Genomic DNA, 144,179 nt, shown 5'->3' on the forward strand with positions numbered 1-144,179 from the left:
TTCTGCTCAGTTGTTGTTGGAAAACAAAATCATGAGGTTTGATAGTATAATTAAACTGTGCTTTTTTTTAGAATTTCTGTGACTTGAAAATAAAATATGCATTATGTGTTTTTACGACTGCTTCTTGTGTCATAAACCCTGCAGGGCTTCAATACATGTTTATTGCTGACACTGTCCTGTTACTGTTTCTTTGAAAATTTCCTTTGCCACTACTTTTAGATTATCTGTTTTAATTTAAGGGGATGGACAGCAACACACACAATCTGCAATGCAAAATATGACTGATACTTGAATTTGTTTAGGGATTGGACAAAAATGACTGGTGGGAAGTCCCTCCCCACCATACAGACACAAAGACTTAAAAAAAACAATTTACGGACTATTTTTCTAAATTAGTGCAAGGCAATGGAAATGACAGGAACACTGGGCATTTGAGACAGCTACAGGCTACAAAGTAAAGGGTTCAATTAAATGATGATGGCATATTTGCCAAGAAAGAAACATGATAAATATCTTATTCATCTTCACAGTGTTTTCTGCTTCAAATGCACAATAAAATATGAGGTTGAGTTCAACATAAAAATTTGCACAAAAGGGCATTGAAGCTATACAGCAGCGTCTCTCACCTTGGTTGCCCATGGGACACTACAGGTCCTGATATATGTGATCCATCTGAGATGGAGAACCAAGGATAAAGCCATGGGGGTTATCACTTATGAAGAAATATGAAGGCAGCAAAAGGCAAAGCTGAGGAAACTCCATCACGCTGACACTGGAAGCTCACTTTAGATAGCAGCTGTAGATTGTCAAGCAAATAGGTCACAGCTACACGTTATATTACATAATTGTAGTTATGAATGAAGAGAGGAAAACAAGGCAACCCACATACAGTACTGTAAGTCATTGAGACAGAGATTTGTCCTTTTGGCTTTGAGCAGAAGTGACTAATTAAAGAGTCACTTGGCAAACTGTTTTTTTTTTTCTGAAATAATAAAATTCTTTCACATTCATTTTGATAAAATAAAAGATTTTTAGTGTGTCTGCTTGTCACATAGCTTGACCATTAAAGCTGTTATTTCCATCAGCATACAGTATATCCTACCTTGTGTCTATTCCAAAATCGACACTTTATCGTCTCTTTATCGCTCACCTGCATTTCTGAGCTTTTTGTTCCTGTACACGGACAATATGACGAGGACATTGCCCAGGATGTCTACCACGATGGTGAATATCAGCACGCTGGCCAGCGCAGTGGACACTCCGGCGGAGGAAGCGCTCAGTCCGCGCTCGCTCTCATTCCGGGACACACAACTCGATCCGTTCTCATCCTTCACCTCTAAATCCATCTCCCCTCAGGGTGCAGCGGCCATGGTGGGAATGCTCCAATGTTCAGCTGGGAAAAAAAAAAAAAAAAAAATATATATATATATATATATAGCCTATATATATCTACAGACCAAAAATTCAAAAGGACTTTACTGGAGGGAGTCTTGAACTTTTTGATACTCCTGCTCCGCCTGTGGAGTACTGGGAGGAAGATGCGAACCATATGACATGATAATAGAATATTAATAGATTGTATGCATGCATGCATGGAAATCTAAGAAGTTAATTTCAACGGTGATAAATAATGCCAGGAGCTCGTGTTTCACTGGCGCCACCAAGGCTCTCCCTGCGCGCTGCTCCTTTCGAGGGCTCGTCCAGAAGGCATGTGAGCGCTCCTGTGCGTAATGGAAATTCTCAGGGTGCTAGGCTCATACTGCAACATTGAGTCTCGTGATGGCTTTTTTTTTAATCATATTAATGTAAAGATTATATTTGTGTGTCAATTATTTCTGCATCCAGGCTTGAAGCCCTTGATAAAAAAAAAAAAATCAGCCAGTCAGCTAAGAATGTGAGCTGTTTCCAAACTATAAATAGTGTGCAATCTGTGCGTCCTGACCCTCTTCTCTGTACCAGTCGCATTCAATAACAACAACACTGAATGCGTGTTTGTGGACCGTAGTGCCAAAGATATTGTAGCTTGTTTTAACAGCAGCCTTTTTACAACTTGCCGGTTTCTTAATGCAGCTTCATTAAAACAGTCTATTCTTCCATGTGCATGGAAATGGCGCCTTCATGTGTCCAATAGAGGCTCTTGCAAACAGTGAACCAGAAAAACAACTGGCTTACAAATTATAATTTTTTATGAAACTGTGCATCGTTGGTGTTAAATAAAGCTCTACATTTTGTGCGCTTCTGAAAAAAAAATAAACCAAAGTGGGCAACTGCCCCAGGGCCCCAGACCTGCAGGGCCCCCAAAACAGCAGGTTCACGGTGTGTTAGTGGCTTTTTTCGTCATCTCATTTTTGCTAAGTCATTAGAGAATTTTCACCATTAAAATACATGTTGATTGGGGTCTGCATTATTACGCAATCTTGTTGCACTGTGTCAGAATCTGATTATTATTTTGGTTGGGTTTGTGCTGACATGGTGCATTTTTCTTTCTTTTAAAAAAAAAAAATCAAATTACCATGTTAACTGACTGGTTTCTGTAACATACATAACATCTGTTAGAAAGACAGTAGCTCCCAAGAAGGCCGCCGCTGTATATGAGAACTGACTGACTTTATAATCTATCTTTTTAATAAACTGTCTGTACACTTACAAAGTTCTCAATGCTTCGGTTAGCATTTAGGGACCCTCATTATGCTACCGTTGAAATTTGGTGATATTTTGAGCCTTGAAAAGGTATAAAATAGTGATTTGTTTTTACTTTCACTGTGCCCCGAATACTAGCGTTGTAAGCTAATCAGCGGCCTGTGCCGCTAGCTTGTTTCAAGCTACAAACACATTCTATTAGCATGAAAACATGTCCCAGAGAGCGACACAGTGGGTACACATCTGTTATTAACCCCTAGGTTTGTTTTGCGCCGGAATTGTCCTTTAACTTAATTTGAGATAGCCCCTTCTATTTATTTTCTCTTATTTTATTTTCTTCTTTATGTTGATTTGTTATGTATAAGCTCCTAGGTTTTGTTTATATGCTCGACCAGAGGCAAAAGCTCTATTTTTTTAAGTGGATTTGTAATTAGCCTATGCCTTGTGTATTCTGAATGAATGAATAAAGGAAAAAAAAAAAATAACATAACATATGATGACATGTGTTTGAATTTATTCAATCTGGAGAGCATTTTTGAAAAGCTTCATTTTAATTGTGAAAAATGTCGGTGTAGTGTGGACAGAATTCCAAAATGGAGAGAAAAAGAGATTTTAGATTAAACGTGTGAGGACATGGTCTGGCAAACACCTGCTTACAGGAGAGGGGACAGAGTGGAGGTTTGACCAGCTGAGACTAAGCAAAGTAACCTGACTGTGTCCATCTCCTGACCGGATGATGGCTAAAGAAAATTAGATTTTACTGTTTATTATATGTTTATTTTATATTTATTAATTATATTTATATTTATTTTTTAAATGTCTTGTGTGGATGCATGTATTTTTGCACATACAGTAAACGTTTTCAGGCTGAGATGTATTAGTGTGGACAAGTCTAGGAGTCAGTTTAACCTTAACCACAATATTTCCTTGGCCTCATCCAAATAGTTTGACCAGCCTTACCCAATGGCCTGCTCTATCATGATCAACACATTAATAGGAATATTGTGTAAAAATGAATTCTTCTTTATTATTGAAATCATAGCTCACTGCAAGTTTACTGTATGGTCAAGTCTGAGCTGCTATCTTTATGTTTTCTCACATAAGCAGCTGATTTCAGCAGCAACAACAACAAAAAAAAAATTCCCACTGAATCCTACATTCCCAGCACCACACAGTTTATAGAAGGTGGAGCTCCACCTACTGGTGAGTGACGGCGTTGTTCACAACACACAAACACACAAAAACCAGCAAAAAGCACGGAAACAATTAGGTGATAACTCTATTGCAAATAGTTGTCTGCTGAACCTAAATTGAAAATGTTCAAACTGTACACATAGTGGCTTTAATATTAAGCTGCACTAATACTCACAGTGATGTAATATGACATATACCATATCTGAATCATTTTAATTTCAAGTGTGCTATTTCTATTTGTTATATCACCTTTACCTATTAGGCTTGCCTTAGATTTATGGAGAGCAAATTGCATCCTCTATAAACCCTGAACTCTGACAATATTATCTATTAAAATGGTGAATTGGAATATTAACCAAGTAGCCAAAATGCCACACTGACACATATTTCTGACACACTTGCCCCATTTGAGAATGTGACACTGTGTAGCTCAAATTTTGCATAACTCAACTATAAGGAGGAGCTCAAAAGTACAGTGTGTATACATAAACAGCTAGTTGCAGTAACTGTATCAAATGTCTGCATATATTGTAATATATTGCAACCTCTTTCATTCTACAGAAAAGGGAGGGTAATCTCTATCAAGGAAAAAGATCCCTGCTGATGGAAGAGGAAATTCAATATCCTGTTCTAGAGACTACACTTTACTAAGCCCGATGCCTCCTTATTGCAAGATAAAGTGTGGGTCTCTGCAGGCAGAAAATTAATGCTTTAATAAAATGTGATTGTGATGGAGAAACCTTGTGTTTGGATTCACTTATTGTCTGCACGAGTTTTCTTCTGAGCTTTATCAGATCATAAAAGGGAATGTCCTTTAAGACGTAAGTAGTAGTTGGGTCATTTTAGCATTTGAGGATATTTTTTGTTTGTCTATATTTGTTTAAGTTCTGGTTTCTACCAACATAGGAAGCATGTTAATCACTTGGAAAGATGCTGTGCAATTTCCAAAAACTACATTTTGTAAACTATTTCAGTTTGGTACCTCATTAATAATATATGGCTATCTCCAAGGAATTATAATGCAGTCACTTCATCAAATTGTGAAGTTCAAATTACACTCTTGACACAACTGTTTAATTACTTCTATTATGAGGAAAATTTGCATAACTGTCAGTCAATGTGAATGAGTCTCAAGTTAACTGTGGTGTTTCAGTTCACACAAGCACTGTGGCTGTGTGATACAGTAAATCATTACTGTAATGAGTCGACTTGTGTGAAAAACAACAACTTTACTCAGAGCCCTGGGGAGAGATTTGGCATTCTCCACTCAATCCTGGCTGTCAGTGAACACTGTTGTGTCATCACGGAAATACCATGTGTCATTATGGAAATAACTTGGCAGTAGGACTGGGCAATATATCGATATTATATCGACATCGATATATGAAGCTAAATATCGTCTTAAATTTGAATATCGTAATATCGTGATATGACATAAGTGTTGTCTTTTCCTGATTTTAAAGGCTGCTTTACAGTAAAGTGATGTCATTTTATGAACTTACCAGACTGTTGTAACTGTTCTATGATTTGCCTCTACCCACTTAGTCATTATATCCACATTACTGATGATCATTTATCAAAAATCTCATTGTGTAAATATTTTGTGAAAGCACCAATAGTCAACCCAACGATATTGCCACAATATCGACATCGAAGTATTTGGTCAAAAATATTTTGATATTTGATTTTCTACCTATCGCCTAGCTCTACTCTGCAGATGCAAACCGCAGTGTCAAGGTCACATTTTTAAAGCTGATATAAATGTTGATTATACTTTCTGTAAATTCTTTAGGCTACATACTTACATTTACTTTATGGAGACTGTATAACAAGACACTGAAAAATCAATTTGACTCAGATGGTACTTTGTCTGGATATTGCAGACACCAATCATCTCCACCCTCTTTACCGTCATTACAATAGACTTTTTCATATAGCAGACATTCATATTTTATACTTAAGGTGACTGCACTACACACGTGACTTAACTAAATGTGCTTCACCTGTGCTTTTTCAAAATGTCTGACGCCTGACGTATACATATATGTGCTTTGTATATTTAGGATATAGGATGCTAAACTAATACTCTATTTTATTACTGTAGGAAAATATAAAATGAATGCAAAATACCTGTCAAAACAGTCTCACCACAAGGTCCATTTATTAGCTCTTCTGGAGATTTCTATTATATCACTATGAAATTAAAAATGTTCAAATTTGATTATTTTCTGAGCACTTCCAGGACTTCTCATCCTTAAACATTGGCTTTCAATTTCAATCTTGACCTTGGATCAATCAATCAATTAATCAATCAATCAAGCAATTAATACATTTGATTTGTCACCTGAAATCGTATAAGTTACAATTCCAGTGAAAAAGAACGCCCTTGTTTTAGCAAGGATTATTGAGATAGATTTTCTATCAAAATGTCAAAAAGAAAAATAGCTGACTCATATTTCAGAAGAAAAGCACACAGATGGTATTAGCAATGCTTAATCATTTCACCAAAAATATTCTCATGACACTTAAAAGGGCCGCCATATTTACAGCTATACAGATGAAATTGATTTCTTTTAATCTCACTTCCGATAAAAACGGCAACAAATTAAAATTGATGCATATTTTGAAGTTGAGTACACATGATGATTATGTCCCTCTCAAGTGGAAAAGCAACAGTTATATAAGGGCTACATGAAAGTGATTGTGATGTAGAAAACTGTTTTTTTTTATAAAACATAAAAGTGAAATATTATCATTGAAAAATACACACATTTTAATCACACAGTCCACTTTTATTAATCTCTCAAAGTGTAAAACCGGATTCTTCATTTTGTACTTTCCAAACATACTTTTCTTAAAGCACGCCACTGAACACACTTAATACAGTTACATCTTTCCACTAAAGAATCTTTCTATAACACCTTCCGTTGCATATATTCTGCATCTGTGTGCCTTTTCACCACACACTTTCAGTACTGTACATTAAAAATATGGCTAGGATTGGTAGCATGATTACTTGTACACACAATGTGACATAAATCTAAGGCACTACAAGTTATAGACTATGGTCCACATACTCTGCTGAAGCACACATTAATCTAGGACGATGAGTGTAAGGACCAAATATTCACAGCAGGATTTTCTGCTCAGCAAATACACGTGACGTAAGAGACATTACATTGACATTACAAAAAAGGAGCGCATGATTCATCTCTTCTTTCTCAGCCAAATCAAAGGAGCTCATGTAGCAGTCTATGTTTTAAGATGATCACAGGTCTGTGTATGAAGAGCATATTCTATCTTCACAAAAGATTTACCCATATAAAATGGACATATAGGCACAATTATGTCCTGGTTTGGCTAATCTCCAATTGGGGCCAAGATCTGTGTCCAAACAAGCCTGAGAAGGGGTCACAGGTCAGGTGGCATCCAACAGTGTAAGTCACAGCACCTGTTTGAACATCTGGACCATCATGGCCGATATGTTTTGATAACATCTTTGATCGGCCTCCTGCATATCGGACAGCATGCATTGATCTGTCTCTTCAGCTTCAGCCCACAGTCGTTGCACAGACACATGTGTCCACAGGTGTAGATGACGGTGTCCACGTCCTGGTCGAAGCAAATGGTGCATTCTCCGTTTTTTCCAGCAGAGGGCAGTTCTGAGGCGGTGAGAGTCGGAGAGACGGGAGGGCTGAGGGGGGAGCTGGGAGCAGTCACTACATGAAAAGAAAGAAAACGTGTGGTTCTTGAAATGGAGCAGACCTGGATGCATGTAAACAGATAACTTTTGTTCTTGTCATTGTTGGGGGAAGAGGTTCAGATCCTTAATACTGTTGCTTTTATATATTCTACTTTTTTGTCTGCGTTTTGTAGTGTGTTTCTTTGTGTTAGTAAGCCATGACAAATACAAATGTCCATGTTGGAATCTAATCTTTGATTAATTATTGAACAAAAGCGTACTCGGGCTGCAGCTAACAGTTATTTTCAAAATGAATTATTCTGTTGATTATTATCTCGACGAATCTCTGTAACAACAGTTAAAAATGTCCCTTGCAATTTCCTAGAGCCCGAGGTGATGTCATTAAATACATTTTTTGTATCCATCCCACAGTCCAAAATACAAAAAAACCCCACTATAATAGTATGACAAGGAAAGACAGCAAATGTTCATATTTCAGAAGTTTAAACAAGAAAATGTTTGGATGTTTTACTTTTAACAATTAATCAATAATGAAAATATTTGCCAATTCATTTTCTTTGGTTGACTAATCAATTAATTGACTAATCATTATAGCTCTACCAAATCATGGAGGAATATTTCTAACAAGGTAAAAAAAATGTTGTCGGCAATTCAAAAGTGAAACTAAACGTCTTTCCCATGACTCGCTAGTACAGTCAGACAGAATTGCCACACCTCTACTACCATAATAGCCTTCCTGCCGTGGCATTGTGGGGGAGTCAACCATTGTAGCATCAGGCATGCTGTCAACATTTGGTAACCTACCCAGAGAGGATTCAGAGGCAGAGGAGGATCTGTTGACACTGAACGCCAGGTCGGAGTCACTGTCATCGGGACTGCTGCTTTGAGAAGTGCTGGTGGATGTGGAGGGAGGACTGGATTGCAGTGTTCCTGTAACACAAAGATATATACACCTGAACAAAACCCAGATAATTAGACTCATGTAAAGCCTTTAAAGGTGCCATTCAGACAAAGTGTATATGTAACTGTAGTTGGTATCATTTCAATTCGGTGTCCTTGAACTGTTTGAGTGTAAGGCCAGAGTGTGACCGGCCCTAACCAGTCAGATTAGATATGCATATCTGTAATACTTGAAGTTTCATAGAGTGATTTTCTTTTAGTGTCTGTTTGAGGATAATAGTGTTGTGTTTGAGCTGATGGGAGTTTATGTGGGAGGAGGACAGATAGGTCACAGCTCTAAACTGAACAGGCACAGAGACATAAACTTACTGCATTCCTTTAGTCTGGGAAAAAATAAAATGCGGTGGCTGCCTAGACTCAAAAATAGAATGATGATAATTGAAGAGTATGTTCTTTTTGGGCATTTATCATTTTAGTATAAAAAGGAAAAGTAGTACATTCTGGGAAATATGCTATCTAACACCGTTTCCAGTAATTGTGCTAAGCTTAGCTACATACAAATATGAGAGTGGTATCAATCTCCTCTTCCAACTCTCGGAAAGAAAGTGAATGTGTTTATTTCCCAAAATGTCGAACTTTTGCTTCAAGTATTCCATTTGGGAGTTTGTGTTTCATCTCATAATTACAATACTTCCACAAATCAATGTAAGACTTCAGTAATATTTGGTATTTCATGCCATCACCTGTCCGTGTTGCTGTAAATACACTTGTCTTACCCAGTATCCTGAGTCTGTTGACAGCCCCATGCAGGGTGAAAAAGGCCCAGAGGACCTGAGAGGTGTCCACACAGAGCAGCCTGCCACGTCCCACTCCATTCACCCCGTGGTGCACATCTCCGCTGGGCAGCAGACTGAAGCTGAGCACATCTCCAGAGCAAGGCATGGGGAAGCCCCGATGCACCACCCAATACTCTTTACGGTCCAGGAGAACCTCAGGGTCTGCTGGTAAGTCCGCGGCATGTAGACTGGCGGGGTCACAGGATGTTAAACCAAACAACAGCGCCCCAAAGTAGGGCAGGCCCAGGTGGCCGACTTCCACGTACAAAGTCTCACCCACATGCAGTGGACGGTCACTGAACACCAGAGTCCGACTGCTGTCCAGAAAGTGGATGCAGGCAGCAGAGCGGTCTGCAGAGAGTATTACATCAGAGCCACGGACGGGGTGAAAGTGCAAGTCATTGTCCAGTGGGGAAGGAAGGCCCCGGACCACCCTCGGGGTGCTGAATCCAGTGGAGGCAGATGAGGACGGTGTGGAGGAGGAAGAGGTGGCGGAGCAGCAGGGGATGAGCTGAGTGTAGTTATTGAGCTGGAGGTTGGCCATCTTGGCAGCAGCAGCCTGGTTGTTCTCCAGTTGATTGTTGTTGTAATTGGCTGAGTCGTGGCTACTCTGGGGCAGATAGGCACTCAGACGGGCCGCACTCAGGCAGCTGGATCCCACACTCTCAGCAAACGTGCTTTCTGTGGTAGAGAATATAAACAAATAAGTCTGTGACTTGGACATGATATGATCTGTCCCAGGTAAGCTTGGGTCACTTCCCTTCTTTTCTCTTTTTTCAAGAGTCCTTATTTCTTCTATGATGCCTGAAGAATAGCTGCGTGCTGAGATACTATCTGCATGTGTTACTGCAGCCTCATTGATGTCTGTTTTTGCTCAATGAGCGCTTTTGTTTATATGGGCATATTTTAGGACTGCAACTAACGATTAATTGCATTATAGATGAATCTGCTGATTATCTTCTCAATTGATTAGTCATCTGTAAACCATGAGAAAACTGAAAAATGGAAGACAAAGAAAACCAGCAAATATTCACAAAATGAATCAAAGTAGTTGCCAATTATTTTCTGACTAATCGATTAATTGACTAATCGTTGACATGCTCTTGATATTTCTACAAATTTGTTGATAAAGGTCCAATATTGTAAAAGGTGAGCATTCTTTTTTGATGATTAAATAGCTTGAGGCGCTGTATAAATACTGTGAAAGTATCAAAACACTCAATCCACAGAGAAATGCACACAGCCTGTATTGAGAAACGGTGCCTTTAAACGAGCTGTCAGTACTGTGTGTCACAACTATACTATATATTGGTAGAAAAGTCCTGCTACAGAGACTTTACAATCATTCACCGGCTGCAATGAAGGTGCAGAGAGCACAGATGCGAAAGACAGAGAAAAAAACAACCAATCAGAGCAGACTGGGCTTTTTCGGAAAGGGGGATTTAAGAGACACGCGCTAAAATGGAGCGTTTCAGAGAGAGGGTAGATACAGGCATATCCAGACAGTATGAGTTTTTTTTTTTAACATTAAAGCATGTAAACATGTTCTAGTAGAAACCCAAAATACAAGTATGAACCTAAAAATGAGCATGATATGGGACCTTTAACCAGAGATGCTCACAAGTCTCTGAGCTAGAGTCCAAGTCAAGTCTCAAGTCTCTCGTGGTTATAATAAGTATTATAAGCATCACCTGCTGCATTCCATCCAGGCTGCTTATACACATATTATAACATAGCTAAATAGCTATAATAACATCTAGCCAACAACAGTCGGAGTTAACCTCCCGTAGGTCGTAGCTAAAGCAAGAAGCAAGCTAACATAGATTGCCAATGCTGAGCTAAACATGTTTGCTAACCTATCAGGGTGAGTTTTCAGGGGCCTGATAACATTAGATGTGGATGAGCCAGAATCCTTTATCATGATACCACATTTTTGTTTGGGCCTTGTTGTATGACATTTTTAAAGCCAAAGCTTCTGATGAATGGCGCAGAATCTGCCGGTGCGGTCGACATGTTTGTTGTCCTCTCTCACGTGCGTCTGCGCACAGCAGATGGGTTACAGATTATGGAGGTAGGTTATAGGTTATGCAGAGAGGGTAATAACATTTAGCTCATCAGACATTTCCTAAAAATAAAGATTGTTCACGAGTCCCGAGTCGAGTCTGAAGTCTTTCGAGGACAAATCTCAATTCAAGACTGAAGTCACTGTCTGTGAGACTTAAGTGCGACTCGAGTCCAAGTCTGAAACTCAAGTCCCCATCTTTGCTTTTAACATATTTATTGTATATCCATTTATTTATTACTATTTCCCAGTGTGACTGACAACAAACAGTTTAGAAATACAAGATGAAGCATGTCTTTTACACAGTATTCGCTGTCAAGGTATTGGATAATACATGTTCATGGACACGCCTAGTAACTAATAAGAGAACTAGAATAAGTCTCTACGCTGAGAGCCCTTCGTATGGCACTTCAGTTGTGATGTTTGTTGTGTGGAGTTAAATAAACCTTCGTTTTTCGTACAAATAAGCGGCCAGCAGTTTTTTTGACAGTCACCAGTATATTTAACTCCCTTGTTCATTCCCTTTCTTCCTTAACATGAGCTCTCTAAACTGCCAGGCTCATAGTACATAGTTATAAAGTTCATAGTACAGCGGAATTTCTCCATGTGTGAGGGGCTGATATAAAAAAGTTCTGCACTCGCCGTCACCCTTTGACTTATGATACATTCCTTCATTACTATTTCTAGTGATGCTGGAGTGCACTGGCCCCTCCAAAGCTCCTGGGATCTGCCGCCTTGACCAAACATGGCCATAGCTCTTGTCAGACTGAAGATAAACACATCCAGTGAGTATGAGAGGGAACCACAGGGGGAGAGGGTGATGCAAATGAAGGAAGAGGGAGAAAGTGACAAAGTGATAGCAAGAGAGTGGAGAGTGGTTAGGAGTGAGATGTTCAGGGGGGGTTGAGATCCGTGGTCTACATCCTGTTTATCTCGGGATGTTATGGTTCTGGTTTTCTAGACAAACTAGTTGTGTCAAAAAGATAGTAGATGATTGAGCCGCCCCAGGCCCTACTACCTACTCCTACTATATTGGTCTCCGCTGCTGCAGAGCTTCACAACACAGCTGCTTTCTTGACTCTCAGGAAGCTGATTAAATTAGCTGTGAATGTGTTGACAATATAAAAATAAGTTCCCGAGGTTCTCGGGGTTGTCAAAGCAATGATGAAAATACATGGCCTTCTGGCCGACACCGATTCCAGTCAAAAAATATGTATTACTCAATACTTTATTGGGTATATATGAATTGTAATGATGGATTGTGTACATATTAATGACCAGTCAGCTGTGAAATGTGTTCATCACACTTCCCTTTGGAATATGACTCAGCTTCTGCTCGCCTCTCTCGACCCTCGCCGAGTCACGACAAAAACAACAAGTATTTTATAGGAGTCATTTCACAGAGCAAGTAAACAACTTAATAAAGTGCTTACCAAGCAGTGTGACCTCCTGAGTGATGCCATAGATATCTATGATGGCCCAGAGTGGACAGCCGATGCTGAGGCCACAGTGGAAGAGGATAGGCTCTCCATCGTTGATGCTGTAGAAAACTCTTCCATGGCGATCAGCCCAGAATGACAAAACATTGTCCTTCAAGGCCAGTCTCTCAGGCAGAGCTTTGGCCCAGTAGCCGGGCCGTGTCACCAGGTCTGGGCAAGCATACTTGGGGATGTCTGTAGCGACCAATTCGCTGGGGTCCAAACTGGTGAAACCGAAGCGTAGAGCTCCACTCCAGCCAGTGTGCACGCCACTCAGGCGAAGACGCACCTAAATGAATGGCATTAATCAAAATGTAACTTTAATTCTTTAAATCTCTAGCTGTTAAAAGTACAGTAATTAATACAAATTAGAAAACAAACCTTCTCATAGAGGTGGACAGGCCTGTGGCTGAAAGTGATGCCATTACAGAAGCTGTTCTTGCGTGTGGCACGCCGAAGCTGCCCATCCAGCCTGATATTCTTGCCTTTGGCGTGGGGGTGAAAGCGGGGTGACTCCACATTGATGCTGACCGGAGCGGCGGACGTTCTTCTCTCCACACCTGCCCCATTCTTAGGCAGGGTGTAGTACTGCCTGCTGGCCACCGGGCGGGGTTGCAGCGTTGCATCTGTGGGTACCAAAATATTAGGGGTACAGTGAGAGGAAAGAAAGCCCTCAATGATTCAACCTCATCAACCAAATTAGAGAGCAACGTGGTACATGAACAGCAGGTCTGCTTTTATGCGACTCAGACAAGGTCAAAACAGGAATGTTAGTGACACCAGCTGTTGGAAAAAGAGGTGAACATATCAGCACACAATAACTTATTTGCAAGTTGTCCACGGCAGTTGGTTTAGAGGGCAGAGGCCAGTTATGTAAAGGAGCCCACAGTCTCACACACTTCCTTTCCCACACTGACACTTTAAAGCCGTTCTGCTCCTCTCAACAAGTACATAAAATAGTCTCTTTTAGTATGTAACCCACATTTACAGTATAAAAGGCAAACTGTCCCAAATCAGTCTACTTACCACATCCATATGGGACATTTATACCACAGAAATAAAACAAGGTAAATTTAGTCAAAACCCATGTGCATATATCACTGGGAAACATAAAAGGGACATTTGACTTATTTAAAATCCACATATATTTGAGCAGTGCTAATATTAATAGCATCACAGGAGAGTCGACAACAGATATGATAAGCCTTCCTCTTCTTTATGGTCTACACACACCCTTGGCCTACAGCATAAACAAACCATGAATAGCCACTTTCATTCCTCCACGTTATCTTCAGAAGTGAGAGAGAGGGAATCACACATTGAATAGACAGTGAAAAAATACCCAAATCAAACGCTTAATCTTTGATCTCATCTTCACAGGAGTCAATGTTCTACTTGAGAGAAGAAATTTTTCATGAGCATCACAAAACAAATTAACATGGGTCAGAAATCACACTGGGCCTTTGCTTAAATGAGACTTTGAGGGGTTATATTAAATAAAATGGAAACTGTAGGTGAGTGTTTATGGTATATAGACTGGCTGAAATCCAACATTCAAAGCAAGGCGGTGTTTCTACGCGCCTTCAGGGCCACACAGTGATTACATTTCTGTTTAAAATTCACTGTGATCTGGTGTAAAGACAATAACTCAGTGAAATGTTCCACAGTACATTTCCTAAATTAGACATTATCACTGATTATATTCTAAACTACGAAGCAGCAGCAAGAACATCTGTAACATCTCAAATGATGTGCGGGTGCCCCTTTCCTTTCTACTCCTGGGAATTTGGCTTTTGAGGGAGTAAAATACACTTTGGGTAAAGTGCGTGAACAAAAAGCATGCTGAGGATCAGCCTGTAGGCTTTAGGCTCAACTGCCTCGTTTTTAAGGTTTGCCATTACAAGACAAAAGGCATAGCCCACCAGGACATGCACTGAGGGACAGCCACAAAAAAAAAAAATGTCTGTCCGAAAATGACATATTTGCATGTTTGTTAAATGTGAAAAAAACGTAAAGATACCCTGCAGAGTTTTTGACCTCTAGGAGCGCTGTGGAAACGTTTTTTTATGAGTGGGTCCCCATTTTGGTTGACTTGTGCACACGCACAAGGACACATTGATGCAATACACAGCCCTGCCAATGATTTCACACCATGGTGGCGGTAATGTGCTAGGAAACGCAGCAATGTGCCAACAAAGACAAAGACAGTTGGCAAGTAAACACGAATAATTGGCTAACAATTTGAAAACCAATAAATAAAGAATTAAAAACAACTTGATGCATATTCACACAAAGTTGCCATGCAATTTCAACTTTATGAAAATTAGTAAGGTCGATGAACACATTGGTTAGACTTCAAGGTTACATACACAATGCGTTTTGGCGAGTAACACCGAATGTATACATAGCTTTAGTGTGTTTACAAGAAAACTCTACAGGGCCTTTTAAAGCATTTTACTATCACTCGTATTTGTCTATATTGATTGAAACAAATTAATGTTTTAATATTTGTTTAATTGTTGCACAAAAAGAGCAAGGACACATGTTGTGTCCAGCTTCCTGGATAGGATACAGGTTAATAATTTTGATTGTGCAGCTGAGGGAATGCCAGATGGTTAAAGAGTCTTTGATGATATTGGAAATACCACCATAAAAGCTGTAAGTAGGCGACTTTCTGGGTTTTTCAAAAATAACTGGATGACTCTTTTTTGGAAAATTAGGCACATAGCTCTGTGACTCGAGTGTAATGGTAATGTGTGTCAGTGATGGATAACTACTCCGACCTTCTGTTAGGAGTACTTAACAGCAGTATAGGTGAGACTTGCATGCTGGACCATCACAGTCATGAGAACAGCAAAAGATAGGTGAGAGACAGAAATACATCTTTGGATTTAGGACTGGAAAGTGATGAGACAGAAATTATAGTGGGACCAGACAGCGACCTCATCAGGATCATAAATGTGGTCATCATGCAAAGCTCAGTCTCAATAATACAGCATATTTCTGCTACCACATGAGGTTCAATTGTGAATTATAGGAATGATGTCTCCCTGACAATCATAAGACTGCACAAGACACACAGAGGAGAGCTTTACGAAATGTAAGACTGATTATGTGCATTAGTCAGAGTTATCTTTGGCCACAAGATGATCAGGCTCTTTATTCTCTCATATCTCTAGGCTGTATGTTCATCATACTAACTCGTCCATTTAGCAAGATGTGCTGAGCCTCTGTGGAGTTTTGTCAGATCTTTGCTTCTAGCTGTGAACATGAATTTCTTGGTAAAAAAAAAAAAAAGGCCAATGACATCACTTGATACTCTTTTCACATCTGCTGTTATGACTTCTTCCTCACACATAGGCCTGCAAAGTGACTCTATACTGACTGAGATGAACCTATACAAACCTGATATGTTGTGCACAACTCTAATACAAACCCAGTAAACACGGGTATTCTATTAATTCCATGTTAATCAAACCCATACATCGCAAGCAAGGACCAATGTTGCTCCTGCTCCTCTGTGACTAACTTACTGTTCTCAGTCCAAACCCTACAGCTGGCTCTGGTGGCAGTAACCACATCATTTAGCCACTGAGTGGGTCTGTTGGGGGCGTGGGACTGTGACAGACATTAAATCAAAGTGATATGGCGGAACTGATTATTAAGTAATGCGCTGTAGGTGTCATGACAAAGTGATTTTCTGAGAGCTCGTAATGACAGCTTAATGCAATCAATACACATGCAATCAAAATCAGTTTCGAGTTAAGATTGTAGTTATTCATGTTTTTTTTTCTTACTGACCTCTTATGTGTCCTCGTCTTAGTTTTGTGATTTGTGTGTGACTGGGCTGCTGCAGGCTATCTCTCTATCTATCTATCTATCTATCTATCTATCTATCTATATATATATATATACACAAAACAACAGTGTATAGCAAACAGTACCCTATCTGAAATAAAAGCCTGACTTACATAGCCTACTGTATCAGAAAACATTAGAAAGCAATCTAATTATATGCAAAAAGCATAAACTGATCAGCCATTTAATGCACAGGCTTAGAAATTGGTAATTTGTGTTACAACCAGGGATACATTTCACATACATTTTTAGCTCATTTCATCACAATGCTCAATACAGTATACATTCTCAACAACCAAATTATTATAGGATAGTTACAAATTAGCTTCACCTTTTTTTTGACGATCCTGCTTGATGATCATTAATAGTCAAATGTTGCCCTATATGTGCCTACTCTTTGTTCTTCATTTTTGGCAAAATCAGTGATTGTAATTCTATCAGTTGATGACTAAAAAAGTGCATTTTCAGAGAGCGCTTGTTTGGACCCGCTCCCTGCAGGGAATCGCGCTCAGCTCCCCCCGTGATGGGAAGCGCGTCTCCACGCGGAGCGAACACAAGTAGAGGTATCAGGTCTAGCCATGTGTATCTCTGGCTATCAAGCGGTTTCGCGCAGACACCGCTTCGTGTGAGTGCATTGCAAGCCTCGTGAATGATACATTAATTAATAACAAGTCTCACCTATCAAAGGTTTAGGTGTCGTATTCCCCATTATATCCAGAAATTCCTCGCACCGGCTGACAAGTTAATTCCGATTGCACTATTTCTCTGTCCATCCATGTATCTTCAGTCTGATGACAATCTGCCTGGAACCGGTTCAATCGGAGTATCTTAAATTGCGCCGTAGATCCCCGCTGAAGCATGGACGCGCTCCTCTTTAATGTCAACACCAAGCCGCTGCGACATGCAGACACCTCCAACTGGCGCACAGCAGCCCCCTCCTTTCTTTAGTATAGCTCCCCTCTGCACGACTTTAAAGACACAGTAAGCAGAGATTCCCCCTCAAGAGCATCATGGAGCCTCTGAATAATTCAGTGAATTATTCACCCAAAGCAAGATGAAGCCTAATGATTGTGTAGCCCACTGTACACGAACATGATGATTGCATCTACAGGAAGGCGGTTTGTCAGTAGCTACATTTGCATATGGTCATGCAGACAGCACAGCACAAACTTTGATAACAGTAAAATGACTATGTTGATCTGGTTGTTTCAAAAATGTAGTATCATCCTGAAGGGGTTAGACTGATCTGAATACAGAGTAAATATGTTTACATGATGCATGGATCTTTGGTGTCAGATGTTTAAATCACAGATCCCACAGACCCATTGTGAGGGCTTATCAAACATAAATTAATCACATATTCAAATATTGGACAAACAGAAAAGCACTCTTTAATAAAAGTCCAAGCGCCATATGAGGAAATCCCCTTATTTCCCACCCTATCCTCTGCCCTCCCACAGCCTTGACTGCTGGGCTTCTCTCAAGCTGTTTCCTGTCTTCTGGACCACACCACTCTCAGAGGAGCCATGGCCTGCAGGGTTTATGGGACTGAAACCATCAGTGAAGGGAGTGCCGGGATAGCGTCAGCGTATCTCCCATAGTGGAGAATTAGAAGAGGCCAGGGGCGCTTCAGCAGCTGTGTGTCAAATATCCCGAACAAAGCCTGCTGGTTAATAAATGAGAATGCATGAAAATGTAGATGTGTGATGTCAATATGATGTTCGGATTGTGACTAATTGGATTATGTTTAGCAGAAGGGGTTTACTTTCTGCTTTATGTATGCAGGTTGACGATACAGACATGATCATTTCACATGCGGAGGAAAAGTGCTTCTGCTGCCCACATGGTCACATATGATCTAATTTAGTTTGAGGGCAAACAAGTCTCATGAGAGACGGCGTTTGGGTGACGGCAGGCAGGAACTAAATATAACTCAAAGACAAAAGCATTTGTTTCTACCTCCTCAATGCTGTTTGTTTTAGCAGGATATGTGGCTCTTTATATGAGCTTTGCGTGAATGGTGTTTGGGGTGAAGCAAAGCAGAAGTGAAATCCCCCCCCCACGCCCTCGCCGTTGCCTCAGAAAGAAAGATCTGCTATGGCAAAGGGGATTAACACAGGAAGTGAATATGAGGCTGCAATGGAGTCTGCAATCAAGCTTTCCCTGTAAACACAGCAGAGCTGCAGTAACAAGTGCTGCTCCCCATCATGCTTGCTTTACTGTGCAGATTATGGGGTGTTAAGGAACGCTTAATGATTGCTGGGCTAAATCTATTCCAAAGGAAAGGAAGTGTACTTTTAGGATAATCTTTTTAGCGCAATAATTTAAGACACTGTTGGATGTCTGCAGGAGTATTCAAACGCACAGAGAAATTGTTCAACATTGTGGGAAATACGTTTATTGCAGACTGCCTTCCCAAAGAAGAGTAACAGCATCAATTATTTCAGTAAGTGCCCCAAAATGACATCTGTTCAAGTGACAAAGCTTTCTGGTGGCTGCAGTGTTTTCGCTATAAAGCTGCAAAATTAACGAACGGTTGTGACGACTTAATCTCTGTTGCTGTTGTTACTGGAGCTGTTAAGTGAGAGTGCTGTTTTCTGCAAGACTTGCAACACATCAGTAGCCTAAGTTTTCTCTGCACTGCTTTGAGTGGTTTAATAAACCGGTTAATGCGATAACTTTACTCTTGTCTCTGACTCATAGTGAAACATTACAGTACAATGAGCATGTTCTGACAGAGCTGTGAATAAATGCATCGCTGAATCTAAAGTACAGTACACCGGACATTGGTTTATTTTGCCCAGAAAACACGTCCGAAACAAGTTCACAAACATCGATTTGTAATGGGTTTTGAGGGCACAGACAACTGACAACCTCATGGTGAAGACAAGACTCTGGGATAAAATCAACAAGATATAACATGTTAATTGATGTGCTTTAGAGGAGGCCTTTGGTAGGCATATTTTGTAGCCAATGAATAGAGCCAGGCTAGCTGTTCTCCCCTGTTTTCAGTCTTTCTGCTAAACTAAGCTCACAGGCTGCTGGGTGTAGCTTGTGTACCGTACAAAAATGAGAGTGGTATCGATTTTCTCTCTGCAAGAAAGAACTAAGCCTATCTCTCCCAAATGTCAAACTATTCCTTTAAGAATACTGGGCTTTGTACTTTAAATGTGAATAGATAAAAGATAATTCAGCACTAGTCTCGCATTGCCAGACCTCCACTGCGCTGTGGAGTAAGGTCTGGCTACACTACAGATACATTCTAGGATAGGAGAAAAAAACGCTTTGGGTTGTTTGCATTTCTTTAAACCAATCACAATCGTCTTGGACGGTGCTAAGGTTCGGACGCAGTGACAGGAACTTGTTTTGGTGGAACATTTACACCCCGTCGAAAGGAGTCAGTTGAGGTGGTTCGGGCATCTGGTAAGGATGCCCCCTGGGCGCCTCCCTAGGGAGGTGTTCCAGGCACGTCCAGCTGGAAGGAGGCCTCGGGGAAGACCCAGGACTAGGTGGAGGGATTATATCTCCAACCTGGCCTGGGAACGCCTCGGGATCCCCCAGTCGGAGCTGATTAATGTGGCTCGGGAAAGGGAAGTTTGGGGTCCCCTGCTGGAGCTGACCCCGGGTAAGCGGACGAAGATGGATGGATGGATTGGCACCCCGCAAAAGAAAACGGCACATAAAATATTAAATTAAGTTAATTCTTCACACAGCACAGTAATGTGAGCCATTTAAATTAGCTGGATACATGGTTAAATGTAATTTGCTCTTACCAGTGTATCACTGTGTGAACTTCGTCCACAACAATTCCAACCAATCGGTCCCAAAATGTTCCAGTTAGATAGTAAATGCAGTAAACATATTCTTTGTAAATCTTTATAAACAATCCTCGAAAGAACCAAGCAGGCCTGCCTTGTTGCACGATCCAAATTTTCATCAAAACTTGCAATTTTCAGCGTGTAGCTTGCTAGCTCGAACTTTGTTGTTGTTTCCCCAAGCTAACGGCGTTTGAGATCAGCAACACGTTAACCCTTGTGTTGTCTTCCCGTCTACTATGCAACTTTTTGTTTTTTCTGGGTCAAAATCTTAAATTCACACATTTTTTATAACGTTTTAGGCCATTTTTTTCGACACTTTTGTCACTTCTTTCCCCGACTTTTTCCAATGTTTTTGTCATTTTTTTCTGCCTTTTTTTTTTTTTAATTACATTTTTTGTTTTTTTCCCGACATTTTTGTCACTTTTTTCAACGTTCTTTTATCATTATTTTTTCAAATGCTATAAATTTAATAAAACACCCAAATTTAATGGAAGTAGTGCACTGATCATTTATTTCACTTGTGAAGAGTGTTGTATGGAACCATCCACGTTATTATTTCTTTTAACAATTTGGTTGAAAGAAACCCAAATTTCTGATATAGAAACTTTTTGAAAATGGGTCAAATTCGACCCGAGGACAACCGGAGGGTTAAAGAGCGGAAGGTGAGCCACGTGCGGGATGTCAGGCAATTATCCTGGAAATGTACTTATGTTGATTCAGACTAATTCAGCACACACAGGCTTCAACAATGGTCAAATCTAAAATAAAACAATAGTGCTCAAAGAGCCAACTATGAAAAGTATGCACCCTTGGTACGCTGTATATATACAGTACCACTCTGATATGAAGTCAGAACTCACTCAGTACATTCAGACAGTCTGCGGACAGTGGAATTAGTTTAGAGAGAGTGTGTCGGTGGTCTGCTTCAGCCAAAGCCTAAATTACAACCTGGCATCACCCTGAGCTCTGACCCCTGGACACTGTTAACATAGATACGTCAGTCTGATTACTCTGACAGTATGACAGAAGCAAAGACGCCTCTGGAAGTGGGTGTGGAGACCAACTGAGAAAGAGCCCACACTGTTGGTTTGACCACCCATGTACAAACAGAATTAAGACATAACTTCCCACTGCGGTACAGAGCCACACATGCTGGCAATCTTTTGAGATGTTGGTGTGATTAGTTAGTGTGAAAATGATTGGTCCAGAGTTGTGATTTACACCAACACAACTAGGTGAAGGACATAAAGTACAACACACTGTCAGAACGATGCATCTATTTATATAGAGCAAACAGAAATACTTTGCTCTAATGTGAACCATAATGCATACTGTCCCCCTTTTGGGTATCAAGCATCTGTGATGCAGCGATCTCACGAGGGCCCCTACAGTGAATAGAGTTATTTCCAGAGAAGGAGGGCAGGCATGCCTCGTTTGCTCAAGGAAACTTGGCCCACAGCAGTGTGATTGCTGCCACGCAGCGTGGCGCAGTGACTGGTCCTTGGATAGCCAAGTGTTGCATTTGCAGTATTTTAATTCTCTTTAAAGATTCAAAAACAGTGTAGAAATGCTGAGCAGATGGCTGTTGGGAAGGTTTGTATGCGGTGGTCTCAGTATCAGGGGAGGGCTGCTGTCCAAACCCCAGCCACTGATCAAATGGGTGAAGTGAGTCATACCCACCTTCAATGTGAACACAACCATCTCCATCAAACACACATGGGCCAGCACAATGAGCCACATTCATACAACAATGTTTTTCTGGTCACCTCTTTTTGTTTAAGCGCTGTTTTCTACTACAGTGCATTCACATCTGTTTTCAATGTATGCTCCTGTCTTTTCATTAGGTCGACTCTTAACAGGCCACTGGAGTCAAGCACCTGCTTTTCAAAAACACAGTAAGAGGTCAACTATTGCCAAACCCATTGTCTCAGTAAAAAAGTCCCTCACGTAGATGATGAAACGTACTAAGTTGAAAACGTATTTTGTTTTTTTATTAAAGCAACTGTGCAGCGTTTGCCTTTAATTGGATCCATTTAAGGGGGCGTTCTTGCCATGTGCTGCTCGGTGCCCTCACAGATTGTTCTAATTTCCAAAATCCTCAGATCGTGAGACTGAATGCTGTGGCAGTCTTGAGCTGACAAAATGCATGCATGCTTGGTTTCACTTCTGCAATTTCAGATTTCTGTAAATTAAAAACACCACCATGAAGTGAATCACTGGCGAGTTGGGAAACAAAGCACTGCCGTTGGTATGAGCACTGCACTGTAAGGCAGTAAATTGACAATTCATAATTCATTTTGGTTTTCTTCAGTGCAGGGGTTAACAATTTAAATAGTTACAAATAATGCTGATTACGAACAGCAAGCAGAGAACCTTATAACTACTTCTACCAGCAAAGTCTATTGCAGTATGTGTATATGTCAGTACCATTTCACAACATGTCATCATGCGATAAAAGCACACATGAGAAAGAAACAACCTTCTGACAAAAACAAAAAAACGTAACTCAAGGTCCACTTTATTCCTGTTGGTAGGCGGGTTGTTAACAATGGTAATGATAACGGACAGGGATATTGACTGTGAATATGAGGAATTTCCTGATTCATTTTCCATTTAGGAGTCTAAATCATGACATTATATAACATGTCAGCTACTGACATTAAATGACCCCTGCTACGCTAACACAATGGAGTTAGCGGGGTGGGATTAACATTTCTTTTTTATATGAACATCTTTTCAGCTGTTATTGAGCATTTTAAAGTATGTTAAAATGTCAGTAAATCAATGTTGCACTTTGCTACAAAGAACTACATTTTTAGTTTGTGCTAGTGGAAGATGAAATAGTGACACAGCTCCACTAAAATGTTGTTTTAGGCCTCTCTGTCAGTGGGAGACATGCTAAAAATGGCCTTTCAATGCATTTAACCAGATGCACGGACAGTGTTCTTCCTCCATCTGTTCTATTGTCTCGATGTACTCTGGGATGAGGAGCGGATGCACCACCGAAGGAGATGCAGGAAATGCTCTTGGCCCAAAACAACATAGCCAACTTCTTCTAGCTTTTTGCATAGTGGCTCCAGATACAAGCACAGCTTAAGACAAAATGAAGGTATTCCCTAATACATCATCTATGATGTCTTCTGTGGGTTTATGAGATGGAGCGTTATAATTGTGATCCAAAAGCACAAACATTGTTCCACAGAAGAATTCAGTCCTCATTCGGTTCTTTTTTTTTCATCTTCTTTAGCGGTAACTAGACAGTAGCATGCTTCATGCAGTGGAAAATTCCTGGAATTATACAGTTGTCTAAGCGGTGGCCAGTCTCTGGCCAAAGAGGAAGAGGAAGGTCTTACGGGTGCCTATGTCAAGGTCTTTGTCATTTTTAACATGACTCCACACAAACAACAGCAGGCTCGCTTATACGGCCTGTCAGGCACATGCCAAGAATAGACAGCATTACGATTTACAATGTGTTAATAGCTCTTCAAAAACGGATAAAAATAAGGGAGTCTCTTAAGTATATGATGCTAAATAAAGACAGGTGTGTGTAAATATGGAAGGAAGTTTATGTTGGTGTATGTATATACATAAATGTGTGTTTTTGTGGGATAATATTTTAAAAGGGGATGGATGTTGTTGAACCACAGCATTTCACTGCTGCACCGCAGCTGTAAAAAAAAAAAAAAAAAAAAGTCTTGTGCCATATTCACATTAATCCTGTCAGGCGTTTAGGGGGGAAAGCGGTGAATTCTTGTGGTATATATTAAACAACAAACCTATAGTTAAGAAAATCCAAATCAAACCTGTTGACATCATTAGAATTTATGACAGTTCAAAAGGAAATTGCTTCCCAGGCAGTTTAAGGCTTGTCAGAATTTGCCTCCAGGGTCCCAGCTTCTAACCTCTAAATTGCTTCACTCTCAAATATTCGGAAGAAAAGGATCCAAAATCTTATTAGCGAAACGGGAGTGGTTTTAGGGAACTGCTGAGCAGCTCAGTTTGGGGCTTTTCAGCTACAACCACTTTAACATTTTAATCACTTTCTTTTCATGTGTTGATCATGTACTGTTGTTTCTCACTAGAGCTAAGGCATTAGTTTATTGAAGATAATGTTCCTGAAAAGTGGAACAGAGTTTTCCGGCGTTACTGTATTGTGAACTGTAATAATACAATGTGAGGGTGAAAAGTGTTTTTTTTAAAAACACCCGCACCGCAAGACTAATTTGGCATTTTTCCAAAAATCAAATATTAACAGATTTGAGTATTTTCTACATGTTGCTAGAAGTAACAAAATGTTTACACACACCAGCCCCCATGGTGAAAGAGACCTTGACCGTAGAGGGGCTCAGCGACCCCATGAAGGCCCTGGGGTTATGACACTAAATACTTCTGCTATTATTACCCTGTGCAGTCACTCAGTAGGCTAAAAAAGACATCTAAGCCCACTTTCAACAAGCTTGGACAAACTCTAGGTTCGAGTAAAGATTCTAATGTTTCCACGAAGTTCGAGAAGTTCAAGAACAACAGCCAGCAGCTGTCATATTATATACTGACCATTAGTGTGTGCCCGTTTTGTCTCACAGTCCCAAAGGTAGGGGCATATAGGGATAACAGAGAGCTCCAGGTCCATTACATAATAGCATATTTCCTTCCAAACCCCTTTCCATTCCTCTGTACTGTACTCTGTAGTGTAGCCAAAGACAGTAAGACAGACCTGGGCTGTATGTATGGTCACCTTCTGCTACTCTAGCTTTCCTGATGAATGTTTTTCTACCAGTTGCCCCTTTTCTCCTTGAATTTCCCCTTGGGGATCAATAAAGTATCTATCTATCTGTATCTATCTATCTTTTCTGCCCCTCTCTGAAGATTATGAGGCTGTCCAGCTCCAAATTTCCTATAGAAGGCAGAAAAATCTGACTGGGCAAACCATTCTGGACTGCATGTCACAGGTCATGAAAGTTACTTTGTTGTCTTGTCAATGCAGAATGTATTGTCGTCTGAGCATTCAGTGTTATCAAAATAATGTGTCTCCCTTTGGTTTTATCTTATGGCTGATGGTAGATGCTTATTATTTTCATGATATCATCACAGTCACAGGCATTCTAACTATGGCTCGCAGATCCAAAACAAATGACCTAAAAAAGAGGCTGTAACACAAAGCAGTTTTTGTTCTCTACTGGACTGTGCATTGCTATGAGGGACATACAAATAATTGACACTCTGGGGGACATAAGTCAAGCCTCTCCTTCCAGAACTCTGGGTGAATGAGTCACGTCAACTGTCATATAAGACATTCAAGATAAGATCACTTTATTCGTCCATAGGGAAATTTGTCTTGGACATAAAGGCTGCCACATACATACAACTATAGTGCAGTAACAGACGTAAACTGCATAGCACAGACAAGTGAAGACATATGCTCTATCACAGCATGATAAAATAGCATCATTACCCTCTGTCCAACCCCAAACACCCTGAGCCTGCGTAAAAAGTTGTTCCTAGATCCTAGTACATACAGAATTTACATGGACATTCAAAGACAGATTACAGACAATGTGTACACCGGAGTATTGTAAGGATAATACAAGCATTATGGACCAATAGTGGAAAATGATCCCCCAGATATCCTGGATTAAAACTGATTTATTCTGTTTTCTTAACGTTTACAATGAAATGATGGTCATCACACCACATTTTAACCTTTAAACTAAAGCCAGTGTCTGAATTAATAAGTCCCAAGATGTGTCATCAGAAAACTTGACATTAAAGTGCTGGGATGACTGCTTGTACAATCATTTGTATATAATGTAAACAGAATGGGAGAACTCACACATCCTAACGTAGGCCTTGGGGATTTCAAGGTAAATAAAATCAGTGCCACGATTGTCTTCATAAGCAAACTGATAAGAATCCAGCTGTCCATTTATGTTTGAATTTAGCTTTCACATCATTATCACATCAATCATCAGTTTTCCAGACACTTCATTACAATCAAGGTCAGGGCTAACTGGTCCATAGTCATTATTTTCCTGGGGAACAGGCATTTTTGGAAGAGGAGTAATGATTGACGTTTTCCAGAGGGATGGAGCTACATGTGAATCAACAGACCTTTTTTAAGATGGAGACCCGAGCAGTAAGGTCCTCTGCGCATATCTTCAAGCCACAAGCAGCAGTATACCAGCGGGTCTGGTAATAACGTGCTATGCTTTTGATGTCAAGGGTGATTTCAAGGCCTTCAACTCTCTTTGCATTAGCTTTAATGAAGGTGGACAACATTGCCTCACTTCATGTAACATGCCAACAAATCATGTCCTTTGACTTGAACAGGGAAGCAACGCTGGGGTTTAATTAGCTGACATTGTGTCACTTACATGTTCAGAGCTTGCTAGATTTTGTTGCTAATTCGAGATTTATCACACAGGGAAAGGGGACACAGTCCTTCTAGTTAGTTAGCACTAGGATTAGGCAATGGTTATGGTTATTGTTAGGGTTAAGGTTAGGGTTAGGTGCCTTGAAGTCAACAGTCGCAGCGCTGCCTTGAAGTCGATTAGGCAATGGTTATGGTTAGGGTTAGGGTTAGGGTTAGGGTTAGGGTTAGGTGCCTTGAAGTCAACGGTCGCAGCGCTGCCTGGAAGGAGATGCTTGGGGCTTAAAACACCATCGAGCGTCCTTCTATCACCTGTCTTCAGCAAAAGAGCAAACATTTTTCGAATTTACCTGTCAGCTTAGCTCTACAGTCATGCCAGCATTGTTTCCCAAGTGCCTGTGTCGTTTCCTTTCCAGCCTTCATGTCCTTAGCTGCTGTCCTTTGGCCTTTATTCATCTTTCTTCCACAACTATTTCAGAACAAAGTCGCAAAATGAAATCAAAGAGATATTTGTTGTTTCTGTGCTAAGGGTCTTGAGCTGAGGCATGCTCCCCTGCCACGCTGCTGACTCAGGTGGGCGTAGGTAATTAGAGAGCAGGTCGTGTTAGTCCCAGGTCTCCAGGGAAACAGCTGCCATCCATCCCCGGTTCCCATGGAGCAGCTTGAAGCTGAGGTGTGTGCCGACTCCTCTGCTAGCTATACCACTCTGTTCTGGACGGATGCCCCTCGCTGAGCACATTACGGCTTCCTTCTTTCCTGCTACCTGAAGTATCATTTCAGAATCACTTCCAACCGTCACAGATTCTGACAGTATGAGAGTGAGATGTGAGTGAGAATGAGATCAAATTTGAGTCAGTTTCAAATGAAACACGATCATGTGTATTTCTTCTCTCTATCTCGAGTATTCAGGTCAAATAAAACATGGTCTGTAAAAATGCTTCTTTACTTCCTGCTCTTATAACTTATAACTAGCCATTTATGTAAAGATTGATGTTAAAATAGAGAACATTTTCAGAAAATGCTTAGACAGAGGGAGACAATCAGCCAGGTTCCCGTCTTATCATTAGATTTCCAGACTACGAATAAGAAAAATAAATGGAGTACAGGGAGAAGCAGATCTTCTTTGTGATGGACTTGCAGCCCCGCAGCTGCAGCTAAACCAGGCAGCAGAGACAGATCAGCAGCTCTGTTTTCATATGACTCAGATCAGCTTCTTTTTGCTGAAGCAGTTCAGTTGGAGTCCAACACCAAAATAAACATATATTTTATTAAATAGAAGTAAAGAGACAAAAAACAATTACTACATTTTTGTTTTTCTTCTAATATCCAGATGAGACAGATTATTAATGCCAGTTAGTGCTGGTCTGATTCATTCAAAGTAAACTTCAGTGTGTGAATAAAAAACATTCAGTAAAAGAGATAAAAACTTGATATATCCAACACAAACCCAAAACCTGCGATTTAGTGGCTTCCATCATTGTGTTATCGATATTTGTGTGCAATGTCAGTTTTTAGAGACATGTTTTAAGACATATCAAAGTTCAATTCAATTCAATTTTATTTATAGTATTAAATCATAACAAGAGTTATCTCAAGACACTTTACAGATAGAGTAGGTCTAGACCACACTCTATAAATTACAAAGACCCAACAATTGCAGTAATTCCCCCAAGAGCAAGCATTTAGTGTGATCTTAGTGTGAAATGATCTGCCTGGAATAATAATTGTGATTCTGACATGGTTTCTCCACAAAAACGTTCAATTACCAAGTCAAAATCTTACGTACTCCCTCTCCATCCAGTCTATCCAGGATATGGAAATATTATACATTTGTAAACTTTAACTGCAGGACACAAGATGTCTCCAATGAAGAGTCCATTTTCAGTGTATATGCCCTGGAGGCTTTAAGTTTATACATCACAGTTGTGTGATGGACCATGATTGGCTTCCAAGCATAGTATCATGCATATAGGTGCATGTCCCAAATAATATGAAAATAGCCTTCTAGTGTCAAACTCTGCACATACATCACTCTTCACAGTGAAGGCCAAACATCTAAGTTAAGTAACAATATTTAAAACATATTGTTTAGTGGAGGGGGACTTTAATCTAAGGCATTTGACTAGGGGTATGCCAACAAATGTAACTGATAATTCCGGTGCTGGCAGAATCTAGCAATGTGTTGGATTGGACACCACTATCTGGAGGCTCACTCCTTAGACGGACTGCATACCAGACTTCAAAGACAACTGTCAAAGCAGGATATGAGCCACTGGGAACTCTGTAACTTGATCTCATGTCCATGACACTTTGAGATGTTACAATGTACAGTATGTAGCTAATATGTTCCAACAGGTAAACAACTGGGCGCCGCTACAGGTAGGGATTACAGCTCTGAAATCATCAGTGAGATGAAAGACAGAGCTGTGGGGGCCATAAACACCCCCCTTACATGACCCTCGCGTTTGATTCGAAGGGGGGAAACATCGGGGTCAATTTCACAGACACTCGGTTCACCTTTAACGCTTTTACACTGCTGAGTGCTTCCGCCCATCTGCGCCCCTTTTCCTGTTCTTCACGTCCCATCGCTGCCATGAAGTCACCATCATCTACGCCCTTTGTCTTAACCCCTGTCTTCTTCTGACATGAGCTTTTGTTTATCTTACTCATTATTTTTCTTTGCCTCTCCTTACGGCTAATCTTGCCTCCTACCCATTCCCTGGCCCTCTTCCTCTCTCCCTCGCTCTCTTGTCATGACGTTGGCCTGTGACACGTGTGGGAAACTTCTGCGGGGCCCCTGCTTCTGGTAGGACACTGATATACTGAGAGTGCTGGGTGACGGGGCTATTTTGGGAACTTGCAAATATGAGAACTTCCTTTCCTAAAGTCTATCTAATATCCCTGAGGATTATTAACAACAAGCAGCAATACAGAGGCAAAAATGCAGCGGCTCCATTATTACTTCTAGTGCAGCTTCGCCTTTTCTTTGTGTTTGAATCAGTGGTATATAAGAAGACGGAGCTCCAGAATAGTGGCCATGTTTTTTACGACTCTGACTTTCAGAAACACACATTAATAGGTTAAAGAGACAATATGGCTCTCATTTACAAGCTGCCTCCATCAGCAATTGTTCTTCTTTCTTTATAATAGCATTTTCAGGTGCTTCCCCACATTAAGCCAAGTTTTATATGGAGCATCCGGCTCACAGTTCTACGACGCCAAAACCCTCTCCCCTGCTTGGAAGTGGGAGACAAGACAAGGAGCAAAACAGGGAGGAAACATTATTGAACTGGAACTTCAGAGGGGGAAGCTGAAATTGTAATAAGGGAGATATGGGCTCCGCTGTCAGCCTTTAAGCTGCAACACATCAGGTTGGATTCTCCAGTTAGTGGAAAATGGAGAGTGATTTTCTTGTACTGCGTTGAAAGCCGTGCTGAATATAAGGCTAGGATTATGTAAACTAAACCAATAATAATAATAATAATAATAATAATAAGGGCTGAAAGTATCAGTCAGACAATTAATTGGCGACAATTTTGATAATCACTTAATTGTTTAAGTGTCATTTATCAAAAATGTTTAAGATTCGCTTATTCCAGCTTGTCAAAAAGTAAGGATTTTAAAAAATGGATATTTAATAATATAATAATAATAATCCCAATCAAAAAGGACATTGTCCAATATTCAAAAATATCCTCCGCTGAACGACTGCCATGAACTGTTCATAAAATTTAAATCAACATTAAAAATGTATGGCAACTGCTTAGGTGCTCACAGACAGACTCCCCATCAGTAAAGATAATTAATTAGTAAAGATAATAGGTTATATATATATATATATATATATATATATATATATATATATATATATGTCCAGTGAATGTTACTGATAAAATTATACGTCTCATTTTCTTTCTCGTTTGTCTCTCTCTTTCACAGACTCACAAAAACACACACACATATTACACACACACATGCACACAGTCAAGCAGTCTTGAATAATTAAGATGGTGCTCAATGTTTAACTGCCTTCCCTTATGCCACCCAAGAGCTTCATCACATGTGAGAGAAATGGCCGAGGCCATACTCACACTCACATACACACATCTTTTACTTTCCAGACACACAGATGTGCATCATAGATACTTCACGCAGCATGCTACCTGAGTAAAACTAGGCCTAGATGTAATCTGAAAATTACAGATAAAGCAGTCATGATGATAGATCATTGTGTAACGGATAAAGTCTGACCTGAAATTCTATACTCTGCTTTCTCTAGGACTTACGTCTTCCTCCACTCTCACCCTCCTTCAAAACACTCACTCTGCCTGATGCTATCAGGTCTCCTGCTGACATCGTGATCGAAGGGGGGGAGTGCTCTAACATATACAATGAGCACTAGTACTCTCCAAAGACAGGCCCTGCTTTAGCTTCAAATATAGGAACAGATCTAAGCGGACGTTACACAACCACACCTGCTGCTTGAGGGAACAAGACATAAGCAACCACTTCCACTGAACCACAGCGTAAACATGTCTTATACCACTGTTTACATTTCGACAATGGATGTTTAAATAGAAACAATGTTTACTGTTTTATGCAGCGATCTAATCAGACTGTTGGATCTAATACAGGGAATAAAATGATGAAAGATGTAGCTTAGCTTGGCTACAGTAATCCAATGAACTCATTCCTTTTCTTGCCAAAGTCAGATAATGAAGTGCTGGGCTCTGTAATGGCTCTCCCCCAGTTTGCGATATCAATATAATACAGTGGCGCCGCCTAGTGATGCATATTGGTATGTTCAAAAAGAATGACTTCAAACATACATTCAAAACATTTAGAGCTAGAGAGAGTGAAAGGAATGTAACATTACATCAGTGCAGACGAATACAAATTATGAATGACTAATTTCAAATATGTGTTGCTGTAGTGCCCTTCAGCTATGTCTAAAAAGAGATTTTCCCTTAAGGAACTTAAATGTGCTGTTTTGTGTAGTGTTGAACATAATACACATTTTGTTATCATAGGCCTACGTGGTTTACAGTAAGAACATGACAGCATTCAAACTAAAGAAGTGCTTGTACTATCTTTTTGTACCACACTCCACCCACTTTTTCTAAAAAAAATAAATAGAGCCAAAAAGAGGAAACAGATAATAAGGGAAGTTTTGAAAACATACTGAAATTGTTCGTTTTCTTTTCTTCTGGATCACATTGGTTCTTGTTCGGTGACTTCCTTTTCTACTCTTCTACTAACAATCTTTCATTCCCCAGCAGGGGTCTGGGAAAGCTATGACATCACCAGAGGCCTCTGTGAACCTCTCTCAGCCACATAGGGCTCAATTCAGCAAGAGATGAGTGACAGGCATTTCCTGTCCGTCTAAAACAACAAATAAAGTTGAATTAATATGAGATGTGGTAAAACAGCTCAGACGCTGGTTCAGGATCAGCTTTTTGAGCTAAAAAATTGCCAAAAAACACCAATTCTTTAGCCTACGTAGACTATAATGTGATTGTAGCAGTCATAAGATGTTTGACTCTCAAAAATGAAAACAAATCATTTCAATCATTCTTTTTTACAAACATATGGAAGTGTTAAAATACGGCCTACAGTTAGTCTGAAAAGGTCAGTGAATTATTATAATAATGTTATTTGTAGGCCAATCTCATTTTATGTATGTTTGTGGTTTTGCTGTGATGTTTCAAGCATCCCTCTGTTACAATCCCTGAATGCACTCTTAAGCCTGCCTAACTATTTATCTATTTAATGTTTAACAGCTTTAAGGCCATTTTTAGACTGCCAAGTCACAAAGAAACAAGAGGTGTGAAATAAGTAAAGAGTCTGGCTTACCCTCTGTGGCGCAGTTAAGTTTCTTTTCTTTGTTGGAAAGAGGAACATCGTTCAAATCAAATGGAATGCACCTTGACGATTGCTCATTTCCCATGTTGTTTCCCACACCAAAACTTGATTTAAAGAAAAAAAACAGCCACGTTAATGACGTTTAATAAAATAAGTTTGACTTTGGTAGTCTAGTCTCTTCTAGTTAGTGGTCTTTGTTTGTGAGGGAGCAGAAACTCTGTTATAGTGACAAGACTCCCGCCTGAAATTTGAAGATGTGTCAACATGAGCTATATTGTTATCTCTTCATTCTGACCAATAAAATCCAACCTGAGAGGGGAAGGACGTCGTGTGTGTGTGTGTGTGTGTGTGTGTGTGTGTGTGTGTGTGTGTGTGTGTGTGTGTGTGTGTGTGTGTGTGTGTGTGTGTGCGTGTGCGTGTGCGTGTGCGTTTGTGCGCGCGCGGTTAAATACATGGCATTAGAAGGGAAGACCGGTGACTTTTGCGACAGCCCTCACCGCAATTTCTAAAAATGGTGAAGTGGGCGTGCATGGTAATATTCCTGTCCTCGAGAGGTGAGCGCTAACCGCGGGCACTGATGTTTGCTGTGGTAGGCAGACCTACTTTTATTTGCTCACAACAGCCTTCATTTAACTCCGCCAAAAGAGTAAAAATCAAGGTAAAAAAAGGTAAAATCAAAAGGATTAAATAGTTTATTTAAATAGGGTCCTTTACATTCAAGCTGGTACAGGCATAGCTACTCTATTGTATTTCTTTTTTCAACTAACCAAGGCCTTTTAACAGGACATGTTGACCTGTCACGTTGGAAAAGCACAGTAAATGATCAATGAATGATGAATTCAGTTTAGCTGCTTCAGTTTCAGAGTCTTGGTATTAGTGATGAAAGTATTTAGATACTTTACATAAGTAAAAGTGACAATACAACAGTGTAAATAAAACGTTGTTACAAGCAGCCTACAATTTATGGTTACTATAGCTAAATAAATGTAGTGAAGAACTATTTCCCACTGAAACAGTAGAGTGGAAGTATAGCAGAAAATGGAAATACTCAAGTAAGTACAAGTAAAGTACAATACTTGAGAAAATATATTTAGTGTTGTGCATGCTGACTCACTGCCACAATGCCGTGGCTTACTGAGCCATCTCTAATGTCATTAGTAAGGACCCTCCAACTGATATGCCTACAGCTATTCATCAATATTGTTACTTAGACCTTCTGCTCAAACATGTGAAAATGTCCTCAGTGAAAATGGTCTAAGAAAAACTTAATCTGGAGTTAAATGTTATCAGAATTTGAAGCTGAAATGTTATTTAGGCTACTTATCATCTCTTATTTTGAAGTTAATGTTTCTGTTAAAATTAAGCTAATGATCAGAGAATATAGAATACTCATGAAAACAAGTCAAAAGTCAACCGTTTAAATCAGAATCACTCAAGTTTGATCAATTGCGGTCTAGCCTGTCTCTCGATTTATACCTCAGCTCAGCATTTTTTTTATCTATTGGACCCAGGGTTTGGACTTTAGTATTAATTTGAATAGCTGATGTAAAAACAGACTATTGGCAGAGGAAGCAAGGTCAGGTTAATCTTACATTCTCTGGTCCCACTCATGAAAAGTCACTTTTTTGATAATTCAGAATCAGAATCAGAAAGGGTTTTATTGCCAAGTACGTTTTTTAACACATACAAGGAATTTGTTTTGGTGTTGTTGACCCACACTGGTCTTTTCAATATGAAAAAAATAATTGTGTAATAAAACTGCACCCCTGAGTGAAACAGCCTGAATGTTTCTGAATGTTAAGGGAAACAATTTGGTCTGCAGGCTGTAAAGTTTTTTCATTCCCATCACAAAGTACAGTATATATTTTTTATTGGTAATACACAATATCTTCCATAAGATGGCGCTCACACCCAATCAACTTGAAAGAAGATATTGCTCAGTATCAGAGATTTCCATGTCACGTACAGTACGTGTGATGCTCTACTGAACATGTGTTCAACACATACAGTATTCCATCCATTCATCTGAGACTGTTGTCACAACTGTACTTTTCTGGACATCACTGCTAAATTACATAATCACACAGAATAACAGAGCTACATTTCATAAACCATACATTTTTTAAGAGCTCTTCCCTGTTGTGTATTTTGCACAGGTCACCACAATACACCTTAAACAAAACAGACAGGACAAAAATAGTTTAATGAATGATTTGTCTGATTAATTGGATGAGTAAAAACTTTAATAATTCTGTGGTGAAAATTGGCCATTATATTAGTCTAAAAACTGAATATCAATAGAAAAAGATAATGTGTAAAATGTTTGGATAAAGTCTGATTACAAAACACACAACTAACAAGTATGATTTAACCCTGAAAAATATAAATATAAAGCAAAACATTGAGCTTGGTCATCACCTTTCGTAGCCAAGATAGACACGTTATCATAACACTGTCTCACAACCCATATCAAAATTAAATAAATCTAATTAATAATTAAAAAGTGCTTGGCTGCGATTTTTTTGTTTTTGTTTTTTATTTGATTTATTTTGGATTTGACAGACAACATAATCCAAAGGATAACATGATAACGTGTGAACACTTATTTCCAACATGGTCCTTGGTGTTAGAACATTTAACACATGACAAAGACCTATTGCAGGACAAAGACAATAACATTTAACACAAATCATCCAAGGTTCAAGAGCATTCTAAAATCAGAAAATCACAGATCACATAAAATAATCAGTCTATTCTAATTAAAAAGATTGGTTACTCTATTCCATAAAAATGCCTTAACCTGATGTCTAAAAACCCCTCTGGTATTTACAATTTTGAGGGAAAGCGGCAGATTATTCCACAATGTTATACCTGTATAGAAAAAAGCACTTCTAGCTACATTGTTGACTCTGGGCACTTTACAAGAACGGACACTGGCCCTAGTATTGTGATTATGCTGCGTATGAATCATTTTTATATGAGAGTGTAAATTTTCGGGAGCAGAGCCGTTAATGACATTATACATTTGATTCAACTTTAACTGCTCCACTCTAACATGTACTGGCAGCAGTCCTACCCTTTTAAAAGCATCTCTACCAATATGAGTCCGGGGGGATGCATTTAACAGGTAGCGGATAACATTATATTGCATCACTTGCAGTCTGTTTTTAAGTTTAACTGATAATCCACAGTACCAGGCAGAACATGCATAATCAAAATGACATTGAATCAGTGATACAACCACTATTTTCTTGATAGAAAAACCTAGATGCCTTGTCCTGCGATACAGGAATTTCAGTTTACTGGCACAATTGGATAATATTTTGTCAGCAATAGATTTACAGGTTAATGACCACTCTAATGTTAACCCCAGGTATGTGACACTTTTCTGATACACTATTTCAGTTTCATTACATGTGACCTTAAGTGCATTTGTTCAAGACAACTTCTTTTTTGTTCCAAATAAAATGGACTCAGTTTACCCAGATGTATTGAAAGCCTATTGCCTATGAGCCACTTGCTAACACTATCTAATTCATTACCTAGAGTATTCTCAATCTCACTGATATCACTCCCAGAGACCAGTAATGCAGAGTCATCAGCATATAAAAGCAGCTTACATTTCACCGCAGCTGGCATGTCATTGATATAAACTAAAAATAAAAGGGGGCCATGGATTGAACCTTGGGGCACCCCACAAGCAATAGCCTGAGGATCTGATATGGTCCCCTCAACATCAAAAACTTGAGTTCTTCCAGTGAGGTAAGAGGTGAACCATTTCACAGCAGTATTTCTGAAGCCTATACTTTGTAGCTTTGATAGTAGTATTGCATGGTTTATAGTATCAAAGGCTTTTTACAAATCAAGAAGAATCATGCCCACATACTTTCCTTCATCAAAGTTTTGTCGAATATAATCAAATAAATGAATAAGACAGGTTTCAGTAGAATATGCTGCTCTAAATCCAGACTGAAGTTCATACAGTAGATTTTGTCTGACAAGGTACTCTTCCAGCTGCTCATACACAAGACGCTCAAACACCTTCGATATGGCTGTCAGAATTGATACAGGCCTATAATTACCAACATTTGAGCTGCTATTTTTCTTAAAAAGGGGGACTACCCTGGCCCTTTTCATGTCGCTTGGAAAGATACTCTGACTTAAAGATACATTTATTATATGGGTGAGTAGGCTACCCTAGAAATTACATTGGCACTATCGCTGAGAAATCTGGACGGAATAAGGTCCTGTTCAGTGGCTTTGGTAATTGACTATGTGTATAGACACATTCTCACCCTCTCCTCTGAGACAGGGCCAATCTCAAAAGCATCAGTAGTAACATGTTTGTTTTTATAAAAGGAGTTTACAAACGGTGGGCCATATCTACCTGACACACTCGGCAACTTATCAACCAGACTGGCAGCAACTGTTGTAAAAAAGGTATTGAAAAAGTAAGCAACCTGCTGTTTGTCAAAAACCATCTTATCCTCAATGACTAATCCAATATTACTATTGCATCTGAAGAACGGCCGCAAGTACCACCAAGAAGACCACATGAGTGGTGATCATTTCTCAGTCATGCGAGATGTCCCATGCTTGCTTTTGCCCAGGGCCCTTAAATCTCTGAAGCATGATCTTTGCTTTTAGTATTGCGGCACTGATTCAATTTCATGGCCTCAGATCTTACACAAACTGTAAGCACATCTCTTTTATCAGATGTCTTCCCACAGCCCCTCAAAACTACAGTCATCAAGCTACTCTTAAAAAAGAAAAATCTAGACATATGACTAATGAACAAGTATAGATCCATATCAAACCTCCAGATTTCAAGTCAAATCATTGAAAAAGCTGTTTTTCTACTGCTAAACAACTTATTGTCACCACTAAACGACTGTTTTGATGTCTTCCGGTCAGGTTTTTGACCACACCACAGCACTGAGACTGTTCTTATTAAGGTCTTCAATGATATCTGCTTAAACACAGACAGGGGCAGAATTTTAGTCTTAGTATTACTGTATCTCAGTGCTGCATTCAACACAGTCAACTACAATATATTACTAGAATGACTGGAAGACTGGGTGGACTTTCTGCAACAGTACTAAACTGGTTTGAATCTTACTTAAAGGACATGGACTACTTTGTGTCAATAGGTAATTACACATCTGAGCGGACAAAATTGACATGCAGAGTTCCACAAGGCTCCATTCTGGGGCCTCTTCTGTTTAACATCTACATGCTTCCACTAGCTCAGATAATGAAAACAACAAAATAAGTTACCATAATTATTCAGACGATGCACAAATTTACATAACCAAGCAACCAGGGGACTAAAGGTCCAATACATGCACTGAGTAAGTGCATTGAACAAATCAAGGATTGGATATGCCAACATTTTCTTAAATTATAGAAAGACAAAACTATTAAAATGTTAAAAACCACAGACCAAGCAAGAAATCTTGGTCTAGTCATGGAATCAGATCTAAATTTTAACTGCCACATTAAGACAATGACAAAGTCAGCCCACTATCACCTTAAGAATATACTGAGACTTGAGAAGAAGAAGAAGAAGAAGAAGACATGCCTTTCTTAATCCCGCAAGGGGAAATTTACATTTTTTTCACTCTGCTTTGGTACAGTTATTACACACATTACACTCAGGCCTGAAATACACACACATTATGTGTGTGCATTATACATGCACTAATGGAGAGATGTCAGAGTGAGGGGGCTGCTCCCTCAAATGAGCGCCCTGAACATTTGGTGGTTTGTTGCCTTGCTCAAGGGCATCTTGGCAGTGCCCAGGAGGTGAACTGGCACCACGCTCCGTACTTTGGGCCCTTCAGTTCCCAGCCCAACTCCCTACAGACTGAGCTATTGATACTGTCTCACCAGGATCTAGAAGAATCGACTACTGAAAGTGTCTTTACAGGTCTCCCTAAAAAATCAAATAGACAGCTGCAGCTGATTCAGAAAGCTGCTGCTCGAGTCCTCACCAAGACCAAGAAAGTGGATCACATTACCCCAGTTCTGAGGTCTTTACACTAGCTTCCTGTCTCTCAAATAATTGATTTCAAAATACTGCTTTTATGCACCACATATCTGAAACAATCTCCTAGAAAACAGTTCCGCTGCAACTCTCAGTTCTTTTAAATCAAGGCTGACGACTCTGCTGATTGCTGCTGCTTTTATTTTCTATTCTCTTGGCTCTTTAATGATGTTTTTAATTGTATTTAAAAATATTACTACAAATTGTATTTGTTTTTGCTGCTAAGCACATCTGCGCCGCCGTAATGTGATTTATGTCTGCTCGTACGTATGTATGTTCTTTGGGTGTGACATCATCTACCCAGAGTGCAGTCAGTGTAGAAGACAGGATGCCAGACATTCCTTAAATACTCCACACAGGATCTCACTGCTGCTTGTAAACACAACCCTGTACCTCCAGTGAGTGGAAAAATACAGGCTCTGTTCAGGCTCAGTGGATGAGGCTCTGGAGGGATTGATAGATGTCATACTGCTGGCTATCATTCAAATGTCTCATTTGTTTTTATAATTATGAGCCATTGAAAGTTGTTACTTCTACACACTTTTTTTTTTACTTTACTTTACTTTTTTTTTTACTTTACTGTTGAGAGAATAAATGACCCCCTTTTAATCAAAGGCATAGCAGAACTCTGTTATCTGGACAGGTGGAACAACCACAAACACAATGGGAGATTAATGCAACTTCTGTAGAGATGCCCTGATTGATTAACCAGTGCACCCCTTTAGAGCAGACATTTCCACGGTCGTCTGACATTCCAGATAGGATTGTCAAAGGAAGGGGAGCCCTGCTGGCAAGGAAAAGCCACTTCACTGCAGCCATACGTAATGTCCTGACATTCCTTGAGCTATACAAGTCTTTGGTTATCATGTCAGAGATCTGGCCTTATCTGGGCTCCTGTCATGCAACAGCAGCTTTTCCGGCTTCTATTTGCAGGGTTTCTGGTTGAGCTTTGCTCTGGAATCTCATGAATACAGAAGGTTTGGTAGAGGTCTTTTTTTTAAATCAGCAGTTGCAGAAGAAGTTTGAAAATATGTAGCAGGTTTCATTCTCTCTATTTGTATTCCCTTTTAAACATGCAACATTGCTGGGTTAATTTAAACATTAAAGGTTTTTGAAGCAGGTTTTGGCTTTGACACATTGACCTCTTTTACAGGAAACTTCCATGTTGACTCTGTTTACGACAAAGCCTACATGAGATTTGGCATCTGGCACAACAGACTGTGTGCGTTTGCCTGCACTGTGCATTTAGGTTAGAACAAGCCAGCACAATGCTACAGCCACGGGATGTTACAGAGGCCTCCCCGTCCCAGTCATAATCCTCTTACAGCTTTACTCCAGGTGAGTATTATGACATCAATGGACTCATTCTTCTCACTCAGGATATTGTGTGTGCTTGTGAGAATGGATGTGTGAGTGTGAGAGACTTAATCTGGTTTTAAGGTATGATATAGTGTGAGAGGTGTAATTACCCTGCATCCTCCAGCTATCAGACAGGCAAGCACATTCACACTTAAGCCCTTATCACACAGGAAGTCAGGTTAGATTTAGTGGGTACGTTATGGCCTTTGTTGTTTAGTCATGTGTGTGTCAGTCTGTGTGTCACGTTCCCATGTGAGTCTTTCAACGTGGACAAAAAAAAATGATAACGTTACTTTATCATTGTGTGGTAATGCAGCTGAAATGGACTTGAAATGTAAGCAGGTGTGATGTATTCCTGGACAGTGTAATTAATTACAAAAACAATTACCCTCATCAGACATTTAATTGCTAATTGAATGCAGAAGACTTCTAAAGAGCAGACTCCATAAAAACTGTCTGTATCAACTTATCAGGTTAGCAAACTGTTTTCTACTGATTACACATTCAGCAAACAACAATACCAATGAAGTCCTCCTGCTTGTGACCAGTCAGTGTAATGTACCACTGTAACTCTGAATTCTTTATAAAGCTTAATTCTGTATGCGTAAACTCTTCGCCGAGGTGTTGCTATTTGCAGTGGCTTATTTACTACTTCAGCCTGTCCTGCCATGGCTGTGACATAACCTTCTCAAAACTGCAACTACATGTCAGGGCTACATATTTTGAAGAGAAGAAGATCTGACATATGTGTTAAGCCAGCCTTGAAATAGACCGCAGTTGGCCAAAACGTTGGTGATATGTTATGGATCTTATAGTGTTGTCATCTTCTCTGGTGTCATCAGAATATGTCACTGCCATGACCAGCACCCAATTTTTTTGTATTCACCAGATAACTTAACCAAGATCTGTCACGTGTCTGCCAAATGGCCACAATTACTACCAGTTTCTGTCACAAAGATATTTCTTTGCAAATGAATGCAATACATTCCCTGCACATAAGAACACATTGATATAGTGTTGTGACACTGCTATGACAGTTAACATGTAATGTTCTACTATCTAATATACATCAATTACTACCATCTTCAAGTAGAACTTAACCTGTAAAGGTTAATGGAACTGGAGACTGGAATGTCATATTGTTTCATAATCATGATGATTATGATCTCATGTTCTTGCTTATTGCGACATTGTGAGCAGGCTTGTAGCAAAACATTCAAAAGTCAGAGAGTCATTTGATTCCATATTAGTCAAAGTTTTAATGTAACTTGTTAGGTACATGTGACAGAATTCAATTCAAATATGCCATCCTCCTTTTTTAAGGAAGTGGGTATGTGTCACATATCTGATGTAGAAAAAGTAGTCGAAACTTACATCAACTCCCACATATTTGATCCAAACTGGATTGTGTAAAAAGGGAAGGGGTGGGGTTATGTCTCTTTCTGTCATGGCAGCAGTTCTGACACATTCTATAACCACGTTTCCTCTGGATTGTGTTAATTAAAACGACTCTGAAGTTGAGTCAGAGCTCAGTTGCTAAATGGATCATTCTTAAACTGGCACATGACGTTATGATCAATTCTGACTGACTGATATAGACTGAAAATGTGAGGATATGATAAGAAATACGGGATTCAATATATCAGAAGTAAACTTAAGCAAGCTGGTACTTTCATTGTATCTTGTTTCAGCATCCAGCCTCATTTGGATAACACCTTGACATTATCTCACACCACATTTAGATTGTCTCTCTCTTTCACACACACACACACACACACACACACACACACACACACACACACACACACACACACTCACACACACACACACACACACACACACACAAACACACACACACACACACACACACACACACACAAAACGCGTTTCACTATCTTTGTGGGGACCTGTCATTGACATAATGCATTCCCTAGCCCCTTAGCCTAACCTTAACCATCACAACTAAATGCCTAACCATAACCATTACCCTCACCCTAACCATAACCTAATTCTAACCATAATCCTACAACCAAGTATTAACCCTCAAACAGCCCTTTAAAGTTGTGGGGTCCAGCATTTTGGCCACACAAAGCTGTCGGGACCTCACAAGTATACTGTATTCCCAGTTTTTGGACCCCACGAATATAGTTAAACAAGAACACACACACACACACACACACACACACACATACATAGTGCGTTTCACTATCTTTGTGGGGACCTGTCATTGACATAATGCATTCCCTAGCCCCTTAGCCTAACCTTAACTATCACAACTAAATGCCTAACCATAACCCTTACCCTCACCCTAACCATAACCTAATTCTAACCATAATCCTACAACCAAGTATTAACCCTCAAACAGCCCTTTAAAGTTGTGGGGTCCAGCATTTTGGCCCCACAAAGCTTTCGGGACCTCACAAGTATACTGTATTCCCAGTTTTTGGACCCCACGAATATAGTTAAACAAGAACACACACACACACACACACACACACACATCACGATGCTATATGTCCCTGACCAAAGCTCCCTCATCGGATCATAAAAGATGCCTAACAACTTTCACACACATACAGACACAACACACTCCTGCCAACCTCCCTCCTGACAACAGGAAATTTAAAGACACAAAGGCGGGTGGGCTGGTTAGGGGAGGGGGGGAGTGGGGGAGTCGCACATATGTCACCAAAACCACAGCTTGTCTGAGGAAGCTGGTGAGGTCATGAATGAGCCTTTCATCACAGATGCATTGTCACTGGTGATTTTTTTCTTTCAGAGACAAACATTTGGATTGCTGTCAGATAAGAAGTGGGTGTCCGTTTAAAGAATACATTTTGTCATTTGTCAGAATCCATGTATTTAAAGTGAAAGTGTTGTCAAAATGTAAAGGTATTCTCCCCCTAAACCCGAGCTTCATTAAAAATGTTGTTTTGTAGTAAAGGCCTTGGGGTATCATCACCATCACCTCCGGAGGAAGTTTTTTCTCCTTTTTCTCACACCCCACGAGGGTCAGAGCCAATGTTTTGGCTAATTTGAAACCCAAACATATTCCTTTCCCTTTCACGGCTATCTCTGTCTCCACCTCCCCATTGGTGGGGAGGCAGGGGACACAAGGCCGGTGCTTGAATAAGCCCTGAATGCTCTTTAGTTGTCACACTTTTCCCAAACGCCTTGCAGCTGCTCCTATTGTGGCCACAGAGGGAGGGCTCCTTAGCTCATTCTTTAGGCCTCCTGCTGCTGCCCTGCTCTCAGATGGGTTCATAAAGAGGGAGTGTGGCCAAAACAATGGGCAACACCATGACATCATGCTTCTTATGTGGCCAAAATCCTTATGCAGATATATGATAGGATTCCATCGCATGGAACAAAAAAGGGAACGATGTGCACAGAGATATTTCTGACATGTCAGTAGGTCAATTTCACTTTAAGTTTGTTTGGGTGCATTGCAATTGCAGTTTTTGTCCTTGTGGTCTTTTAAGTCTATGTAAGCATCAAAATAAATAAAAACTTTCATTGTTGGATACATAAACATAATCATTTTTTATTCGATCAACAGAAAATTAAACTATTTTGATAATAGAAAAATGTATTATATAAGCTAAAATGCTAATACATTCAGTTCATATAACTTCAATTAAATGTGAACATTTGCTGGTTTAATTAGTCTTCTATAATATTAAAGGAAACGTCTCCGTTTTGGACTGTTGGTCACACAAAACAAGCAATTTAAATGTCAACTTGTGCTTTGGGAAATTATAAAGCCCTCCCTTTTTTTTTTTTTACTAATTTCTGACTCCATTTTATGGACCAAACGATTAATTAGAAATAATCCACAGATTCATCAATAATGAAATAATGGTTAGTTGCTGCCCTAAAATGTTTGTACTACTGGCCATATACAAACACATTTTTTATTTCTAGGGATATAATTTATTCATTCAATTTTGGGAGACAATAAGCTTATGATTTTGCTTTGTATTTTGCACTAAATTTGTATAATATTTATAACCTGAAGACACCACTATGGAAAGATATATCGGTAAGTAAGTATTAGTTACCTCAAGTTACTTGGCATTATTGACATATTGGTAGATAACTAGATGTGACATTTCAAAAACTAAATCTGTTTTGTCTAAAATGATTTGCAAGTCATTGTGCATCATTGGTCTCACCAGTGAATAAATGTCTTCTGTCAGACAGAGAACAAAAAAAGAGAAAATCTTCAACTGAGTACAAAAGTCAAATGAGATTTATTAAACGGTATAAAAACATTTAAACAAACATATGCAAAAATAGATATGATAAAGAAATATATTACTTTAGTTCAATAAATATGTCAGAATGCAGCCACTGAGGACTACGCGACCCCATTTTAGTAGTTTTGGGGTTCTGTCTGTCTCAGCACTGTAGGACACAGTACAGAAACATGAGGTAATTATGGTCCATTTCCCCAATGTGTCAGGATCGTCAAGGTTTCATGATGTCTTGAATCGCAGGTAATGGCATTTGAATTGGCAACGCATTCAACTCTCAAACTGAACATGAAGATTCCTGCCACATCTACACTGAAAAGAAGGGGATACATTCATTGTTCGTCAAATGAAGGAGTAACTCCCATGCCATGTTGCGCAATGGGTTTGAACAGCTTTCTTTAACCAGTACAGAAAGCAAAATAGACTTTTGAGAGGATAAGTCAACATTCCTGAGACAACTGTTAATCCTCTCCATTATGTTTGCTTAAAAATGATTACGATTATCAAAAGCAGTTGCCTTCATGGAAAAATAAAAATCAGTCCTTTGAATAAAGAATATTCAGATACTTCTAATTTCCTCTACAGGATTCATCTAAACTACCTTTTCAGCCATTTCTCAAAGTCATCTAGGATTACAACTGTGGATGACTTTCACATTTAGAAGGTACAACATGAATACTGCCTGGTAATAGTTCTCTAATCGCTCTTTGAAAAGATGAGGCCAACCTTCAGAGATTTGGCCAGCAGCTAACAGAGTCACACAAACTGAGCCCAAATACAAGTTCTCATTCTGTCCAGTGATACCAGTATCACCATCAAATGGATTATAATCAGGACTGTGTTTTGTGCAGTGCTCTTTGTAAAGTCACTTCAGTTACCAGTCCGAACAAAGTCTGTGCTCCCCACACCTTCCTCAGCAGCTGGGAGAGGTGGTGATGGGGCTGTGGAGGAATGAGAGCTGACCAGCAGACGTGTGTACGGGGATGGACACTGGGAAATTGAAGACCGTGCTGTTGTTGCGGATTGCTGGACTGCCAGCCTCTGACGAGCAGCTAGATGTGGCCAGGACCTGGGACTCAAACTGGAGGAGCTGACCCATGAAGCTGAAGTTGGGGGAGATGATACTGCGGCGCTGCTTGACAAACTCAAAGGCCTCGTCCAGCTTCACGCGGTTGGTCCGCATGAGGTAGGCAAGGCAAATGGTGGCCGAGCGGGAGATGCCAGCTTGACAGTGGACAAACACACGGCCTCCTTTATTCCTCACCGAGTCTGGGGGGGGGAGGAGAGAAGGTAAGAGAAAGCAACATTAGTTCACTGTAAACATCTATCAGGTGATTAAATGCATTTGCAAATACTGGAGGTTAAAACTCTGCAGGTCACAGGAAGGCAAAACAACTAAAGTCTTTGCAACACTTTCAGTTCCCTTTTAAATCCAACAGTGCTCATTAAGAGACAGGAACAGAGTTATAAGGGGTGCAGGGTGTGAGCTTGTGGGGGTTATTCCCAAAGGAGGCAGTCTGAATGGACAAAGGAGGGGAACAGATCCCTGCTGGGGGGTATTGATCTGGGAGGAAGGCCGACAGTGAGAGAGGAGAAATTGCCTTTTGTTTAGCCAGAACAAAGAGTGGCGTGGAGGGAGCCATTCATGCACCGCCAGCCTACCCACTACAAAACTAGTTTGGGGCCGCTGCCTCACAATTCATTAGATGGGGGCATCCCTTTTTCTACGCCTGAGAGGTGGTGATGATGTAACCACTATTGTGGTGGAGTGGGGAGCCTGTGCTGAGCCAGCTGGTCGGTTTTGGAGGGAACCTTTTTTAAATTTAAATCCAGGAGTCAAAGAGTGTTGTGAAGGTAAAGGGGGGGTTGGGTGTTTGTGTTGCTTGCCATTAGCGGGCTCAGGAGTAACAGCTGTGATAGGCGCGTTAAATTTGGCAGTTGGGGGAGTGTGAAGGGGATAAAAATGGAGTGTGTACTCACCGATAAACTCGATTGCCTCGTTGAACCAGGAGCTGATATTGGCTTTATGGTTGTCCTCGACAGGGATGCTCTTGTAGAGGAAGGAGTCCACAAAGTGGTTGGGGCAGTTGGCAGAGACGTTGATTAGAGCGCTGATCCCAAGCATGTCAAGCATGTCTTTTCTTGAAGCATGGTAAGCACTGCCGAGGTACAGGAAAGGCAAGATCTCCACAGGACCACCCTAAACAAAAAAATAAATAAACAAAGCAACCCCATTAAGTCAGCTACAAAACAGTACAACAGGAAGTATGAAACAAACAGAGCGTGGTGTGCAATCTGATTAAATAAAATAAAGATACTAACCTGGTCATATAAAGGAGTGTTGCATGGACTACAACCTGGGTCTGCACTCCCAGGATGGCTGGAGCTCAGGGGCAAACTAAGCCCTTGTGGAGGGGAGGGCTTGGTACACATCTCTGGAAACTCTGTGGAAAATTTATCAAAGCCACCTGAAAAGTAGAGAAAATGGACATCTAGGTTAGATCACACCATACATCACAGAGACACATCCACGTTTAAATATGGGTCTGCAAAAAGGCGACAACTGCTCATGGAGCTATTTTGGAACATTGTTTACTCCAGTACCAGCTGGTATGATGACAGCTGTAATCCGCATTTGTTGCCCCGTTGTTAGGATACAGTGGAACAATTGTGCGAGGCTATTTCAAGCAGTCACCAACTCACCTTTAAGAATAAAAACCCTAGACCCACAGGGGTCGCGACACAGGGCCGTAACAGCAAGCATCAATGTCCCGTCTTTCTTCGCCTGGCTTAAGTCCAAACTGCGGTCGTCAAGCAGCACGACAGACTGGTACTCCCCGGACAGGAGCCGGTTCCTGATGTCCTCGTTGGGGACAATGTGCTCAAGTCCCAGACCACCCCTGGCTCGCCTGCGCACTATGGTGCTGAAGCGCACGTTCGTGGAGCCCGATATGTGGGCCGAGTTAAAGGACAGGAAGGATCGGCAGTCCAGCACCAGGCAGCCCGCCGGGACGTCGCCCTCCAACAGACCACGGAGGGACGCACAGTCGATAGTGGGGACCTCCATAATGACCATAGTAGGACGGCGGGATAGAAATGTAAAATCCAAATACATAAGCTTGTACGGCAACAATACAGAAGTTTAGGTTGTTGTGAAAAAGGCTTTTCCCCAAAGTAGCTTAATCTTTGAAGCGGCAAGTCCTTTGTTCCGGATAGCGTTTTTTAAAGAAAAACAATCCAAAAAGTTTTAAGACTATAGTAGCTGGTCCTTTTCTCTTCTTGAGTGTATCCTGTAGTTGTGGTTCTTCCTTAAAAGATGAATATATTCAACTTGCGTTTGAGTTGGTTCTGGCTCGGAGCGCTTTGGAAAGCGTTTATATACAGCTCGTGCTTGTGAATGAGAGAGGCCACTCACGTCAGGCGACCGCCCCTCTTGGCTTCCTGTCAACACTGCGAACGTCATCATCGCCACCCTCCCCCCATGAGTACATGGTGCGGTTGCAGAACGGGGCTCGCGCACATCGCACATGCAGGACGTTTCTGTACATGCGCAGTGCGCACGGCACGTATGCGGGCACGCTGTGTCAGATCGCCTAGATTAAAAACACTAGAACCAGTTTATATTGGTTCTAGTGTTTTTAAGTTAAAAGTAAAAAAAAAAAAAAAAAAAAAGTTCGCCCTTTAAACCGTGTGCAGATTGGATGTGCATTGCATGTGTAAAATGGGGGTTATTATAAATGATGTACAAAAAAATATATTGCACTTTGCCAAAGTTGAACAGAAAACAAATGTAAATGTGAGTCCAGTTACAGTTAGCGAATGAGTCCAGAGGGACCTCAGTCAGCAGCCTCCCAGTCCACAGATGTCCATACTACCACAGTGTGTGGATGAATTAAAAAGTTAAACCATAAAGTTTTAACTGGGAGACTGAGGCATGGATGTGTTATAAGAGATCTTTTCTCGTTAATTGTTCTTTTATCTTTTATAAAACTTGTATAATTAATCTTGTGTTTCCAAATCATAACTGCAAATAAGGAATTTGCCAAATTTTCCATGATGTTAGTGTTTAATTAGATTTCTATTTTGCCTCTTCACCTGAGAGTTGACAAATAACAAGATAATAAGTCAATATCTGCCATGGGGGCCATAAAAGTTTATTCTTTGTTTTTATTAGTCAGAGGTACATAGTGTTCAATGCCCCGAGAGCAAAGGCTAACCATAAAAGTTAATCACTGTATAGAAATCTGAAGTCCAGTAAATTTCCACATGCTGAGAAACAAAAACGCTGGTCGACCAGAAAGATAACAGCAGATGGAGTTCTCTTGACCTGTCAGTTTTGTTTCATCTGTGACCAAATTAAAAACAGATAAATGAGGCGTTTTCCCCCAAAGAAAAAAATGTGTATTTTAAAAAGCAAACATGACTACAATCACTCTGGGAAACCCTTTTCATTTGTTGGTGTGGTTTGCTGACTCAGAGTGGACAACACTGCTGTCTCATAATATAAGCATGAGGATCATTATTGACAGGCAACAGGCGTCTACTGACAGGAGGGTGTGTTGAAACTGCACAGTAGAGATGTGCCTAGGTTGTTTTGTTGTGAAACAAATGTTTACTGTGTCGATTTTAAAAAGGTGTTGTTGCGACATACCATTCAAAATCCCATTAAGTTTCAGCTCAATAGTGCTCAGATTATGTTATCCCATTGCCCTAAAAATCTAATGTATTTCTAATTAAGTCTTTATAACTAAAGTATCACGTTGTATGTGCCAACAGTTTTTTGTGTATTGCTTCAAAAGACCAGGCTGACATAGGCCATGGTGACATCATTCTCACTTAAATGTAACCTGAATATGTGAGGACTTTCAGCCGTGTGAATCCACATCCATACTGTTTTGACTTCAAGCAGACGGAGATGTGTTATTTGAGAAAGGAAGAGGGAGGGGGAGGGGAGGGGAAGCTTTAAAGCTTAAGACAACAAAGTGCAAAAACTCTCCAGCCGGTTTAACCTCACACTCCTGTGAGATGAGTCAACTGTGAGACACATGCAGGAATGTTGCAAACTATACAGGGAAGGAGAGTTGAACAGGGCTCTTAAAACAGTCTGTACTCAAACATTTTGTCCTAAAATGCATCTTGCCTCCAGTCATGAAGTGCTGGGCTTACATCCTGGAGGTTAGGAAAGAAATCAAACACCAGATGAAGGAGTGAACAAAGACAGATAGTAGCCTACAGCAGAGGCCTGGTGAAGCAATTGTGTATTTCCATAAAGTAAATCTTCACCTCATTCATTTATTCACAGCACCTGCCAATGTTATCTGTGATATGGGTGCTTTCCAAAATGTTCTACAAAACATATTACAAAAAGTTGCAACTGCCTAAACTATATTTTCTCTGTAGCTGTTTGGTCATGATAACCAGCAAAAAGACCATGAAACCAAATATTTAAAAAAAAATCCTGTTCTTTAAGTGACAACATTTATCCGTGCAAATGAAACTCCCCGAGTAAGAATACAAACCTGTATGGGTGTGTCTGTACTATGTGGGACTGAATATTTAAATTAAGGTTTAAAAAGAGCCTGAGTTAGACCTATTGCTCTGCATGTTTGGGATTCCCATAATTATGGCCCATAATCAACTGTATAGCTCTCATCCAGAAAGGGAAGTGAAACAGAGGACGAAAGAGGCATTTCCTGTGGTCCGTCCAACCTCGCTGTCACTTGCTGTCATCCCTGCCTGTTTACTGTCATTGTCACTACGGGCAACAGCTGAGCCATCAGTGGGAAAACACAGAGCCTAGCCTGTCTTAGTGTCTCAACAACAGGAACGTTATTTGAGCCAAAAATGTTTAGTTTCCTGTATACATGAGTGTGGGGACACCAAAAAAACCACAACTGATGGAGTTTGTGGGTTTTCATGTATGACAAATGTTTTGTTTTCAACATCAAAACATGACGTATAGCTCTCTGTTTTTGAGTTATGATGGTAACATAGTTAAAAAAATACCTAGGCTATATCTGATACATGTGATAACAATGGATAACCGTAATGTTAACATAATGCTAGGGGAGAAAAAAAACACACACACACAAATGAACTTGCCTACCAATTAATCATTCTGATCTTATATACACCTTTACAAGCACTACAAGTTCTTTCCTGGTTACCTTTTTTGTAACAAGTAATCCATGTTGATGAATAATTTTCAGGCTTTTCTAACAATGTTCTCAGACTTTTTTTCATATGCTATCCAAACAGTGTAGTTGATGTGTTTGTGGCCATGGGGGCATTAGATGTCACCACAGGAATTTTAATAAAAAAATGTCTTTAAGGCAATTTTTTCATAAAGGCAACATGGTTTATGGCCTGCTGTTTGAGGTCACCAACTGTAGTAGGCAAATAAACATGTAGTTACTTACTGGCTAAAGGTTGAAATATGAGCTACTTAAATCAGCATGTGTATATGGGTATACAATAATACAAAAAAGGCACCTATCTACAAAATAATGTAAATATTTATTTATCTTGTTCGTATTTCACAAATGTAAATGATCTGTTCACTCAAGCTCAAGCTCATTACAAACTTTAAAAAACGGTCCAACACATTACAGCTACTCAAACTTAGTTGGTTACACTTTACTTCAAGCAGTATACTTGATAAATGATTTATAACACACTTTAATGTAGATGTGAGCATAAATAAGGAAATGTTTAAGTATGTATTAATATGTGAACAATATTGCATGTGATCACATGTATGGTTATATATTTCTTGGTCAATCACCAGTTGCACCAGCTACAGAGGTTTTACATGAGGAGTTACAGTAACAAAGACATTTATGCTATCAACCACTTTACATACTACTGCAGGTTACTATTTTGTGCATATTTATTATGTTGTAATGATATGTCATTTTATACTATTTTTAGGGTGCCTTTTTACATCTGGCTGGGGACAACAGATGAAACACACATTTTTTATATAGGTAAATAAATAAATTATATGTGTGTTGCTGTTTTTCATTAAAATTAAAACTGTATAAATTGTGGAAGGAATACAGATGGAAAGTAATTCAATTCAATTCAATTCAATTTTATTTATAGTATCAAATTATAACAAGAGTTATCTCGAGACACTTTACAGATAGAGTAGGTCTAGACCAAACTCTGTAGTTTACGAAGCCCCAACTATTACAGTGGTTGCCTCAAGAGCAAGCATTAGCAGTAGCTATTGCGACAGTGGCAAGGAAAAACTCCCTTTTTTGTTAGGAAGAAACCTCGGACAGACCCAGACTCTTGGTAGGCGGTGTCTGACGGCACCAGTTGGGGGAGTGGTGAATGGTGGCAATAATAGTCATATGGTACAAAGCGTATATAATGTGGTACAAAGCGTGTCTTCTCTCTGTATGATATCAATGTTTTGTGTAAGCTACATAATTATGGACACACAAAAAAGAATGTGTGTGTCTGTGAAAAAAACTATTTCTCAGAATTGTCATAACATTCATCAACCACAATTTATATTTGTAAAAAAAAAAAAAAAAGAAAATAAAAAAAAGAATAGCCTAATAATCTAATTTTGTAAATAAAATACATCTGAAATGATTGGGCTTCAAAATGATTCATTTGCTTCTATTATTATTTTTTAAATGTTAGACAATTTTCAACGAACGTAAATCAAAAGCCATAAAAACGATGCAGCGCTCTAACAGGAAGAAGAATCAGAGCGAACAGGAAGTAATGTTAGCTCTCAGCCAATCGGCTTTTGCAAAGCGTCCTAAGCTGACGTCAGCCCGGTACCGATGAACAACCGGTAGCATTGAAGAGAGCTGTATGATAGACCGTTGTTTGTAGCTTTGTCCGCTAATCCCGCTGTCTAACGTGCAAACATCATGCCTTTCGATGTACGGAGGTGAGTACGGAGCTTCCGGTCATTTTGGGTAAGGTATGAAGGGACTGCGGCGGTGTTTTACAGTCTGTGAGCTCTGGATGAATTAACGGCTGGCAAAGCATCGCCTCCTAACGTTAATGAGCGAGTCAAAGTTGTAACTGTGGTGTTTTACATTTGGCATGAATAGGCTACATTGTCGCAGGGGATGTAAAGTTTGTGTTGAGTCAGTAGAGTGATTCTCAGGTATGCTCAGAGTTTTTGCGTGGGTTCCTGCCTGCGCATGTGCAGCTTTCCTCATCTATCCTGATATTTGCAAGACGTGAAACTTACTAGGCTACAGTTGCCTCAGGACATAGTAACAGTTATATTCAATACAGTTTTGCCATAGTTGCATGTTTTACTAAACAAACGAAATGGCTTGGTTTAGTCTTATTCACAAATCAAAGTTCTAATTCTCCCAATACACAACAAGGGTCAACTCATTCAGTATCATTAGCCACCAATAAACTGTCAAAACCAGGTAATAAAGAGTCAGAAATACACCTGACCTGACCCATTTAACTAACCTATAGATACTTGGACAACAGGCACAAAGCTAATAGTCACACCTACAGGGCTGTTGAAACTGTCAATATAGCGCACCCTGATTAAACTAACGGACAGGATGTTTGCACTCAGTGGTCACTAAATAATTTGGGCAGTGACAGATGATATTCTGTCAAACTTAATTCTTAAATTTGAGTGTAAAGTATTAACTTAAAGTACTAGGGCTACAACCAATGGTTATTTTGGTATACGTGCAGTTTAGTGTCCCAAATTCCCCGTAACATAACCCCATTTGTACAGGTCCTATCCCCTGACCAATCGAGCTGCTTCGTAGGGCGGGTCTTGGCGTGGCCATAGTGGAATTTGGGACACTAAACTGCACGTAAACCGGTTATTTTAATGATGAATATTATGCAGATTTCTTTCATCATATGTCAAAAAAGTACTGAAACAATGCCCATCACAACTTCCCAGAACCCAAGAGGATATACAGTACTTAACTGTCTTGTTTCATGTCACCAAAACCCACAGAGATTGAGTTTACAATGACATGACAAAGAAAAGCAGAACTTCTTCACATGAATGAAACTGTTTTCCCACAATTTTTGCTTGAATAAATTTGTACGATTAATTAACTTATCAAAATGGTTGCTGAGTATTTTTATGGCGATCGACTAACTGATATATTGATTAATAGTTTTAGCTCCCTAAGGCATATATGTCCTAAACAAACTTGAGAGGAAGGTGAGAACTAAAACATGTGTATATACATTTTTTCATGAGGGAACAGCACAGGATTTTCATCCTTGGTAATTAGTGATAGTTCATTTGGATCATGATCTGGTCAAAATATTGAATTTACGAGGCTAGATCACACTAGTGCTGAGAAAATAGTTGATTAATTGATTTGCTTGCAACTATTCTGATAATCAATTTATAATTGCTGTCATTTATGAAACAAAAATTTCAAACATTCTCTTATTTCAGCTTCTCCAACATGAGGCTGCTTTTCTCTGTTTTATGTTACTGTAAATCTGATTATTATGAGATTTTGTATTGTTGGTCGGACAAAACAAACTACTTGTAGATGTCACCTTGGCAACTGCTGATAAAAATGATGGTCAGTTGTAGGATTGGGCATCGAGAACCGATTCCTACTTGGAATCGTTTCAAAAATTACGATTCCTGTAGAATTGTTTCTTCATTGGATTCGTTTAGAGGATTTGGTTTCGAATCCGATCATCACTTCCCAATTTAATATGCAAGTTTTGGTTTCCGAACCGGCCAGGCACTTGTTGTGTTGCAGCCTTGGAGCACAGTAAGCAGCGCTCTAGTGTGCCCTCTAAAACTGCAAACCACCATTGAATCAAAATAAAACTTTCCTCTTATTTGTGAAACAGGAAATTGGAATCAGAATTGTTAAAATCCGACCCAACCCTAGTCAGTTGCAGCCCTAGATGACACACATGCAGCTTACAGCTGTGTTGTAATGGGAAAATGAATTTACCGACATACAGGATCTGGCGTAATTTTTGTTTGCACTACTACCGTAGATGACCTGTGTTTGAGGGTTGTGAGTGAGCGGAGTGTCATGGGGTTATCAAGTGGTCATGTCCCGTTCAGGTACTTCACTGACCTGATGCCCTGATCATACAAAACCTGCACTGCAACAAGCTTGAAATAGTTTGATTGACCAACTAACTAGAACTTTACTTTCAATAATACGTCACCAGTGTGAGAGTTAGGGCTGTTGGAACGAATTCCGAAAGTTGAATATAATTTGAATAGTAAAAAAAATTAATACTTGATTAAATACTACTTAATTGGTCTTAGTCAACTAAGATTTCTTTAGTCGATTAGTCATGTTGTATGCTTTTTTCATGCTGAATGACTTATTTCCAAGAAACGTACGAGCACATCTCTGGTAAATACAAGAATTAAAGTGGTGCTTTTGCATGACTCTTTGCGGAGAAACTCAGATTTACAGATCTGTCAATTAAATCAACTAATCGATTAGTCGATACAATTGAATGAGTGTTAGTCGACTACGAATTCCTTCAATCGAGCACAGCCCTATTCGAATGTGTTTTTTTATTTTTTTTTTTTTATATATATAAATAGGTTGGCTAACGCTAGCTGATCTCCATCTTCTCACGTCTGATGAACAATAAGTTACGGGACTGAGAAACACAAGGCATTGTGAGCTAACGTTACGTACCGAGTAACGTTAACGTAGAGGAGTTGACAGGCTGGAAATCGGAAGATGGATGGGAAATAGTTTTAACATGACTTCAAAATCGACATCCATGAGCCAAAATGCTTATGTTATCAATAGTTACCTCGTTCTGGTTTTCCTAACTGCGTCGCGAGTTATAGGAGCTTAGCTGGGAGCTTCATGGAGACGGCTAAAGACTATGTTAGCTGCCCTACAGCTGTCAGAGTTAGCTTTGACTTCATATATTACCTTCTAACAGCTGGATTCTCAGTAACGTGACAATCTGCAAGAAACAGGTTGCTTTTAAATCACTAAAATAGTTTTAAAAAAACAACAAATGAAATTCAAATGGTATTATAGAGGAAGACTGACAGCTCTAGTGAGAGTGTGTAGCAATATAGATTACCATAGATTACTTTATTATAAATTGATTATAAAACTAATCTTTCTTCTTTTAATATTCAACATGTATATATTATTATTACTCTTTTGTTATTGATTCCAAGTTGCATCCAACCAGAAATCCCAATGTTCCAAACAGAATGACTGCATTCCCATCCATAAACTAAACATCCATTTAAAAACCAACCTGACATGAGTCCACTCACAAAGAGTTTTCTTAAAATGCTCCATCTTTACACCTCTTGTCACGTACTATTACTAAACATGTATTAGACTGAATGTGAATGTTCTAAAAATGCCTTTTTACTTGATACATTACCTTAAATGGCTAAAACAGTGTAAGAGAATGGCTTTCTGTGTTGCTTTTCAATGGTGCTTCAGAAGTAGTATTAGAGATGTTCCGATACCGATACCAGTATCGGAATCGGCTCCGATACTGCCTAAAACTCTGGTATCGGGAGGTACTTGAGTTTATGCACCGATCCGATACCACGTAATAAAGCCCTAAAGAAAATCTATGTTAAAGTAGTTTATGTATGTTCTTTTTCCGTTATAACTGACTGTCAAACTGCATAATAAAAGAAAGTTCTGTGGAATTCATTGTTCATGTTTCACAAAGAGTTTAACCTGAGCCAGACTGACAACAAAAATAGAAATAATAGCACATCCATACAGGGATAGTAGTATACAGTTGTTAAAACATAATAAAATATATGACACACTGGTATCGGATCAGTACTCGGTATCGGCCGATATGCAAGTTCAGGTATCAGAATCGGTATCGGGAAGCAAAAAATGGTATCGGACCATCTCTAAGTAATATAGACAAAGATCAGCTTCTAATAAGGATAACTTCATTCAGAATGACTGAACAGCAGCTCATCTGAATGAATAACTGAAAGGGTTACATCCTCAACTTTAATTGACCTTCAGATTCAGTCATTTCTTGACAAACACAGATTTGGTTTGGGCTAACGTGATGATTTGGAGTCTGCTCCCTGGGATGATTAGATCATGGTGACTTGAGAGCTTCAGTGAGGATGCTCAGTGTCAATAGCTGTCATATCTTTTAATCTGGGTGTCTGTTTACTGTTTGATATTTGACGTACACAACAGGGATGTGAACGAGTAGTAGAAACCTGCGTAAAGACCTGGGCACATGCGTTGCTTATAGCTTGTGATGTCAGGACATCATATGTGAGAAGAACATTATTCATAAACACCCGTTAAGTGGGTTTACTCAGCAATACTGTACATAAAAAAGAATGTACTATTGACTCACTATGACTCATTTGCGAGATATGGTTTATTTGGTAAGGGCCCTTCCTTTCAAAGCGGCCCTGTGGTGTCAACAGAGAGATGTTAGTACATCATGTTCTTACCAATAAGAAAACATCATTTTTTTAACAGAAGACTGAGCAGTGGGGAAGTGACGAAGGGAGGTGTGTAGACTGTAATTCAGGAATTTACAAACCTCTCTGCAGCCCATTGGCAACATTAGTATTCATGAATACAAAGTGTTCTGAGCGGAGGAAATTAAGCGAAACTGAGTTCTCCAACCAGGAAACGAGTGTAGCCTATTAGATGTGTTATACAGTATTTAAGTAGACAAATATTTTATGTATATTACATTTAAATCAGCACATTTCAAATTATGTATTCCAGTGCTTTAAAGAAATACACTTCACGTGTGTATTTCTTCATGTATTTCTTTACAACACAAATTTAGTTTTGTCTTGTCATGTCACCTTTTAATATTTTATGGAATTATATATCAACTCACACATTTAAAATGCTGCCTTATATGTAAGTTTCATTGAACAAAATGAATGTCATGTATAAAAAATATATTTTCAACTGGTGTAATATAAATTACATATAAAACACTTTACTTGAAGGTATTTACGTAAGAGTGACATAACACTGTCATGACACTGTCATGACATATGAACCCTCACCCTAACCATAACTAGTCATGACAAAAACCGAATGACACTTACTAAAATAAGTGTTATGTCATAAATGTTTATGAGTTGTTTATAATGTTTATGACACGTTCATGACAGTGTCATGTCACTCTTATGTAGATACCTTCAAGTAAAGTGTAACCAATTATGCTTTACTATACTTTTAGAAGTTCAATCTTATTTTATTCAATGTGACTGAAGTGTGATAAATCTGCATAAAAGTCTAATAATTCAAATATTTAATATACTGTATGTTACTTCACAATAAACCAATACTAATATATGCGTAGAAATGGTATAGGCGATTCACATTTTTCCAGATTCAGCTCCATAATTTGTAATGCAACCACAATAACATATTCGTACTTCTTACTTAATTAAGTAAATATTGTATCATATGAATATCAAGATAGTGCTGTCATGCCTGCGTGTTATTTTTGTCCTTATCTCCAACCTTGAACTTTAAGTGTAATTCAGACCTTGTGTCCAGATATATCCAGGCTGTTGGTGGTACAGTAACATCCATTTGAGACTATTTAGAGTTCACATGTAGCATCAGTTTCCATCTCACGTCTCGAGTGACCTGACGAGTGAGATTTAGTTTCCTCGCTCATATTCGCATTTAGCAGCGGGAAACTGTGACCGTTTAAAATAAGTCTTTGGCATCCTACAGCAAGAAGTGAGGATCTCTGTAACTATTTATAACCCGGTCTCAGATACAGACTTCTAAGGCAAATCAACTGTTTGCGAGGTTTTAGGTAGAGATATATGATTTTAACAGACAGGCAAGTATATTAAAATTAGGGATGCACTGATCCAACTTTTTCAGTCCCGATACCAATGCCTGGGCTTTGTGTATCTGTCGATACCCGATACCGATCCGATACCGTTGTTGAATTAATAATACACTGTATACCTTCCACCTTATACCTTCATTCCACCATGTGGAAGAGACTAAAGGCACCTAACTAAACATTACTTTCCTAACTAAGACAAAATAACATAGATGTAATGTATTGAATTCTTATTTATTTGTACACTCAACTCTTCCAGCATGCGACACACGTGCGACAGAGGGAAAAAAACTAACAAAACTGGATCGGCCCGTGGATCTGTTAATTTTTCTGATCCCCGATCCAGTGTCTCAGTCCAGTTGTTTTTGTGTGATAAAAAATACAAACTATAACCCAAGATCTATTTATGTGCTACAAAAAAATTGTTTCAGTAGAACTTGTGTGTGTACCAGTTCCCCAAAAAAGATGTCCATGTATATCAGTAACATATTTATTAATTTACATTCATCTTGTGTTAAATTGAAATAAATAATAATAATCATGGTGTATGTAATTTAAAAGTATACTTGCTTGATATATATTTGTACATTTTATGTAGTCATATATTTGTAAACAAGCTCAGTGGTCTCTTCCTACAGTAGTTTATATAGTTGCCATTGGATGAATACATCTTAACTAATCTCAACTCACTTTTGGTAGTGGATGCATTTCTCATTTTAGTTTTCCACTGCGGCTAGTACCCCTCAGTGTAGGGTTAGGGTTATTTCGCCATAACGACGCCGGGTGAAATTGCCGAGACATAATATTCAATGCGACACTCGCTGGATCCTTTCAACAATGTCTACACTTCAATTGAGTCAGTTTTACAGTATAGTTTTGCTGGCTGCCATTTAAAAAAAAATATCTAAAAATAAATAAAAAAGTAGCTGTCTCTATTGACGGTAGGAGGGCATTTTTTTTTAAATGGCGGGTTTGGGCAGGATGTCCCGTGTCGAGCTAGTGCCGGTTCTCTTCTGCAGCATAACCTACAGGGGAGCATGTAGTCCTTGAACTGAAGTCAGAAAGATGGAAATGGACTTTCAAGGTTTTCACATGACAGTGGTGTATATCACAGTGCTCCACCTGTCTGCTGGTCTCAGGAGGTCAGCGCAGTGGCTGGGTGGAGAGGAAAGGGAATTCTCCCTCTGCACATTAAAGCTTAACATTCAGGAAGTGTGCTACTCTAGAAGTTATTCTGATCCTGATACAGAGCGACCCCTCCCTGAGCCCCCCAACCCCTCTCTATGCTGTCTGCCCTCTGTATCCTGCCAGGCCAGCTATTCGCACACAGTGATCTAATACTAATGGGACATTGGCGCAGGACGTTATAGATGAATGCGGATGGAGAGAGGAAGAGACGGAGGGACGCCGGCTGAGGAGTTTGGGATCCAGTGGTCCTTTAGCGGTAGATGAAAACAAAGGAGTGAAAGCTGAGGCAAAATAAGAGAAGCAGCAGGTTTGGGGCTGGACAGGAAGCCCTCCCTCCTACTTTCTCCCCCACCCTGCATAGCATCAGCTGTGGTTATTTCACCGACAGCTCTAGGTGGAAGAAATACGAACAGATGCGAGTTTTATGGAAGCAGTTAATGAAGGGGGGGAGTGTGAGAGGGAGGTGGGTGGGGTTTGTCTGTGATGGAGTTTTGGGGTCAAAAACGTTTCACTGCCCAAAAAGGACATGCGTAAGAACTCGTGAGCCTAAATAGTTTTGGTGTTGAGAAGCAGATTTTTTCCCCCTCATCTTCTCCACTCCCCAAATAGGCAACAGTATTTCATAAGAGAGTTGATTGTGTCAGGTTGCAATGATCCTCCTCCGCTTCTGATTCACTGATTCACACACAATCTGAAAATATCAAAAGTTAGTACGAAAATGTCAAGTTAAAGATTTAGATGAGAATAAATCTGCAGCCTGAATTCTTCACTGTCGGTGTGGCTGTATGTAATTGTACACTAACTTCCACTTACCGCCAAGAAGATCAAACCTTATAATTCAAAGTTGTTACTGCAGTTGTGTTTATGATTCCAGTGTGGCTTTTTTCCATTGGTGTATGTGTTTATGTTGGCTTTGTGTTTTCCTGTGTATATGTTGAGTGCCGGACACATTTGTTGAGGTCAGTGAGAGTGAGAGTGAGAGAGAGTGTGTGTGTGTGTGTGTGTGTGTGTGTGTGTGTGTGTGTGTGTGTGTGGTTGTGTGTGCGGTTGTGTGTAATGGCGGGAGTCCAGAGCTAACATTCCACCACTCTTCTGTAATATCGCACGCACAGCCTTATGGGTACAGAATGTGCTTCTTTTCTCAGCACATAGTGTTTATATTTCCTTTTTTTCTTTCTCTCCTCAGATTCGATATCTACAGGAAAGTGCCAAAAGATCTCACCCAGCCCACATACACGGGAGCTTTCAGTGAGTAGTCCTTGCACGCACAACAGGCCAAAATTATGAGATTCTATTTTTCGGTTGTTTTCTATTTATTTGGATACTTTGTTTAATCAAGTTTTAGTTGTCCATTTGTCCATATAAGTGTGTTCATTAATTATGAATAAATGATAAAAGTTTGGTGCAATAAAGCTCTATTTGCCATTCAGTCACAAACCTAAAACACTCTTATTTGGTTACTTTCTGAAAGTTAACTAAAAAGATTAAAACTACTATCATGTTTGTACATAAAATATTTAACTACCACCAATAGACAGACAGTTGGTTTAGCTTAGCACAAAGGCTGAAAACGGGGAAACAGCTTGCCTCGCTCTGTTTGAAGGTAACATAATCCTTCTACCAGCAGCTTATAACAAATTTACACCAAACAAAATGACAAGTCGCGGTTTCATTGTTGTTTTTCACACTTCAGTTTATGTGCATATTAAACAAAGAAGATGTAATGTGTTAATTAGTCACCATTAAAGGTGCTGGTGGTCGTCAGAGCCAATCTAGCTGTTTCCAATCTTTGTGCTAAGCTTAGCTAAGGCCACGTCCACACGTACCAAAACAATCTTTTTTTTCCCCGTCTTCCCTGGAACCGTGTAAAAAAAAAAAAAAAAAAAAAATGTGCGTCCAAACGGATCCATTTGTAAAAGACTCAACACGCTACTTCATATTCCAGGCATATAGGTGGCGCTGTTTCTGCTATTTCTGCTAGAAATTCACCAAAAACAGAGAAGAAGAGCATAGTCATGTCAACATGATAGACTATAACTTTCACCACTGCTCATTTTATAAAGGCCTCCACAGGAAAAAGTGTCTTTGTTTACATTGTATAATATGCTGTTGGATTGCTTTTTATTTTGCAATTCTGTCTGCCATCGGACATGATTGCAGCGTGCTAGCTAGCAGAGCTAATGTTAGCACACTAACACTGCTAGCTAACAGTGCAGTCAAACATCAATGATCCAATGTCTTTTTGATAATCTACACGTTTTTCTTGCGGTGGCCTTTCTACAATAAGCCGTGCTAAAAGTTACTATAATCCGTTCAGGGAGTTGATAAGCAGACATATTAGCTAGCTAGTTGATAAGTTGTCTACTTCCACTTTATAAACAGCTAACCATAGCAGCCAACGTTAACGTTATGTCCCTTCTGGAGCGTCAGTTACTTTAGCGATGTTTAACATTAGCTACATAACGTTAGCGGTCAAGGGGTGTGGCGATGACATCATCGATACGCATGTATGCGGCTTCGCCATCCAAACGAAGCCAAAATGGAGCCGTTTTTCGAATTTTTTCACCCTGGGACCAGGTTTCAAAAAAGTGCGTTTTCAGGCAGTGCGTTTACAGGATTCGTTTGGACGATAGGCCCAAACGATGCAAAACATGTGCGTTTGCATCAAAAAGCGTCTCTGTGTGGATGGCCCCTAAGTGGCTATTGGCTCTAGCTTCATATTAAAACCACAGCTTGTCTTTTCTACACTTCTGTTTTTGTACGGAGGTGTTGGTAAGCTGATTTTGTTACCTTTTGAAAAGTGCAAAGCTAGCTGTTTCCAGTCTTTATGCTAAGGTGGCTCTAGTTTCATATTTAGCTACAAACATGAGAGTGATGTCAATCTAGCCTACTCTTAGCAGGAAAGCAATTAGGTGTGTACCCAAGATGTTGAACTATTCCTTTTAAATGTTTCTGTAAACCCTATTCATAATGAACTTTTCAGCAATCTCACTAGCTGATTTAGTCATAGCAACATTTCGTTTTAACGTCTCAATATTGTGAAAGTTAGGGTTTTTTTTTTTTTCCAAAGTGGAAAAAAACAACCAGTAACAAGAACATACTTTCATCCAAATAAAAGTATTAATTTCAACTGATAAACATGTCTTCTATCACTTCTATCTACACAGCCTTCTGTTAAATGACAATATCCAATAACTTTGTAATCCTAGCAGGACTGAAGAGGTACTATTTAGCATATCGATAGAGTTTTAGGGAGGTGGATGACGTATTGAGGAACAGTTTAGGCAGCTGTAATTCGAGTTCCTGCCTGTCCCAGCGTAGAGGTGCGTCCTGACAGTCATTTAGCATGGCAAAGTACCTGTTTAGGCACAAACTAATATGTTAAGAATGTTATGCTATAATGATCATGCTCTGCCATCGCCTCAGGCACCTGAGAAGTCACCAGAAGAAATCTGAATGCTTTTCCTGTCACGTCATGTGTTTAACTGCTTGTCATCAATAAGTCATTGTGTAAACAGGGAATTGTATCGATTATTCACTGCTTGATTGAATACAAAAGGCCTGATGACACATTTTTGGCTCCTCTGTCATTTACTAGTATTGGTTATTCATCGGAGAGCTAAGGACAGAACAAAATGTCAACCTCTTACCAAACTGATGACAGAATGGATAGGCAGTGCTGTCATTGAACGGGGAACAGTTTTAAACCGATTATAAACACCTTCCTGGATGACAGGAAAGAGCATGGATTGGCTAAAGATATACGCACGGCTTCCACCCATGAGGAAATTCTTCCTGTTCACAGTCTACACCCTTTCCTGTCTCCTTCCACTGTCTAGGGTTGAGGGTATTGGGTTGATTTGGATATTAGACAACTGTTTCTTTGGGTGTTTGCTTCACCCACGGCAGGTCAACTCACATTTTGGCTTGTGCGTGGTTCAGAGGCAACCAGAAACAGCCCCCCCCCCTTTTCACAAAAGGCCACATATTTGACCCTGTCTGCTTTTGTTATTCTGTTTTAGGGCCACATGCCTTTTTTGGGTTTAATTTTTACGGTATTTACTGCGAACAATAACTGTTTGGGCCACAGCGGTTTTCGGAGCTGTTCTAGCTTTGGACATAATGTATCAATCTGTTGTTGTGGCTGATTGTTTTGTCATAATATGTTTGTACTGCCTGTGATGTTACAAAATTCTCATTTGTCTTTGCAGTGCAAAAACATATGACAATGTGGAGATGCAGCACTAGTTTCTTATGTTACTGACCGATTCACGGTGTTATCCGTTCTGAGGAAGAAAAATCGCATTTCTTCCCATGTGTGAGCACTGAGTAGGATGAGCTTGAGTGTAAATAAAACACTCATGTCTTTGTTAATCATTTGGCTTGTCAGTATTTCCATGGCGGAGCTGTTGAAGTTTAAAACCGTAGCAGCCCATTACGCTGATCTTTAGTAATCCACATCCAGTATTGCACCCTTTGAAGCCCAGTAAAGAATTACTGTACAAGTCTTTTGAACGTGAATTGTGTGTCATAGCGACACTCCTATTGTTTGTTGGTTAAACATTACCTCATGTAAAGCCTCCACCAGCCACAGGTTTGGCTGTGATGCCCTTTCAACCACAAGGTCATGTTACTGTGAGATCCTAGGAAACGGTTGCCACGTAAACACGCCTCACCTGCTGAGTGAGAGCTTTCTGACCGAGGCTCTCGCCATACCGGATAGACCACAGTTGCGCAGACACGGATCAGTTCCTTCCATATTTAACTTGGTAAACACATGTTTTAAATGACAGTTTGGCTGATTAGTTTGACACGTGAAATAAAAAAAGACGGCCTGATTGCTTCCTCTTTTTCAATCTTAGGCTTTATTTAGGCTTAGACTGAACAAAAAATACTTCTTATTTAAGGTTAATATTCATGAGTTGGATTCTGTCTAGCTTTTAGTTAAAGTCCTTAAAGCTTCTATGTGGGAGCCATTTTTTGCCTGGGTGATTGTCCGTGTGTAAGTTTGTCTAAGGAAACCTAAAAAGAGCTGTTTGTATTTGTAACTAAGTTGTATTGGAATTGCGTAGCATGAGCTCACCTCTCTAAAGAAGCAGCTATGCTGTAATGGCTGCCTGTTGTGCTGGTATTTAATGTGTAATTAGTGTAGGAGGGTCTTTAAAGACCTGCGTAATGGCAGACTTAACACCGCCAGTAACACAGCTATTTAGGAAAAAAAAAAATTATAACCGCTGTGATTTCATTAATGTCAATATCTTAGGTCATAGCTCAGCTCATTTGGTTTGCATCATCCCTTGAAATGCCGGTGTAATTCGAGATTAATGTGAAATAAATGCCACATGTGTGATCAACAGGGACTTAAGTTTAATTTTGATTCTAACTTTCTTCCTCTCTGCCCACAGTTTCCATCCTCTGCTGTGTCTTCATACTCTTCCTGTTCCTGTCTGAGCTGACGGGATTCATAGCCACAGAAATGTAGGTATCACAGCATCAAATGTCAGAAAGAGGGTGTATCTTGTAATATCCTGTTGGTGAAACACATAGATCTAGAGGACAGTTCCTTTGTTGCCACAAGGTCGCAGGACCTGCTGTCTGAAATATACAAAACGGGGAGTTAATCATGACCGTCAATGCCCCCATTATGATGTATTCTGCTCGGGCCCTATTGTAACCAGTGAATGGATGCAGTTTTCTCCAGGAAATTGGCTTTGTGCATACGTCAGCTGCTTGGTGATATGTAATAAGGGATGACTTGGGTGACTTTTCTTTACATATCTAACCATTTTTCTCATTTTCTGTCCATTACAGTGTAAATGAACTGTATGTGGATGATCCTGATAAAGACAGTGGTGGGAAGATAGAAGTGAGTTTAAACATCAGTTTGCCAAACTTACACTGTGATTGTGAGTATATACATACAACTCTACACCATTTCTTTGCATTACACTTCCCGTTTGTGTGTTTTCTTTTGACACATTGCTTTATGGGCTCCTTTTTACAGTTTTGTTTTTCCCCTTTTATATGACAGTATCATACTTACCATGCCTTATCATTTTACACGGCATATTGGCAAAAGATAAACGCTGCCCTAGATAATGGAGTTGACTGAAAATGGTTTGTTTACCGCCTGTGTTGTGGCATGCTGCGAGATAACACTCGATTTAAGGCCAGCCTCCGGCCTGTGCCGCCCTCTGTTTGATCTTGTGTTGCCACACAGTGATCTCAGTTTGAGTTGCCTCTCTTGGCTCGGCTGCTTTACTTCAATGTCAGAGAAGTGGCTAGGACGGAGAGCAGTCACTGGTTATTTGCTCCTCATGACTCCCGTCAGAAACTATGCCCAATGACACACACACACACAGACTGGCGATGCTTGGGCAGCCGCAGCACAGAAAACACACATTTGTTCGATTCAAGCGATATCCAAAAATGGCAAAGCTAATAGATGTTTGTGTGAAAAATGAGGTCCAGATTTCTGCGGGAGAGGCTTTGGCATGCAGACACACAGCTGTTGACCATGTGTTTAGACGAGCTCACTCATGGCATGCCTAAACAAAGGCCGTCTCATGCCATTTCCAATTAAAGCTCTCGGTGATTGTATATACGGTGGTTTTGTTTATTTGCAGAATTTAAACCTTTTTTTTTCTGCAGAAATGTGGGGCCCTCTTAAATACCCACTCAAACACGCTGGTCTACCCACACTGCAGCTGCATGGAATGAGTAGAAATGTTCCTCGGCCATCCTCTCTGCGAGTTAATATTGTACATCAGTTTATTTTCCAGGCCTCCAAACAGGTTGTCATCCATTACAAATTTACTTGGAGGGAGAAATCATTTCATCATGGAAAAGCTGGCATTTCCATCCCTTTTTTTTATTCCTCTGCGCTGCTCTGCTCTGCTGTTCTAGATTTAAACACTGTCTCCCTCCACTGACCTTTACGGCTTGCCAGATCTTGATTTGTGACTCCATGAAAAAGCAGAACCGCGCGTAATAACCTTATAATATTCCATGCCCCCCACCCCCGAACTACTTTTACATGAACGCACTTCCAGTTCTAAATGACTTAAAAAGGAGAAACGACCAGCTCGGACACAGTCACAGTGGCAGACTAAACTTATGTTTGTGCACTGTATTTAGGGGCGGGTGGTGGGGTTGGGGGTGGTCGAACTTGTCTTGAATGTCAAAGGTCAGACAGACGGCATGTGGAGGTTTAAGCACAGGTCCAGCAGACGTCCTTCTCTGCACTGCTAGCCAACACACAGCGCAGGCCGGCTCTGAAAATAGGCCAGTGCCAGTGTGCCAACACACGGCGGCCTGCAGGAGGGGTGGGTGGGGGGTAGTGAAGTCTAGATGGAAAAACACAGACACGCAGGTTGGGTGGTCTGTTTGGACTTTGTGTGTTTACTCTATGTGTCACTCTCTGCAGAATTTCTCTTTTTATTCTTTTCTTCCACTGCTTCTTTGGTTTGGCTGTACAAAATAGAAATAATACAAATAGAGCTGCAGCTAATGACTATTGTCATTATCTATCATTTATTTGATTAACCAATTAATTGTTGAGCCCATAAAGGGTCCAAAGAATCTGGGAAAATGCTCTTCACATGGTGGTGACATCTTCAGTGAACTTGTTTTGTCAAAAAAAAAAAAAAAAAAAAACGATTTTCAATTTTCCGTGGTGTTAGTTTTGACATTTATTCATAATTTCAGTGTTTATAGTTTTTTCATTTTATTTAAACTCAAATATTATCATACAAAACAGAGAAAAAGTAGCAAATGTTTGGTATAGAACAAAATGTTATTTGCAGCCCTAGTTTGGTATTTTTGCTAAACACATGATTTAAGAGATGAATCAATTATCAAACAAGTTGATGATTCATTTTCTGTTGTTTATTTGATTAATCAACTTCATTGTCTCAGCACTGGAAATAGTAAAAGAACCCAGCACAGCAAACTGTGTAATAGTTCTGTTCATATTCGTTCATGTTTGTTATATATTTAATGATCGTGTTTTTTCAGTGGTGGGATTGGACATCCAGGATGAGATGGGCCGCCACGAGGTCGGTCACATAGACAACTCCATGAAGATCCCTCTCAACCAGGGTGACGGTTGTCGCTTTGAGGGAGAGTTCACCATCAACAAAGTAAGGCCTCATCACATAGTGGAGTGGAGACGAAGAGTAACCCACGCACACACTGTATGAGTTTTTATATGGCTGATCCCCTTCAGAGAAAGGCAAGGTTTCTGCGTAATAGTAATTCCATTATGGTGGATCTGATAAGAGGCCTGATATTTTTGTGGAATATAAGCCATTGGACTACATGTTGTTTATTTGTCTTGGACTTGAGTTAAACATAGAGCTCCCCGCTTGAGAGGATCGAGGCCGACCTGCTTCCTCCTCCAGTCTAAATTGAGTTATGTTATATTAGCAGCTCTGGGATCGGCTTCAGTAACACCAGCAGTCTGGGCCCTGTGCAGCCCTGTTTGCCCTACCACCATCTTGTGCGTCAGTCTTTCCAGTCCATTTAAAATGATTAACCCAGCAGTTGTACATTTAACACACTTGCATGTGGAATATCTGGAAATATGTGAAACGTGTTGAAGTGTATTTTTCTTCCGGAGGCAAGGGCCATTTAGTTTCCCAACCAACTATGTGTGTATTCAGACTTGGTCATTAGTTAACTAAATGTGTTGCATGTGCTTACACAGATAACAGACACTAAATTACTGTGTGTGTGTGTGTGTGTGTGTGTGTGTGTGTGTGTGTGTGTGTGTGTGTGTGTGTGTGTGTGTGTGTGTGTGTGTGTGTGTGTGTGTGTGTGTTTTCAGGTGCCAGGAAACTTCCATGTGTCGACACACAGCGCTACAGCGCAGCCCCAAAGCCCAGACATGACCCACAACATCCACAAGCTGGCCTTTGGAGAAAAGCTCCAGGTTGGGACATGCACAAAAAACACACACCACACAAAAAAATTGACACATATATATAAGATTTACAGTATCAAGGCTGAAGGCAGATTACTTTTCTTTCTTTTGTCACGCAGGTACAAAAAGTACAAGGAGCCTTCAATGCGTTAGGAGGGGCTGACAGGCTGTCATCTAATCGTAAGTATCCACGCTGCACATGTACTCAACAGAACCACTGTGACATTTGTGTAAAGCATGGGATGATCCAATGAAATGAGTCACCTAGTGGACATCTAAGGAATCCAAAGTGGAACCACAGCTGACGCTGCATCTCAGATGGAAAAGCTCCAGCTAGTTGCATCATGATTAAAACTACATCCATTTTTGGACACTTTAAAATAAATAAATAAATTGAAATCACTTTGTTTCTTTTGCAGCTCTGGCCTCACATGACTACATACTGAAGATCGTTCCAACAGTGTATGAGGACCTATCAGGCAAACAGAGGTTCTCCTACCAGTACACGGTAGCCAATAAGGTGCTGTCTTCCTCCTTATTATCCCTCTTTGAATCTTCTCTCACCTGTAGGATCCGGCCCTCTGCGTCATTGGTTGTTTTTGCACATGTCAAGGCAGCGTGACCATCCCAGCATATGGCCAGAGCATGTATCACCGTGTTAACTTGTGCACTGACCCGGAAGTGAAAGCTCACCCCTAGTGACTGGAAACGCTCCCCAGATGTCAACAAACCATAAACACAGAACACAATTCCTAGAACTGTATTGACTGACAGCTGGGTTTGGAGTAATAAGAGTGCAGGTCAGCTGTGATTAGAGGAGGATTAGGGTGCCTGAGCAGAATATTCCAAAATCTCATTGCCAAAGAACAAATAAAGGTCCAGTTGAGACGCCTATCAGTGCAGCTTTTTTTTTTTCCTTAGGTGAATTAGAATGGTGTTTTTTTTTTTTTTTTTTTTTTGCAGTAATGTGATTCATATATACTCACTGATATCCATGTAATAACTCAAAACACTTTGTTGCCTCGTCCCGCTTACGTCACCAGTTTTTATTCAGCCAAGATTCATTTTCAATGAATCATTTATGGCTTTTGAGTGACTTTATCCAAAACCAATTCTGTTACGACTCATAAACAGCCACTACTATAGATAAAAATGAAGTAACAGATTACTCTATATTGATTTCTAAACATAATGGGATTGACCGTCTCAGTGTTTATTAAATCGATTTCTCTCGCCTGGATCAGCTCCAAAACTCATTCAAATTTTTTTTTACATCCCACGCAGGAGTACGTTGCTTACAGCCACACGGGCAGGATCATCCCGGCCATCTGGTTCCGATACGACCTCAGTCCAATCACAGTCAAGTACACAGAGAGGAGACAGCCCTTCTACCGCTTCATCACGACAGTGAGTGAAGGCAATCTATTTTAATTCAAGGTCTTCTAAAGTTCTTAAACAGTTACAGTGAAAGCTGTGATCTTAGGCTTTGAACATAAACTTAAAGCTGCAATAACTGTTTTTTTTGCCGCCTAAGCACAGCAGAACTAAGCTGTGAACACAACACTGACATTATTATCACCATTTCAGTTGATATGGCGAACTTACAAGCTAACAGTTACCTTTTTACATATCCAGCAGAGTCCAATATTCACTTTCTTTTAGCTCTGATTTGGTGTCTTCCGACTCCTATGGGAATATACTAGAGATGGCCTGATACCATTTTTTTGCTTCCCGATACCGATTCTGATACCTGAACTTGCGTATCGGCCGATACCAGTGTGTCATATATTTTATTATGTTTTAACATTACTGTATACTACTATCCCTGTATGGATGTGATATGATTTCTATCTTTGTTGTCGGCCTGGCTCAGGTTAAATTCTTTGTGAAACATGAACAAACACAAACAATGAACGCCACAGAACATTCTTTTATTATGCAGTTTGACAGTTATAACGGAAAAAGAACATAAATAAACTACTTTAACGTAGATTTTCTTTAGGGCTTTTATTACGTGGTATCGGATCGGTGCATAAACTCCAGTACTTCCCGATACCGATACCAGCGTTTTAGGCAGTATCGGAGCCATCATCGGAACATCTCTAGAATATACTGTATAGCTGCTGTACCGCTGCCCTAATTAATGTTCTTTCTAATAACAGAAAGATATATTGCTTATAGCATTCTTGTATCTTTCAGCTCTTTGTTTTGGTTTTACCGCTGGCAGCGAAGTCCTAACTTTAATATAATTGTTTCAAGATTTTGGGAAAACCGCTCATTTTTCTTTTTGAGAGTTGGATGAGAATACCTGGATGATGGATACCTGTATGATAAATCTGAAGCTACAGGCAGCAGCCAGTCACCTTAGCTTAGCATAGAGACTGGAAATAGGGGGAAACCGCTAGCCTGGCTCTGTCCAAAAATGGCAAAGTCCACATACCAGCTTTTTAAGAGGGAAACTATTTCTATTACATCCTGAATTCCTTTCCTCGTTCCCTGCCATCTCACCCCACCTGACGTGTCGGTTAAGGATTTTGGGCTGAGCCTGTACCACCTCATTGGAAGGTTTCCTTCTGACTGATAATGTCCTCAGGATCGAATTGGCTGCCTGGCTGATGAGCTACACCGTTATTTGTCTTTTGAGTTGTTTAGGTTTATCATGACTTGAAGCATGGGTTGGGATATGACTGTGATTGTGAGTCATGGCTTAAGATTGTGAGTCAAGCTGCAGCAGGACTCGTTGCTGGATGCCAGCGCATACTGAGGTGTCAGTGTAATGTATTGTTATGATAAAATGTGATTGGAAGCAGCTGATACTGAGCCATTTATAACCAGAGAAGAGAACATCAAAGCTTTTAAATGGCGAGACTGACAGAGTGATTTGTTCTCTGTAGATCTGTGCCATCGTCGGCGGGACGTTCACAGTCGCAGGAATCATCGACTCCTGTATATTCACCGCTTCAGAGGCCTGGAAGAAGATCCAGATTGGGAAAATGTCATGAGGACTGCTCCCCACTCCTCCCTACATCTTATTTATATAAGTAAGCAAAGTTGTTAGCCTGTTAGCTAAATCCAGTCCTGCTCGAACCCACTTCCTTTTGGAGATTGTATCAGCGTGATCAATGACGTGGCTCCGGCACTTGGATCTAACTACCAGGCTGCACGGCTGCGTCTCAGTTTCTTAAGCTCCACTCGGGCTCAATCTGCCCTGGTGACGCGTGGACGCTGACTATCACATGTCTGCTTCCTCCGTCTTCAGTGTCTTCAGTCTTTTGTTACTGTGGAGATGAAGTACTGCATGGCAGGTTTCAACCAGTATGGGTATTTGAAGGCAGCACCTGTGTTTTTTTTTGTTTTGTTTTTTTTATTTCATTCAACACAAATCACATATATTCAATTTATAGGGATATTTTCAAGTTATGGCTCAATGATTAACAGGCAACAAGACATAACTAATTGTTTAAATGAATTAAAAAAAAAAGGTTAATTTCTGCCAGTACATGCAGTGTATCGGTCTAACCGTACTGTGTTTGTTTGCAAAAGGGGAATGATCATTTGAAGGAAGTGTTCTGGTTTATAAAACTGGACTGAACTTTAAAGTATTTCTGTAATTTACACTAGTCCATGAAACTACATTTTGAATCATGTTACGTTATTTTTTTTGTCAGCCCTTCTCATTTTATCTCCGGTATTCAAATTGTGTGCCTTTAGGGTTCCTCTTCTACCAAACAGGGTTATCATCATCATGTGTGTTTGTCCACTAAAACCAGTTGCACCTGCATGTTACAACTTACTGTTTAGATTCACTTTTTAAGAGATCATTGTTTACCTTTCAGTCAATTTAGTATACCACATTTTTCACCAACGCTGGTCCTAGCTTTGACTTTTTCCATTACATTTGAATTACTGCAAAAATATAGTGAATGTCTTGTTGTTTTTCTCTAAGAGATCAGTTTATTTAGTTTGATTTTATTTTTTTTACACGGTACGTGAACTTGTTTTTTTTTTTATTTTTTTTATTGAGTTTCTATGAAGTTGTAAAGAAGATTTGTGAGAAGAGAACCTGTAGGCCAAGGTGTTTTTCCTCTTCCATCATTTTATCTTTCTTTTGTACTGTTTATATGTATAAAAGACCTCTGATCACAAGCCCTCGGAAACTAGTCTTTCTACTGATAAGGTCATTTACATCCTGTTCTGTCTCAGATTAGTCTGTAATGCTATGTGTTCCTCAAGTAAAGGTACCATAAAAAACACTGTTGGGTGTTCAGGTTTCCATAACATAGCTGCCATTCGTTCTACATGTTGTACTAGTTATTTTCATTTGATTTCCTCTTTTTTTATCCACTCTAAAAGAGAGTCCTCGCCTACTAAATTGAGGTTTAACATGGAAGGATTTTTTATATCTGGCCTGAAAAGGTACAAGAATTCACTTGATTTCATAATAAAACCTGAAGTAGTCGAGTCACGGACGCCAGGTTGTGTAGGGTCCAGGTACCCTTATCGACAATAATTCGTAGAAACTGAAAATGGAACCTTTGCACCTCTGATTTCTACACATTAACTGAGCTCTAGTGTCTGTGATTGTGTGTTTATGAAGTGGACTTTGCACCCAGATGCTCATTTCCCTCAGCTGGCAGCCAGTGTCAATAACCAGCAGGTTGTCGTTTTTGATGTGAGCATGTAAGAGGTGGTTCATCTGCCCCAGCTGTCATCATGCTTACGTCCAGTTCTGATAAGAGGTGATTAGTGTGACTCACACCCTTTTTATTCGCCCTACATCCCTCTGTTTACCTCCGTCACTTCTTCCTTATTCGTGGTGTCACGTAACCAAGCGTCTCCACCTCCGCTGAATGACACAGATGCACAAATATCAGCTCGTTTTCCTTGATTGGTCCATTATGTGGATCATCACAGAGCTTTTGGCACTAGCTAGCTGTGGACCTGTAATTCATCACAGCATGACAAATGCAAATTTGCTCTTAGAACATGTACTTCAGTGGAATAATGACAACTTTGACTTCATATCAATCAGAGAGAGAACGGCGAGAAGAAACATTTCTTTATTTCTTCCCGTGTGAGTCATAATTTGTACAAATGAAGGAAGAATATTGTATATAAAAGATAAAAGTGTGAATAAAAAATACTTTTTTGTTTTTGTCATAATGCTGCCACCCAGTGGCTGGCTAGAGGAACTTCAGGCGCATATAGTTCAGTCTGTTGTTGAGGCAGCAGCCCGAGAGAAAGAGATGAGTAGAGGTAAGCTCTAGGATCTATAACCTGATCTTTATTAATACATGACTAGTCATTACTTAAGCCTTCACGCCCCCCTTTTTTTTAACCTCCTCCATTCTCTCGAGCTGCATCTTTGATTTACACATTGGAGGAGGCCGGGCAGAGGGCATCAGGTGAGGAGAAGAAGTCGCAGAAGCCCTCCTCGGACAGGTGTCCGTACTCGTTGTTGTAGAAGGTCTGTCCTGAAAGCTGGCTGAAGAAGTTGGGACGGTGCATGGAGCTGCCGGCGCCGCTGCTTCGACCCAGGGAACCATGGGAGGCTGTCAGAGGCTCTGTGCTGCTGCTGCTGCCCATACGACTGCGTTTAGAACAACAACAACAACAAAAACATAATTATGGTCAAGTACTGACAACTGAAGCGGATCAATTAGCACAGTCAGCTATCAGGAGACACAGTCTACAGATACCTGTAGGTACTGTATGTTGGACATACTGAGTTCATGAACAATTGTTTCTCAACAGGGAAGTTAGTTGAAAACCACAGTCACTCATGTCCGACTTTAAGCTCTGAACCTGTAACTGTTAAAAATGAATATTCCTAAGTGATAATGATAGAAGCTATTCTTCCTGGGGTCCTGCAATCTCATGAAAAAAACTATTTATTCTTTATAACATTCTTTATGGCTTCAGTTGGAACCAATCGGGCCACAGACAGAGAGGAAAGTCAGAAAGTATTGATAGACAGACTAACACATTGTTGGTTTTGGTCTTTTCATTTGTTGGCAATAACAAACATAATGGATATTGCCAGCCTTATCCTGTATGTGTTCGTAATCTCAAACTTAAGAATAAAAGCTATTAATCATACTTCTTTTGACCAAAATATTCCTAAATCTAAGAGAGCTCCTGCGAGTAACCTGAGTCGGTAATAATGAACAATACATTATCTAAATCAACGTGTATAATTCAGGATAGGATAGTTTATACCTTGCCAGTTTTAGCTGTGTTTTTCTGGCAATGTCCAGAAACACTTTTGATACAATATAGCATCACTTTATATTTTTTATTTTTAGCCTTCCTTGTCAATGTGGTACTAGATTTCTCTTGCGATATGTTGAACAATGGGGCAGAGGGTAAAATCCTTGTGTCTGATTTGCTTTTCCTGCTCAGAATGTACAATGTGATGAATCATGTACTCACTTCAGAACCGCTCCTCCTACATCTTTTCTGTAAGTAGGAGTGAGTTGCTGGATAAATGTGTCTTAGTATTCACTTGTAGCATAGAACCTTTTACTGCTCTACGAACATTGTTGAGTCTAACTCTCAAAACTTTGCTGAATATGTGGCATGGGTTTAAATGACTCAGACTGTTGCTTACTCCTACTTACCCATGCATAAATGTATTCAAATCTACTGTAGTTTCACCACATATAAAGCTGTGAGTGACTTCATTCTACATGCTTCCATCCAGAAGAAAATGACTGTTTTCTCATATTGACTCTGCACTGTGACTAAATCACTGGCTGCATATCTTTTGTGCGTCACTCTCAGTTCCAGACAGCAATATGGCTCAACGCTTTTGTATGATTAACCTTTTTGAGACGGCGCCTCTGTGCCTGTGTTCAATTCTCTCAAATTCTTCGGAGGCCAGAACCATCCCGCTGTCTGTCTGGTTATCCTGGGAAGAAACACAGTTGGACATCATGTGAATTAAATGCCTTAGTTTGACCCCGCTGCTGTGTCTGCAACTATTTTTGGAAACATTTCTCAATGCCGTTTACCAAATGTCACCAGTCACATTTTCAACAGTTGATGAGAAGATAAAGAGCTTACTTGAGGAGCTTTCTGTCGGTGCATCTCCAGGGGCAACTCTTCAAATGTCTTCACTCTGGGCTGGCATATTTTGGAAGGTCCCACAAACACACAGCCGGCAAAGGGCACGCAGTTATAATACCTGGTCAAGAGGTGTTGAAAGGATTATCACATTAATACATGATGGGGCCTCCTGCTGACATACAAATGCCACGAGACAAATAAGAAATGTTTTTTTTTCTTTAAAAGAGCAAAATATGTTGCATTCAGTAAAAGAAATAGCAGTGTATGAATAATTCATAATTCAACTATTCAATACACAAGATAAGGCAAACATTATCTGAAAATACAGACACCATGGTACATCTGGGTAATTAAAATGTTTTTCCTATACCATAAAACATCTTATAACCAACAAAATGATATCTTGTCCGAAGGTTTGGCACCGCTAGTTTAATAAAAAACTAGTTGATTTAAATTTTAAATAGCCGTATGCTCAATGTCCTGACAGGCTGACGGTGTGTATCACGTCATTAACGTGATGTGGAAAAAAAATCTTTAAATGTAACTTTATCTCAGAGTTTTTCCATAATAGCTGTTAAAACCATATATTTACTTTTCAAATCATAATTTCCTTGAAACCTAAAGTATAAATTGAAAGTAAAGTATAAATTAAAGAAATTTAACCTACGGGTGCCTGGTTAGCTCACCTGGTAGAGCGCGCGCCCATATATAGATGTTTACTCCTCGACGCAGCGGCCGCGGGTTCGACCCGCCTTTCATGTGGAAGTTGTTGATTGGTTCACAAAAAACAGTTACCTCCCACAAAAGATGGCTTCTCAGGGTGTAACACCATTTGCCTGAAGATGGTCTAGTACCGAAACGCTGCCTATTATTACATTTTTGCAAGTTAGACCGTGTGCGGGAGTTTTTCTTTGCAACTTTTAAACCCCGTCCAACCAGTGAGAGGAGCTCAGACAAAAACACAAAATCTCTCATGTGAAATAACCGTAACTGTTGGAACTTTGGCAGAAAACTGTGTGTTCAAGTAGAAGCATGTTGCTCATATTTAAAAACCTTTATTTAATAGTTGAAGGAATACAGGATGTATAAATGAGTACCTGGCGGGTAGAGTGTTGCAGGCTAGTCTCAGTTCCTCCTCAGATGGAGGGCGTGACGAGGCCTGCGAGAACCCATCATCCTCTGAGCTCTGTGAGTGGTTCAGAGGGATGTAGTCCTTCCCATCCTGAAGGGAAAAGAAAGAAGATCAAGAACTGAAAACTCTTTACAAAACTCGCTAGAATTAATGTTTCCCCAGAAGTGAGCTCACAGGTATGCTGTTGTCCTGCAGCAGGTCTCCGAGGATCTGCACCAGGGCAGGGAAGTTTGGTCTTTCTTTGGGTTCACCCTGCCAGCAGGCCAGCATGATGCCGTATCTACCAGCAGAGGGCAGCACCGTCACAACAAGGACAACACTGAGGGCTCCAACTTCCCTGTCTCTAATATAGCTGCAAAAACAAATAGACCCTATATCCTCTCCTAAATGTACAAGTTAGTCAAACGTATGATATTTATGAGCATATTCTTGTTTGCCTTTGGGATGGTCTCAAGCAGTTAAAGGACTATAAATTATTTGACAGCAAAAGATGAGGAAAAAGAATAAATCAAAGCTTACATTTCAGGGGAGGCAGTCTCAGGAGCCCTCATCCTCACACCATCTTTTAATCGTTTGCAAAAGTCTTCGTCAATCTGTACGCCCGGGTACGGAGACGCACCTTAGGATGAAGCATTAATTAACATGTCAGAGAAAGGAAAAACAAAGTCATCGTGTGTTTGGATAACGGTGATGAAGATTTACTCTGCCTCGAAAAGTTCACAAAGAATAATTACCTAATTGCTTCTGGCAGAAACAGAGATTGATAGGCACTTTTAAAATCAACACACTTCGGGAGGAGACAGATGATGTTATGATTTTATACAGATGATGAAAAGAGTGTCTTTACCCAGTGAGAAGATTTCCCAGAGGAGAACTCCGAAAGACCACACGTCACTCTGGCTGGTGTACACTTTATCAAAGATACTCTCTGGAGCCATCCACTTTAATGGCAGACGAGCCTGAGAAAACATTACTTATTAACACCAGACATATAGTCAAATTTACACTAATGACACCTTCCTTTAAATTCACCCCTTATGGGGGTGATGACAACAAAAAGGAGTTTAGTGTTTTCCCGCAGTAAATGGAGATGGCTAAATGGAGCGTGAGGATGCCGTACATTGCCTTTCCTGACGTAGTCGGGGTCTTTGTATATGTCTCTAGCCAGGCCAAAATCACAGATCTTCACAATGTTGTTCTCTGACAGGAGAATGTTCCGGGCTGCCAGGTCTCTGTGGATACACTGTGGATACACACACAACCACACATACATCATAACCTTACGGACAGGTGTGTGGGCATGTGTGTGCCCGTGTATGTTTGCATGCATTGATTCCACTTTGTTTTCTCTGATGAATGAATTACAGATATGATTTGGAGGAAGTATTTGGCTTAATTGATTTCGATAATCTGTTGCCTTAAAATGTGTGTGTGTGTGTGTGTGTGTGTGTGTGTGTGTGTGTGTGTGTGTGTGTGTGTGTGTGTGTGTCTGTGCCAGTTTGTAACTGGGACTGGACTGTGTCTCATCCTGGCTGAGCTCTGTGGAATCTCTGCAGGAGATCCAACATCATTTAGAAAGCTGTCGAGTAAACGCGCCTACAGGGTCAAGACTGTGAGTCATTCAAAACAGTCTGCTTAGAGTACAGTCAGATCGTTGATAGTCATTATAAGTTATAGCCGCTTTTGTCATCACCAGTTTAATTTCATTTTTCACCCGATTACCACTGGATTCGTGTGAGATAGCCGGCTGTGGCTATTAATAAGTATCAAATCAGCTAACCAACGAATCGAAACAATCCAATAACAGCAGAGATGACAGTTTGCAGAACATGTCACTACTTGGATAACGTGTTTTACAGTGCTGATACATTTAAAAAGAAAATCTGTGAGAACAAAATATTGAATCAAATATGCCCTCTTCAGATCCACAATTTAAGCATGCACAATTTGTTTTCATGTTTTGCAGCTGTGAGTAGCTTCTCAATGTCATGGGTGACATAAAAGAATGTTTTTTAATTTAATTGTGTAAACACACTGCATACTCAAAACCTGCTAAGCATTAGTATGCAGTACAGGGCCGTGGCACAGCTCTCGTTTATGGTCACATGGTCAATTAACAAGCACGATGGACTGAAAAGCTGAGACCAATCTCCAGCGTATTCACTAACTGTCATTGTAAAGCTGACAATTAACCTTTCTGGAGGCCAGGAACTCCATCCCACGAGCCACCTGGAAACTGTAGCAAATTAGATCTTCTATCGTCAGAGGAGTTTTCCACAAGTCCTCCACTGGAGAGAGAAGATGAAGGGCAGGGTCAGTCACGGTAAGAAAAAGAAGGAGAAATTAAACTACAATTGTAACAAGACAATGAGTTAAATATTCTTGTAAATTAAAGCAGCCTTACTTTTCTCCCCAGCAGGATTCTCAGTGGGCATGTTGGACGGTGGACTCTGAGGACTAGTGAGTGGGGAGGACGGGGGAGAAGGCGGGTGGCGAGCTCTTTGGTCCATTTGACCCGCCTCAATCATCCGTCTCACCTGGCTCTGAGTTTTAGGAGAGCGATCCTGAGCGGGCAAACAATTTAATGCATCATCTCCAAAATCAATATGTATATATTTAAAAAAAAGTTTCAGAGTTTTAGAATACATGTGTCATAGGTTTGTAAGAAGTAAAATACTGTTTGATAAAGGATGGACAGAAATATCAGCTCTACTAAAGCAAAGAAGATTCTCTACAAACAAAAAGAAAATGGTAGACAGTGCTTCGGTGTCTGTAGTGCTTGGGATACCCTGTATGGGAGGAAGAACTCTCTCTTGGCTCGTAGGAAGTTGGACAGATTCCCATACTTGCAGTATTCCACTATCACCATCAGTGGACCTGGTGATACAGACAGCTTTTATCATCACAGTACTGTGTGAAAAATATTTTAACACACTTTCTTTACATGGTAAAACACATGAAAATGATCTCTGCCTCTTGTTAAGGGACTCTTTATTTTTTTTACACCATATTCAAAATAGTGAGAGCTGGCATTCTGTAAGCATTTCCTGGCTGCGTTTAGCTGCAAGGCTAAATTGGTGCTTTTGTTTAAGGTAAACATGGTTAAACATTTCAAGATGTGCATCCCTCAGAAAGGTGCTCTATAGATCAAATGGATGTATGGACATACACGTAGGGGTGTCAAAGAAAAAGAGAGGCAGCTGTTTGACTTTCTAAGTTGGTTTGCTCTAAAAAAGCTGTAGGGGGTAGACAAAATAATGTAAACACACATAGAAGAGATTTCAATACAAACAGCAGAGCTGGAAAGAGTTTGTCTGTACCCAAACTGTAGGTGTATGTTTAAAAAAAAACAACAACAGTAATATTCTACCTAAATTTAAAATGAATATAAAGAAGAGCAATGCTCAGACGTTAAAACTAACTATATATATATAGTTAGTTTAAGTATAACTAACAGGGACATGATGGACATAAACAACGTGTTGATATATAGGACGTCTAAACACACACAATATATGAGATGAGTAGATGTAAATCTTACCATTTGGTTTGGTGCAGGCGCCTAACAGGTTCACTACATTCAGATGGTTACCAATGTGAATCAGTATCTTTAACTCTGACATCAAGGCCTTGTGCTCACTGGCTGTGGATCCATCTGAGACACACACACACACACACACACACACACACACACACACATTGGAACATAATGCATAAAATACATCTGGTTGTTTAGCTACAATACTCATACATAAAGACAAATCTCACCTTTCAGCATCTTGACAGCCACTGTGTCCAAACTGTTGCTCTTGCTGACGCCGTAGATTGATGCCTCAATTACTTTTCCGAAGGCCCCGTGGCCTAAAACCTTTCCTATGTCAGGAGAAAGAACATCAACAACCACAGAATATTCATGCTCATTGATCTATGCAGGCTTTGTGTTTTAGTCTCATTGGAATACATAAACAGTTGGGGTCGGGAGCGCTTGCAAAATGTAAATGCATCTGGTATCCATATAGACAAGGGGGGAGGAATTGGAATCTCAACTGCAGCAGTCGGAAACAACACGTTCCCATGAGTCGGGAACTGTCGTGGAACAGATGCTTTTCCTCGGGGCGTTTTTAAAAATCTGTGCTGGGAATGAACACATATGTAACATTAGCACTTTACTTGGCAGCACTTTGCCCGACTGGCTGCGACCCAAAGTCATGCCATTAAGGATTCTGGAAATGGAAAACTAATCTGTTACATCCATCTATTCACTCTCATCCCCGCCTGCATATTTCCCTCGCAAACCCCCTCGCTCCCATTCACTCGTTTATCCCAACATCCATCCATCCTTTTCTACCACCCTTCCCGACTGCTCACCCAGTCGGAGTCTGTCTCTGGAGATCTCCCACTGCGAGGAGTCGTAGGGCAGGTATTCACACTGCTCATCCAGAGGCACCTCGCCCGGGTCCATAATGATTGACAGGTAGCCCGTCTTTATGTCTGCCGGGTTAACCTGAAGTTCAGACAGAGAAAGAGTGTCAACCACAATGATATATTGCAACAAGTGACCACTGTAGTCTGTAGTAAACATGTAATTGTGCCAGCTGTGATAGCTACATTTTGGGAACATTTCTATCATACTTAGGAGAATAAAAAAAACCCTGCTTTTATCACATTAGATGAGTCAAAAATGAATTGTGATCAAGCTGGAAGCAAAGTAGATTATCATAGCTAACTGTTTGTACAAACTTTTCATCCATTGACAATTGAAAAGCATATTGCAACAGTAGCCGTTTTACTATTGGATGGCTTTCAAGGCCAGCTGCTGGAACGTAGGCATAATAGAGACATTGTGTAGTTACAGTAAACACCTGTAGCCGTCAGCAGCAGGAATATGTGCATTCCATCTGCAGTCTCCACTTTTTAACTTTTTTCATTTTACACACAGATTGCAATTAAATCTGCATACACAACGAAATTTAATGGTAACCGACTCCCTGTGCCTTTTCTACACAATTAAGAACTGTTTTGCACGTGTTTCAAGTTTATACAGTGAGATTATTCATAAAGCATAAAGACTACTTTTATTTAAAGCAAATTTCCAAACACCATTTCTTCTTCATAATCTAAACATGTCATCTTAGCAAGATAATGACAGTTTATTGAAGTGGCTTGTTGAGTATTTACAGTAGTGGCATTGTTGGTGTTACAATAACTAAAGTTCCAGTCTCTCTTACAATTTAAACACCACATGCGATCAAAAGCATATTTGGGATGCTGTATATTAGTATGTGAAGTTCAGTATATTTATATTACTATTATAGATATTAACATAATGCTAATATTTAGTAGGCTATTTCCTGTATGGGGTACTGTATTTTTTGTTTTTGTTTTCCTCTCAGAGACAATGTTTTCTTCAGAAAGCCACCTGGGCCTCTCCTCTTAGCTCAATAAACTGCCTGCTGCTTTTAAAGGCTTACAGATGTTGAGAGGAGCTGATGTGATGTGATTGGCTACTATTGGAGGTCACCCCAGGACTCAATATTCTTATATTTTTAAATGAATGTTGTTTTTTATTCTTTCTTTTTTCATTGTGGTTGGGAGGGGGGCACATTTTAATACCTCACTTAGGGCACAAGTGAACAAGGGGGCAAGTAAGATAAAGCTACTGTGGGAGAGCGGAGAGAAAAAGAGCCATCTCTTAATTAATTTGTTAATGACAGCACCAAACTGTGAAGTCACTGTGGAGCGACTGTGTGAGACAATCTAATGAGCGACCAAGTGAAGAAAAATAAAAAGCAATTTGGTCCTCATTATAGACGTGCTACGACTAATAGGACTCGCTCCCAGCGGATATCAGTAACTCTCTCAGTGGGTGATCTGCAGACTGTCTCAGAGATCAAACAGGTTGTGCTCTAACGCCGACAGACATGTTGTGAGCCGGAGGTTAACGTGTCTCCGTCACAGTTGGTCAGTTTCTCTCACAAACCCACAGACACAAACACAGACACACGGTGAAAAGTGGCGCCCTCTGACCCGCTTCACATTGCAGAAGATGAGGATGAGCAAGGCCCAGAAGAAAACAGCGATGACTCCAGTCCCGATGAGAATAACAATCTCCACGTTGGCCTTGTCACTTGAACCTTGATAGAAAGAAATAAATAAAGTCATGTTTAGATGCAACTGTTGTATCTGAAACCACTCTATCCTCTCACATCTCTCTTTGATGACATTACTCTTTACCAACTGTAGGGGGTGCTATATTACAAACTATTGAACCTTCTCGCAAACTCCTTATGTTGAAATCTTTAGGTTAGGTCATTGTGCTAAACAGTCATTTAATCAACTCAGCCATTCATCATAAGACCACTTCCAGCAAACCCATTCATATATTCATCCTGAATATAAAACGTCCCAGCAGTCAATGACTTTGATTTTTACTGTGGAGAGCTGTATACAACAAAAGCACAAAAACTACAGCTGCAGTGAAAAGTGTGAGGGGTGAATGACGAAAATCCAGACATGTACATTTTGTGTGTGAGGGCAACTGGGATTTCAGGCCTGAGCGCACTCGAAAAAAGCCTGTCAGCATTGAATGTGTGTGAGTGGATTCAGGTGTCTTTGAGATTGTATCCAGCGATCTGTTTCTGTATGTGTGGGTGCGCAGCTGTCTCACCGATGACCCGGACGGCGGCTGATGAGTGGACACAGCCACGCTGGTTGCAGGCAGTGCAGGTGTAAAGGCCAGCGTCCTCCTCTGTAACCCTCTGGATACTCAGCGTGCGGTTTGAGTCCTGTAGCTGGATCCCTGAATAGCGACACACACAGCGCCACACTTCAATATACCAATTCAGCTCTCACATCATAAATCCAGCAACTTTCTCAACAGTGTTTCTTGAATTTCTGTCACACCTCTGGTATTCAATTTATAATGTTAACATATAAACCCTGTCATCCTGTGAGGCGAGCCACATGCCCCAGCAACCACGCTGAGTGAACCCAGAGCATCAGCTTTCACTCAGACCCATATTGACACCCCCCCCCCCCCCCACACACACACACACACACACACACACACCTACTCAGATACACACTGAGAAAGCTAATGAGCCATGACTATCGTCCTGCAGGGTTTTATGCGTGGGTGTGTTGGTGTGTGAGTGGGTGTGTAATGGCATATGTGCAACAAACACATCCATACAAGCATTCTTGTCACTGGTTCTGTTTGACACATTTGTTGAGTGTGCGGGTGGGTTGGTGGGTGGTTGTGTAGCTGTTGGTTTTCAATAGCTGGATTGCCATTCATCATGACGGAAATTGCAACAAGAAAAACAGCTACATCTACCAAAAGCTGTCGATCTTCGAGTAAATATTAACAACGCTTATTGTTTCTGCTCTTTTATCTAATGTGAAGCCAGAATGTGGCAGACTTTCAAGGGAATTCCCCCGAACAGAGCATGAACTCTCATGCGACACAAGCCCTGCTAAATTGATATTCAGAGGGGCAAACTTCACGAGTAACTGTTGGTGTGGGTGGACGGGTGGGCGGCTGCACTGTTGTATTACCGTGTGCATCACCTGTGTAGGTGTATTCACACACCTGACATTTGGTGGAGAGGCTGGTTGTCTTTGAACCAGGAGAGGAGGGGTAGAGGTCTGCCCTCTACGTCGCACTCCATGCGCAGAGACTCAGTCACATTCACTGTCTGGTTGGTGAGGCTGAGCCTGTATCGAGGCGCCTCTGGGGCTATAGAGAGAGAGAGGGGCCAAAAGAGAGGGAGAAGGGAAATCAACACTATGACTTGTCTGCACAAACAGTGCAACCCAAGAACCATCAATGTACATGATATTTATTCACCGAAGGGTCTCGTAAGAATGATAAAAAAGGGCAAAAGTAAAAAAAAAATAATAATCCCATTAAAATGTACATCTGTGCTCCAGGCACTGATGCAAGGTTACAGCACACAATATGAATGAAGCAGGATTTTGTTTGTTCAGCTCTGTTTCCTTTCACTAGATGCTGTGCAAACACCAGGTACTCTCTCCATCACATGTGTGATGGTAGGTATCGGGCTGCGTGGGCTTTGTGAGTGCGTGTAATTTTAAGCCTCCAGCATCTCAGCATCAGCGCCACTGCTTTGTGTTTCAGCTACCAAGGGTTGAGCATTTCTCTATAATTAGCTGTGGTTGAGAGTGACTACTCTGGGCGATGTGTGTATGTCTGTGTCTGGAGCTTTTATCTCTCACCTTTCACAGAGACATATTTGAACAGGCACTGTTTGTCCCCGCTCCACCTGCTCTGAGCCTCACATACATAATGACCCTCATCCTGCAGCTGTATGGAGGGGATGGTGAAGTCTAGGACCCAGCTGTTGGAGTGGTCCTGGAAGGAGAGCTGGCCGTCAAGGGTGTTCGCGTAGAGGTGCACGCTCCTGCAGTCCAACTCCTGGGGCTTGCCCTGTTCGTCCTGCAGGGCCTGGGGGTCAAGACGGTACCATTGCAGCTGCTCGTAGGTGTAATTGTCAGCGCTGCAGCACAGGGACACTTTCTCCTGCTCCAGGGGATTCTCCGATGGCTGAACGTCCACACTGAACCCCTCAGGGATGGCTATGAAGATACAGAGAAAGGCAGGTGGAGCGGTTAGGTAACCTCGCAAGACAGAGCTTGTGCACTGGACATTACTGTAATGAGAATTATTCCTTAAAGGGTTGGTTTACCCAAATTACAAAAACACTTTTCTAATTTAAAACCCATGGTGCTCACTGAACGTTCAATAATCCATCCATGTACAGTGTGTGTGTGTGTGTGTATATACACACACACACACACACACACACACATATACATACATATACTGTACAAAGTAATGTTGCTGCTGATTTTTCTAAACATAATTTTCCAATGCTGGGAGAACCACAAATTGTATTCACTTCCATTGTAATGGGGTGAACCTCAGGGACACATATCATAAAACAAATAAAATCACCATCTACACTACATACACACCACTAGAGGGGATTTTGGCAGAACAGACCCTTTAATTCTTCTGTGTTTTGCGTTCTTTGTTGTCAGATGCAGGGTGAATTTGAACCGGACCACTGTGAACCCAGATTTACTTTTTTAGTGGTCACTAGGCCTACTTATTCTGTCATGTTTTGTTAAAAAACATATCCATTACTATATCATATTAGTTTTTTGTAATAATCAGCCTAAGAATGCAGTGCACAGATCATATTAAGCTGAGATAACTAAGGATGTTAAGTTTCTGTATGGGAGGGGCGGGGTCATTTGAACTGTTCTGTGCAAGTGAAGTGATGCAAAGGCTCATAGGAAAAAAATGTTGCTGATGGTTTCTGTGCACAAGTGTTTTAATAATGTTCTGTTAATATTTGGGGTGTGCATTTATGTTATCTGGGATTTAGTTTTGTATGGTTGATTTAGTGTTCATATTTATTTACATTTATTGTTGTACCATGACCGAGACCCGGGTGGGGACTGATGAGGTCTGGGCAGTCTGCTAACTGTGTGGAAGTATTGTGTGGCACATGTGCAGGTTCGAAGCCAGTAACTTTATTACCTGAGTGAAACTTTCCATGCAATTCAAAACATTAGAAGACTACAGAGAGTAGTGTTGCTGTCCTATCTTTAACACTGGAACTAATGTATTGAGTACATTGTTCTAAAATGTATACTGAGATGAAGGAAGATAAATAGTATCTGTATAACTGAATTATTGCTAGTAGTGATGAGTAGCCTAACGTTTTGTGTTTATGTTTCTTTGGATGTTTAAAGCTGTAGCGCGTAGCTACTGTCTCCCCCATGAGGAATTCTAAGTAATGACAACTAAACTGTCGGCACGTCCACATGATAAAAGCCTTCCGTGATCGCGCACCACCCCCACCCCTCCTCCACGCAGTTGCTAGTAGCCAAGGAGGACACGGAGGGTTAAAAAAAACACCATGGACTCTTTAGAAGAGATAATTTTAGTGCGTTCCATTCGTACTCGGAAATCGGATTTTCCGAGGTCAAATTCGAAAACACCCCCTGACCTCGAACATCCAACATGGCTGTTCCGTGTATCAACAGTTGTGAAAGCTGTAGTAACATACAGTTATAAGCACTTCTGTGTTATTGGTGTCTCACTAAATCAGTCGTACACGCAGTCCTGTCCAACTTTTATCTGTGGACATGTTGCTACGCTGTTTGTGTGCACAAAAAACTGCGTAATGCGTTGTTATAAACTGGCATTGCTACCCATGGCTAACCTGGATAGAGCTAATGAAAACAATGAAAATCCAACTTGTAAATGGAAGGCATTCAACTCGGGTGTGACGTCATTCACCGAAGTATATGGAACGCACTATTATCTTCACTCGATTTTCTGCGCAAAAGTCGCCAGACGACACCAGTTTCTGAACATAGCCATACTGAGAAATACAGAGAGAGTTGTGTGGAGCTGATAGTCTTAATTAGCTTTGTAGCAACTCATTCGGCAATGGCTTGAATGTAACAGACATTCATTAATATAAAAAGTTACGCACTAAAGCTTTAACTTAACATAGACAACATGACTCCAGAAAAAAATTATTTATGTTTACTAATGATTTTTAGTAATGACTACTAATGTAAACTTGATTTTTCTACTGCATCAACTTACAGCTCTGTGTTAATACAACTTAGTTTCACCCTGTGTAAAAACTTAGATGGTTTAAGGCAACGGGTTTCCATGCAAATTTCTAGTAAAGTCAACTAATTTGCGGATAACATACTTACTGGTTACATAGAAGTAGATCAGCCACTCATCTTTGCCAACTTTATTTTCAGCAGAACACTTGTACATGACGGAAACACTGGCGTTGCCAATCTGAAGCCTGCTGACTCTCTGTGGGGTGAGAAAAGGTGGATGAGACTTGAATTCATATGGAGGACACGCATATTCTAAAATGAAAGGGCAGTCTGCTGTCATGCATTACGTTGTGAGCTGACACAAACTAGGTTTTGTGCCGACAAGGCAACAGGAAGCAAACTCACCCAGGTGTGACTGAAAAACCATCAGGACTTTGCATGTGTGCGTTTTTCTGTGTGATAATTTCATCTTTATTTTTTTGCGGTTTATAAATATTCAGGCATGTGTATGTGCACATGGGCCCCTTGCATGTGTGTCTCTCCTGATGTTTTTATTACCCATCCTTACAGGAAGTCTGCAGAGGAAGACTGCTCTAAATATTTCAACTGTGGAAATGGTTCGTGATTAACAAATTTTGTTATGGAGCTCAGAATTTGGGACGCTTACATAAATACATCACAGTTCACGGATAAGTCCACTTACATTGATTTCTTCTTTTCTGGGCTACGTTCTAATCATTATTAGTTTCCTTAACGGATATTTCAATCCTATCATCAATGATGTAATCATATTACACTATTGCGATTTCTTGTTTTTTTTAATTCATGAATAGGTGGGCTTCTACATAGAATGGCAGTCACAATCAAACAGCTGTGATGAACCTTTTGTCGGCCATCCACCACTTCGACCGACGTTTCAATAGCCTTGATTTCATTCACAGCGTTTTCCGAGTTAATGTCCTGCCAGTTCTGACAGTCTGCGATCCTGTCACTCCGGCCCTTCCTGTCTCGTCGGACCCTGGAGAGAAACACACACACACACACACACACACATTTGTGACATCTCCCCTCATTGACATGCATAGCAGAGAGTGGGCAGTGGGAGAGAATTCAGAAGCACATCAAACCAGACATCCTTTTATGAGTTTTTGTTTCACACACTGGGTTGCATTTCATATCCTAAATCCCAAAGCTAAGTCAATTACGCTGAGTGTCCTGGCAACTAATGGAAAAACTATGATATAAATTTCTGTTATGGAGATCCATAGTGTGAATGTCATAGCAGAACTAATGAAACATGAAATGCATTTTCTCCTTAAGGCACCGCTGAAATATTAGCAGAAGGCTATCAGGGTCAATTTCGTTTTATTCTCTTCATAGTGTACAAACAGTATACATACTTCATAAAATAATTAAAATTATTATACATAAGTCAATTATTTGTGAATTAAACTTGTGTGGATGATACAGCCTGATTTGATTCCCTCAGAATTCAGTATAAATTGCTATTGCAAATATTAGCTTACACACATGCACGCACACACACACACACACACACGCACGCACGCACGCGCACACACACACACACACACACACACACACACACACACACACACACACACACACACACACACACACACACACACGACATTTAAAGGAGTTTAAATTCTTAATATGCATACATATTACACATCAGGTCTTTTACAGTTATTTTTTATTGCTAACATGCATCGGTCCAAACTGAAGTCACATTGTCAAAACTCTTCACACAGTCAGCAAAACAAAAAGTCTATGTGGACCAAACTGTGGATCATTTTTCATTTCTTTCACACAAAATGCATTCAATGACCACATTTTCCAAATTCCATGAACTCTTTTCTCATTCATACTCCACTACCTGCAAAAGAATCTGCAGCACATTGTTCAAATGCTCACACACTGCCTTCAAAACTGTTGAAAACACATTTACTGTAAAACAGAATGATGGAAGATTTTGTGCATTTCAGCAGTAACCTATTGATATATCTATAGAAAATCTTAGCAGAGTATTTACAATAAAATGAAGTAATCATTCCAAACAGCTGATTTCAGCTGAAAGAGAAGACATAAGATGTGATGTTAATGAGAACCTGTGGCCAAATGCAGGAGAGATGGATGACTAGGACCCTCACAGTCCTGTACAGTATGAGTGATTATAATATAGCCTACATGTTGTCTATGTTTTTTTGTAATTATTGTTGCAGCCCTGAAATTTCAGGAATGATTTTTGTTTCAACTTTTTATTTTTTACAAGTAAATTACTGTATGCACAGATATGAAAAGAATCCAGGATATTGAAGCAAATTTTGGATTCATTCTTGTTACATTTACTTTAGTACGTGAAAGTGAACGGTATTACCTATTCCTATTCTATAATGAAATACTGATTTATGTGAAAAATCATTCAAACTATTCAGATAAAAGTCCCTTATTTAGGTAGTGCTTCCTGTTGTTCTATAGGTCAGTGTGTTATAAGTGACGATTGCTTTCTGAGTGAAAATTGTTTTGGTCCAACAAGCTTATTTTGAGACATGAATGAAGGGCTTTGGTGGTTTGAATGAATTTTGGAGGTGAGAGTAACTGCTTGGCCAAGATGCTGTTGATGATGTTGGTAATGCAGACTGTATGAAGAGATTGGAAAAAGTAGTTTTAGTGTAATTTTCAACGCAACTCACAACCACTACACAACAATGGAGGACGTCGAAGGTGTGTTGTTTTTGATTCTTGGCATGTGGCTATTTGCCACAGCCAGAAGACAAATTTTGTTTCAAAAGAAGCTGAAGGCAGCAAAAAAAAAAAACAGCTGAAAAAAACAGGAGAGTTTGGGAATTACAAATTCCTGAATTACATGGAATTGTTCACCGACACAAAAGGGTAAGTTACGTTAGCTACCTGGTAACGTTAGCTAACATTTGCATGTGTTCATGGTCAGTATTTACTATACGCTATACAAAGTATTACATGAACTTTAGCAACCATTATTACACACTAAAATATGTATGCTGTGTACTGTTTGTGTTTCAGATAATTCAGGCTTTGCAAAATCGTCGCCACAGACTGTCTGTTTGGGCGTTTAACCGAGCTGCCGAGTGGTGGGATGTCATTGTTCCCGGTCAGTGGGTTTAGAACTTCAGAATGTCCAAAGAAACATTTATCTAGCTGTACAACAAAATGCATCCAGCGATGGAGAGACATGACACAACCTTCCGCAAGTGTGTACCTCTAGTGTACAGACATGTAAGGGATAATGACCTGCTCGCTCTACAGTACCCTTTTATTACACGGCTACTTACTAAAGGAGTCAATAATTTGACAGAAAATATTGATTTAAAATTATTTTATTGATTTCGTAATATTTCTCAAGAGTCCATGATCAGAACTGTTACTGTTACCTTAGCAACGGTCTGTTATTGATAACAGTAGTCTGCTATTCAGAAATAACAGACTGACTAGACTAGAATGCCATAACTGACCAATCAGAATCGAGTATTCAACAAAGCCATGTAATAAGAGAGTGATATTGATCTACTCACCTCTTACTATTCTTTTTAGTAAAACCAAGTTCTGGCACCTTGTGAGGACCTGTTTATTGCACCCACAAGGGAGTCCCTACAAGTTGACGTGTGAGCTTATATTTGTCTATGCAATGTGATCAATACAGACACCGTCCTCATCTTATATACAGTAAGTAAGTTCTCCACTTTTGCAGAGAATTTTGTTCAAAACAATGAATGCAAATTCAGGGGTTTTGTTCAAGGACACATCAGAAGGCAGGTGGACTACACAAAAAAGGGGGAATTCAATTCTTACTCTACAAACCAGAAAAGGTTAACGCAGCCATGCGTCAGTCGGCGCCCATGAAATGTCACAAGCATCGACTGTATATGTCACGAGATGTACATGAGACAGAACATGAACTGGACATCTGGAGCAAAAGTTGCGCCTGACCTGCCACTGTTGTGTGTTTCTGAATGCGTACTCTGGGCGCCTTGTGTCGGCACTCCTGTTGCATTGCCCACATGGAAAGGTCAAAAGAATAGCAATAACTTGAAAAATTAAGCCTTGGAGGAAGATGGAGGCGGGTCTACTGTATATGGCTGTCCAGAGAATCCATTATATTGTGTTGTGGGATTAGGCGGAGATGGAAAAGGGGAGAAAAAGCAGAGGGCGATGCCTGATAATAAGTGTGTTTATATGTGTTTATATGTGTTTATATGTATGTGTGTGTGTGTGTGTGTGTGTGTGTGTGTGTGTGTGTGTGTGTGTGTGTGTGTGTGTGTGTGTGTGTGTGTGTGTGTGTGTGTCAGAAAGTAAGACTGCTGTGTGACAGCTGAACCATGGCGGATCAGCAACAGAGTAACAGACACAATATTACTGCGCGAGGGAGGAAGCAGGTTGGACATAGAACAGACACACTGTCCTTTCGTCCTCTCTTTCCTCTATTTACTTCTCCTCCACCTTCCTCTTTATCGCTGCTCTTTTTATCCACCTCTACATCTCTTTCCCCACCGCCTCTTTCTTCATTGTCTCCTCCCTCTCTTCTTCACTCAGAGCCAGTGGATAATTTCACACTGACCTTTTCCTCTCATTTGGTCTTCACATAACGCTTCACGCACCGCATCCCACTCCCCTCTTGTCCCGTTCGATCAAACCTTATCTGCTCCCACACTGGTTACACAGAGTTTGCAAAAAAATATCAGTCCTGTGTGTGAGTGTGTGTTGTTTTTCTTACAGTGTGCTCCGGGTGCTGTTGAGGACACACGGGCCCCAGGCCCTCCACTGCCAGCTGACATTGGTAGCTGGGAGACCATATGCAGTGCATGTTAGAGTCTGGCTGCTACCACTGGGGTAAGGACTGGACGGAACTGCCACTTCTTTCTCATGGATCTGTGGGGGAACTACGGAAGAAGAGAGCCAATCAATCAATCCAGCCAGCCAGCCAGCCATAATATTTGGGGGTCACAGTCCTATCCCAGTTTATGTTAATTGGGCGGAACAAGGAAACACCCTGGACTAGTTGCCAGTAACAGAGCTAAAACAAATAGAGAGAAAATCACCCTCATACGCCTCATACACAGCTATGAGAGGAAACTAAAACATGACTAGAAGACAACTAGACCATTAGAAAACAGAGAGGAAACCCTGATAAAATGTAAGGAACATACAAACTTCACACACAAATGTGTTTACATTGACTACTTTTGGTAACTAATCCATAATTTTACATACATCATGGCTTTTCATTGTAGCTCCAACGTAATTTATCATTGATGATGGTTTCATGAACTTATTTCTTTCACATTTCCAGGCCCCACAGCTCTGCCATTCAATCTGTCATCAGCACTCTTGTGTGCATCTTTTGTTTATTGATGCAACATTTCAGTTTTTTTTTTAATTTCTTCCCCCCAAATCCAAACCACACATTAACTCATTTTTAATATAAAATACTCATCATAATACTTTCATGGTTGTGCAAAACATCTGGCGTGATCTCCATTGAGGGTACACAGACCAACAGACAAGTTACCGTTGACGACAAGCGTGATGTTGAGCCTCCTCTCCAGCGCAGCGGCACTGTTCCTCAGCACCACAGTGTAGAGCCCAGAATCCTCCTGACAAACATCCTTGATCTCCAAAGCGTGGTTAAGGTGCATCCTCATCCTTTTCATCTTGAACTCTGGTCGCTGGTTTATCAGCTTTCCATCTTTATACCTGGACACAAAGCACAGCTGCTACAGTGCGGGATACACTCCAGCTGAGCTGCTCTGCCTCTAAATTAATCTGTGAGGCCTAATTTTGCTTTTGGATATTGCCCATTGCATTTAATGAATACACCAGAGTCTCATCTTACCATTGTGTTTCGGGTGTGGGGAAGGCAGACACATTTACTTGTAATTTGAACGACTTCTGGCCAGCAGTTACCTCCACCACTGGTCCATTTCTGTAGTTGAGGCTGATAAATGGCTTTTCTGGAAGAAGAAGACATTCACTCATTTACAGTCTGAGTCTCAAAGCTCAAAGTAATCTCCACCAAAAATCTCCTCCGTATCAAACACTCACCCCCTGTAGGCTTAAAACTTCAGTCGAAATGTCCACGGAAACTTCTCAAATCACTCCTCTGCTGTTTATCCACACAGTATCTTGACTTTTTTGCTTTGCCAATTCATTGCTAAATACGCAAGCAGTGGTTTGAGACATTTCTGTGGATATTTGAACACATCTTCTTGCTGTGCACAGGGTCACCATTGGAATCAGAGCGTGATTGAACCCCTGAAGAACCCCTTCAGGATTACAGCACTAAATATTTGATTGATTATTTTTGTGGAGCATTCCTTTTAAAGCAAGACTATATCATTTTTCAGGAAATAAATGATTCATTCTTCTGGAATTGAATTTATTTTATAAGCAATAAAACACCCCTTCACATTTCAATACTCAGGTTTTTTTTTTTTTTAAACATAATTTTTTGGGGGCTTTATTAGATAGAACAGCTGAAGACAGGAAAGCGGGGAGATAAAGGGTTAAGACATGCAGCAAAGGGCCGTGGGTCGGACTCGAACACGGGCTGCTGCGGCAAGGACTGAGTCTCAGTATATGGGGCGCACGCTAAACCAGATGAGCTTCCAGGGCGCCCCACTCTTAGGGATTTTTTGAGCCTTTCTTGTCCTGATATGATCAGTGACCAGGAACCATGAACATGGCAAACATTACACCTGCTTAATTATGTTAGCATGTTAGCATTTAGCTCAAGTACAGCCCCACAGAGCTGCTAACACGGATTTAGTCTTGTTATTATGTACAGATTCTCATGATTAAAGTGATATTTACTGTAGGATTACCGATTGACCTATTGAACAAGAGGAAGGCCGTGTAGTAGACTGCATTGTTCTGAGCTAGTGCTTACCATAAACTATGACATGAGTTTGTTGGGTGTGTCTTGTGTCCATGCTGGTGACGTTGCAGCTGTACGGGCCAGTGTCTGTGACATTGACGCTGTGGATGGTCAGGATGCTCACAGCCTCTGTTGCGTGAGACAGAGCTTCACGATGGGGCTTAGTGTTCTCCAAAGTGTTTGGCTGGTGAGATGAAATGAAATCCAGCATTGTATATTTACTGACGCCGTTCAACATGTGACCAACCATTGCTGCTACGTACCTGTTTGCGAGGGTAAGACCACTGAATGTCCACTCCAGCGTCGAACTCCACCAACGCTGTGCAGTTCAGGGTGAGGGCCTCCCCCACTATCAGCTCGACTGGCTCCTCAGGAAACAGCTTGACATCGTAAACCTGACTTCCTGTCCGGGAAAGAGAAAAAAGGGGGAGGTAGAAAGAGAGGGACAGAGGGAGGGGAGACAGTGAGAGAGGTCACGGTGACATCGTCAGCGTTTTTTTTCCTTCCTCGCAGGACCAGAGGAAATGACTTTCCTCTGGACCAGAGGAGCCATCCCACTATAAAGAAGCTGTCTGTCACAAGCTCACACTATTTCCACTCATTTGTCAAGGTATATATCAGTGAAGGAAATTAGAGTGGAATAAAGAGAAGCCTTAATTCAAGATAAGACAGAAAAAGCAAAAAAACTTTGGACACTGGCCAATGGCATGGGGTGTAAAACAACCTGCGTTGGTGATGTCTGTGCAGCAGACTGTGATTGCCTGATTGTTTAAACGCTCCATTAGCGTTCGGAGTGAATACTCGCTCTCAGTTTCTCCTCTGACTGATGCTGCTGTTACTTTTGGCCCGGCAGCAGTGGGTATGACTTTCCTTTCGCCCTTTGAAGTGAGAGGTGAATGATCTTCACACGACATAGCAAAGAGCCTGTGGGTCCCTCAGCTCACTCGCAACGAGAGGGAACTTCAACATGAAACCTCTTCGTCTTAGTTTCATACAATTTAATTATGCCTTCGCTTCTCTTCTCTTCCTTTTCTTTCCTTTCTTTTAATTCTGCTGGCATAATGGCACACGTCACCCTATTAAAGAGGGAGTTGTATGTTTTCAAGGAAATTACATAATGAAATAAAATCCTTTAAATTGTCAGCATTAAGGCGTAATTGGCTCACTGGCTGCCATGCAGAATTATGGTGGCAGTGCAGTCAGTCGAGCACCACCTTTGATTTCCTTGCTAATTTCAACAAGAGTAGAGCTTCAAATCTAATTTAAATATTTGTACTGGGCCGGTTATGTTTTCGTAGCTGCTAAAGTTAAGGTTTGTGTGATCCTCAATGTTTTTGCTGGAACACCAGAGGAGACTGAACTCTTTAAACCTTTGGAGGTAGCACAGATATGATGTTTTTTTTACCTGTTGCATGGATCAGGTAGTTGGGAGATTGATACTGTTTGCCTCCCAGCGTGGCGACACACACAATTCCGATGAGCATCGACACGCTGTCCACGATCTGCCTGGGAATGGACCAGCCTCGCTTGTTGTCCCATGTCATCTGACTTGTCTCCAGAGGCGTGGGATACTGAGATGACACAAAAAAAAATAATCCTCAAATCATAAATCACAGCATTGCTTGACAGCTTCAATTGGAGGAATAGAGTGTGAGAAATCTGTGGTGAGTACAAACCGTGTGGAGAGTTACATTCAGATCAGGCACGGTGACCAGGCATGGCACTATGACGTGGGTGGAGAAGCGAGTCATTAAAATGGTCTCTAGGTCATTTTCGGCGCTGTAGCTGCCTCTCCTGAGGAAGGGCTGCTCGGGGTCTGGGTGGTAATAGAAACAGGGAGCTGTTATAGTATAACCCTGATGACAAGCCTACCAGCCGGTGTAATGGCAGCTATTACTGAGGTAACTTCACGAGTGGACAGCCACATATGTCAAAGCCTGATAATGACCCCCGAAGACACGCCATATGTGGAGTTTATCAATAATTACCATGTAATGCAACAGTTCAGTCAGTCCCCACACAGTAAATAGCATTACGAACCGAGATTACATGTCAGCTGAGAGACAGACAGCCGAGGGGTTTACTCCTCCTCTAAACAGCGCTACAGTTCCACCCCAAACTGTCTGATAGTGGAAAATATCTGTCCTGTGTTTCTCCCTTAACACCTTGATATTTTCCTTCCTATTGTCTGTGACTCAAAGCTACTGTCACAGGAGGGCTTTGGGGGACATCACAGCAATTGTGTGACAAATTTACATTGCAGCTGTTATCACTACAAAGTCTTATATTCCCACAGAATGAGCGCACACTATTATAGAAATGCTTATCTCTCAGGCTTTCCTGTCAATACCAGCGACTTTTTTACAGCAGCCAAAGATGGTGTGTGACTGCTCGCTTCTTTTCTTATTTTTTTTTCTTTTTCTCACGATAAGTTCTTATTTTATGTAATACTTTTTTTCTCCCTCACTCAAAGCTATGAATTCAATCATCTGCAAGCAAGGCCAAACAATAGGTCCTATCGAAAGGCTTATGTTTCTGCCCCTTGATGGTCAAAATACACACAGGTAACAGAAATAATACACAAATCCTCGCAGTTAAAGTTCTTCACAATAAATCACTGCAAGAGTTTGCAAACCATCAGGGATATGAGCCTGGGTGAAAAGGTGTGTGCCAGAAGAGATAGCATTTAACACGGTGTGTGTGTGTGTGTGTGTGTGTGTGTGTGTGTGTGTGTGTGTGTGTGTGTGTGTGTGTTTGTGTGTGTTTGTGTGTGTGTGTGTGTGTGTGTGTGTGTGTGTGTGTGTGTGTGTGTGTGTGTGTGTAGTTTTTCTTACAGTCTGCTCCGGGTGCTGTTGAGGACACACACGTGTGTGTGTGTGTGTGTGTGTGTGTGTGTGTGTGTGTGTGTGTGTGTGTGTGAGAGAGAGAGAGAGAGAGAGAGAGAGAGAGAGAGCTTATATACATACAGTACATTCATGCACACTACAGTCACGTGTGTTTGAGTGTTTGGATGATCGTGTGTAGCAGAGACAGGGTAAAAGTGTGACGTCTGCCTGTCTAACTCAATCCACATGCGTCTCTTCTCATCCCGCCACACGCTGGGTCTAATTTATGGCTGCGATTTCATCTGCTTCTGATCAGCCTCCTGGTAGAATCTGTGGAAACTGTTTTGGCACCTCGTCAGAGAGGATAAACAGTCGTTTCACTTGAGTGGACTGGTCAGCAGCATTCCCTTACATGACAATCACCTGTCTCTCTCCCACTCTCCTTATCCACTCCTACTTCTACTTTTCTCCCACAGCACATGGAGCGAGGCAAGAAAAAAGTAAAGAGGCAAACCCTTAAGGCCAAGCTCAGAGTCTTAAAGTTGGCTCAAATCACCAGAAGAGAAAAGCAAAACATATTTTATTGTGCTGTTCTTATCAGATTTGACACTGAAGTCTGAAAAGTCTCTTCTCATGTAAAGTAAAGGAGAGCTGCTGCTATATTTCAATATAAATATGACAACATATCCTTTCTCCAATTAGAAAAGGCAATGAGCTGCTAATTTCTACCTCTATCAAACACTTTGCATCTCTAATTTCCGAAACATTAATCCTGCCAGCATCCAGTGCGTTACTGAGGTAAAGTCAACCACTTCCAGTTGTGCAGTGGCTGCTTTGATATTGAAGTCATAATCAAACAGGAGATTTGTTTCAGTAGGAAAACTATGTTGTTGTTATTTTGTGAACCTCCTAAGGAAAAGAGAAACTGAAGACTAAAGAGTCCACACAGGCAAGCCAAAGAACTGCAGACCAGGTCAGGCAGGCAGGAGATGAAACATGCTCGTTTTAAACACAGAACAAGCTCAGGCAGCAAAATGGCCCCCACAAACTGCAGACTCACTACTACATGAAATGGATTTCTAAATAGAAAAGAAAACTCATGGCGTCAGAAAGTGTATAGTGTGTGTGGGTTTGTGGGAGTGCGACTCACCCCTGACAAAGACATAAACGCTGACAGCAGTGGTGCCGACAATGATGGCCTTGACATCCTTGTAATAGCAGCGATAGTAGCCCGTGTCTCTGGCCTGCGCCCCATTCAGGACCAGACTCTTGCAGTACGGTCTCCCGGGCTGCCCCGGACACTCGCTGACCAAGGCGATCCTCTGCCCGGGGGCCCTGGTGGTCGGCAGCTGGGCCTGACGGTCGCTGAGCTCCTGTCCCACCAGAGTCTGATCAGGCCAGGCCCAGGCCAGAGTGTGCTGTCCCCTGAGGAGGCCAGGACACGGGGCAGAGTTGACGTTAGTATGAGCTTCAGGGTGATAAATCATCATCCACAGGTACAATTTGAAATAAAAGGATAGGTTCAAAAACTGTTGTGGCAGACTTGAAAAAATGTGAACAGAATCCTTGAAATTAAGTTAAAAATCAAAAGTATTTTGGTATCTGTAATATTTACATATGAAACTGCCAGTCACGTAATAGGTAATAACTGTAAAGTTGAGAGTGTGCATGTGAGTGGATACCAGTGTGTGCATGTTTATTTGTGTGTGTTGCTGTAAATGTCTCCATGCATCCACACATCCATGTTTGCTTTGTGCTTTGCAGTGGTGGAATGTAACTAAGTACATTTTCTCAGGTACTAATTTAGTAAGTACAGATTTGAAGTACTTGTACTTTACTTGAGTCTTTTCTTTTCATGCTACTTTCTACTTCTACTCCACTACATTTCAGAGAGAAATATTGTACTTTTTACTCCACTACATCAATCTGACAGCTTTAGTTACTAGTTACTTTACAAATTAAGATTTTTGCACACAAAACACATGTAGTTTACAAAATCCGATGTTTTATTATAAATTAAACTACCCAACAATATAACAGCCTACAAGTCCAGCTGAAATGATTAGGCCATTAAACACAGTTTGGATCGTTTCCAGTTTCTAAAATGTGATTTTTCTGCATTGACTACTTTTACTTTTACAACTTTAAGTACATTTTCCTGATGATACTTACATACTTTTACTTAAGTAACAATTTCAATGCAGGACTTTTACTTGTAACAGAGTATTTTTATAGTGTGGTATTATAAGTAAAGGATCTGAATACTTCTTCCACCACTGGTGCTTTGTCACATAAATTCAGTTATGGTTGGACATGTTAACCCGGAGGCTTTATGAGCCAGGTTGAGTGGATTCATAATGGCTGCCTGAAAAATGATAGCTCTGCTTTCACCACCTGCCTCCACCAACTACAAATGTCCACATTTGCAGACAGTGCCAAAATGTGATGACTGGAAATAACTGCAAAAAAATCCATAAGGCAATAAAAGTATTCTGCTGCGGGTGATTTTCCAACCCTCGTGAATAGCATCTCTCTATCTAGACCTAAGAAAATTGTACATTGTAAAGACTAGATTTACTCAAATGAAACTGACTTCCTCTCCCAGGAGATTCTCAGTAGTGCTGGCCATGTGAGGTTTAAATACAAACAACCATATAAGACCTTTATTGGTAAATCTCCAAACTTATTATCAGCTTTTCCAAGACTTTTGTTTATACAGCAGAAACAAAAAGTTGAATGGAGTGACAGCTTGGCAGCAGGCAGCGCATCAGAGATCTCATAAGGATAAAGGACAGTTATTATGGGTGAATTCATATCTCACTTGGACTCAGTTTAAATCAGTGTTGGCTGTGTTTTAAAACAAAAACATATCTGTGTGTTATAGAACATATGTATTTGAAAATGTAGAGTCCCATTTTTTGGGTGTATTTTTTACTGGGTTTTTCCACAGGGTATAAGGATAAATGCTGTTGTATGTTGTACATGATTGATTTAAAGCCCCTACATATTTTTGTCTTCCTAAATAGAATGAATTTGAATTGACTAGTTTCCATTAGAAACACAATGCATACAAAATCCTGTGAAACTGGACTGACATTGTTTGGTAACAATGTATCAATGGTGGAAGATCTATTTAGAGTAAAATAGCAACAGAACCCTGTAAAATTAGTAGTCCTGCATTTAAAATATAATATAAAGTAATTTAAGTAAAAGTAACAACGCATTACAAGCAAAATGTACTTGAATTATCAAAGGTCCTCAATGCAGAAACAAGACCCTTGTGAGTTTTAAGTTTTTATAATTTGATTGCATTACTGATACATGAAGCAGAACTTAATGTAGTTGTTTGAGGTGGCGTTAATTTCATATAGGGCTGCAACTAGGGATTATTTTCATTATCAATTCATCTGCTGATTGGGCACAGTCAGAGAGGACTGAGAGGACTATTCTATCTATATATTTGTATGGTCTTTCATGCTTTTAGGTTGCAGAAAGTCCTCTTTACAAATAGATGTTATTTTGTATGAAGGGTTTGCAAAAAAAAGTAATGTGTACAAATATGGAGAACAAAACGCTGTAGAATGGTTCAAGCAGACTGACAACTAAAATGGCAGACATGGAGACACAGATTCTTCTGGCCAACAGTTATATATAAATTGAAGAAATCAGTCATTGGTGAAAGAAACTGGACATCAAGTGCATGTATGCTCGAATGAGTGCGGCTAGCTTTGAGAGCCTGTTATTTATCCAGCTTCAGGGTCAGGCATTTTCACATCACAGAGACACGTTGTCCCCATAGACTGTGCCCCTGAAGTCTGACTAGCACAGAGAACAGAAATGCTTTGTACATTGCAAGGAAAGAAAAAAACATCAATAGAACAGCTGGTTCCAAACTTTGGAACGGTAGTGTATACCATTGGGTAGTTTAATCCAGAACAATGTACCATATTTTATAAGCTCATCTATCATATTTTGTATCATATAAAATCTTTGGATAATACCTGTCACTTGTCAAGATTGATTGATTGGTGATTGATTGATTGATTGATTGATTGATTGATTGATTGGTTGTTTGATTGATTGATTGATTGATTGATTGATTGATTGATTGATTGATTGATTGATTGATTGATTGATTAATTAATTAATTGATTGATCACATACCACCACAGCAATGTATTAATGTCTTCTGGCATTTTTGGGTCATTATGATGAAACAATAAGAAGCCTGAAATAACAAGTCATGCACAATTGCACGTACACACTTCCAAACCAGAGCAGCACACACACACACACACACACACACACACACACACACACACACACACACACACACACACACACACACATACCTGCATGTAATGGTGAGTGTTTCGTGGACTGGAATAACTAGGTCGTCTTTGGAGCTGTCAAGGATGGGCGGAGTCATAGAAAAGCCAATCACCAGACCTGAGGGAGCGAACACGGCAACTGCATTAGATTCATGTTACACGGGTCGGTCAGGACCTAGGGGTTTTTACAGGGCTGCTGTTAGGCTGTCGAATCTCCTAAACACATCTCCCAATCTGAAATCTGACACGACAGCAGCTCAGATAGCACGTTGTTCATTACATTTACAAGCTGTAAGGCAATCTGCAGGCAAAGCACTCGGTCCCTGACGCAGTGAAATACCCAGGCAGAGAAACCATAGCCCACTCAGGAGGCGATGCTGCTCGAAGCTCTCTGCGTCCACCTCTGAAATAGCCACAAAAACCATTTGCCCTTGATTCATTACCAATGCATTCACTTCGCTGACTTGTGCTTGGTTAATGTGGCCGGTCTAGAATGTCATTACCGTCCCAGAGTCTCCTCAGGGTGCTATTAGCGCTTAGTCAGACTCCACACCTACAGTCTATATAAAAATGCCACCATGACTTATGCCCCACCTGGATATCATTTGAGATGAAAACACACACAATCTCTCTCTCTCACACACACACACACACACACAGATAGCACAGACTGAGAGGATGTATGAAGATGGAGAGGCTTTCTTTGCATTTATTAAAGCAAATTCTGATCATTTTTCACATGACAGTGTTTGAAAATGACACGTGTGCTGTATTTAACGCACTATATGGTGGCACTGTCCCAGCAGAGAGAACAAAGCAGGACAAACTATCCAAGGACAAATACAGCAGCAATTTGAACACCTGAAAGCCTACATTGATTATTTTAATCATTATTCTCTTTTCTATAGACGTTTCAACATGACGGACTCACACATCTTCAAACATGTGTAATACAGACCACAGGCTTCAGCACCGGCAGCGGAGAAGCAGCAAGAATGATTTCACAAGAGTCAGTCGTGACCTGCTGCCAATTAAAACCCCGAGCTCCAGACAGCTGCCATTCTTGTACACAAGCCTCATTCCTCCAACACATCCTGCTGACCAGGGAGCACAATAGAGCAAGGTTATTCTCATGTAAATATTTTGTTAATCGTGTTTACAGTAAAGGCTGATCCCATTGGAAGGAGACTGATCAGCCCGGGTTCCTTCCAATACTGCAAACACAGGGAAACTCAAAGACAGCCTCAACTTTGAGTGTTCAGTCATGAATACAGTAAAGTAAACTTTTACTCAGCAAGGTCAAAAAAAACTTCAATTCTTTAATGGCCTTCCTTTGACACGACTTGTGTATTTCTACTTCAGTTAGAAGGACTTCACTGGAACACTCTCTAAGACATGACAATAATCACGGCACTCCTGCTGCGTGGCATTCTGCTATATTGATTCTTGTTTTTTCAACATCTACTCTGAATGAGAACAAATTCATTAAAATGAAGAAAGGGTATCCAAGAAATATAAGGATTACAGATACATTTTATACTGTTCATTTAATTAGCATGCAATGTCAATATTATATCATTTTATTAACTTCTTTAAAGAGTATATATTTTGACATTTTGGAAAATATTATTATTTGCTTTCTTGCCGAGAGTTTGAAGCAATTAATACCACTCTCATATCTGTTTGTACTCTCATATATATATATATATATATATATATATATATATATATACCGATTTAATATAAATCAATATTATGTATATACGGTTTTACAGGAGGCGGACATGTGCCGGACTATTTCTTGGCCTGACACAGTCACCTCCTGGAGTTCCTGCTTGTTGCCTGGCAACATCACAGTGAAAACAAAACTCAGCCTAACTGGTTTTTATAGGGATTAAACAAACAAGATATATGTAAATAATATATGTTAATACATGTTAATAAATGAGCTTCAGGGGGGCTGTTATGCATATTCCACTGATTTTACACAGCGCAGTCTGTTTACTGGTGTTGAGGAGTTCTACTGCATGTGTGAAAAAGTTGTATCAAGCCTTCCGTGTCTCCAGAGGGAGCTGTGCAAAGTCTGATAAAACCTGCTCCTCATCTCTGCTTGAGGCTAGCAGCTCAGACTACAGAAGCCGCTATACCAGCACAACCTATACATCCATGAGCACAATACTATCCCTATTAACATCAGGATGGCCGAAAGCCTACGCACCTTCCACCGAAGGCTAAAAACACATCTTTTCCGATTACACCTCGGATTAACATAAAAAAAAAAAAATGTATATATATTTCTTGAAGCTGCACTTTCATATGTAGTTTTGCTTATTTAAAGCTAATGTACTTGCACTTACTACTTGTTGTCTGGAGTTTGCACCTTCAGGGTTGAAAGCACTTAATTGTAAGTCGCTTTGGATAAAAGCGTCAGCTAAATGACATGTAATGTAATGTAACAACACTCCCAAATATCTGACCAAACTGTTGGCAGTCAAGTTGCATTGTGGGTAATGCAGGGGACAGGTTTTGACAAGGAAGGAATGCATGTAAATAAAAAAATGGCTCTGTGAATAATAAGTGTATTTCCCTAAAAGTTGAACTCTTCCCATGTGCTTTACTGGTGTTGAACTTCTTACTTTCTATCGTGCTAATAATATATTGATTGACATTTCAAATGTCATAGTTCATCTCTGCTGGGGAACACAGTTGAGACAAAACCATCAAGCAAGATCTGTTTTGTGTCTTTGCTCGGATATTAAAAGTGACATCATGCTAATTTAAAAGCACAAAATAACACTTGTATGCGTGTGAACTAGGAAAGCTAATATCGGGATGGTGACAGAAAACAAACATGTTACACTACTGAAGTGGGAAGTGGTGGCAGTGCATGAATCGTTCCCAGCTTGGCTCCCAGCAGGGTATTCCTTCCTTACTCTTTCAGAGATCTTTAACTCTGCCCCAGAGGAGAAGCAAAGTTTTACCAACATATTGTCTCAGCTCAGATGTGAACCCACCACCGACTTCAGTCCCATCCCCACCCGTCTGCAACAGAACACAGCTTGTCTCTTCCTCACACCTGAAATGCTGTGAGGCCAAACAGTGGAGAAACATATACACAGGGCCCCCCAAGAGCTACAGACAAGGGGAAAGTGTGAAAGGAAATTCCTGTCAGGACAGCTTCACTATTCTGGCTTTAGATAGAGAGCTATGTGAAAGCCTGGGAGCTTGTATCTTACTATGACATTCAAGTAGACAAACTTAGTTTGAGAGGTAGAATCAGAATTGACAACAACTTAAAAGCTGCACTAATCTGGTATTTTTATATTAAAAATGGATTAAAAGTAGTAGTTATTCTTGGATATGTCATATGAATTATCACTCGACTCTGCAGTTCCTCTATCAGCTCCTTTCAGCACAATGTTTTGGTTTTCTGACCTGCAACTTACTGTTCTGTTCACTCTCACAGCTCTCATCTGCTGTTTTCAGTGATAAAAGCTCTGGTAAACACACTGTACGCTACCTGCCCTGCACCTAACAGCAGACAGACAAAGTTAGTGACTAGCTGGTGAACATAGTGCAGCATTTTGCAGCTAGAGAAACAAATCTCCCACCGGAGTTGGAGGCAACCAAAACAGAGCTCAGATCTCTGCAGGGTAAATCGAGACAGCTAGCTAGACTATCTGTTGAATCTTAGTTTTCTATTGCACAACTAAAACAACTTTTGAACGTATACATACATGTTCCATCAAAACAAGCTCCTTCCCGAGGCTATTTTGCAGAGGCACCGTTGCTCCGTCCAGCGCTTAGCGCTGCCCAAGATGATTGTGATTGGTTTAAAGAAATGCCAATAAACCGGAGCACGTTTTTCTCCCATCCCAGAATGCTGTGTGGACTAGCCAGACCCTTCTCCGCAGCACTATGGAGGAAGGTCTGACAATGCGAGACTACCTCTGCCCTTTCCAGGGAATGTCGCCACAGACGCCAAGTTAGTAATACTGCAAGCGCAAGGGCTTTCATCAGTGGGCCATAGGCTCAATCACCATTGTGTTACCTCATTCGGCAATAGATAGGGACTTAACAGACATTTATTTAAATAAAAATATTTGAGATTATTCCTTTAAAACGATCTGTTTTTCTGATGTTGGCCTCTTGAGGCTGTGTGAATAATGACAAAGTATATATAAAGGCAAAGGCGGAAGTAGTGTGATGTTGTTGTAGTGTCACAAAACAAAAAGGAGGTCAGGGTGGATGGTTGGGCCATACAAAGTGTGCCGATGACTGCTGTTTGCATCCTGTTCTCTACCAGCAGTCATTGTGGTTTCTTTTAACCCCGACTACCGATCCTTTACTAGTTTCTAGTTGCCTAAACTTAACCAAACCTTAACCATAGAGGTGGCACATCAGAAAACCTTTATATGAATCTCTTATGGACAAATTCAGAAGGCATTGAAAAGAATACTTGTTTTGTTGTTTAGGTTGGAAGACTTGTTGCTTTAAAGCCACTATGTGTAATATTAAAAAGAAATATTAAAAAAAGTGATAATATCACCGAGTGATAATATCAAACAAGATATTGTGGCAGGCAATACACACTGCCACCCACACAAATTCCTTCTACATTGTTCTACAAACTACAATAATATGCCGTAATAAAAAAAAAAATTATACCCATTGTGATTTTAACACAAAGTCCAAGGATAAACTTCCCAGTGCACAGCACAACATACATTTATATATAGTATATATTCAACAGTAAACAAAACATGAATTGAAAAGATCTCTGAGATATATGGGAAAATATAAAGAGAATATAGAGTACAGGCTGATGTGCAGTGACATGATTTTTCTTTTAGAGTGATATGCTCTGAGATAAATTGCTACTGTAGCTGAGTCTCAATGATTGATGCTTCCCTCACAATTAGTTGAGAGATCGTACACTGACAGACAGGATGCAAATTGTAAATCTCTTTGAAATGTCATGACTGACTGGCATGCTCTAAGAGAGATGAGACATCAAGACGTTGGGGGTGTATTTTGGGAGGGAAAAATATGTATTTAGTGTAAAGGGAAGATTTCAGCTTCTGCTATTTGAATTGCTCAAGTATAGCAAGACAGACTGATCGTGTCTATCACAGTACAGCAAGAGTGTCTCACACCAGAGGGCAGAGATGGACATTACACCCACACAGAGACACAAAGCAAAAAGCTCTTTGAAGTCAAGCAAAACACTTCACAGATCATTCAAACTGATACAATTCATGACAAATATGCTGGTGTCCTGTGAGCTCAGCGGTCCTGACATGGTCTATATTTCCAGGGCGAGTTTGAGGCTAATGAGCACCACATTACTTGGATCTATCATACATCACTTGTCATCCTAAGTGGCTCTCTCATAACTGCCGAAGGAGATGCCGCAAAGTCATAACTTAATGTGTGCTGGGATACACATGGCTGCTGGCCAAAACAGCCACCGACTTCTCTGCTGTTTGGACACTTGAGATTGATGAGAGGTATGAAGGGGCATTTCTACGCCTTGGTGAGTCTCACCCATGATTCTCCAGGAGCTGCTAGCGCTTTCCCCACGTTTCACAATGATGAAAATGTTTTGTGCCAGATGTCAATATCTTCCATATGGATGTGCTGTATAATGTATACATCATGTTTCCAAACTGTGAGACACCAGATATGGAGGCCTGTCATCCTGTCAGCTACATTAATGGTTTGAGAAAACATAAGCATCCCATTAGCAATTGTTTGCACTCTGTCAAATACAATTAAAAGCACACGCTGCTCCAATGTTCAGCAATGTAAAGCGAATGCCAAAGAAAACCAAACACATCAATTCATAGAATTTCATGGCTGATAGCATATCTTGTCATGATAATAAACACGCTTTCCTGCTATGACCTTTCATGCTGCGTCTCTTGACAGATTGTTATGACTGTTATCACTCAGTCAGCTCATTTATTTTAATATGCATTAAACAATGAAGCAGGGGGTAAAAAAGAGTCTCCATATATCGTACAAGCCTTGCTCCTGAACAGTCGTTTTAGCCGATGCACAAACAGCTGTGTAGGTGGACAGTGAGTAAGCAGAGCTGCAGCTGTGAACTCTGGTTAAGGGAGACTGGCTCAACAGTGTCAGTGTACACTGCGACAACATGTTTTAAGTTCACTCTTGAGTTAAAACTAAGACTTTTTCATGTATTATATAAGCTCCTTAGCTACAGTTTATATTAACTATATATATATATATATATATATATATATATATATATATATATTATAATATATATTATAATATATAACTATATTAACTGTAAGCCACTGGCTTTCATTCATTTCTGTGAGATATGAAAGTCAATCAGTGAACTGCTTAAGTTGTGTAATCCATCACAGTAAACATCTTGCCTGCATTTATTTGTGTCAGGGAGTTGTTATCATTGCAAAGTGAAGATTTATTTGAAAAAATAACCATAATGACAGTGTAATTTTGATTAAAATAAATGCAAAGTTGATGTATACTGTTACAGATTACATATCACTGGCAGATAATCGGTTTTTTTTTACACAGTACAGACATTAATGGAAGCCATTGGCTGCCTGGAAGGTCAGAAAAACACATTTAGAAAATGAAAACACAACAGCATGGTATGAAAATGGTTAGCAGTGATGTAAAGTACTTGTTGGGAGATAAAACATGCAAAATCGCTTGTATGGCCCATTATTCAAATCCTTATTCTATAGCTAACAACATTTGACAGATCAACATCTATCTATTCAGAATGATTGCTTGGCCTGACAACGCAAATGGACGGTGGTTGGCTTGTTGGCAACCACCTTACAAATGTGAACAGGGGGCAGAGAGCCAAAACAATATTTGAACTTGGTTCCCCTCTTTTCCCATGCATTCCAGCTGGTGGTGCAGAGATAAGCAGCAGCTTTGGCTGATTAGCTTCAACCAACAAAAAGCATCATTTTAACCATATAAAGATAAAACAGGATATTTCCACACTTGACTAACTCGTTCTGTTTTCATGTGATTACACAGGGCATAAACACACATTTAGATGTATAAAACGCTGCATTAACAATCTCGGACAGTAAATTGTTAATCTTGTTAAGCCAATTTTATATGTTTTAAGCACTTGAAGACTTTATAAACCTTGTAATTCAGCTCATTGCGTTCACAATGTCTGACATACTAATCACTGGGGATTGTCAAAAATAATTCAGCAATTACTGAAGTTAAAAAAAGAACTTTTCATTGGCATTCATTTGACATAGTCCTGTCTTTGAGAAACAGCTCACTGAACATGTCCTTGTAAAAACTTGACATCGCTCTTGTGAAATGTGCTTTCTCTGTTATTGTGAAAAGCCATTTTCACTGTGGGAGCCATGTGTGTGTACCCTGCACCAGCTCCAGCTAGATCTGCCAGGCAAACATTAAGTTTTGACTGGCCTAAGCAAAACTTTCAGGCCGATATTTGTTTAAAACAGCAATACAAGAGAGAGACTGATAAGTGCTTTGGTAGGTAAAATGTAATTCAGATAAGGATGAGGCAATGAACAAAGTTCAAGCATGCCAACCATACAGAGATGGCTACATTAGACACATGGGGTCAAACAGCTGGTCTTTCTGCCTTTTGTGTGCTGCGTGCTTCTGTCATGATGGAAGTGCCAGATGTATATGTGAGAAAAGTGCCAGGAGTCAGAATGTTTCAGGACAATTGTGCCTGTTCACTCAGGCTGTGCATCAGGCTGCACTTTGATGTGTCAGCTTCACATACCTGGATGACAGGGGAGGAAAGATGTGCGACTGAAGCAATTGAAGTGTTCAAACAGCATGCCAGAGGAACATCAGCAGTAGCTCTTTATTTATGTTTGAAGGGCCAGAATACCAAGAGGGGCAGAGGACTGCTGCATGTGAGAGCTTTGCAACAGTTCAGTGCTGTAAAATATGAAAATAATTTAACAGAAAAACTTGCATAACCACAATATCTCCTTTTTGTCCCAGCCAGAGTACAAAGTAAAAATTCCTCCAAATTAAAAGGAATAATTAGATACATTTAGGCAACTATGCTTATTTTATGTCTTCCCAAGACTTAGATGTGGATTCTATGATTAAAACAAGATCAGCTGAGCTTCAGAGGTACTGGTATGTAGATTGTGTTACCTTCTGACAGAGCCAGGCTAGCTGTTTCCCCCTGTTTCCAATCTTTATGCTAAGCTAAGATAGCTAGCTGGCTGTAGGTACATATTTAATATACAGACAGCAGAGTGGTATCAATCTTCTCATCTAACTCTAGTGTGATATGTGTATTTCCAGACAGGGGTCTTCAACGCTTTTTAAGCCAAGGACCCCTTAACTGAAAGAGAGAAGGAGCAGGGACCCCCTACTACATATATTGTATAAAATTAAGTTGCGTATTAAACGCTTACGTGTAGGGGGGCCTAAAGCCTTTATACATACCTTTTTGCATAGAATACTAAGCTTTTAAAATAACCTTATAATTGTTGGCATGGTTTTATAAATCATGTTTTCATTTTAACATACACATGGCACAGTAAATCCTCAGGATTAACTGTATCTGTGGATGGCTACCTTAGTGATCACCTAACCCATAGGCCAGTAAGTAAGCCTATCCTCAGCGGGGATTTATATTTGCTAATAATGTGATGGATTCATTGAAAAAACTTTCAAAAAATAACAATAATTTGGAGGCCCCCCTGCGTTGACTCTGAGGACCCCCTAGGGGTCCCGGACACCCTGTTGAAGATCCCTGCTTTAAAAAATAGAAAATGGTGAAATACTGCAGCCTATTTTTTTCTAAAGTGCAGTAGAGTCAAACAAGTCAAACAGAGTTTCTTCTCAAATCCCTTGTTCCCTTGCTTGATGATGGCTATAAGTGTGTGTGGGTAAACAGACAGTGTATGTATGTAGCACTCCCGTGTGGCCTCAAAAATGTCCAACTAAAAGCTTTGTAGAGTTACAGAGGCAATTCTATTTTCTATTTGAATGTTCTTGTTTTGTGAGGATTTATGACACAATGAACTGTAGAATTGCTCTAGTAAGTGGAAGAACAGTGATATATATATATAGATCTTTAACCCATTTAAATGCCTCTGTGTATTTGCATTCATCTTATCCTTTTCTGAGCTCTGTTCAGGGCTAGTGCTGGTGTTTTGTCACAGTCAGGGAGTACTGAAACCGGACTTCCCAGCCTATGGAGGCCACCTGCTGAATAAAGATAAATCATATACACATACAGAGGAAGACGCCAAGCTGCCATAGGGTACTCTAAGCCCGTTAAAAATGTAAAGCTTCTCTGACAAGCAGACAGAGACAAGACAGGCAGGAGTCGAGAGCATAAAAGGTACACATGAAGACGTGGGCTACGACACAGGGCACATTAAAGCTTGTGTGAAAAGCGACGCAATGTTTTTCATTGGGAGCAAATTTCCTGTTTTCTTTATCATGTTCACGCGTCTCTCACTTCCCTTTTTCATGGACGGTGAAGGAGATGTTGCTGTTAGTGTTTCCTCGCTCCTCTGTAGTTTTGTCCCTGATCAGTCACATGACAGGAACAGGAAAAGAGGAACCTTGTGTAAACAAATAGTTTGTCAGAAAGGATGCGACGTGGGCGTCCTTCAAAAATACAGATACAGGTTTTCACAGATATAGTAATTCTAATTAGGTACCTGTGCTGTTGCTTTGTGGTTATTTGCTGTATAAATGGGTACAATGCCTGTGCTGTATATACAGCTCGGACTCCCCTTCAATGGACACAAATTACACAGGGTTATACCCAATTGAATGAAACAGCAAACGTATTAACTAGAACTGTATTGCACTTTAAAAAAAAACAAAAAAAAAACATGTAGGTGACAGTGCAGCTAGTTATTTCAGTGACACAGTATCTGGCAAAGAGCCAAGGCTGGGGAACTCTGAAATAGCCTTGTATGTCCGGCGAAGGACGAGAGGCCATGCAGGCCATGAAGCAGACCTGCACTCTGGATGTGGAGTCAGCCGGCCTCATGCTGTAACATACTCCCTCTCTCTCACTCTGAAAGAGTCATCTGGACACAAGGCCGGGCCAAAGCCAGGCGACGGACTGACTGGCAGCCCGGCTTTGATTTCATTGTTACTACAGAGTAGAATGACATCCACCACGTTCCTGTCCTCTCCACTAATAGGGGAGTTAGGCCTTTCCAACATCCTGCCAGAGGAGGGCTGAGAAATTAAGGATGCGGCGACACGCCATCTGGTCCAGCTTCCTATGTTTAAAACCTCTGTCCCTGACTAAATCTTCCTGTACCTGCCTCACAGGCACACCGGACAACTCAAGCTCTTCCTCTGTGGGGATCCATTTTTTTTTTTGCATGTCATCATTTTCATCTTTGATAAATGTTTTCCCCTGGTAAATGCTTTGTCCTGGCTCCTGGCGATGACATTTCTGTTGTGAAACTTCTATAATTTTTCTTTTAGTACAAGCAAATGCCAACGATTAGCACTGTCCGCGCCTGCTGTGATGGCTTGCATGCTCCTAAAACTCATGCTGTGACTGTTCAGAGGCCAAAATTGTCCATTGCTGCGCTTGTTACCTAAGTCCTGGAGATTCAGGCCATAAACAAGTATGTGGTGCCGTGTCAGATGTCCCAGTGAGCTAAATCACTGCAGCAGCTTAAGTTGCCGTAGAAAACAAGGGCAAAGTAGGGAGTGCCAGGTCAACAATTATGGTGCTGAATGCCTAAAGGGAGGGAAGCTGGTAATTTCCTCAGGCTTTGCCAATGGACTCTTTCCCATGAACCTCAAGCGACCTCCAATGACAAGGCAAGAGGTATGAGTGACCAATGAAATGCTCCACGGACTTCCAAGTCACAACCCTTTACACACACATCTGCCTGAGAGTAGCAATTTAAATGTAATAGCGATGGTGGAAGTGCTCTAAATGATGCTTGTTTCTAAGCAACGCAAGCACTTTGGAGTGTTTTAATATCCGTCTAACAGCCAACGTGAACCAAGATCCAGTTCCAAGCAAGCAATCCAAGCAATAGATGCCACAAAACAATTCAGTGTCTGTCAACGCTGGCCGTTACAGATGCTGAATATCATTATTTGGCCTTGCATTACAACGTCAAGAGAACAACTAGGTAAGTATGTGTAGCTGTAAATTAAAAACCCCGAATTACTCTGAACTGCCTAATTTGTTGATAACCCCCTCCCTGCCGAATGATATGCGACCTGTACTAGCTCGCCAAGATTTAAGCTGAGCAGAAAAATGTGCAGCAGTCCTTGTGACCGTTTTTGTCAACAATTAATGTTAGCTGCAGTGACATATCATTTATTTCATCTTCGAGGTAAAAGCACTTATACGTTTAATTAACGTTCTTACCCCTTCATGGGTGTGTTAATTTACTCATTGAGTTATAGCTCAAGTGCTCACAAAAATTGATTACTGACTGTCTATGTGCTCTGCTGGCTGCAGTATGAAACTCAGGCCTGGGTGAGCATGATAGAAAGGACAGAGAGAGAGAGAGAGAGAGAGAGAGAGAGAGAGAATCAATAGATAAACCTTCTCTGCGTGGTAATTACTCCAAGTGTGGGGAAGTGATAAGAATGCTAAGAAACGTATACATTGTTGGAGCAGAATGTGTGCCTTTATCCCGTATTTAAATTACATCGCATTTCCCCCCTCTCTATGATAACCAGATTTTCGGTCTGCATAAACACTTTTGATTACCGATGTGGTCGCACAACACGTCAAACTAACCAGTTCTTTTTTTAGCATAACCCGGCCCTAAGAGTCTACAACCGAGCTAGCAGCTTTGCAAGGCTGTACATACAGTAGGCACAGCAGTGGCTTAAGCTACATTAGCATGCTAAGATGCTCACACCCGTCACGCCGGTGTAACCTTTACCATGTCAGTCATCTTAATTGTGTGTGTTAGCATGCTAACATTTGCTTATTAGCAGTAAACACAAAGGCCAGCTGTGGCTGATGGGAATGTCATTAAATTATCAAATTTGTTACACACATTAATGTTGTAGCTGGTAAATGTATTGTGTATTAGCCTACTGCTTAATCTATAATAATATCACATCATTTATTAGTGGATTATATTTTGTATTAATAATCTAAATCTGCAAAGTAGAGTAATGTCATGGCAGGTGTATTGCTCAGGAACCAAGGGAGCACAGTGTCAAGTTTGAAGTTGTTCCGTTCCGAACAGACACATTTTCAACAAGCAGTGCACTAGTTTAACTAAAAGCATAAAAATGTAAACCTAATGGTGGCACTGAAGGAAAGGTCCAGGGATCAACAAAAGCAGTGGATTCAATCCCTGTAGGACCATGAAAGTCTGTAAAAAAAAAAAAATGTCATGGCAATCTGCCCAATAGTTACTGAGATATTTTAGTCTGAAGCAAAGTGGTAGAGCCACCAACAGATACACATTGCCACCTGATGCCACACATAGAGCCATGCATCTAGCATGCAGCTAGCATGGCTAAAAACTGGGCACAGAAAATATGGAGGGGTCAGAAATATGAAAACACAAATACCACAGATGGTTTTCATCAACTATCTAACACCAATTTAGACACATATTTGGCCTATGCTGCAGATTCCTGGTGTTGAAAGACCTTATCTCTCAGCTCTAGTCATATTTGGGGTGTTGGTGCTTTAGCATGATGAGAAAGTGAGTGACCAGACATCCTAATGCCCAAGGGGCCTCGCTACTTCATGCCAGTGATGAGTGAGGCACCGGACTCCCTATTTATTTGGACTTTACTGCAGAGAGATTCCCACACGGAGCAGCAGCAGCATTCCTCTCTCACCCAAGCTGCTCTCCAGCTGATAGAACCAGATATGCAAGGACAGACACCGAGGGTCCGCTCCTCGGAGTCCTGAGGTTGAATCCTGAGATCAGCACTGAGGATAAGGGGCTATTGTTGGCTAAAACAACTCGACCCCTACAAGTGGACGACTAGAATAATACCCATAGTTTTAGAGTCAGATTTCTGGGATGATCTGATCAAGCGGAGGTATGCGTACAGAAAACACTCTGCTAAAAGCAATATCAACACTATGCACCCAAGACGCAGAGTAAGCCAAAGATCATTCAGCTCTAAAGCTCAGCTTTAGAAAAAAAAAAGATTGACTCATATGTGTGTCTTTCATATGTGACTGGGAAGGTTCTCAATAGCCAATTATGCTACAACAAAAACAACGAAATTAAGAGGAGATGAATTAATCAATGAGTTATTCAAAATTCATTTCAGTAGTATCCTATACCAACGAAGTTGCACCAAGACGTCTTTTTTTTTTAATGAGACAGATTTTTTTTAGCTGTGTAAGAAATGTTTTGGACCCATAATAATTCAAACCAGAGACTGAGCGTGAGAGGAAGATGGTAGAAAATGGCTCGGGGTGAAATCTTGAAGCTCCATAAATGCAGCTGCTGCGTAAATTACACCCCCACCCCCTTCCCCTCCCCTTAAATGACAATGACTTCTGGGCTGGCAGGTCTGCAATCCACTCTCCTTCAATCTCCCGCTCCGGTCATAATAATGGGGCAGGGCTCTAATTATGCTTGCATAAGACTCTGACTCAGTAGTGTCTTTTTAATGTCACACATTTGTATTTTGTTGAAAGATATTTGGGGGTTAAGAGGGTTAACAAAACCTATCTGACTAAAGACAAATATGATTATTTAGTATTTAAAATATGAGCTATATAATCAATTAAGACTCTTTTTTTAAATGCATAAGTTGTTTAATGAGAGATTCTTAAAGGCAGAACAGACAAAAGGTAAAATGTTGACCTTGTCTTTCTTGGAGTTGTGTCATGCTCTGTATTCACAAGGGGAAAAAAAGACTGAAAAGAAACATTTTACATTAATTCTACATATCCATTATGTCAAGAATATGGTCAACCCTTACATAAGACTGCATCATTAGAAAAAACATCTCTGAACCTTGTCCTCACCTCTCCACCTCAATGTGGCACTCGATCTTAGGTACATACTGTGAGACTGTAATTGAAAGATGTGCCTCACTGATATGAAGCTGATTGTTCTTTCAGCCTGCAGGATAGTTCTGAGATATTGGTTCTTCTCCATTATGCGTTCAGTGTCGACTGAGAAAGATGGGGGCCCTGCATGGTTGAACTAACAGGGTTGCCAGTAAGTCTTTCAACAGATAACACCACACATTCGCTAAAAAGCACATCAGTTTTGTGTGATGACAGAAGTGTCAGACAGAGCTTTACAATTTCATGGTACACATTGTGGATTAATGGAAAACTCCTATGTGTATTTTTTTGAGTTTTCTCTTCGTTTTGAATACTGCAAAAGTTTGGATACAGCCTCAAAGGGACATGTGGCCGAGAGACTTCAGAATCAATTTGTCGCACATTAGAAAATCTATCATTACTGTTACTGAGGGCAGTGATTCCCCTGAAATGGATTTTGTGATGCCATAATCTGCACTCCTCTCTGAAAAAAAAACAGAGTCCCTGTTTATCTGTTCCTACAAATGTACGTGACACACCCAGCACAGCTCAGTGATATTTATGCAAGGAGCGAGAGCCATCCCTCCACCCCGGAGTCATGATTCAGATAGACATATGGCGACCGCCCCTCACAAAAGTATTCCCTGTTCTTTATGAACAGCTGTTCAACAGCAATCAGTGATGAACAACTCAAACATACACATTGAGTCACTGGGCAAAACTGCAAACACTCTCAGCCATGCTCCCAGTCAACAAAGTCAATCAGAGGGCCCTGTTTCATGTATCTGATATGAAATAGTGCACTGAAAACAACGTGCTTTAGATGATCTAGTCTCAGTTTTACTTGTTTTGTGAATTTTCTAGACACACAAGTGACTATACAGCACATATGGAGACAGGTCACACTCAGAATAACCCTGCAATTCTTGAAACAAGTTGATTTGTATTCAAAGCAAGTGACATTCTCTCACCTCTCACTTGCTTTACAAAAATAAGATTACCAAAAAAGACCACTCTCTCACCCAGAGATTTGAAGGGATCTGACCCCCCCCCCTCCCTCCTCCACTCCACATGTCAGTCCTCTCCTCCCACTCTGCCTCTAAAATGTGACCTACATACATACACCCTGATCTAAAGTCACTCAAATTCAACATAATAGATAGAATGTTGTTTTTCTTCTCCTTCTGAGTTAAGCATCATCAATTAGCATCTTTATCAAACGCAAAAAAAAACAGCATGCCTCCCCCTAGTGCCTATCTGCATGTAGACTCGAAGACTTCCACTGGATTCTTCTTAATTCAGTCCCATACGGGGAGGCACGCTTTCAATCACGTACTGAGTGATAAATGAATATGAAGGAATTCGTGTGCACTGTGAAATGCAAACAGAAAGCAGGCTAAGATTTCGCGTTTTTGATTAAATATGTTGCATTAAATATCAATAAAAAATACCCTAGGGGCCCCTTACAATTAGGCTAATTAAATAGAAAGTACGTGTCATGAAGAAAAGCGTAAATCCAAGATGTTCCTGGCTTCAGATTAGGACCGCAGTTTAACATGAATAAAACTTGTACTCCTCTAGAAATACAACTCTGACCAACCTAGGATCAATTATTTACCGAAAGGCAGTGTCAGCAGTCAGCTCGACATTTTCACTCATAAAAAGTTATGCGCTCAAAAGTTTCAGACTCACTGTAAAGGTCTCCTCACCTGAGGCATATGCTATTCCAATCAAAGTCCGACAGAAAAGCATAAAATCTGTCTTCATCTCCAGATCTCCGGTCCAGAAGCGCAGAAGCTTGTGCGCTTTTTCTTATAAAAAAAGTCTTTAGTTTGAATGCTGGCAGAGACAGTACAGAGATGGTTTGAATGAATGTCCGTGGATGGGGCAAAAAGTCAGGTGAACCTCGACCAATCGATGCCTAGTCTGTTGCTACTCTGCACAGAGAGGACAGCGCCGAAATGCTGAGGAAAAGGAAACAAAAGAAAAAACGTCTTTTTCCCCCGTTTTGTCAAAAGGATGCACAAGGCACTGAATGGGATTTACAATGATTTCCCTTTCCTTTGCTCGTGACTGGAGCGCATGCACACCCAACCATCCAGTTCATAAAACGTGTGTGTGTGTGTGTGTGTGTGTGTGTGTGTGTGTGTGTGTGTGTGTGTGTGCGCGCGCGCGCGCGCTTGGGTGTGGGGGGGGTCCCCTAACATCCATGACACATTTTAGGTATGAGGTATTTGTACTTTACTTGAGTATTTCCATTTTGTGCAACTTTATACTTCTACAGAGGCAAATATTGTACTTTCTCTCCACTTTAGTTACTTTGCAGATTACAATTTTGCATCTCCCCTCTGTCCAGTGAAAAATATGGTTGGTTATTTTAAGTGTAACATTTTCTAACAAACTGAAGGATGAAGTGTTCCTTGTTTTCTGTATTGAACTCCTAAGCTAAATAAACTGTTTTAGACCCCCAAATTGGATTAGCTGGAAAGTGCATCGTCACAAAGGGCTGTTTTTCTGACACCATGAAAAGTTGACCTTTTAGAGTTACGTGGTTCTCATTGGACAGCGACGCAACAAACATATGATGATCTTATGCACTCCTGTAGACTAAACTACCCAACAGTATATAAAGGAGTTGAAAATGAGCACAACCTTAAACATCTACAGCAGTAAAATGCAACATACACGTTAATGCAGCAGTAATATTAATCCAGAACCACAATACTAAAACGTCAGTGTTTTACTATTAAATATGATGTTTCTGTATTAATATTACATTACAGGGTAATTTTTTTTTGCATAATGAGTATAAGCATAATGAGTACTTGACTTATAATACTTACATACTTTTTCTTAGATAAGGTTTTGAATGCAAGACTTTTACTTGTGTATAGTATTACTTAAGGAAAGGATCTGAGTACTTCACTGTGTCTAGAATAACAAAGGACAATACAACGTACAATAAGAACACTATAATCTCCATGATCAGAGAATGTATGATGCTGTATAAGAGCTGTGGATTTACATTTGTTGCTTTAGTGCAACACTGTTGATGTTTTCATGTGTTTTTCATTCCTTGGGGTTTTTCAAGGCATTTAAATTCCTCCTGACATCCATCCAAACGCTCAGCAGGTAATCCTAATACCATCAGACATTTGTATAAAGCCACCACAGGAGTATAGCAGTGTCACCAAGGAAGGGAACAAAATACCTCAGCCTCTGGAGGAATATTATAAGACTATTACATGATATTTTCCTCTTTGGTCGGCTGTCTTTAATCCTCCAAATAATACGACCAGCCTCGAACTCTTCTGACACCATAATGTCAATGCCAATTTTATCTGTTAAGGTCAAATGTCTGTCATAAATTTGAGGTAAAAAAGTTATCTTTTCTTTCAGACGATCTACAGCTGAGCAGAGATGCCTTGGGAGTAGCACACTATTTAATGTTTGTAATTATTCTTCCAAAGGGTCAGATGGAATGATGCCTTCAATTAAACTAAACTGTGCAGAGTTCTTCTAGCCTTGTCCATGTCCTGTTAACCCCCCACCGCCCACAGATCCATCCTCCTCAGAGAGTCCTCCGAGTAAATGAAAAGCATGTACTAAGAGCACCACATGCCCATAGTAAGCTGCTATTAGCCCTGTTTTTTGTTTTTGTTTTACACATAGGGATTTTGATAATTGAAAACATGTGTAAAAGTCAAGAGGGTAGGCTACACAGGGTTTCACCAAGTCAAATGTAAGACTTTTTAAGACCATTATGAATGAAATGGAAGACCTAGGCCTATATCACACATCAAAAAAGAAAAAGAAATCAGATGTCAGATTCCGGAAACATTGTCTGAAACAATTCCCAGATTTCCTCAATCGCATTATAGGACTGGTGTCTAGTCACCCTGTGGACCCAGAGCACCTCCACGCTTAGTGCTGGCTCTGATCCAAAAGCGACACAGAGGTCCCTTACGGGAGTTTGCAGAGCTGCTGTGTGGGTCTTGCCTAGGCAGTGTGGAGGTAGTGCTGGGGCTGGAGCCACCATATAATCGGCAGAACTGGCTGATGGCTGTCGTTGGCTGAAGACCTTTCACAGCAGTTAGATGTTTCTCACTTTTTGCATGAGACTCCAGCGGCCGTACACCCAACGTTCCCAGTTTAATTGCTTTCTTGCATAAGAAGTAGTAGACTTCAAATAGGCTATATTGTTAGCAACTGGCTTTAAAGTATCGCTAAACTTGCACTTCTATATCTGTGGTAGGCTACAATCCGAAAGAGACTCGCGCCAATAATACGAAAGCTGATTGGCTGCAATATAAATTTCATGTTGGTCTCATTTGTAATCGTAATACAGCGGATTACATTTGGACTAGCAGAAGAAAGAACTACAACACCATGGAATAAAAAAAAAAAACATTCTAAAAATACTTTTCAAGGCCTAAAATTTAGATCTTTTTTTAGACTTCAATAAGACCTGATATAGCACCAGTTTCAAGGTCCAGTCAAAACTCTTACGGAGCCACAGATGAACCAGCATGCATGTTCAAGCCAGTGTAATCAATCACTTCTGCTTTCCAGCACCGTGTGCTGTAAAATCAATAGTATGCTGTATCTATCTTGGAAATCTATAACAGCAATGATAACACTCGCTGACTCCTTCCTAACTGTGCCTTCCGAACTGCTAAACACCCACCCATCTAACAGCAGCTGTCAATAAGAGAAAATGTTTTTTTCTCAATATGATAATGTTGTTATTCCTAATGATTTCGGAACCGTGGAGAACCAGACATCAGGAGTGTGTGGAATAACAGAGTCAAAGGATCATTGCGTGTTATTGTGGGCATACGTTTCCCCCCAGATCCCTTACGGCAATCCACCTCTCTGACCTTAAAACACAATGTTGTGATTGAATGGTTGTAATTAAAATGTTCTCCTGGTTTCAGGCCCGCAGCGCCCTCGGCTTCAGAGGAACATAAACACGCTAAATCGTGTTGATAGCCTAACAAAGCTATGTCCAGGGAGTAACCAAATCTCATTCTGAATACAAAACAGATAATGTCAGAAACACATGAAAACAAATAAAGCAATAAACTGCACACATAAGCATCCAGGCAAGCCATTCAGACAACAGTGATAACAAACAATAGGCCTCATGCATAATAGCATGATCGCCCCTGCTGTGTCAGATGAAAAGGTTTCTGTTAATAATCCTGCTGGCTCCTGAGAGACAACTGTGGACTCAAGGACTCGTCCTTGAAGTGCCAGCACACCATCCGGTCCATCCTCAGGTCAGGAAACACATTACAGATCCACAGCTACTATCATAGGAAGGATGTGGAGCGCGCATGCGACCCGCACGCTCTCTCAGTGAAGTCCATGACCACAACACTGCACTCTGCCAAGCTACTTTAAAGTAGCTGTCACTGTTCAAGAGGGGTTTTGTTTTGTTTTGATTGAGGCAGCCAACATTTCTCATAAGTTGTAGGTCATGTTCAATCGGTCAGCGATTATGGCAAGCTTCCTGACTGGAAGAAGGAGCAGTGTTTGCTTGCATGTAAATTATTTTATTATTATTATTATTTATAATTATTAACTAATTAGCCATGAAGATAATACGTTGAGCGGAAAGCAGCTGGTCGACAGAAATTCCTCTATGATGCTGAACTCTTGTAGATCAAAGCAAATGCTACCTGGAGTTTGAGTTATTTAGTTAACTGGAACTTTTTTACAATCCTAAATTCATTTGAAACTGTTTCAATAGTTTTTTGGCCACTTGAGGGCAGCAAAACAACACATCACTGATATATTATCAGCTTTGGAAGATAATATAGATAATGTGTTAGCAAACTGCTGATCATTTAAACATCCAGCAGATACGGAGAGAGAATAGCATTAATTTGGAGGCTGTTGTTTCTGTCCACCAGACGAATGTAAGTACATTATTCACTCTCCTTTTAGTTCTGTTTTGGTCACCAACTCCTTATGAAAATATCTGGCTCTTTAGCTGCTAAATGCTCCACAATGTTCATCAGTTAGCTAGCTGTTAGCACTGTCTGCTTTTTGGGGGCTGGGTAGGTAACATACAGTGGGTTTATTAGAGCTTTTTGTGCTGGAAACAACTGCCTGTTGTTGAAAACAAAGTTGTTGAGAGCGGTGAGAGTGAACCAAAGCATTAAAGTTGTGGGACAGAAAATCCAAATAACTAGCTAAAAGAAAAGGGAACTGCAAAGTTGGTTGATAAAGCTCTAAGTGATCCCTTTCAAATTATACTTTGTTTAGTCTCACATTGCCAGACCTTCCTCCACAGCGCTGCGGCTAGTCCACACAGCATTCCGGGATGGGAGAAAAATGTGCTCCGGTTTATTGGCATTTCTTTAAGCCAATCACAATCATATTTGGCCATGCTAAGCGCCGGACAGAGCCACGGTGCCGCTGCAAAATAGCCTCTGAAAGAAACTTGTTTTGGTGAAACATGTACGTTTAATGGTTGTTTTAGTCGTGCAACAGAAAACTCAGATTGGACAGATAGTCTAGCTAGCTGTCTGGATTTACCTTGCAGAGATCTGCGGAGCAGTTAACCATAGTCCTCAGAAATTGACTGGAGTTTAAAACACAACACAACAATTACAACACAAAGGAAATTTCCGTTGGCACCAGAGCAATCCTGGAAGTGGAACATCGTGGATATAGACTATACTTTGTCATTTCCCCCACTGTTAACAGAAAATATTGCTAAGTGCAGCTTTAATTTTTTGATGCCTAATGAGGCTACCTACAATTTAATAACAACAACACTAGAAATCCCACCTGCCGCGGTTAGATGACAGTGAAATTGACTTTTGACCTTTTGGATATAAAATGTCATCACTTCATCATTTTATCCTATTAGACATTTGTGTGAAATGTCATAATTGGCACAGGAATTCTTGAGTTATGGCCCAAATGTGTTTTGTGATTTTGATTAACAAATTCTAATCAGTTCATTCTTGAGTCTAAGCAGACCTTTGTGCGATAGGGTGCAAAAAGAGCCACGTAAACATAAAGATTCTCCTCATAATCTGCTCAGATTTAATATAAAGCTCTCTTCAATTCAGGAGATTAAGCTGAATTCAAAGGTCAGAGTGACTCGTGTGTTGTATCGTAAACGCACCCACTCCATTTAGCCGCTGTGCAGGAAGAGCATGGGTCCCCCTCTGGTGCAGGTTATTGTGCCACTTTTCCAATATGCAGAGGCAGCAGCATCCTGCTTCAGTATGGCCCCTGAGGCCTGTCGAGCAGCCCAAAGGTATCCCCACTGTCACTTTTGTTTATGTGACCTTTCACCTGGCAGGAGGAAACAGGACGTCAGTGCTCTTGTGTGTTTGTGAAGATAACCGAGAGCCCGCCTATTCCTGCTGGTTAAGTGTCAGAGGCGGCTCTTGTATTCATAGTCCTGCGTTCTGCTTTGATGATGCTTAATAACATCCTTGATTATTTCAAGTGAGGTCATGGAAGAGTGCAGTGTCGCAGCTGCAGAAGAGAATCAAAGACTATGTTTATTTAAGAAAGAAAAAGTGATTTGGTTTTATTATTTGCATCAGCAGGTTTTACAGCAATTGTTTGGGTCTTTACCAGGAAATGATCGAAACATGTAACTGACAATGCAATCACAATAATGTAAATAAACTGCATAGACTGAATAATGCGAAGAACTACATTTAAGTTTATTTCCTTGAGCAATACAAATTTAAGTGTGCATTATATTACATTTAGGCACATATAATGTATATAAATGAATGTACAAATAATAAAAAAATCAACAGGAGCTGCTAAAAGAATCTAAATAACTCCCAAGGATGCTGTGAAGTTACATCTGGGTAAACTTAATTATTAAATCAGAAAATACATCTGAAATCTATCTTCATCTATTTAAGATATTTGGTTGAACAGTAAATAACCAGTATGTCTTGAAATGTAATTTGATGCATCAAAGCTTCACTATATTCGACCCAAAATGGTTGAATTTAGTGTTTTTTAATGTTTCTGCTGACTGCTCCTGCAAATCGAATGAGCCTCTTCAGAATAATTACAGCACAATGGAATTGTATCATACAGTGAATATGGCAATTTTCTTAACATTTCAAGGATTTTAATGTTTATTACAGAAACTAGATGCATCTGCTGATGCCCAATCATTAAAGCATGGAAAATAAAACAACAATCTGACATTTTTAAATCTTGTGATATAGTACCATGATGCTTACAATGGCAGTACTGTCTTTTTAAAGCTGCGTGATAACCGTCATTGGCCAATAAGTGAATGAAAAGCTTTTACACCCATGTTAGCCAGACAGAGCGACATGATGGTAGTGGAGGAGTTTGATTGGTGGAGGTTTTTGACTGCGGCCACTAATGCACGGGCTGAAGAAGGGGAACGCCTTGCCCCTCGGCCCGTTGGTGAACGAGTAGAGCAGGCTCATATCGTCGGCGTTGTAGAAGGACACCCGCCTCTCGTCGCAGTCTAAGAAAACCCCGAGCCTCTGGGGGGAAGAGCTCATCTGCAGCCTCGTCCAGGGCTGTGTGCCAGCCGAGTACTCGCTCCCATTACGCAGCCTCAGCGTCCAGTAGCCGGTTTCGGGGCTCAGCTTGATCCGAGCGTGCCTGTCTACGGCCTCAGAGGCCACGCCCAGGTCCCACTTGGGTTTGGAGCCCACTTCTACCTCCCAGTAGTGTCGGCCTGACTGGAAGCCCTGGGCGGCCAGAATGTTGACGCACTGGAGGAAACGCTTGTTGTGGTCCGTATGTGGGACCATGACGTCACATTCAACTGCCGCCGTTTTGTCCCTGGAGACTTGAATGTTCGGGTGCGCCGTGTCGACATCAAACGTTAATGGAGCAGGACCTTTGGGATAGAATAACTTATTAAATGAAAATAAAATTCAAGAGTGTCACATTTTAAACTGAAAATATATCCTTTGAGTGGAACAATGGCGTCACCACTGTCATTCTGTTACCACGTCAACATCTTTATATATTTATATAAAACTGGTTCTGCCTCCCATTGTTCAGGCAGAACCAGTTTTCGGCTCAAGTCTTTTTTGTGTCTGATGAAGGACATCAGAGGACATTACCTGGCTTCAAAGACTTGAACATCTTTCTCCATGTGATGTACTGTAATGGGGCCAAGTATTTGTTGCTGAAAGCGTTTGTGTCAAACTCCGGGGCAACATCCACCTGCACACGTGACCTGTCAGAAGAAAGCAAACACGCATTTCGTGAGGCTTATTTATTTTCAGCACAAATGACACTAAAATGGAGGTGGAAATCAAATAAGCATATCAAACAATCAAATCAGTCACAACACTGAAATGGACACTTACCTTAGCTGTGGGAGCTGGAGAGAAGGTAATGGAAGACAAATCGCATTAACAACTCGTTTCAAATTGATGCAACAAGTCAAACGACGTGACACTCATACATTACTTAAAACATGGGTTTTTATAAAAAAGTTCACGTGATCTACATATTCACAGCTTGACAGCTACTTTTGATGCATCAAAACACGTCAGACAAACTTGGATTCTCATTTGAACAGTTTTGTCGCAGCCGAGACCTTACCTCAGTCAGTATGATGTTCTCAGTGGCGGCGCTGGCCTGCTGTAGCGCTCTCATGTTGTCCTCCAGCTCCCTCACGGCCATCTCCGTGGCCTCCAGGTGGCGCTGGACTTTCTCCAGCTCCTCCTCCTGCTCTCTCCTTAGCTGCTCCAGCGCGCAGGTCTCCTCATCGTGCAGGATCTGATAAAGAGCTCTGAATTCCCCTTTGACACGAGCCTGCAGATCTGCTCCGACTCTCTGCGACAGGGGAAAATGACTGATGTTACAGGTAGAGGACATAACGTAGCATCTTGCCATCTTTATATTACCACAGCTATGTTTTTTGCCAAGTGGCTTGTTCCATTAAAGCCCTGAATAGCTTCCGCAAAAGTGCACATCTCTAGAGAGACACAAGCAAGGGGTAATGGAGCCACACTTCGCATCAAAGATCTATGTGTCAAACAAATACAGACTGTTTAAGCGGGGAAGGATTTCCTGTTCATCTCAGCACAGCATGCACAGCTAAACTCAAGCTCTTATCTTCCATCTGTCTCATACACATTAGATGTGATTTTGTTTCTGTCGCCTCTGCCTGTGCAGTCTGTCACGTGTAATAAAATCTTGTCTACTGTTTAAGCGATTTAAGGCTTAATTAGCAATGCATGGTTTGATGCACCGGGTCTTTCTGCTGAAGCAAATATGACAGAATAATTGTCATGTAAGACTAAGACATTGTATAGATTTCCTTCGCATCGTTAACCCACAATTAAGTCAGAGGTTAGAAAGGCATTTATGCACCCAAGCGTAAGACCCTTATGTTTTACATATCAAAAAGCACAAACTGTCACTTAGCATCATCTGCAAACACCACTAAATATGCACAGCGACATATAGCAAACAGCCATTAGGGAGGGACGTGTGCATTGTTATCTGTTAAGTGCTGCCACCCTTTGAGTTCCCCAGAGGAGTGTACCTTTATGGTATCCATCTTGTCTTTGTCTCTGCGAATACTGTTGATGAAGTCCTCCTTCTTCAGGCGATGGCTTTCCAAAGTCTCTTTCAGTTGTTTCTGTACAGCAATATGAACATCAAATCAGTGTGGAGACAGAAACAATAGCACATAGAGAGAGACTGAGCAGAACATCAAGGAACTCATAAACAACTGTAAACATGCTGAATACTGAGTGACCAAAAAAATAGCCTTGCAGTAAATACTGCTACCTTAAAATGTTCACTTTCTGTTGAGACAGATACTTTGAGAGGTGTTGAGTCAACTCCATTCCTATTATGTTTTGAGGATGTACTTTGTGGTGTTGTTGTTGTTGTTGTTGTTGTTGTTGCATTGAAGTGCCATTTTATTGGAAGATGTATATCAAATGTTTTGTTCACCTCCTCATTTACATAATATATGGATAAGCTAAAATATCAGAAACACCTTGTTATTTAATGCAATCTAGTGAGACAACGGCACAAAGTACAGCCCATTAGAAATAGTTTTAACATTGTAGTGAGTGCACTTTTGCGCTTTCATGAAGTCTCCACGGGGTTGCCAGGCATCCAGCAGAGACTAGAGGAAGTAACTGTAGCCAGCCAAGAAATAGTCCAACACAAAAGGTCTTTAAAATAGAGTTGTTCTGATACCAGTATCAGAAATGCCTCCGATACTGTCATATATATATATATATATATATATATATATATATATATATATATATATATATATATATATATATATATATATATATATATATATATATATTAAATTAGGGTCAAACGATTACATTTTCTTAATCGCGATTAATCGTTGAATTTCTATAGTTAATCGCGATTAATCGCATGTTTTATCACATGATTAAAATTCTATTATTTTGCATTTCATAATTTTTTTTAAGTACATATCAACAATGGAAAGCCACTCTTAGCAGTGTATCTTGATTGGGAATCAAATTAATGCAAAGAAAGTGATTTTATGAACTTGATTTTAAGATTTGTATTTGTTTATTATATATTTAATCTAGTCACACATTTGAATTTAACAACAACTTTGAATGCACCACGAGGCTGTAAATTACCAGTTTCATTGAACGCACCTTCTGTGTTTTTCCGACACTGTTACAGATTGTTACATCCCGGTGTTGAATCCTCTACAGTGAAATACAGTCACACTTTACACTGTTTAGCGTTAGCTGTCAGCATTGTAACCGTGTTTAACCCAGCTACTAGCTAGCGGTAGGCTAACATTAGCTGCTGTTGAGTATAGTGTTAACTAGCGTCATGTGCAGCAATGTTTGTGTTGCCTGTAACGTCTGTTTCAGAGCATCAGAGAGAAGTGCAGACATATCAGTGGCACCAGAATGAGGCACCAGAATGAGGCACCGAAATCGGCGTTGCTATTGCTGCAGCAGCAGGATGTGTTACGAGGAAGTACGGCAAAATACTAGCCTGTTAGGCACGACACAAAGCCGAGTGAAGTGAAAATAAATTAATAAATGGCGGCATGCGATTAATACGATTAGAAAAATTAACACCTTATGCTCGACCCTTAATCGCATCGCGATTAACGCGTTAATGCTGACAGCCCTATATATATATATATATATATATATATTTCAGGTATCGAAATCGGTATTCGAAAGAAAAAATTATATCGGAACGGAACATCTCTACTGTAAAACTGCCACTTGTTGTTTTCTGGTGGATAAAACAAACAAGATATAACGTGTTAATAAGTGAGTTTTAAGAAGTGTTGGTAGGTGGATTGTATTAACTTTTGGACAGAGGCAGGTTAGTTGTTTCCCCGTTTTCAGTCTTTATGCTAAGCTAAGCTAACCAACTGCTGGCTTTAGCCTTTTATATACACTGGTGAGAGTAGTATCAAGCTTCTCATCCAACTCTTAGCAAGATAGTGAATAAACATATTTTCCCAAATTTCTAAACTATTTCTTTAGAAACAACCATAATGTTGAATAAACACCTTTCTGCCACAGTATGAAAAACAATTACATTCATCAAGAGTGACAAAGGTATGATTTAATACTGAAATTTGGAACAGGTGGTTTTATTATTCTGGTTCTTTGCCTTGGGTTAAGTAATATATTCTCCTGTCGTACAAAGTAATATAAAAAGGGAGTGGAGAGGGAACTGTGCCCTGAGCAATTCAAACGAGATGTGTTCAGGGTGGAACTACAGTGAAATAAACACAGATGTGGACTAAAACAAAGAATACAATTGTATTCAACTTACATAACTCAAAGGTTACAGAACCCTCGTTTTCAATCGATCCGTTTACTTTGGAGCATTAGGTTATTTGTATAAGATTGCCAAACACTTGATAACACTTTCCGGATGACCAAGAGTAAAGGAGTGGAGGGCAGTCAGCAGGATCACGGTAGGTGTGTGTACTCACCTCTAGGTTTTTCACATACGTGTCCGAGGTGGTGGCCCGGACCTTCTCCACCATGGCTGTCACAAGGTAGTTAGTTTGGAACTGCTTGGAGCTGAACTCTTTGCGACATTGCGGGCAGGTCACAGGCCCCAGAGTCCCTCTCCAGTACCTGGAGATGCAGGATTTGCAGAAGTGGTGCATACAGGCCAACATGACAGGCTCCCGGAACAGGTCACAACATATGGCACATGTCAGGTCTTCTCTCAGGCTGACTTTGGGGGATTTAGCAACAACAGCAGCAGCAGTAGCCATGGTGAATGGTGTTTTGCTGACCTAAGTCTGTCCACGCTGAGGAAGTGAAAGCAAAAGCCTGGATGTAGAGAGAGACAGCGAGTGATAAACAAATACTCCCCATTCTGTGGACAGTTTACAGGGAGACACGTTTGATTGTTCAGTCAGCTGAAACAAAAAAATAATACATTTAAAATTTCACATTCTACAGCAACAACTTCCTGTTTTTCCTCACATGAGATTACGATACTCATTGTCTAAATTTGGATCCAGCAGAGTGGGCTGTGCACCTCCCCTCTTTAGTCAAACATTGATAACAAATCGGTGCAAATAACTCTCCACTTTCTCCTAAGAATATGCTAATCAGTAAACACATAAATCAAGTGTAAAGACAGCCAGTTCCAGTGTAAATATTGATTGTGACGAGGCGCAGAAATCGTGTGATATATCACGGGACTATATAAGCTAGCTTGTGGTTTGTATTATTAGCTAGAGCAACGTTTGGTTTTACACTGCCTGAAGCCTGCTAGCGTTTAGCTAAGTGAAGCAGCGAGTAAACAGCCTGTTTAAGCAACACAAAACAAAACAAATGTGCAACGTTTACATTGTGACTGTAATAAACTCGTAGTTAACACTTTCATGAACTTACGTTGTATGTTGTTCGGAGAAATGTGTGGCCAAATACTTCAAAGTCCCTTCTGCTTCGGATCCCTCCCTCGGCTGCAGTTTGGGAACAGGACGTACACGCGTACTGCGCATGTGTCAACTACAAACGCACCTTTGATTGGTTCATTTGTTTTACAGCAAACGGCAGGATGTGAATGATTGCAGTCAGTCAACTGTCTGTCAGGTTTTTTTGTTTTTTTTTGCAGTCAGTCAGGTGCTTTTCCTCTTCTCCAAGTCATTTTCTGTTTCACTTTGCACTGAACACTCCTGTGAACAATTTGCTACATTTCCGTACTACTGCAAATTTGCAGAAGCACTCACTTCCTTTATTATGTCTTTTCGTGAGCTGTAGCCAGGATTTTACAAATTCCAAAAACAACCCCACAATGAAATTGTGGACAAGCCACCACAACACGTCCATGATATTTTCACATAATTTTCTAATTTTATCAACTAATTGAATAGATCAATTATATTTTGTGAGTTGTAGCCCTCTACATTAGGCTATGCTATAACTAATTCAAAGCCATCTCCACAATGATGTGTTTTAAGTAGGGCTGTCAAACGATTAAATTTTCTTAATCGTGATTAATCGTTGAATTTCTATAGTTAATCGCGATTAATCGCATGTTTTATCACATGATTAAAATTCTATTCTTTTGCATTTCAGAACAGTTTTTAAGTACATATTAACAATGGAAAGACATTCTTACCAGTGTATCTTGATTGGGAATCAAATGAATGCAAAGAAAGTTACTTTATGAACTTGATTTTAAGATTTGTAATTGTTTATTATATATTTAATCTAGTCACACATTTGAACAAACAACTTTGAATGCACCATAAGACTGTAAATTGCCAGTTTCATGAACGCACCGTCTGTGTTTTTCCCATAGACTGTATATAAGAATGGACCAACAGACCCCGTTGCTCTGGACGGAGACCAGTGAAGGCCATTAGAAGCACTTTTCTGGTGAGCGCTGAGCGTTACTGAGCAGCCTCCAACTGAGAGAGACGACGTAGATGTGCCGTGAGCAACGTGTCTGAAAGTTGTAAGTCTTCTGGTAGCTGTGCCACGAGAAATCTGCGCGGTTCTCCTGTACTATACGGTAATTCCTCTACTATGCGACAGTAAGTCGTGTGGTTATGACACAATCGTTAGCCTATTTTTACAAAAACGTCTGCTACGGAGCCATAACGTGAGGTACAAGGTAATGGAGCCTTTTATACATTGTCGTGTTTCTTTAGAAATAAACAATGGACAAATAGAGTCTTTAAACGCTTCAGATGTAAAGTTATTCGCTGTCAAAGTAGCGCCAAAATGAATGGCAGTCAATGGGATGCTAACGGGAGGTGATGGCTTATTCGCATCAAAATGGCGCCATAGGAGGTTCGCGGTCCAAGGAGAAGCTTACCCCCTTGGTTTTTCCGACAACAGCAGCTGCAGATTCTGTAGAGGAATCCTCTACAGTGAAAATACAGTCACACTTTACACCGTTTAGCGTTAGCTGTCAGCATTGTAACCGTGTTTAATCCAGCTACTAGCTAGCGGTAGGCTAACGTTAGCTGCTGTCGAGTATAGTGTTAACTAGCGTCACAAGCAGCGATGCCTGTAACGTCTGTTTCAGAGCATCAGAGAGAAGTGCAGACATATCAGTGGCACCGGAATGAGGCACCGAAATCCGCGTTGCTATTCCTGCAGCAGCAGGATGTGTTACGAGGAAGTACGGCAAAATAGTAGCCTGTTAGGCCCGACGCAAAGCTGAGTGAAGTGAAAATAAATGCGATTAATACGATAAAAAAAAATGTACGCATTATGCTCGGCCCTTAATCGCATCGCGATTAACGCGTTAATGCTGACAGCCCTAGTTTTAAGGCAATAATTCTGGTTGAGAAATGCTAAATCCCTTCATTATAATGTGTCCACTGCAGCAATTTACTGTAGTATTGCACTTTAATGAAGTTGGCTGTCTTACAAGAGACAGATTTTTTAAAGGTCCAGTGTGTAACGTTTTTAGTTGTTCATTCTCTTAAAATTATGTTGCCAGTTCACAAACTTGTCCTTTTCATGAATATTGACCACCACCATCAATTCCAAGTATTCCTATTGGCTTGAAATTTTACATTTGCGTTTGCATGAACTGGGGTAGACCCTCCATATTCATGGGCCATCGTGAAATACATTAGCCGGTAACGCCTTTCGTGTTTTCGCTGTCACATGATAAACTCACAGGTGCTGCTAATGCTGCTAATGGGTATCGTCGCTTCCCAGCCTCGGCAAGTTTGAAGAAGGAAACATGGAGGACCACACGTATTCAAAATCCAAATTTCAGGAACAGGAGTCTTCTTCTTCACCCAGAAAAAGAAAAAGGATATTGAAAAGAGCAAGAGACCGGCGTCATCAGAAAAAAGAGTGAAGGCTACCGTAGCTGTATTACCTACTTTGAACTGCGTGGTGCGAGAGAGTTGATTGCGATATATGATCTCAACGCTAGATGGGAGAAATTCCTACACATTGGACCTTTAAGGAGTGGACAAAATCAAAGCTTTTAGTCTCAATAACTGGGTCCAATATTTCCCATAATGCAACTCAAGAGTGTCTGACTTCATCAGGGTAGTTTTTTCAGACTTTAGAACAGACAGTAGACATCATATATCTGTTTTCACAGGCTGAATAATTCCCCATGTATAAAATTAGTAAAGTGCACCTGTGATTCAATAACCTTTGCAGAACATCTATACTACCTGTATCAGAGATCCAGGATCAGGCCCAGATCAGTTTTGCTTTCCAAGCCACATCGGCCTTGTCTTAGAATAAAACTACACCAGGAGGTATAACTTGAGCATACAGATGTTTAGCCCAGGAATCCAGTTTGCAGACTTCACAGATAGTCTATCCTTTTAAATCAATATTTTGAATCACTAAAGAACTAAAGGCTGTTATCTGTATTAGGCTACAGTCTCCACCTGTTAGGTTTAACCTATGTGAGACACAGCAAGAGAAAAAGGAAAAAGAAAGAGGCTCAAATGGAATTTCTCAGTTTGTCTGTCCTCCACTCCCACATTCATTATTTCACAGCCTACACACAGACATACACACAGACAGACAGACAGACAGACAGACAGAAGGAAAGACAGAAAGAGACAGGAAGGACAACAGCAGTGGGTGCACTCTGAGTTTTGTGGATGTGCGACATGAGGATGCCATGCTCTCTGATCATGTCATCAGATCAGCACCAGTGTTCTCAGAGAACCTGATCAGAAACAGCGATCAGATGGAGAGCAGTGGACTATAAATACAGAATCTCAGGCCATATGGAGGGGAGTCCTTTACAGACTAATTAGGTACATGTAGATTTATACGAGCACAGGTAAATGAATGAAGCTGCAAAGACCTACAGTAGAACTATTGCTTTAACCAGGAGCGATTCCAGGATTTTTGTTGTGGCCAATAATCATAATTAACACATTTCATTTGTACAGAGAGTCTGGCCACTCTCCATTGACAAGTGTTAACTTCCTTGAAGGCGGGTAGTCTGTTGAAGTTTAAAACTATTGGATCTGCCCAGAGCCTGGATCTGCCATAACCAATCGCTAACGTTTGGTCGTGACGTCGGCTTTGCATCGAGCTGGAATATCAAACTTTTTTTCCCGTGGGGAGGAGGGCCACAACATCATGGCCACCAACAAAACTCAGCAAAGATTGTTCTTGCTCAGGTTTTAACTTCTGGATATCAGGCAGCGTTGCCACAACGGACCGAATGGCTTCGCTCGCATCTTTCTCCGCCGCCATTAGTACGGAACTCACCGAAGGTTACCGAACCTCAACGTCATCGTTCTCAGCCACTCCCTCTGTTCACTGATTGGACTGCCAAATATTTGCCCGGAGATAACCCAAGAATATACCGCAAACCCAGACGGAGTACTGAAGGAAAATGAAAATTGAGCGGAAGTACGTATAGGAGGGCAGAGCCAGGCTACGCCACAAAGGCAGGATGATAAAATGTGTTTTCACTCACCCAAGACTGAGGGCTCACTAAAGAGAAAGGTGACGCAGCGGTTCTTCCTCTGGGCAAACTTGACTTATTTTGTAAGCTAACCACTCCACGTTTAACCGCGGTTACTTTTACCAGCAGTTTGAGTGATAATAATATCCCGAGGCTGGTGGGCACCAAGGTGTTTTAATTAAAGTTTCTCCTCCAAAGGGTTCAAACCTGTGCTCGAGTATAAAATCCACTTTGATCATTTTTCAAGATAGCTAGCGACGACAACACAATCTCCCCTCTTCACTCTTTTTGCAGCTAATCATATCTGAGATATGGAATGGCGCTGTCGTGGGGCTCACGGGCTGTCAGAATGTGAAATAAAAATCCTACCACAAATGATATGCAATTTAGGAAGATGTTATATTCATAGAAGATAATAAATTAGAGATGATAATAATCTTGAATTAATTAAACATAACATAACATTTGTTTGCATTTATTTTTGTTGACAAGAGGTGGGGCTGTGCCCCACCTGCCCCTAGTGAACAGTCGCCACTGGATAGGATAATAATAATAATAATAATGTATTTGATATAGCACCTTTTACAGAGGGTTGAGTGGTTTCTGTGGGTTATCAAATGGGCACCCCCTTTCATCGATGTTTTGTTGAATTAAGCCCATGACATCTCCAAGGGGCGCGACGGTAGACCCAGCGTCCCCCACTGTCCTCCTCTCAACTCAGTACCCATCGCCAGGATGTTTCTTCCACCTCTCATTGCGCTTTAACCGGATCCAACGGGATGCTGTCTCTGCCCGCTTGCTGACGTCAGCTACCACCCGCTTCCTCATCATGCCTTCTATTCCCAGCATCCCAAGGCTTCGCCAGAGTGACTTCCCTGGGAAGCCCCTGCTGCTGACTTCCACTGGCAGGTTGCAGGCTTTCCATCCCTGTTGCTGGCATTCAAGGATGAGATCATGATACTTTGTGCGTTTGCGCTCATGTGACTCCTCTATCCTCTCTTCCCAGGGCACTGTCAACTCAATAAGCACCACCTGCTTAAAATACAGTAGGATCCAAAACAGAAAATAAACAAACAAAATTAAAATACAATACCAATGAAGGTAAAAGATTAAAAGACTAAAAACCCCAAATTACAAACATGAGACAAAAGCGAGTTGAAACATGTGTGTCTTTAGCTGCTTTTTAGATAGAACAACGCAATATAATTCTGCTAAATTAATCATATATCGGGGGGGGGGGGGCGATGCCACCCCGTGCCCCCCTTCCAGCCCCGCCCCTGGCCTTGACTTAAACTGACAATCATTTTCTACAGAGTCACACTGTGAAACCTCCTCGCCACTTTTAGAACCTGTTGGAGATAAGCAGGTTTATGGCAAGGACTGCAATCCTTTAGCCAGTAATCAGTAATGCATTCAAGTCAGGCTAAGGAAAGTCAACCTTGACTGCAGAGTGACCCAGTGCACATGGAGGCTGGGGAACGGCTCTCATAATTGAAAGAATAAATTGAGGCTGAGAGGCGGCCTGCCCCAATCAGTAAGGGTAATAATTGTTGCTGAGACAATCAGTGCACCAATTATTGTGTTATCAAATAAAATCCCACCAAGAGAATCCAAGGATTACATATAATGTTGCTCCATTATGCAGAGACAAGGCATAAGGGAGACATGCTGTTCTGTTATCAAAATCACAAATTGTGATGCGGCTAAAACTCCTTTGGTTATGTCTAATTCAAAGTAACAGCATGTTTCAGGTCCTTAATTATCTGGTGACATTCCCACTACATCTCTGTGCTATAGTTAACAATGTACTCTGAGGTCTGATAAGGATAAAAAAAACACATTTCAAACAGAGTCTGCAAATACATGTACATTTTTTTTTCTTCAATTTGTTTATATCTTCTTGTTTCGACATTTTTGGAGACTCTACATCCCATTTCTTTCAAGGTAACTGCTTAGTGGGAAGTTTAGAGTTGTATTGTTCTTACCTTGGAAACTTCCTATACTGCACACACTATCAAAATCAGCCTTGAGAAATGTCCTATCTTTTCACAAACCTCTCCAAGCCTTGCTACAGTATATGAGGGAAAACGGCTCCAGGCACACAGTAACCTCATTCATTCAAACCCCATAGGATTTTAAGTCATTCAGGTGATGAATGACACCCAAAATATTAAACTTTTGATTGGAATTCACAACCAAACCCTGTTCAAATGTACTACAATTCAATCATCTATTTCCAACGTAATGGGAACTCACAGAAGAGATGTGTCTTCAACAGTGGTATCATGCAATTAACTGGCTTGTTACACAACAACACAACAGTTTAGTTTTAATGCTGCTCATGTGATTGCTATAATTAGATCAGCTGTGACAGTGGAGCGTCAATAAAGCAATATATGAGGATTTGATTTACAATCCTGAATTGTTCCAAAGTCCATTCAAAGTTGTACCCTTGTATACGATTTCAGATAGGAAGTGGAAAGCCTGCCTAGAAATAAAATGAATAATAAATGGAGATAAAACTGCAAAATGCAGTAAACTCAGTGACGTAACTCTGCGTTGGCAATTTAAAGGACATTCTGTGATATTCATTACATTGTCTTTACTGTGTTATGCCGTGGAAATGAAATTACATAGACTCCTCACTTGAAAAATATCTCCAGTGACAGTCCCTGGCACTGATGTGGACGCTCACACTGAATCCTGTAGACCTGCCTCAGGAACGCGCAGTCGAGCCACAAGATGCGCACTGGGCGCTACTGCTTGGGAGGAGCTTCGGGATTTTCCCCCCTTATTTTACGCCACTCTCCAGTGAAGACTCGTTTGCAGAAGGAGATATAGGGGGAAAGGTGAGTCCATTAATATGTGGATATCGTTCTTTTAGACTTTAAATGAATATTGCGAGGCTACTTTAGTGGCAAAAATATATCCCTGTGGAGAAAAATATTAAATTCTCAGTTCTTTTGTGCAGCGTAACCTGTAGTTGCTGAAACTGTTATATGTGCGTAATTTGGATATGAGAGAGGCATTTAAAAGCAAGTCCAAATTACGTACCACATGTGACTATTTGTGTTGTAGGCAAACGCTTTGCACTAGCCGGTTGAATAAGCGTTGAGAGCTCATTTGAAGATATTTGAATGCGCACTATTCAGTAAGTTAAAGAAATGGCGACAAATTACGCACGACCGCGCAATCAATGCCTAATAGATTGGGAATTAGGTATCTCATCATAATTTGATGGCAGTGCGTAGAATTCACTAGAAGTCGGTTAAATTGTGTTTTTTGTTTTGCTCCAGCAGGTGTATGGTAACAGATTCCTCAGTGGCACGAGCTTGCCTCAAGTCAAGGATTACCATCGGTGAACAGAAAGGGTGCTTTGGCAAATTACTGATGCTTTGTAAAGTGCACATGTCGCATGCAGTCTACCTGATAAATCCCTGCGTGCTCCTGCGTGGCTGTCTGCTCTGGTGACAGAGGGTACAGGCAGGTTGGGCGTGCGTTTTGCTTTATTGGCACTGCAACACTGACAGTTGTCATTGCCACAATTTGGTCCCTATAGTTTCAGAGATACCCTGTGAGTCATTTCATTACACACAATGTGTCTGTAGATTATATATCAATGATACTTTGCTCTCATTTAGGCCTAACACCTCACATTTCATGTGTACTTAAATCTTGCGGAACCCAGAGGCTGTATTATTCTTATTTTGGAAGACATGCACACTGGCTTAGAGACACAGCTCAAACACAAACACAGACACACACAGACACACACACACACACACACACACACAGACACACACACACACACACACACACACACACACACACACACACATATATATATATGCACTTATAGACCTTTTGCTGCTTGGAGTCAATTGCAGAGAGGACAATGTGATTAATGTGTAGATAGATATGACAATAAAGCAACACAACAATGCAGCAAAATAACATTTATTTTATATTTTCCACAATGAAAATCATTTAAAAAGCAGAGATTTCACTAAATTATTGTGTGTCTTAGTCTGTGACACAAATAGGCTACAGGATCCCTAGAACAACCAAAGAGTGTCTATCACCAAAAAGATGACCTCTCACTAAATGGTGTCCTGTTTTTCTCAGTAATTCCATTAAGAAAACTTTAAAAACGTGGTGTTTGTCGTAAAAAACAAACAGTGTCTAGTTTTTAACACCCATAAATGAGTATTGTGGATTTGTTGAAAGCCTCTGGCTGAGTCTAATGTCACTAATCTAATGTAATTATAATTGTTCTGCTTAATGAGGATGTAGATGTAGTATTATTAGCATCGTTTAGGAGTCAAACATTGAGAGTAGTTTTTATGCATGCAGTCAGAAAATTTCCTCTCAGCCTCTTGCAGGAAAATTGGAAGAGATGACAAGATAATTAACTATAGAAAGTACAGAAAAGAGAGAATATTTATCTTACTAACATGCGGTTGTGTAACATGGGCCAGCGTTGATCTTTCTGTCAGAAATTAGGTATACCACACAATATTCCCTTTATGAGATGCCGACTGTGTATGAGAGCAGTCAGCGGCTCTAATGATGTTGCATTGAACTGCTTCACTCCTCCTGATCACGTTGCTTTCTTCATCATTTCCCTTTAGTCTTCATAATGTATCCCTTGGAAAACTGCATGCTGTAATCAAACAAATACTTGTACCCAGGATATGGAGAAAAACATTTTTAATATAAATAGCTCTAGGTAGCAATATGGTCTGTTTTTGAGGGTGAGGGAGAGATTGTTTTCTATTGCTTATCATCTATTACTGAGATGCACATTTGTTTTTCTTTGTTTTTCAGAACATCTATTTGTTCTGATACTTAGGCGGCATCCATTAGAGAATTCTCTTATCTTTTAAATTGCACTGCTTTCATTACTCTCAAGTTAAATACAAAATGGACTTAATAACAGTGTGACATTTACAATGTAAACTGCCCTTTCCAGGTGATATGAAGAGAATAATTCAATAGTTGTGCATCAGTTCTGTTTAGTGAGATTTCATTAGAGGTTGGGTCTTGCTGTTGATTCTATGCTGAGAAGGAGACCATGAGAATAAATGACATGTTCTTTGAATGTTAAAAGGTATTGTATAGCATAAAGAGAGTGAGAGAATGGACCAGGAGCTATACAGGTGTTCAGAATAATTGCCCACCATCAAAGAGACCTGGGGTTCCCAGCAGGGGTACCGCTGGATTTTTCAGGACTTCAAGCCAAAAGAAGTCTTTGGCGATGAGAAGCCGGTGAGGTATCCTGTTACTGCTTCAGAAAGTCATACTGGTTGTTTGGGACACCTGCACAGAGGGGGATGATACATAAGGAAGCATGCACGTGTCACACCCTCCTGGTGAAGACAAGTGACTGGTGACGCCATGTGTATCCGACAGTGGTGTAGGTAGTGACAAGCAATGCAGATCAGGCGTGTTGGGAATTCTTAATTGGAGAGAAAAGTGGGGAAATAAATAAACACCTCAAGCTCAAAGTATTTTTTCACAATGACTACCTTTGTCGTTTTCTTTTCATAGCTTCTTGGGAACACTGTTCTGCCTGTCCCGTGTCAGAAAAATCATTTCATTTGATGTGCTTTCTCTCCTCAGGTGTCAGCACTGCCTCAATCTGGCATCTATCAATAAAATGAGCCCACCAGACGCATCCAACACCACAAGCGAAGGGGATGCTGGAGAAACCAATCCCTGGTTGCTATTCAACAATAGCATGGGTTTATATCCACCTGGTTTCCACACTGACATCACCAAGCACCTTGGAGTCCAGATCACCCTGATCACAGCTTATTCCCTCATCATTCTGCTGGGGCTGGTGGGGAACGCTCTTGTTATTTACATGATTATTCGGTACAGAAACATGCGAACAGTGACCAACTTCTTCATAGCTAACCTGGCTGTGGCAGACCTCCTGGTGGACACTCTCTGCTTGCCCTTCACTCTGGTTTACACTCTGCTAGATGAGTGGAAGTTTGGGTCTGTGTTGTGCCACATGGTACCATTTGCCCAGGCCCTGAGTGTGCATGTATCCATCTTGACCCTGACTGTCATCGCTTTGGAGCGTTACCGCTGCATCATCTTTCACCTTGGCCGGCGCCTCACATGGCACTCCAGCTTCCTCATCATGGCATTCACCTGGACTATGTCTGCTGTCCTGGCAGCACCCTTGGCCATCTTCAGAGAGTACCGCCATGAAGAGATCCCTTCCATCAACTTGCGTATTGCTGTCTGCTCTGAGAAGTGGCCCCATGGGACCAGCAGGGACGGAGTCATCTACAGCCTCTCAATGCTGCTCCTACAGTACATTCTTCCTTTAGCCATCATCATTTACACTTACATCTGCATCTGGGTCAAACTGAAGAATCATATCAGCCCGTCCACCCGTATCGACAGCATCAACCGCCGCAAAAAGACCACCAAGATGTTGGCGCTGGTGGTGGTGGTGTTTGCTATCTGCTGGCTGCCGTTCCATGTGTTTCAGCTGGCCAGTGATCTGGACCTGGTGTTCATTTTTAAGGAGTACAAACTAATATACACAGTGTTCCATATCATAGCTATGTGTTCGACTTTTACCAACCCTCTCCTGTATGGGTGGATGAATAAAAACTACAGGAATGGCTTCCTCATGGTCTTCCGTTGTGAGGATAGGCCAGATTCCTTCCACCCCGAGGGCTCGTTCAGGACACGCTCTATAAGAAGGCTGACTCTGAACGGTCGTAATGGCGGACAACCTCCGACTGCTGTTTGAGATTAACACCATTTAAAAAGCCTGCAGGATGTTACTGAACACATTAAATGCACCTCTGGTTTGTCATTCAAAAATAGCCTTTTGACTTAAATGGCCTGATCTTGAGTATCTATGTCACTAGAGAGGGCTCAAAGCTTTGCATGCAAATCGCTTTATGTAAGGCTCTTCTTTCTTTGGTGAATGGTAGCCTACTAGTGAAAATACATTTGTCAAACCTATTCAAATATGTGTTTAAGATGTTAACTAGGCTGTTAATTAACTCGGTACAATGTATAATGTGTCTCCTGTAAATGCAGAACTCTTGTTGGTAAGTAAAGTTCAATTCATTTTGCACTCCATTGAATACATCACCTGCAGGCTATTGATTTGTTCATACTTACTGAGAGGACGAAGGTGATTATTATGACTGTATAAACAAGTTTAATTTTTCACACTTGTTTTTCTATTTGTTGGCTGTTCAAAACATTTGGATGATCTTCATTTAATCAATCCAAATGCTGTGTTTTGGATTAATTCCAATGTTGTTGCAGAGTAACATTCAATCCTTGTCCAATCGTCGAATCCAGAGGAGCCTATTTTTGTCAAACCAGAAACTTAATTATGTTCACCTGGCAACCAGCTGTTCCCGATTAGATGGGCCAGCAGAACATCTGTGTCGAAAGGAATGGGATCAAAGTGAGAGTTCTTGATTTCTTCATCATATAATGTTGGCAGCTGCTTTGAGGATATGTAAAAGGACAAAGCATGCAAATTTAACAATCAGCTGCTAAAGTGTCATTTGTTGGTGGTCTTTTAAAAATGAATACAGGAACATAATCAACCATACGGCCTCTGTGCACACAAATTGAGCGCACGCTAACATATAGGCTAACTCCCAGAGTTGAATTTGACTATCAGAAGAAGTTTTAAGTGTCAAATAAAGAGACCTTGGCTTGGATTCAATGAAGTAGTAAGGTAAATGATCCTGTCTGGGTGCATAGTAAAACTGAAAATAGTGGCAAATTACAAAATGTATTGAACACTGACACCATACGTGGACTACTCAAAACATTTGTGGGTAGTAGTCTGTGCATTGGTGCATGTCCATAGTGCATGTAGCCTCCATACTTAATATAAATAGACTTTAATTCTCTGAACCTGACAGCTGGAAAATCCATCTATAGATGGGAAAACGGTATACATAGAGGGAAAATAGAAGCAAAGCATTTATTTCATGGTGAATCAAAGTCCTACACATAAACATTTAGACTTCATTTTGAACAAAAACAAAAAGAACTAGTGGGTCCAACTAACATCCAATGAAGCATTAAATGAACAACCAGACAAACGTGGATTACGCAGAGTGATTAATTTTACAGCAAAGAAAACACATTAGTTTTGTTTTGCTGTTTCTTGACATCCACATTAATGATTTCCTGGCTTAGCCTATTATCCCTTATATAGATTATGATAGAAAGTAAGCCTTTGTCAGGACTACCAGCAGACAAACACAGCCTAGACCCATGACATTAAACCCTTTGGGCATTAGAGCTAATGTGTGGAGATTTTGCTGCAGACTGGAGATGTTTTCAGGGATAATTTTAGTATGCATTAGAGATTATCCATCTGCCCCAAAATATGGCTTGCTGAAGGGGATATGTCTCCAAAAACAGCAAGACAAGGTCAGATTAACCACAATAATGTTTTTGTTTGGGTTTTTGTTTACCCTTGAGTTAAAGACAAATTGCAGGAGATGCCACTTTAAGTTGTTTTGAAAACATTACATGACATTTGACCCAAAATTTCTCATCAAAATTCACTCTTCAGATAACAAATACTCTTAAATGCTGTGTTGCATTTTGCACAGTCCCCTGCTCCCCTCTAGTGTTCAAGGTGGGCATCGCATTTGCACCACCTACCGGATGTGTCGTCGATGTTTGACCTTATCACGTTTGACAGACTGTCGGTGGCTTGCTGCCATGGTGGCTGCACGGTGAAATTAATCCCGACAGGAGTATAACATGAAAATACTTTTCTTTTGAATGTTGTCGTCATACAGGTAACCGTCTTTGCCTCTGAAATAAACGCATCCATTTGCTTATTGAATGTCGGTCAGAGAAATGTCTGGGTCATAACTTACTGTGCCATTCATTCATATGGTTTGCTTCGTGCTAGTCTAGCTCATGCTAATGCGGAAGCTAAAGAGGAATGCGTACGTGACTAGTGGCAGTAACGTTATATCTGATGTTAGCCGCTCGCTGTAGAAATATGAATCAGTCTGTGTGCTCATAATGGTAGCCACATTGCCTTTGCAAGCCATACCAGAAGGCCCAGCGTGATATTTGTGAGCTAATATCATATTTTTATTTGACTGACAGCAGTCATGTAACTTAGCGTTTAACGTTAGCTAGCTGGAAAGTTCGGGGAAATGCGTGTCCCTGTTAACGGCAGTGATTCAGTTTAGATGTATAACATTTAAACACACCTAAATCAAACATTTAAACAAACCTAAATCATGTAATTCATCCATGGTTTGTTTTGTAAAAACGTGTCTTGCTTGTTGAGTGATTTTTTTTTTTTTTTTCTATCGTCGAAACTGATGTTGAGTAAACCAATGTGTTTACAACAACTTTGGGGTCGTCCAGCACAGTTCTATCAAAGCTAGGTTTTGTTTGTTCTGTATCTCCACAGGGTCTTGCCAAAGTAAACGCAGGAAACAATGGTGAAGTATTTCTGCTGCGGAGGTTTGCTCAAAAGCAACTGGGACCAAGTTTGTGTTGCTTTCTGGCAACGATATCCCAACCCTTACAGGTGAGGGCGATGAGTGGTAGTCTGGATGCAATTTACTTTCATAAACTTCTTTTATCCAAATTGCATTGCATTAATATTTGGGATTATAAAGTATTACTGTTTTCTATTCTATTTCTATTCTATGTCTCAACATTTGTATACTGATAAGGAAAAGGGTAAACCGTGGTGGAAAGTAACTAAGTCTATTTACTTAAGCAGTGTACTTGGGTAAAGCTTTGAGGTACTTGTACTAACTTTGGTATTTTTGTTTTATGGTACTTTATACTTCAACTCCACTACATTTCAAGTGCTAGTTCTGTAAAACTTTACGTATTAAACAAATGATTAGCTGATAACATATGACACACCAGTTGTGTAGACTACTTGATACGTAGGTATACGCAGTATACCCACTAAGAAAGCTCCAGGATTTCCATATACCCACTTAAAAATGCCCAATGACACGCTACAACATACTTTCCATTATATTTTTGATATATTTTGAATTGTCATCTGTGTTTTTCTTCTTCAAGTAGGATAAATAAAAGTATTTCCACCGTAAATTGGTTCACAAAATTGTACCTGAATACAGGAAATGAAGTCGTTGATGCTCAAAACTTCCCTGGGGGAGGACACCCAGGCCCCCTACTATAATATGCCCCCTCCCCCAAAGGCAGATTCTGGCCAATATACAGTACAGTATACCCACTACAATACATTAGACTACACCACTGTGACACACTATGTCAGTAGTAACTGTCCAATAATGTGATAAAGCATCATTATGTCAACTGATAAGTAATTTTACTAATGATGCTAATACTTTTGTACTTCTACTGAAATTATGAATTTACTTTTTACATGTAGTGGATGTAGTGATGTTGCTACTTTTACTCAAGTAAAGGATCTCAATACGTCTTCCACCACTGGGGTTGAGTGGACTGTTTCCCCAGACAGCAGTAATGTGGTACAAAACATAGCTGAAATGATTCGTTGATTAATAAATCGACAGGCAAACGTTTAAAGTGCTCATATTATGCTTTTTGGCTTTTTCCCTTTCCTTTATTGTGTTATATATCTTTTTTGTGCACGTTATAGTTTTACAAAGTGAAAAAGCCCAAAGTCCACCCAAAGGGACTTACCATCTCCAACAGAAAACACTGTTCACAAACTGCTCCAAACAGCTCTATTGTAGTCCAGCCTTTACTTCCGTGACGAACGTGCGTCACTTTGTAACACACGTTATAATGCTCGCCTAGCTGCTAGCGTGGCACGCCCTCATACTCTGCAACTGACAAGCTAGCAGTCCTTACCTAGCTACTGCACATGTGCGACTCCCAACAAAGATGGAACAGAAGTGAGATGTCTCACTCTGTAGCTAAAACAGAGAGCTCAACACACAGGGTGAAAAGAGGAGCTGCAGCAATGTGCAGTACAACAAAAAATATGGCACTTTAATTGCATCTCTAGCTGAAATCATCAAATTAAGCGATTAA

The 144,179-nt window shown here is 40.4% G+C and overlaps 8 protein-coding genes across 17 annotated transcripts in view; 3 read left to right on the forward strand and 5 right to left on the reverse strand.

The window, feature by feature from the left end:
• mtnr1c (melatonin receptor 1C) overlaps nt 1–1,983 on the reverse strand; it is a 10,179-nt gene extending 8,196 nt beyond the window's left edge. The window contains exons 1-2 of one of the 2 annotated variants that reach the window (XM_036003700.1): nt 1,447–1,983; nt 1,151–1,402 (exon numbers count right to left, since the gene is read on the reverse strand). In XM_036003700.1, the coding sequence (XP_035859593.1) occupies nt 1,151–1,346 (196 nt within the window). In that variant the 5' untranslated portion in view covers nt 1,347–1,402; nt 1,447–1,983. Of the gene's footprint in view, nt 1–626; nt 673–1,150; nt 1,403–1,446 lie in introns of those variants that run through there. The other variant, XM_031319683.2, reaches the window with a different exon arrangement.
• Nucleotides 1,984–6,601: 4,618 nt separating this feature from the next.
• On the reverse strand, nt 6,602–17,747 carry neurl1b (neuralized E3 ubiquitin protein ligase 1B). 2 transcript variants are annotated; one of them, XM_036003703.1, is made up of 6 exons: nt 17,350–17,747; nt 13,195–13,439; nt 12,769–13,102; nt 9,214–9,954; nt 8,252–8,467; nt 6,602–7,553 (listed from the first exon to the last, which is right to left on the reverse strand). In XM_036003703.1, exons 1-6 carry the CDS (start codon nt 17,378–17,380, stop codon nt 7,306–7,308), a joined length of 1,815 nt encoding a protein of 604 aa, XP_035859596.1. In that variant the 5' UTR covers nt 17,381–17,747; the 3' UTR covers nt 6,602–7,305. The 2 variants fall into 2 exon arrangements, with proteins under 2 accessions (XP_035859596.1, XP_031175532.1); XM_031319672.2 differs by having other exon boundaries at nt 8,342–8,467; nt 17,350–17,744.
• Nucleotides 17,748–44,357: 26,610 nt separating this feature from the next.
• dusp1 (dual specificity phosphatase 1) lies at nt 44,358–47,743 on the reverse strand. Its single transcript, XM_031319279.2, has 4 exons — nt 47,083–47,743; nt 46,702–46,847; nt 46,360–46,579; nt 44,358–45,648 (listed from the first exon to the last, which is right to left on the reverse strand). The coding sequence occupies exons 1-4, from the start codon at nt 47,492–47,494 to the stop codon at nt 45,293–45,295; spliced, it is 1,134 nt and encodes a 377-aa protein (XP_031175139.1). The 5' UTR covers nt 47,495–47,743; the 3' UTR covers nt 44,358–45,292.
• Nucleotides 47,744–52,101: 4,358 nt separating this feature from the next.
• Nucleotides 52,102–72,555, forward strand: ergic1 (endoplasmic reticulum-golgi intermediate compartment 1). Its single transcript, XM_031319280.2, has 10 exons — nt 52,102–52,291; nt 60,569–60,630; nt 64,788–64,860; nt 65,194–65,288; nt 67,399–67,523; nt 68,210–68,314; nt 68,425–68,485; nt 68,725–68,825; nt 69,590–69,712; nt 71,200–72,555. Exons 1-10 carry the CDS (start codon nt 52,272–52,274, stop codon nt 71,305–71,307), a joined length of 873 nt encoding a protein of 290 aa, XP_031175140.1. The 5' UTR covers nt 52,102–52,271; the 3' UTR covers nt 71,308–72,555.
• Nucleotides 72,556–73,350: 795 nt separating this feature from the next.
• On the reverse strand, nt 73,351–117,303 carry flt4 (fms related receptor tyrosine kinase 4). Of its 3 annotated transcripts, XM_031319278.2 has the most exons (30): nt 116,933–117,302; nt 101,231–101,327; nt 98,029–98,303; nt 95,730–95,869; nt 95,459–95,624; nt 94,317–94,456; nt 94,066–94,237; nt 93,013–93,130; nt 92,689–92,873; nt 91,894–92,059; nt 88,005–88,140; nt 87,270–87,378; nt 84,744–85,103; nt 84,097–84,243; nt 83,173–83,304; nt 82,533–82,639; nt 80,874–81,009; nt 80,274–80,378; nt 80,047–80,160; nt 79,294–79,382; nt 78,910–79,069; nt 78,699–78,793; nt 77,626–77,748; nt 77,353–77,464; nt 77,025–77,124; nt 76,680–76,785; nt 76,471–76,595; nt 75,371–75,491; nt 75,130–75,215; nt 73,351–73,895 (listed from the first exon to the last, which is right to left on the reverse strand). In XM_031319278.2, exons 1-30 carry the CDS (start codon nt 116,988–116,990, stop codon nt 73,676–73,678), a joined length of 4,200 nt encoding a protein of 1,399 aa, XP_031175138.1. In that variant the 5' UTR covers nt 116,991–117,302; the 3' UTR covers nt 73,351–73,675. The 3 variants fall into 3 exon arrangements, with proteins under 3 accessions (XP_031175138.1, XP_035859636.1, XP_035859647.1); XM_036003743.1 differs by lacking the exons at nt 98,029–98,303; nt 101,231–101,327 and having other exon boundaries at nt 116,933–117,303; XM_036003754.1 differs by lacking the exons at nt 98,029–98,303; nt 116,933–117,302.
• A 5,448-nt stretch (nt 117,304–122,751) lies between these two features.
• Nucleotides 122,752–129,251, reverse strand: trim105 (tripartite motif containing 105). 4 transcript variants are annotated; one of them, XM_031319637.2, is made up of 7 exons: nt 129,116–129,251; nt 128,197–128,523; nt 125,764–125,859; nt 124,815–125,048; nt 124,577–124,590; nt 124,328–124,443; nt 122,752–124,098 (listed from the first exon to the last, which is right to left on the reverse strand). In XM_031319637.2, exons 2-7 carry the CDS (start codon nt 128,485–128,487, stop codon nt 123,539–123,541), a joined length of 1,311 nt encoding a protein of 436 aa, XP_031175497.1. In that variant the 5' UTR covers nt 128,488–128,523; nt 129,116–129,251; the 3' UTR covers nt 122,752–123,538. The 4 variants fall into 4 exon arrangements, with proteins under 4 accessions (XP_031175497.1, XP_031175496.1, XP_031175495.1 ...); XM_031319636.2 differs by having other exon boundaries at nt 128,197–128,545; nt 129,116–129,221; XM_031319635.2 differs by having other exon boundaries at nt 128,197–128,545; nt 129,123–129,216.
• Nucleotides 129,252–135,800: 6,549 nt separating this feature from the next.
• Nucleotides 135,801–140,645, forward strand: npy7r (neuropeptide Y receptor Y7). The gene is made up of 2 exons (XM_031319541.1): nt 135,801–135,988; nt 138,762–140,645. Exon 2 carries the CDS (start codon nt 138,799–138,801, stop codon nt 139,912–139,914), a length of 1,116 nt encoding a protein of 371 aa, XP_031175401.1. The 5' UTR covers nt 135,801–135,988; nt 138,762–138,798; the 3' UTR covers nt 139,915–140,645.
• Nucleotides 140,616–144,179, forward strand: part of prelid1a (PRELI domain containing 1a) — a 7,892-nt gene continuing 4,328 nt past the window's right edge. Inside the window, exons 1-2 of one of the 3 annotated variants that reach the window (XM_031319543.2) lie at nt 140,616–140,639; nt 142,585–142,704. In XM_031319543.2, the coding sequence (XP_031175403.1) occupies nt 142,613–142,704 (92 nt within the window). In that variant the 5' untranslated portion in view covers nt 140,616–140,639; nt 142,585–142,612. Of the gene's footprint in view, nt 140,640–141,805; nt 141,953–142,584; nt 142,705–144,179 lie in introns of those variants that run through there. The other 2 variants (XM_036003781.1, XM_031319542.2) reach the window with 2 other exon arrangements.

This window comes from Sander lucioperca, chromosome 1 (genome assembly GCF_008315115.2).
Source record: "Sander lucioperca isolate FBNREF2018 chromosome 1, SLUC_FBN_1.2, whole genome shotgun sequence".
In the NCBI taxonomy this organism is placed as follows: Eukaryota; Metazoa; Chordata; class Actinopteri; order Perciformes; family Percidae; genus Sander; species Sander lucioperca.

Excerpts from the sequence above, each read along its gene's own strand:
- flt4 (XM_031319278.2), bottom strand. The coding sequence starts at position 116,990 with ATGAAGACAGATTTTATGCTTTTCTGTCGGACTTTGATTGGAATAGCA. Across the intron at positions 95,625-95,729 it reads TGAATGTAACTCTCCACACG|TATCCCACGCCTCTGGAGAC; the intron begins GTTTGTACTCAC and ends GTGTCATCTCAG. Across the intron at positions 88,141-91,893 it reads AACAGCACCCGGAGCACACT|GGTCCGACGAGACAGGAAGG; the intron begins GTAAGAAAAACA and ends GTTTCTCTCCAG.
- ergic1 (XM_031319280.2), top strand. The coding sequence starts at position 52,272 with ATGCCTTTCGATGTACGGAG. Across the intron at positions 52,292-60,568 it reads ATGCCTTTCGATGTACGGAG|ATTCGATATCTACAGGAAAG; the intron begins GTGAGTACGGAG and ends TTCTCTCCTCAG. Across the intron at positions 68,315-68,424 it reads CCTTTGGAGAAAAGCTCCAG|GTACAAAAAGTACAAGGAGC; the intron begins GTTGGGACATGC and ends TTTGTCACGCAG.
- dusp1 (XM_031319279.2), bottom strand. The coding sequence starts at position 47,494 with ATGTATTTGGATTTTACATTTCTATCCCGCCGTCCTACTATGGTCATT. Across the intron at positions 46,580-46,701 it reads ACACTCCTTTATATGACCAG|GGTGGTCCTGTGGAGATCTT; the intron begins GTTAGTATCTTT and ends TTTTTTGTTTAG. Across the intron at positions 45,649-46,359 it reads CGAGGCAATCGAGTTTATCG|ACTCGGTGAGGAATAAAGGA; the intron begins GTGAGTACACAC and ends TCCCCCCCCCAG.
- neurl1b (XM_036003703.1), bottom strand. The coding sequence starts at position 17,380 with ATGGGGAATACGACACCTAAACCTTTGATAG. Across the intron at positions 13,103-13,194 it reads CTGTCCACCTCTATGAGAAG|GTGCGTCTTCGCCTGAGTGG; the intron begins GTTTGTTTTCTA and ends CCATTCATTTAG. Across the intron at positions 9,955-12,768 it reads TCAGGAGGTCACACTGCTTG|AAAGCACGTTTGCTGAGAGT; the intron begins GTAAGCACTTTA and ends TCTCTACCACAG.
- trim105 (XM_031319637.2), bottom strand. The coding sequence starts at position 128,487 with ATGGCTACTGCTGCTGCTGTTGTTGCTAAATCCCCCAAAGTCAGCCTG. Across the intron at positions 125,860-128,196 it reads CGTATGTGAAAAACCTAGAG|AAACAACTGAAAGAGACTTT; the intron begins GTGAGTACACAC and ends ATTGCTGTACAG. Across the intron at positions 125,049-125,763 it reads ACAAGATGGATACCATAAAG|AGAGTCGGAGCAGATCTGCA; the intron begins GTACACTCCTCT and ends CCCCTGTCGCAG.
- npy7r (XM_031319541.1), top strand. The coding sequence starts at position 138,799 with ATGAGCCCACCAGACGCATCCAACACCACAAGCGAAGGGGATGCTGGA.